The sequence below is a fragment of the Aulonocara sp. 'chitande type north' Nkhata Bay genome, linkage group LG22, assembly GCF_057382095.1.
Source record: "Aulonocara sp. 'chitande type north' Nkhata Bay isolate Kocher_YH1m ecotype deep benthic linkage group LG22, A_spYH_male_GT1.1, whole genome shotgun sequence".
Lineage (NCBI taxonomy): Eukaryota > Metazoa > Chordata > Actinopteri > Cichliformes > Cichlidae > Aulonocara > Aulonocara sp. 'chitande type north' Nkhata Bay.
The window spans coordinates 18201750-18345928 of record NC_141364.1 but is presented as its reverse complement, the minus strand read 5'-3'; the positions used below and the strand labels follow the sequence as shown (position 1 = coordinate 18345928).

General features: G+C 42.3%; 5 protein-coding genes across 8 annotated transcripts in view; 3 read left to right on the top strand and 2 right to left on the bottom strand.

The window, feature by feature from the left end:
* znf704 (zinc finger protein 704) overlaps positions 1–51172 on the bottom strand; it is a 57417-nt gene extending 6245 nt beyond the window's left edge. Inside the window, exons 1-4 of the mRNA XM_086279742.1 lie at positions 50106–51172; positions 42535–42722; positions 3791–3894; positions 2434–2711 (exon numbers count right to left, since the gene is read on the bottom strand). Coding sequence (XP_086135868.1) covers positions 2434–2711; positions 3791–3894; positions 42535–42722; positions 50106–50366 — 831 coding nt within the window. The 5' untranslated portion in view covers positions 50367–51172. The remainder of the gene's footprint in view (positions 1–2433; positions 2712–3790; positions 3895–42534; positions 42723–50105) is intronic.
* A 3260-nt stretch (positions 51173–54432) lies between these two features.
* On the bottom strand, positions 54433–116842 carry pag1 (phosphoprotein membrane anchor with glycosphingolipid microdomains 1). Of its 4 annotated transcripts, none has more exons than XM_086279485.1 (10): positions 116599–116842; positions 95929–95965; positions 77458–77493; positions 74511–74742; positions 72448–72505; positions 67671–67764; positions 67268–67437; positions 66562–66996; positions 56269–56328; positions 54433–55890 (listed from the first exon to the last, which is right to left on the bottom strand). In XM_086279485.1, the coding sequence occupies exons 4-10, from the start codon at positions 74696–74698 to the stop codon at positions 55555–55557; spliced, it is 1341 nt and encodes a 446-aa protein (XP_086135611.1). In that variant the 5' UTR covers positions 74699–74742; positions 77458–77493; positions 95929–95965; positions 116599–116842; the 3' UTR covers positions 54433–55554. The 4 variants fall into 4 exon arrangements, with proteins under 4 accessions (XP_086135611.1, XP_086135613.1, XP_086135610.1 ...); XM_086279487.1 differs by lacking the exon at positions 116599–116842 and adding an exon at positions 114169–114401 and having other exon boundaries at positions 72457–72505; XM_086279484.1 differs by lacking the exon at positions 116599–116842 and adding an exon at positions 114169–114400.
* On the top strand, positions 116655–119860 carry mrpl53 (mitochondrial ribosomal protein L53). The gene is made up of 3 exons (XM_086279488.1): positions 116655–116809; positions 118188–118300; positions 119671–119860. The coding sequence occupies exons 1-3, from the start codon at positions 116715–116717 to the stop codon at positions 119787–119789; spliced, it is 327 nt and encodes a 108-aa protein (XP_086135614.1). The 5' UTR covers positions 116655–116714; the 3' UTR covers positions 119790–119860.
* Positions 119861–121641: 1781 nt separating this feature from the next.
* On the top strand, positions 121642–122999 carry fabp4a (fatty acid binding protein 4a). Its single transcript, XM_086279997.1, has 4 exons — positions 121642–121799; positions 121962–122137; positions 122242–122343; positions 122712–122999. Exons 1-4 carry the CDS (start codon positions 121727–121729, stop codon positions 122763–122765), a joined length of 405 nt encoding a protein of 134 aa, XP_086136123.1. The 5' UTR covers positions 121642–121726; the 3' UTR covers positions 122766–122999.
* Positions 123000–141251: 18252 nt separating this feature from the next.
* The window catches only part of fam8a1a (family with sequence similarity 8 member A1a), a 5006-nt gene continuing 2078 nt past the window's right edge, over positions 141252–144179 (top strand). Inside the window, exons 1-5 of the mRNA XM_086280961.1 lie at positions 141252–141763; positions 142350–142470; positions 142589–142712; positions 143796–143935; positions 144116–144179. The exon at positions 144116–144179 is cut by the window's right edge and continues 2078 nt beyond it. Of these exons, the coding sequence (XP_086137087.1) occupies positions 141382–141763; positions 142350–142470; positions 142589–142712; positions 143796–143935; positions 144116–144179 (831 nt within the window). The 5' untranslated portion in view covers positions 141252–141381. The remainder of the gene's footprint in view (positions 141764–142349; positions 142471–142588; positions 142713–143795; positions 143936–144115) is intronic.

Genomic DNA, 144179 nt, shown 5'->3' with positions numbered 1-144179 from the left:
TGGCGGTGATGCTCCAGTGTCTCTGATCTGCCTAATGTAATTAAACCACCGGCGCCCTACAGAGACCGTGTATTGTTTTCATGGAGTAAAAGAGCCCCGTGAACTTCCTCCCTGCCCTCCTGCACTCTCGCTCCGAGCTATTATAAACGGTCTTATAGCCACGTCTGTCAAGCTATTGTTAAGCAGGCTGATTTAACTTTGACAACATGTTTTATTTCTAATTTTCTCTCTCTTTCAGAAACACTCTCACACATACACACAGCAATCACGTGCCCCCCTTCCCCGATTGCATTGTTTTGTCTTTGCGTAACAAAAGCCGATTTTGTGTGTTGGCGAGCGTGTGCGCCCCTTTAAAGCAACATTTCACAGTTAATTAAATGGGGAGCCTCAAACGGTGCGGCGCTGCCAGGAGAAAAACAAGAGCACGCGAGTAGCATGTAGATAAGTTCACGAGGAAGCCTGGCATCTGCACGTATAGATTGTGTGAGTGCGACTTGTTAAGCCAACATTATAGGAGCTTTCGGAGACGCTGTTCAAGCCTCCGTCTGCGCTCTCTTCCTTTTTCATGTAATTCCTGTTAGTCACTCTTTAATTTTTCATCCACAACCTTCATCTCTCTTCCCGTTTCTCCCTCTCTTTCTCCTCCCTCCACGCCCTTCTTTGTGATCTTCCCAATTATCCGAGTACACTGCGCCAACGTGGAGCTCACTAAAGAGTCTATCGATTTCCCCCCCCCTTTTCTTTTCTTTTTTTTTTAGGCCAGCAGAATCTTTTCTGTTTGCCGTTGAGGGAATTCAAATCATTACTGTGTTTTTGAGAGGAGCTACACGTGAAGGCTGAGGAAGTAATTATTAAGGACAAATGTCTGGGGAGGACACACTCAAGCAGCGAGAACGGAAGAGAGAGGGGAGAAAACAGAGGCGAGAGCAGGGGAGAGGAAAGAATGAAAGGAGGGGGAGATGGATGATACCGTCGGCAAACTGGCACACAGGAGCGCTGATAAGCAGAGGAGAGCCCCGAGATGAAGGCAGAGAGAGAGAGAGAGCGACGCAATATACGTCGGACAAAATAACGAGTGACAGCGTGGTGTAGATGTGATGAGCTGTCAGTGGCGCGTAGTGATGAGACGAGGTGAAATGATTAGTGTGAAAGAAAGTGTGTGTGTGGCCAGGACGCGTGACACGAAACTCAAGACCGGAGCAAAAAAGGCTTTGTGTCCTTTCCTGTCCAATTTCCCTCTCCGCCTATCAATCAGAAACTAAATTACATCAGTAACCTCATAGGTTAATATTGCAGAAGAGAAATCAACCAGCTCATGTACATGTGGCGGGATCTCAAAGACAAGTTCACGACCTTTATTCTTACCTCCAGATATGCCTGCTATCAGGATCAGTGTGACTGTTTCCTTCAAAAAAAGCTTTTAATGCACCACACGGTAATAAAAGTGAAGCCACAAGTGGGACAAAAGCACCTGGGAAACATATCATCATATCTCCTTCCCTTAACCCCGTGATGATTAACTACTAACAGTGCCGATGTTTAACAATGAAAAACTGCTACCATGTTAATATGGTTGTATCAGAAATAATCCAGTGCTGATAACTCCCTGATTGACAGTCATTCTTATTTCTCTTGATGCTGCATTGATGGCAGATGTTTACCAGGTAACTTGGCTGCTGATTGTTATCCATGAAGCATAACTGCTTTTGTACAGTTAAAGTTCTTCAACAGTATTTTGAGTCTAAAAACACACACTAACAAAAATTAAGTTTAACCATTGAGTTTGGCTCAAATCTTTATTGGCTTCGTCTCTTTTCTGCTAAATTTACAGAACCATCGAGATGATATTAGCATAAATTCAACTGACTCGAAAAATCGTGTTGGGAAAACACAGCGTGCAGTGGTTTTCATCATTTTGAAGGGGCATTTGATGCTCGTCTTTGTTTTCTGTGTATATGATTTTCCCTGTACAGCAGTGATACTCGCTTTAAAGATTTCAAATCACGAGGTCAACGCATGTACAAGTAATCCCTCACAGGGAGTCGGCTCAGTCTGCTATAAACACTCCGTTTCATGTGTTTTTTGTCCTACTCTTGGCTCTGTCATTGAGTAAGGATATAGCTAATATGATCACCTCAGTGGCCTCACCCTCCTCCACCCTCTCTTTAAAAGAAATGTGCCTTAAAAAGACCATCTGTGTCAGACAGGGGAAGCGCATCAAGATCACAAGGCGAGAGGCAGGGTACACCCTGGACAGGTCGCCAGTCTGTCACAGGGCTAACACAGAGAGACAGACGACCATTCAGACTCACATTCACATGGATAATCTAGAATCACCAATTAACCAAACCCCACTAAACTCATGTCTTTGGACTGAAGCCGGAGTATCCAGAGAACCCACACAGGATTTTTACCCAGCTAAACTCTATTCACCTTGCGCTTGCGAGGGATGGGCTCATCAAAGAGCAGGCTGCTCCCGTCCTGCTCATCCAGAATGGGGTCTTCAGGTCCTGCGGGGCCAGGCCCCACCCCTCCCAGGCTGGGTACACGGAAGGGCTTGAAGCTGTCTGCAGAGAGCGGTGGGGATGGTGTGGAGGGGTTGGACTGATCGCTCGGAGCAGACCAGCTCCAGTAGCCCCCCGAGGAGCTGTTGCTCGATGGGGTGAAGGGTCCGGCCGAGCCGTTGTCTTTCCACGATCCACTCAGACCCTCTGAAGACACAGAGGAACAGGAGATGGAGAGTTTATCTAACAGAAGCTCAAACTTCTTTAGTTATATCTGTAAATGCTACAAACACAACAAAGGATGAGATCAAGACATCCAATTAGGTTCAGACAGCTATATTTGCACTTCACAAAAAAAGAGCCTCCCAGAAGCAGTCTTCACTATGACACAAGAAAATAAAGGTTACTCTCCTGTTGTGTGATTCCACCGAGACACTTCCAAGGTCTTCTTTTTTTTTAAGATCAAAGAAGAGTTTCTTTTGAATATCAGCCACAAAAGGCATTTCACTTAGTGAAGCAGGGGAAAACTTTGCAGTGATTGTACATGTGTGTGTGAGAGAGACAGAGACCCAGTTTGGTTTAGTGAAGCTGCTTCCTGGCAGGGTGCCTCTCTCTTCTCTCTTCACTCGTTTCTTCGGCAGAACATTTAACATAAAAGAGGATGTGGCTCAGCAGCAGCACAGGCTCTGAGTGGTCAGAACAACAAGACTACTGGTTCATTTGAGAGATATCAGCAGTGCTCTGTGTTCCGTGCACGCTGTGTGATCTCAAACTACATGACTACATTTAGATAAAAAGTGTACAGTTAGCATTTAAAGCCCAGTTTGTTCATCTGTGCATGACGTACGGCAGTGACACCACGTGCACGGTGGTTGGCTGCGCGTCTGCTCGGCTGGAAGGACAGCAGGCTGGTTACAAAGACCGCCTAAATGGTTTCACGAGATTGCGGTTGTGGGGCATTTTGGACTTCCGCCACTTTGCCGAGTGGCAGAGATCCAGACTCATTGTGCTTTTCTTTGGATTTCCACAGCTCATTGATGAGATGATCCTACAGCACAGCAGGTGGCAGTAATTTATCAACCTTAAGCTTCCACATGCATTCACAAGATAACAGCTGTGAGGGAATGAAACACAGCGTACAGGAAAACACACAAATTATTGGCTCAGCGACTTGTTTTAGTTCGCTTTTCATAAAACTTCTGCTATGTTATTAGAAAAATAGCCAAGTGACGCATAAAAAGGAAATATTTATTTACGGCTGTTTATTTAGTACTAATGATGCTTACCACTGACTCTCACAGGTGGGCTCCTCACCAGCGGGCTGGTAGAGAGGCTCGTCAGCACCATAGCGGCCGTCACTTTGTCCATATCCACTTCCTCCTCCGACCGCCTGTGGAAACAGAAACAAAAGAAAACTTTACTGAGCTGCTTCCAATCAGTTAAAGAGAAAGACCTGATAACTCTCTTCTTCACAAATAAGTCCAGACTATTACACTTTTTTCTTTTTAAAACGGATAACAATAAACACACTACAGGCACATTACCATTTACAGGAAGCTCGAGAGCTCAGCATGTGTTTGTCTTCTTCGCTGCTCGGCCCGGTGTTTTTAGAGGGAAAGCAGATGTTGAGGTTTCCATGCTGCTGCTGCTGCGATGACTGCAGCAAAAACTGCTAATTACATTCAAGTTGGGTTTTTTTGTTTGACTGATGCAATCACCCAGACACCATTAAGAAAAATAAACAGCTAACAGAATAAAATACAAATAGAAACTAGGAAACTGATTTACTGCACAGGATGTTGCAGGCTGCAGAGATGACACACTTCACCCCTGTTGTTAAAAAACAACAACAACAACAATAACAACAACACCCAGCATCATTACTGATGCATGCAAAAAAATAATAATAATGAAGAAATACGAGGAAGTCACATAAAAAAAAATTCAATATTGATCGTCTCTGCAGTGTTGCAGTATTCTGCTTTGTGCACGATCCTACTGATAAAAAACAAAACAACAGGGCAGGAAGGAAAAATGAGAGAGCGGGGACATGTAATAACATTCACCGCCTCTTCTAATGGACAGAACAAAGCACCGCTGTCACACCCACCGCTGAATACCACAGTCAAAGGCTAGATGTCGTTCTCAGTGTTTATTTTTGGAAGGGTTTTGAGGCGCACACGCTCGGTTTCAAGTTGACTCAGTTTAAGAAGCCAATAAACACAGCTGACATTGAAACTTAAGGTTACTAAATGCATCCGTTTTGTGTGTAGATACAGAGAGGAAAGAAAATGTGAGTCTAGCTTTATCTGCTAAAAGTTTTCCAGAGTGGAACCAGCCTGCAGAGAAGAACAAGGTGCGGTTTTGCTGCTTTGGCAGCAGGAACAGGAGAAAGAAATTTTAGGTCAGTGTTTGGATAATTGACAGCTCTCCTAAAATGTTTATACACGGAGAAAGACGACTGGTTATTTGCTAAAAGAAGAGTGCAGCTGTTTAATGACTGCATGCTGATGAGCCACTGACAGGGTCACGTCCATGCAGCGGTGAAAACACTCAAACACATAAAGATGATCTCTACCGGGAATGCTTGCTGGAAGGTAATAAGTAAATCTGCGGTCTCAGGTGAAACGGTAACTAAATGTTAATTAAAAGCGGGTTTCATTGCCCAGAACAGCGTTCTTGCTGACTCAGAGTGGGCCTCTGGGAAGCAACAAGAGAGGAAGTGTGATCGATCAGCAATGTGTCAGCCACACTGGCCTAGAGACCAGTCAGGGTAGGGAAACGTGTATGTCCTGACAGGTTGGTGAGTGTTTGCTGGAGGCTGCTCCCTGTTACCAGGTGAAAGTGGTCACAGTGAGGGTGGAGCGCCAAAAAGTTCCTTGTGAGCTCTTTGGTCCCTAGCAGATTGACACGGTCGCCAAGGGTTTGCATTGAAGACACCAAGTGATCGGCAAAGACTCGCCATTTACTCTCTGAGCTTTAGTAAAAAAGTGTGAAACGAACTGGAAACGGAGAACGTTCACCTTAAAACTTTTAAAGCTATGCCTCAGCAAAAGATGCAGCTTTTACTTTGAAGGTGAGTGTTCACAGTTTCTGGTTTGCGTCACACCTTTTCAAAGTTCACTGAAGCTCAGTGACTAGTTTGCAAGCATTTGCAGTCTTTCTTGCACACCGTCTACTCCTGACTGAAGCGATTGTGGGGAGGATTTCGTTCCAGCGTGGTATTCCTTCTTATGACCAATTTCATGCTGGCAGCAACTTCACCAGTGACAGGTGGTCTCTAGGACGGCGTGACCAGGACTTTAGCAATCTACTTCAGTCATTTCCCTAAAATGGATCCAGCACTGGGTCGAATGTACACAATTCTGATAAAAAAAACTTTTACTGATCAGATCTGAGGAGCAGTTTTCACAAACATAAAACAGGTGAAGCTTTATTTAAAAGACATTTCGTGACTTTTCATTGGAAAAAGAAGAAAAGAAGTTAAATATAAATGCAACGACAGGTTTACGTTGTAGAGAGGCTCTTTAATGCCAGCATCTTCTTGTCAGTAGTTTCGCTGTGAATAAACGACACTTTAAAATTTATGTGAAAGTAATTAAAAGCGTATTTACTTCACAGGGGAAAAGAAAAGAGCGATGTGAGCAGAGAACAGGAGCGCGCTAACAAAGGAAGAGCCTAAGCCTCCATTAGCTGATATCTAATTTATTACCCTTTCGGCTGTTGAATATGATGTCATTACAGCCTCCACATAAATCAAGAAAAGGAGCTGCACGCACAAATGCCACTTTTACCCCTGACCCCCCCATCTCCCCCAACCAGCCACCCAACATCACCATTAGAAAAACCCACTTCCTGGTCACCTTGGGAGGCCATCATGTGACTGTAGATATTATATCCACGGTAACAACGACAGACAGTAATTGCTGGGCGCTTTGTCAATCTTGAAATATGAAAGAGTAAATCCCAGGAAAACACATTAGGAAGACTCATAATTAAGATGTGATGTATGAGATGACGAGGACGAAGCTGAGAGAGCGGGAAAAGGGAATTTCCCAAATCGCATTTGTCATTAGTGGCCTTATCAAACTTAGTTTCCATCCAAGTGCTTATTATGGCTGTAATTAAACACACGGGGAGAGCATGCATGCACGCGTGTGTGTGTGTGTTAGAGAGAGGCCCGTTAAAACACATGATACATGTGACACAGGAGACAGGGTGGGATGGTTAATGGATCGGTAAGTGAATTCTGAGAAATGAACTTTATACCCTGGCATGTTTGTGTGCGTCTCTGTGCGCTTTAATATTCTTACTTCACTTTATTTGTAATAAAACATCTTCTCATATCCGATCCCTGGAGCTTCCTAAAGGGAACATTATCTTGGATGTATAGCTTCATCAACAGAAAACTAGAGAGGAGGTAAAGGCCTTGTTTACTAATGCAGATTACATGAAATGGATCCATGTAATTTTATCTTGCTGCTGGCTATTCATAAATGGAAAATGAGTTTACACTATAGATGCTGTTAATGCTGCTAAACCTTTAGAGACTGATAAGGTTTTTTTTTTGTTTTGTTTTTTTAAAATGACCTGAACAAAGGCCGCGGACGCTTTAACCGATGCTTCTGTTCAAGCAGCGTTACCAAATCGAATTACCTCTCTTCACTTTACAGCTGCCCCCGAGCTCTTTTACTCTAAAAATGCAAATATGTCACTGTTCATGGACAACCCTCCCACAAGATGATTTCACATTTACATACACTCAATACACAAACCCAATCAGCCAATCACATGACAGCAACTCAACATACTGATGCCAATGAGATCTGCTGAAGTTCAACCAGAGCATCAGGATGAGGAGGAAAAGTGATTTAAGTGATTTTGGCTGGTATTTATTTTAGAAACTAAATAAGAGTGTACATCACTGTCCACTGACAACAGACCCATGAGATTATAAAGACACTTACAGTATCACACTTTATTTTAAAGGCAGCAGAGTAATTATAAACCTGCATGCTGCTTTTTGTTTTTCTTACCCCTTCCTGCCCTCAGCTCTAAATTTAAATGCATGCGGTAGTGCTAAAGAAAATAAAGTTTTCATTAAAAATAGAAAGACAGCACAAAAGATAACACAACTGTGGCTGTGTATAAATTTTTATAAACATAAATAAATAAGCTGCTGTAACTTTCTAAATTATAAAATCTAATTATTTTGGTCTGTATGTTTTTAAAATACTAACAATGTTTTTAAAAATGTAAAATGTCAAACAGACTGTGTGCAATCACATATTGGAAAATCTGTAAGGACAATCCAATAAAGCAAGTGAAATATGCACCTTTCTGCGCTCTCACTGGAGCTGGAGTCTTCAAGCTGCAGACCAATAAGGTGCAACGCCAAACCAACAGGAGGATCAGGCCGGTCTCAAAATACACACAGTCCACAATCTGAAGACTCGCTTTAGTTTTTGTTGTGTTTTGATGCAGTTTACACACCTAACAGCTTGGTTAGGTTAAGAAGAATTTCATATTCTTTCAACACCGAACAAGTCAGCGAGAGCGACTCTGACGGAAAGGCTTGAGGGCAGAATTTTCCCCATATGTGCCCACTCCCACACAGACCTAAGGCAAGGTTTTATCCTATCTTTTTTCTTTTAATTATTCACCTTATATTATTAGACGAGCTTAGACTGGTTAATGGGCTGAAGAGAACATAAAGCAAAAACAGAAAAGAAGTTGATTCGGGCTATTCGCCGTCTCACAAAGACCTGCAGATCACTGCCCGACTGCAGGGAAAATCATGAACATATGTTGGAAATGACAGATTAGAAACTAAAGAAGTTAAAATTAGAAGTAGGGATAAGACTGTGTTAACCCTCTGTGGGAATGGAGGCACAAATAAAACAACAGCTCCCTCTTCAGGGGACTGTGATGAGCTTGGATGAAGATGTGGCGGTTTGCCAGTGTGTGTGTGTGTGTGTGTGTGTGTGTGTGTGTGTGTGTGTGTGTGTGTGTGTGTGTGTGTGTGTGTGTGTGTGTGTGTGTGTGTGTGTGTGTGTGTGCGCGCGCGCGCAACAAGTGGTGAAACTTGTACTTCCACAGCCAGATGTGCCTACTCTTTTTAAGGCAGTGAATACAACAAAACAAAGGGCCTCCATGAGAACAAATGAGACAGGAAGCGGGGTCACGTTCTTCTTCTTTTTTTTCATGTGTAAAGTCAGGTCGCCACCATAGAGGGGGGACGTGGAGGGTTTGGTTTCAAACAAAACACCGGGCAGGAGGAGAAGGGGGGGGGGGAGACAATAACAGGGGGCTCATGTTACCGTGGCCACCGTGGTTTGACAGGTAGATGGAAGACAAAGAAATGGAGGCCTGTCTTTGTTTTTCATCACATTTTTTAAATTTTAAATGAAAGAAAATACGTGGAAGGTGGAAAATATATAAACGTCTTACGAACGGGTTAAGTTTGCTGTTTTATCTCAGTATTTAAGGTAAACGCCGCCATGTGAGTCCAACAGACTTTCCCTTTATTCCACTGGATAGTTACAGGGAGTTCATACGCCAAATATACCAAATAAAAGCTCAAACGCTCCTGATCACTCGTTATCCCAGAATTTGACCACGCACACTCAATTCAACAATCCTCCTTTTTACAGTTAATGAGAAAAAAAACCTCTGGTCAGAGTGAATAACAAGATCCCGTCAGAGACACAGACTCTTTAAAATCTCTAATCTTTGTTTTCTCTTTCTCCACACTCCCTTTTTCTTTTCCTCCCAAATGCCTTCAAACTAACTGGGCCAAGGTCAGTCTGTGCACACACACACACACACACACACACACACACACACACACACACACACACATATACACAAACATGCACAAATGCCTGGTAGCTTTACTTTATATATCACCCCAAAACTATCAGTCATTTTTAATGAAGGCAGCTGAAAGGTGTGGTGGGTTACAGGAATTCCCCTGAAACACAGGCCAGCGCTGGCAAGCACACTCGCCGCCCCCCCGACTCCTACACTCTTCCGTCTCCTCGCCTTCCCTTCGCCCCTGCTGGACTCTGTCTCTCTCACTTTTCACTCCTGCACTTTGAGCTTCTCTGACTTTCTTTTGCCGTGGATCACAGTGGGAGCGAAGTTAAAAGTGTGTGTGTGTTTTATGCACGCGTTCGCTTTGGATCCTCTTCTTTGATGCCACGTGGCGTGTGGTGGTCTCCTCCTTTATAACAAGCACTGGACTATGAAGACTATTTCCTCTTCAATGCACTCTTATAAATCAGAGAGCTCCTCCTCTGTTATCTGCTTATCTGATTTTCTCCCCGCTCTCCAACACACACAAACTGCCAAAAGGCATCTGCAAATGACACGGAGCTAACATGCATGAAGGACACAGCTTTTGATTGGCAGGTGTGTATGAAGGGAGACGCTCAGGAATTTCTTTGACATGCTTGTGTGCATCGCTCAGAGATGTTTCTGATAGCGGTTCTTTGTTGGTAAACACGCATAAACAAAACAAAACAAAAAAACACTGTATTTCCATAAAAGCTGAGACGCAGCGGGGTCAGACTAAAGCAGAGCATCGCCTATTCAATTTCCTGAAGCACACTTGGGCCCGGGCTATTCACAAGGTGGGCATAATTGTGTCTGTGGGGCTAGTACACATCCTGCCAACAGCTGCGAGACAGTGTTTACCTCTTTGCAAAGTCAAACGTGGCTCGTAAGCAGCATCAGTTTTTATGGCTGCAAAAGGAATTCAACAGCACATAGAGAGCGTGTCCAAAATAAATAATCTCCCTTTAGTGTTGTCCGTTTGCTTATTTATAGACTTGGAGCATGAGGTATACTGGCAGTTAGGTTTATGCATTTTTGGATGCTGGCACGACTTAGCTTTAATTGCAAGCCTTGACCTAAATGCTGCTTTCAAGTTTCACAGTCATTTCAGTGCACAGCCACCTGTTTGCAGTAGCTCATGTGAAATGCTCGCCTTTAACCGTTTTGCGCATACTTTGCGACACCCAGAAACTCTCGTCTGAAGCCCGCGGACAACAAGAGCTGATATGTTGTTTCCAAGACTTTATGTCTTTAGTTGGGACTTCAGCAGTGAATTCACCATCAGCTTGACATCGTGACGTGTATAATAATCCACTTCTTTACCTTTAAAAACATTAGAGTTGCTCTCACCATCTATTCAGGTCAGTGTCCATGTAGACCAGCAACGGCCGGCCAACTTGGCTTCGTGTTGTGAGCAGAAAGCGTTGCACTTTATTTGCGCTTCACAATTCGACTGGAGTATTTTGTCTTCAGTCAGTAAAACAGGTGACTTACTGCAACTGTAAACCAGGCATGCGGCACATCTAAAGTAAACACTGCAAATGCAGCAGAACCTGTGAAACGATATATTAAAATGGCTGAAGTTGAAAGTGTGTAAAGTAAAGCAAGTATTTATCTTTAATCTGTAATTTGAATGTTTTTGATACATGGCTGCCCGTTTACTACTGCAAATACATCTGAGGTAAACGTTATTAAAGCTGATTCTGCTTCTTTATTGATTTAATACTTTATTCCATCACATAATCACAAGTATTTGGAACTTATTCACTTGCAATTTAGAGATTAATGTGATTAGTTCAAATACGAATTTTAATTATTTCGTTTTACATTTTCCGACTTAATAGATTAAACGACTGATGAAGAAAACAATCACATTTTTTCACAGTGAAAATATCCATCAGTGGCAGCTGTAGCTTGTCTAATGATGTGTGGATTCATATCTTCTTCTTTAAAAAAAGAAAAAATTCTGATCAATGTCTCTAAAGCCAGTTTGAGATCAACAGATGGTCTGAAGCGATGCGGACGCTGTGCATCAAGATAAAGTTGTTAAAGCGGTCAGTCTACATTTCTGCCCTCACCTACACCCTGGAGGATTAGGCAGTGGCTCAAAGAATGCGATCGCAGATTCAACTGGCAGAAATGAGCTTTTTCTAAATGGTATTTTGGCTACTCTTCCGAATCGAAAGGAACCAGTCGAGGTGGTTTGTGTAGTTTAGAATGAGGCATTTCAGGGATGTCTCAGAGATTATGTCTCTCAGGTGCCCTGGTAACCCCTCGACATCCCCCCAGAGGAGCCACAGGTGGTGGATGGATTTTGACAATCTTTTAATCATTTAAACGCTATTATCAAAGAAAAAGATCCAATTTAATCACGGAAGCGGACGGCATCTGTTTATATATCACTGTAATCTGAGCATGTCTGAGTTTTGGTCTGCCTGTCGGATAAACTGAGGCATGTGACGACCTCAACTCGGCCAACAACCAGTCAAGAATTATGAGCTGTTGCACAGTTTGCTGATATTTCACAGTACACCAACTGATTAATCCCATTAAAGCATTGCCACATTAGTTTATTTCATTTACAATAATGTTTCTGAGCTGCACATCTGTTTTGGGAGCGACACAAACACACACATAAACAAGCCATATAATCAAAGGACCTAGTCATCTTTCTAGCCATAACAACATATGCACTGGCCTCGCAGCCAGCTTCTTGAAATAGGAGCCGTGGGCATCCTTCCTTTCACGCAGACTCTGCTTCAGTCCTCAGAGCTGAAGTGCCAAACCTCCATCTGATTCACTGTAACGCGGGTTTCATGGTGAACTTCAGTCCAGATCCTTGGGGCCCTCTTCTTAGAAATGTCAAGATGCCCACATTTAGTGTGGAAACATCACAATGGAAAAATGGAAAAAGCAGATGGTGTTAAATTACAAGCTGCCTTCTTTCTAGATTTGGAGAGGAGAGACCTTGACTGAACCCATGAGACTACACGCAAACGAATAACAATGCCACGCTTAGTCATGATTGTTGTAATCTCGCATGGACGTGGCATTTCTGACACAACATCGCGGTTCTCTGGTTGATAAACGAAATAACTGTAGTAAATACAGAGTTCTAATCCGTCTCCTATTTTTATAAATGAAGCTTAAGATCGAGTTAAAACTTCACAGCTGTTTTTTTTTCTTTTTTGAATGGCACTGGCCTGAATCGAATTTGACAAACTACACACTAATTGAAAGCACAGCAGCCTCAAAAGTGCAACCCCAACACTGCAGCAACACCTTACCTCTCATATATCTGTGTAATGAGAGCCGACAGTCGTTCCTTTTTAATCATAAAACGGGGAGTTCACGTTAAGGGGTAAAACACACAAAGACGGAACGAGACGACTTCTTCTTCTTCTGATTTGGAAAGTCAAAAAAAAAAAAAAAAAATCAGACCCTGAGAAAATTCTCGTGCTGCGAAGCCTCTCGAATTCACTGCCCCTAATGAAGTGAGGCCAAGACATAATTATGAGTGACTGCTGACTTTCAAAGCTTCAAAGATCAAACAAGGAGACGGGACCGTGTTCGAGAAAGTGCTTTACATGATTAATATCAATCAAACCCCGAGAGGCAGAGCAAAGTGTTTCTGGTTTGTGAAAAATCAAATATGTTGAACGAGAGCCTGAAAAATCTGCCCGACCACGCCAACACCATCATCTCCTTAAGCCCAGAAAATCCTGCACACAATCTAAAGTAAACAGTGCAGAGAATGGCTCACTGGATGTAGAGGGCTGGTCACGTATAGATTAGTGAAGATGATGAAACCATTAAGACTCAACGATAATATTGCTGAGAGCCACAAAGCGTCTAATCATTGGCTTTCGGTGGCAGCTAATTAGTTGATTACACATTAGCATGTTTTAGTTGTCGGCCTCTCTCTCTCTCTGTCCTCCAAACACGCAAAGTCAAACACACAAAGCAAAGCGGGCATGCTTACACATGACAATCTGTGCAGATGGAGACGGACACGCACCGTTTGCTAGGTTTTAAACAACAAAAGCAGCACTCAGAGACACTTTTCTCATAGCTACAGCTCTCCCCTAAGTGAAAAACAGGGCGTGGCATTAGCTGGGCAAGTAGCCAAAGCCCTGTGTGTGTCTGTGTGTGTTGCTTCCATGTGCACCCAGCCAGTCACAACTGTACAGTGTAACTATTTGCAGATCAACAGAGGAAGTTGCACGCCTTTGTCCTTCTCTGCCTCTAATGTACCGAGAGCAGATGTGGCATGTTTTCACGTGGCGATTCGGCCTCTTTCTCGGGCAGTATCCCCTCAGAGTGCACTTCGTTACAGGTACACAATGCCAGCTCTTCTGTGGCTCGATCTCATTCTTTGTTGGAGTACAGCTGATCTTTAGTATCACAGAAAACACGGCCTCTTACTACACACTACACCGCTGGGACAGAGAGTGTGCACACAAAGACGAGAAGAAATTAGATCACAGATGTAAACAGGCACACGTGTGTGTGTGTGTGTGTGTGTGTGTGTGTGTGTGTGTGTGTGTGTGTGTGTGTGTGTGTGTGTGTGTGTGTGTGTGTGTGTGTGTGTGTGTGTGTGCGCGGACAGGGTTAAAACAATTATTTGCACTTAGATATATGAGTTTGCTTGACAAACGAGCAGATAAATGTGGCTTAAGAAGCCCTCAAGCTTCAATTTTCATTCTGACAGCTGAAATTATAATGATTTTAACATCATCTGGACCAAACAGTCTTTGAGCTGCAGATCACTCACAGCCACTCACAGAGTCAGTGAAGCTGAAAACCTGCTTATTAAAATATCCGAAAGACATTCATATGCTACTCGTCATTGTTGACTCATAATCCCCCCCCCCCCCCAAAAAAAAAAACCCTCCTCAGTGTCAGATCAATTTCTGGCATGACGGCCGCAAATGTTAAGCAGCAGCTGTCTTTCATGATTTTTATGTATTACCGTTAAAGAGGCAAGTCTCCTTTTCTCGGAAATCACCAGACTCTTACAACCGAGCTTAAATAAGAAAAACATTATAACTGCTGCCTGCAACAGCCAACAAGTCGGGAAAATCAGAGACATCACCATTAGAAACGATAATAAAACGTTTAAATGTTGCTTTAGGTCTTGGAAAAAAGTGGAGACACGCAGTATCGGCGCAAACTAGTGATAAGCAGCAGCTTGTGTTGAGTAAATTGAGTGCCTGCTTGAAAAATTAGCCAAGCTCCAGAAAATTTGTCAGTATTCCTTATCGCTTTCCTTCTCCTCTCGCTTTTCTATTAAAATGAGGAACTCCAGGAACAGCAGCCATCCAGAACAGCTTTGTTTATGACCCACCGGCAGACTGTTTTTGTGAGACAGGATTAGGTTTGAACTCGAATGTAAATATGTAGTGACAAAGGCGAGTCAGGGGTGGTTAAGTGCACGAAAGAATGTTTTTTTTCTCTCTTTTGAGGTAGTGTGTGCCTGTGTTTATAGAATGAAAGTGCTGCAGGGTCAAGAAATGCGCCTTTCTTATCCCTGTATATGTGTGGTATATGGTATATGAGTGTGTATGTGTGTATGCATGTGTCAGTTTGATGTATATAAGCTCTGATTCGTTCATATTTCATATCCACAGAGACGGTTAATCCGTGAGCAACTGAAATGAGTGCAAGTGATCATCCGCTCTCCCTGCTGCCCTTTTGACTTTTAATATGCCTTTTGACTGGCACGCACACACACTTCAGGAGTGCGCCCTAGATTTACAATTTGCAATGGCGATTCTATTTAGATCCTAGCATATAGGATATGTACCAGCCTCTGGGTGAAGCCTATACACACACATACACAATACAGCGCATGCACACCTTCATCACTAACAAAAGGTTTCTATTATCTAATATTATGGTAGCAGCTGTTTTGTTTGACTGGAAGTAAAAAGACACTTAATGGCTAATAAATAAGAGTTTCTAAGCTGCTGCATTAACCCGGCATCACAGTATAACATGAAATAGTCACAAAAAAGTGATCCGTGTGTTCACGTTTATGGACATGAGAGCTCACTTTTTTATGACAGTCAGTGAGACTTTCTCAGTAATATATCGAAATAGCAAGTCTAATTGTGCCTGCAGCGTGCATTTTGTCCAGAATAAGCAAGGATGTCTCACCATGGCAACCATGAAAACAGAAAAGAAGTGGTAACAGTTGAATTTTTACCAAAGCATGGTATTTTTTTTTCCCTAAACCTAACTGAGAAGCTTTTTATATCCCAGCCACTTATGAAGATGTTCCATGAAAGTGAATAATATACACTCACCAGCTTCTTTATTATGCACACTTCACTAGTATCAAGTTGGAACACCTTTTGCCTTCCGACTGCTTTAACTCTTTGTTGCACAAATTCAACAAGGTGCTAGGAGCAGTCATCGGATACCTTGCTTCATATTAGGGCTGCCACGATTTGTCGACTAGTCACGATTACGTCGACTATCAAAATCGTCGATGACTGATTTAATAGTCGACGTGTCGTTTGAAGCTTTGTAAGATCGCAAAAGACGCAGGAATAGTAGCAGGATTTAAGAGTGTAATAACGGACTGAAACAGAAGATGGCAGCACTGCATGTACAAGGATTCCAGCTGCCGTTAAACCCCGAAGAAGAAGAAGTAGCTGTGTCCCAGAATTCTAGTGATGGCCAAATGAAGCTTTCCGAAGCACTGAAGCTTGTATTGAAAAACGGTTCATTACTCGAAGCTTTTCAACACAGTCCTCTCCGGTGACATCTGGTGGTGAAAATTTTGAAGAGCAGCTTGAATCTGCAAAATAAAACGGACTGCTCAATTATCACTGCTCACTCAAGAGTGGAGTTCTCTCTGATATTGGGCCACCGTTCCGTTGCTTTGAACATGTAATTGGTTTTGTTTTCTCGATTGGGGGGCTGAAAAAAATGTAATGCGTATCTGCGTAATACATTTTGATCAATAAACTTTCCCTATTTAAACATGCACTATGGTGTGGCCTTTCTTTGCTCATAACTCCTTGATGTTGGTAAATACAATAAGTGAGCAATATATATAATATACATATGATAATGCACAGCACATTATGGAGTATGCCCCTGCTGTGAAGTCCTGCCTCCATCTACTTGTCGTTTAATCACTGGACAGCTGGACAGGTTCATACAAAATATTAGATGAGGCCAATTGTCCTATACATATTTTTGACCTAGGGGTGGGATTGATTGTGAACTGGAAAGGGAAAATGCTTAGGGAGCTGAGTACGGCTGCATCGTCACTGATTTGTAGAATCATTTTTGATTCGATACAGGATCCGATTCAATTTGATTGGAATCTGGAAAGTTTTGCCTCAGTCAGAAATATTACAATTCTGATCATTTAACAGTATATATCCATAATTTCGTATCTATTAAAAGAAAGCTGACACATGTGAGACTTAATTAGAGATGTAAACAGAGAGTTATGAAACCTGCAGCTGCAGAAGCCAGCGGGAAAAAAGAGGCAAACACAGCGCGGACCCGACGACGCACCAAAATCTGACTCTGACGCGTCGGGTCCGCGCTCTGTGTTCACGTTTGTATGCAGAATCCGTAAACCTGCTCCCAGTTACTGTTTTAGCTGCATGGTGTTTGACGACATGTTGTGAGGTTTAACCTGAGATGCTGGCGTTTCAGGCATAATAACGTTAATTTACAAATCGACACAGGATTTTAATGAATCAATATCACTTTATTCAGTTTAGCATGGATTGTAATCAGAAAGGCGATAATCAAAACCCACCCCTAATCAAGAACTTGCAAAGTAAAAACATGATCAATGTAAGGTAGCCCTTTTGTTATTTACATTTAAAAAGAGGATTAGTGTTACTGTGCGCTGGCTGAGTCTGTTTCTTTTCTTAGAAATAGTTTCTCCTGCCCTGGAGAAAATCCACTTGCATGGAACAGAAGAGGCTGTGGAGTGCAGGAACTACACTGCAAGCTGGTAGATATGCAGGTATTCCTGGGTCCTGCAGACTATCACCTAAAAACAATAAACAAAATGATTTTCTAAACTGTAGCAATGTCATGTACGTATAGTGTCAAATACATTGTTGTAGTCTTCATTAGCTTTAATTCACATGGAAGTGTTCCTAAAGTCATATGCTGTAATGATATTTACATTATGAAAACATGATTTTGGACATTTCAAGTTTTTCACTTCGGCAGATAAAATGAATTGAGCAAAATCAACTCAAAATATTCCCACACGCCAGAATGTCCTCTCTTCCTCGCTGGCTCCATATCTGTCAGTGGAATGATCACCTCTTCGCTCTCTGTCACCATCAACACACTCCACGAATCCCGTGGATGATTCACTTCCTTATATCCGTTTGAATCAGGTACCGAAGCAGTTACGTGCGTAATGAAGCTTCGGACGTCACTGGTCACGTGACTTTTGCCAAACGAAGCAAGCCTCGACACAGTGCTTCTGAACCAGTGTGTTGTTTTTTTCGACACACGCTCCGGAGCGTCAGCTTCAAGCGGGCCATCACTACAGAATTCATAGCGCGGCCCAGCTTAGTTTCCAACAATGGCGGTAGCTAGTTAGTTTTAATATTACTCTTATTATTCTTTCTGGGTCACAAAATAAACGTTTAACATATTTTCAGGCGAGAATGTAGCTGTGTAAACCTCAAATATCGGCTCAGTTTTCGGAGACGTCTGTTACCCACTAGCTCGATAGCTAGCCGGGGGCTAGGTCACTAGCGCCGTGAGAACACCGGACTCTCGGCAAATTGTTTTCAAACCCACCGCCGTCTTTCGCGACTCAGGTTAAATATATATGAGTCACTTAGATAAATTAAAAATGTTGTTGTTTGGCCTTTTTTTTTTTTCTTTTTTTTTTAGTATTTTATTTGTTCCTGAGTAAATCGGTTTGGCTGAGATTAAAGTTATAGTTTTTACACAGCTGAATAAACGTCAAGCAGACAGCTGATTATCAGAAGTGTGAGATGCTGGAGAATATACCCCGGTGTCCTGTTATATTTTAGATAGCAAGGAGTTTATTAAACTTTACCGAAACAATCTGCAAATTTCATTAAAATTGAATAAACTATCATCTTGTCTTTATTTTTAGTTAGCACCTTAAAAGCTTAAAGCTGTAAGCTAATGATAGTTATATAAGCTGTAGTTTTACGTCCAGTGGATGATGATCTGATTAGTCGACTAATCGCAAAAATAATCGGTGACTAGTCGACTATCAAAATAATCGTTTGTGGCAGCCCTACTTCATATTGACACGAGAGCATCACACAGTTGCACAGACTTGTCAGCTGTACATCCATGATGGGAATCTCGTGTTCCACCACAACCCAAACATACTCTACTGGACTAAAATCTGGTGATTGTGGAGGCCATTTGACTACAGTGAACTCATTGTCGTTTTCGAGAAACCAGCTTGAAATGATTCGAGCTTTGTGACACGGTGTGTTATTATGCTGGAAGCAGATGGGTACACTGTGGTCATGAAGGGATGGACACAGTCAGCAAAAATACTCAGGTAGGCTGTGGGATTTAAACACTGTTGATTTGGTACTAAGGAAAAGTGTGCCAAAAAAAATCCCCCCACGCCCTTACACCACCACCACCAGTCTGAACTGGTAAATGACCACCAGTGGTGGTAAAAATGTAGCAACAGATAAATATAAGCCTATGCTTGCTAACAGGAGTGTCACCCAGGGTGGTCTTCTTCTGCCGTAGATCATCTGCTTTAGTCTTTATGCATCCAGAGATGCTCTTCTGCATACCTTGGCAGTCACTGATGGTTATTTGACTTCCTCTCAGCTCAAAGCAGTCTGGTCATTCTCTTGTGACATCAACACTGCATTTTCGTCCAGACAACTGGTGATCACTGGATATAGAGTTAGAGATATGGGAAAATCCCAGTGGGTCAGCAGTTCCTGAAATACACAGAGCAGCCTGTCTGGCACTAACGATCATTTCACGTTCAAAGCCACTTAATCACTATCATCAATTTGAACTTTAGTATGTTGCCTTAATCGTGTCTACATACTTAACCGCACTTAATTGCTGCCATGTGATTTGCTGATTAAATATTTGTCTTAATGAGCAGTTCAACAGGGGTAACTAACAAAGTGGCCAGTGAGCGTATGCAACAAACGGCATGATTACTCATGATTACTGATGGCTCTCTAAGAACTGTTGTTTCTGCATTCTAACAAAGGATTAGATCATTTTTGTCCTGTCTGCTCTAATTTATTGTTTTGGTCAGCGTGTTAAAGAATGTCGCACACCAGTGGGGGATCCAGCGATTGTTTTGACCAGGGGTCCCCAGTCCCAGTCCACGAGGGCCGGTGTCCCTGCAGGTTTTAGATGTGTCCTTGATCCATCCCAGCTGATTTAAATGGATAAATTACCGTCTCAATTGTCTTGAAGTTCTCCAGAAGCCTGGTAATGAACTAATCATGTGATTCAGGTGTGTTGACCCAGGGCGAGATCTAAAACCTGCAGGGACACCAGCCCTCGTGGACTGGGATTGGGGACCCCTGGTTTGAAATTCAGCAGGTTGTCTTGACCAAGTCCACATGCCTCAGATACACTGAGTTGCTGCCATATGACTGGCTGATTAGATAACTGTGCTAGCGAGCAGATGAGCGGGTGGACCTATGGATGTAAATGTACAGTTATGCTTTTTATACTGTAGAATCTGCAGGCATGAATTGTTCAGTTAAGATTCATGAACTACTGTTTTTTTGCATTTATTGGCTTTTTTCTGGGGGGGGGGGGGGGTGGGGGGGGTATCGACTTAAATCTTGACGTACTGAACTGCTCCCTCGTGACAATGCTATCAGTGCATCTCTGTGTGCTTTCTTCAGAGCTGAATCTACACTTGAATCAAATAAGCACCCTGACAAACACGCGGCTGAATAACAAGAACAACAAAAGCACTCTGTCTCCTCTTTTTTAGGCAAAACAAGAAGAATACACAAAACACACATCAGCAACTCTGTAAAGCTGTGATCTGAATGTGTTTGCAAGTTGAACTTTTGCACCCAGAAACCATGACAATCCGTTGTCAGCCGACTGCACACAAACATTATCAGGATTACCAACCATGTGAAGCGCGAGGAGACTGTGAGGTATCATTGTACAGTGTTTCATCTTTTCCTGTCTACAGATTTTCAGCTAAAAACCAACCACATGGAGCGTCCTGATATCAAGGGGTTTCAGACAGTGGCAGGTGATCCTTAGTTAAAAGTCACTACTTTATCGATCTGTCTCTACTTTAACCTGTATTATAGAATAAACACATTTCCCATTTCCAAAAGAACAATTAGGGAAAAATAAGAAAGCATAAACCTTTGACAAAAAATCAAAAATTATAAAGAGAAACCCTCTTATTCAAAAAACAAAAGATTGTAATATTTCTAACAATACAAAGATAACAAGGGATGTAAAAGATGAAGGAAGAAAGAAAGGTAAAGAGGTGGGACATGGGATAAGCAATCTTAGCAAATACACACGCATGCACGCACGCACACGCACGCACGCACGCACGCACGCACGCACGCACGCACACACACACACACACACACACACACACACACACGGAGAGTGATGGGCTTTCCCTGAATAGATGTTGCTGAATGCCGTAATGAGCAGAGCGAATACAAGTGGATCTCACTGCTCCGAGCTATTCATTTGGTTTCTTCGTGTGTTCATGTGACAACATATGTGTGTGTGCATAAGAGTGTATGAATAAATGTGTTCTGAGAGATGTTTATGTTTTTGCGCCGCAGTATGTGCGTCTGAACACAGGGCAGCCGTGTGACTGTATGTGACGCCGTAGAGAAAGAGTTTCCACCTCATTCTCCTTCCCAACATGTTTTTTTTTTTTTTAATTTTAAAAGCAAATTATTTAAATTATGTTTGCAAATTAATAAAATCCTTTTTTTTTTTTTTTACTATTATCTGTTAAATAAAGGCAACCTGTCAAATATTAAAACAGACATTTAATTCATGATTATTATTATTATTATTACTTTTTTTTTTTTTTTTTAATAGACGATCATTTTGACTTTGCTGCAGGGGCAAGCTTACCACTGTGTTGCATCACCTCCTTTAACAACACTCTGTAAGCATCTGGGCACTAAGGAGACCAGCTGCTGTAGTTTTAGCGCTGAAATGCTTCCCTATTCATGCTTGCTGTAGGATTTCACCTGCTTTACACTTTGGAGCCTCCTTTGTTGTAATTTTTATTTCCGTAATGTGCTAAATGCTTTCGACAGGTGACAGGTCTGAACATGCTGTTGCAATAAGTGCCGAATGTGGTTTGGCTCCTTTCTGAGATCAGCAGCATGTCAAACTCTAAAACCTCTATTATACAATTAATAATCTGATGCCTGTAGGCTGCAACAGACACCGATCAGAGATGCTGGATTTGAAAACTGTATTCTGATAACATCACATCTCCCTGTTAAACTGTGAAATGTGACGAGAATAGTTTACAAAAAGAATTTCAGAACACTTGAGCTCACCTTAAAGGATTCTCATTTAAGATGAAATGAGTGTTTTTTGTGTGTGTTTGAGCCCATGCAGTGATTTCCACTGGAGAATCAGGTCTGTTTTTAATGCAAGGCCACCTGAGGAGCATCTCGACCATTCAGCGCTGGTTTTTAAGTCGTGTTCCTTCTGTAAACATTTCTTTGAGAGATTCTTTTTAAAGATATTATGAATTGAAAGTAATAAAATTCCTGAAGTTGTGAAAGTAATTTCATGTTTAGAAACATTATTCTCCAACTGCTGCAATAAACACCCTAGCAGTCTTTGACAGAGCGGTCAACTCCTGCCAATCTTAACCTCTGAAAGGCTCTTCGGGATGTTTTTCAAAACTGAATGTTATCATTTAATAACTTTTTTTTGTTTGTTTATAGGCCATTAAAAGCTACAGATACCATAACTATTGCTAAAAAATGATGCAGGAATGCTTTTATGCACAAAACATTAGGCCATAGAAAGAATCTTTTAGTCAGTACAAACGCAATACTGGACAACACAACTTCTATAGAGGCTTCAAGGCAAAAGTGCAGAGCAGCAGCTTCCATGCTTCGCTGATTGCTACGCATGCTTAGGCACAGTTCTGAGAGCTGGTCATCATTTTGGCATCAGTTAGAGCCCAAACAACAGCAAGACTTATAAGTGTCTTACCGTGATTGCAACTCAGTTACAACAGAGTTAGCTGGCATCCAAGCTTTTACAAAGACGGCCCGTTTCCTGTCCATTTGCTTTATTAAAACTATTAATATTGGAAAAAGGCAAGTACTACCCAAGTCCAATCTGATATCAAACTTCCTGTTTCCTTTAAGCACTGAGTATATTTACTCCTGCAGCTACCTCTCACCTCATCAGTGTTTGCGTTAGCGTTGAGTGTTGAGAGCAGTGGTGATTATGGGGGTCGTAAGAGCAGCTGGTATTAGCTCAAAGTGTTCTTTCTCTCCACCTGCCCTCTGGACACCTGCCACTAAGTCGCATAAACCACGGACACATGGAAAAACAAGAAATCCACACGAGCACCCTTTTATCACTGCCGAGCTCGATTATAAACACCTTGGCTGTAACCAGAGCAGATGCAGACAGGCACATGCCCACACTTTCATACGTACACCTCTAGCGCTTCAGCTCCCCAGAGAGCAATACACACATCGGAGAAAGGAGCCTCTTTCCCAATTACACTTTGTGAGAGATGGCTTCTGTGTGTCACAGTGTGCAAGTGAGTTTGTGTGTGTGCGGGCTTGCTGAAGGTGCTCGTAAAACCTCTGGAGATTGAGTTGATGGAGAGCATTAAAACAGGCCTATCAGCTGGTTCAATCACTTCACCCAGCCTCCAGGCAGGACAAAGGATCTGCCCGCCACTTCAACATCTACCTAAAAGCCTTTTACTTTTACCCCCCCCCCCCTCCCAATCCCCTTCTCATTCTTTCTCTCTAGCTCTTCCTTCCCGAATTTATTTGCTAATTGTGCAACATTTAACCTTTTGTAAAGGATAAGTTGACTGCACGGCTTCAGTATTTAAAGAGCTCCTTGCCCACTGGTAAAGGAAAACAGACACAAAAAAAGAAAAGAAAAGAGAGAGAAAAAAATCACTCATTGGCAGCGAGACAATCAATGCAGGATGCAAGCACGTTTGGATGACCTTTCTGTTCCATCTTTCTTTGCTGCAGAAAAAGAAAAAGAGAGAAAAAAAAGGGACAGAGAGAAGCGAAGGGTGTGTCTTTGGGGAAAAGTCTGCATTAGGCGAGCATCACCTCTGATTAATTTACTCCTGTGTGGTGAGTGTGTGACACCGCCCAAGAGGAGACAGCTGCGACGAAAATAAAAAAAAATGAAAACACAAAGCAAAAGAGGGAGCGAGGGAGCTCGAATAAGAGAGAGAGCCCACCCCTTCCTTCTTACTTCCCAACATGTCAACAAGTCCACACAAAGACCCCGCCATTATCCAATATAGATCTATACAGACATGAGAACTGCTTTGTATGTTTGCAGCGTAATTCTATTTTCTACTACAAAAGTAGAAAATAGAATTTTAATCAATTATTTCATGACAAAACAGTCCTGAACTGTCCTGGCTTTTATGTTCAATTGTCTCTGGCACCTTTATAAGAACACAGTTACTTTTACTCCGGCTGTACCATTTGACGAGTTGGGGTAGCCTAAACACAGCCCAAGAAAGCAATTCTCTTAAACTGTTAGCGGTTGGATGGGGAATACAAAGCAGCAATATTTGAAAGTATCGGCAGTAAAATTAAATAAATAAATAAAAATAACTCCATTGTCTAAAATAAAAACTCTAAGAAAGAGTACCCCAGCGAATTGGTCCACTTTTAAAGCAGAGGGGGGGACGGATGGTTCACAAGAAATCCCGCTTTTACGTAGGTTACTGCAGATGCACAACATCGGAATATTTGCAGAAAACAAGAATCTGTAAGTCCCACAAACAAAGAGAAATGCTCCACATCCCTGCTGCATTATTAATAACTGTGTAGGATATCTGCATTCTTCAAAGCACAGCCCGCGTCGCGCCATGTAGAATGAATTCACCCGATGAGAGGATTTATTAAATCGCATCCGAATGCAAGTGTGGCAGAAATGACAATAAAACCGGCAGAAAGGAAAACCTACAGGCTACGTGAATGTGACTGCACTCCCGAGCTGCACTCCCGCACCTGTGTGTATGTCATCATGCCGCTCACGTCCTCAGCGCTAACGCTCTAAGCAGCCGCGAGCGAGGCCACAAATTGATGGACGCTTTCAACCAGCCAACGTGCCAATTGTCACTTAGCATTTGGGTCAACGCTGCGTCCCTTAGCTTACAGTAGTCTGCAATCAAAAGGTAAACAAGGAAAAAAAACAATGTCTCTTTGCTGTCTACCTCTCTCTGATACTGTTATCAGTTTCAGATGGGTGATGGTTCTGATTATTAGTTACTTAACCCTTTCTATAGGGGAGCAACTACAAATGACTGGCATATTTGCATAGCTAATTTGAGGTGTGCATATGTGTGTTTGTCTCCAGTGGACCTCTGTATACATGTTGAGTACACTGCATGTTAATTTATGTGTACATTATTAATTAAAGCTAAAACATTTAAAGTTTGCATGTGAGAACGTCCAAACGAACAGCGGGTAGCTCTAAAATTCGTGGACACATTTGAAATTTTGAAAACGCTCCAGGTTGCCAGAATTCGACACGGCTCCTTGTCGTCGAACGCTCGGACAAACAACGTGTATCCGCCTCTGTGTGTTCCGTACGCTGCTGTAATTCTGCCACGCTGCCTCTTCTAGAGCTCAGCAGCAGGAGAACATCTCTCTTGTCAGTCAGAGGAAAAATACAGTCACACACACAAAGCAGGCAGAAAAGAGAGAGAAGACAAAGGAAGAGAGGGAGGGCTGGACTGTGGGAGGGTGGGAGAGACACGGATCATGGGGGAGCGAAGAGGGGGAAAGAGCGGAAAAGCAGAGATGGAGAAAGTAAGACAGAATATCTCCGGTGAGGGAGGTAAAAGCAGGAGGGGAAGAAAGAGATGGAAAGCTCATGCAGTGACAGTGGAAGAGAGATGAATGTAATAAAAAAAAAAACAAAGGGACACGATTGGCCAGTAAGAGTACAAAGTGTACTGTAAGTGGGAAAAACAGGAGGGAGGTTAAAGGAGTAAGGGGAGCAACAGTTTTCTCTTTGTTTTAGTGAAGATCAGTGAGACATCATCTCCCACACAGCAGGATACATTCAACCCAGAAAACACATTCACCTCTGAGTTAATCCAATATATAAAACCAGCTGTCAAGTCTGATTTAGCACCAGTACAACTTTATCCAGGTTAGTGAAGGCCGTGGCTTTGACTGGCAATGCAATAAGTTGTTACTGGAAGAAGGCGTGTGCGTGGCTTATGCGTAAGTTGATTTGAAGTTAAAGCGGTCACCAACACTCCCCACAAAGACCATACTGCAGGGAAGCACCCGTGTTTACACTGATATCAATGAGGGGTCGTGAATTATTCATGCTATATGGAGTACGGCTACGCAACATGGTTTATGTGCATGTTTGCAGACCTAAGCTGGAGAAAATGCTTTGGTGTGACTGTCTAATGTGTTATGTTGCCCTCCATCAAGGCTGGAGGAGCGAAAATAAGAGAGGGTGCTTTAAAAGAGAGACCAAGAGAAGGGGAGAGAGAAACCCCTGGTAAACACATCCATTTTCGGCTCATAGTGAGACAGTGCTGCCAAAGCTGCTACGATACACGCACACAAGTACACACTCAGGCATACATGCAAAAACACACGCACAACATCTGCAGCTCTGCAGCTCTCTGGTTTGGCAGAACATTGGAGTCCCACCCGACCCAAACCCATAAAGTGATTGCACACACACACACACACACACACTCAGACTATCCCGCTCACATGGGAGTCAAGTCGAGCATGTGGAACCCAAATCAAAACAATAACAACCTCGCCTGCAGAGCTGGTAGTCCACGTGACCGAAGCCACGGGCTCCCATTGTTTACAGGGGGACATGATACAGAAAGCATGTGGGAGGGAGGGTAATGAATCTATAGTTGGGGGAAACAGTCGCATTGCTGATATTAAGAACGCGCCGTCGGTGGGGCTGATGTTTGTCTATGAAAACAGGAGATGGTGCGAACAATCTTTCCAAATAGGGGGGCTGAGGGGGCAACTGTACCAGCTGCCTTCTGAATTCCAGCACCACCCTGAAAGTGTACACCCCACACCCCGCACAAAGATACTCCTATAATCTACCTCAAAGCAAGACGTGCCACTGCTGGCTGTTTAATTACTTACAAGCTGTTTTGTACAGCTACGAGCGACAACCTGAAGAAGAGCAGCGCTGTAAGAAAAAAATAAAAAAATTAAAAATTAACCTTTTACCTTCAGGGGTTGTGTGTCTGTGAGTCTACAGTAAGCATGTCTGCTGGCCTGCAGGTGAAACTAATGAAGCTAATGACAAATGTCTTTAAAGAACAAAGGACGGTGGAGGAAAAGAGAGAGAGTGAGACAAAGAAGAGAAAGTGTGAGTGGATAAAAGAGAGACAGGGAGAATATTGCACTGGACCCCTACAGAGAGGAGACGCGCCAATCAGAAGCTTTATCTTATTTGAAGGTTGGGTGGTGTGTGGCCATGGCCAATTATGATCTGGCGCTTTTATGATGCAGCTGAGGTCCACCATTTAGAAGTTTTAGCACCACCAAAAGCAGGTTTACAGATTTTAAATGTCACGATGATTTCTGAGAGACAATCACAAGGACAATAATTAGGAGCAAAGGCAGCCGTCCTCCATGTCCTTTTGTCTTCTTCCACTGAATGTAAATCTGTCCAAGTCAGTTAACCGAAACCTGGCAGATGACAGTTTAAAATCTATTTTGGAAGTGCCTGCTCACTTATTTACAGTCCTGCTCTGCTGCCTCCTCGCAGCTTTAGATCTTATTGGAGACACCAAAGACCAGGGAGGCCCCTTATTGGATTATGGAGTAAAAGGATATTCCACTGTTGTCCTATTTGGGAACAATTTATGTAGATCTTCCTCAGCAGATGGTTGTTAGATGTCAGACTCGCCAATGGCTAACTTTCAATTAACTTTATCGCTCCCCTCCTCGCAGCATAAGGCCTCTTTGTTGAGGAAGACATCTGTGGGATAGTTTTGGCTAAATGCAGAAGATTTAACAGCACTGAACTCAATTCAAAGAAGGCTGCACAGCAGTGGGCTTTCTAGCTTTCCTAATACTTATTTCATCGCTAAACATAACAATACCAAAAAAAACCTGAGAGCAAATCAAGCACATCTGCACCGAAAGATCCCCGATACACGCTGCGCTGTCACAACATTTAGCATGTATGGTTGCTGCTTATATGAAGAAATATCTTATTGCTCCCTTTGAGGTGAAATTACATGCAACAGTTCTAAATGCATTATAGCCTCTCCCACGGTGTAAATATCTTTGATGCATCTGTTAGCCCAGAAGGTGCATTCATCTCACATCTGGATATTAACACTCATGTAGACATAATGGTTTTGGCTCGTTACATAAGTCAGGATCGGATGAAGGCCCTGTTTAATCTACAAATTTGTTACTGTACTTTTATTTTTACTGCAAATGAACAGAAAAGTGCTTTTACAGACTGCTTTTTTTTTCTTTTCTTTTTTTACAGCTTGGCTGTAACCCAGGCGGTAACTGACAATCGCTTTCAACATCAGTTCTTTAAACACTAAAACGTATTCCTGTGGTTAAAACTCAGTTCTCTATCAACATGATGGTGTGTAATGTTGTTTCAAACAGCTAATTAGCAGGTAATGTGTCCTCCTCTGATCAATACTCAACTGTCATTGGATTAATACAAAAACCTTTGATACCATTAGTAGAGGATTATGGGGTCAAAGCTCTTCTAAAGGAGGAAAGGAAAAATTGAAAAATGTGAGATTTGTCCATCCAACCACAAGTGTTGGGGGGGGGGGGATTATTGCACTCAAGATATTTTGCTGCACAGCAAAGGGTTTTTGAAACAGAGCCAAAGGAAAATGACTAGTAAAATAATCATAGATTATAGAAGGCATGTCACGATACCAGAAAATCAGTAGTCAGAGCCAAAGCCAGCAAACATGCAGGATTCTCCATACCCAAATTAAAACCAAAACAATCTCATGTACTTAAATTTAAACTTAAACAAACTCCTTTATTTAAAAGTAATTTTAAAATCAAAATCAACAAATATTATCATTATATTTTGTAGACAGGACAGACTGAAATGTTATAATAGTGGCTGATTAGCCTACTAAGGTTACGATGAGGTATAATGTTCGTTACATCACAGAATGCCATGGAAGTCTATTGGATTATGGATTTTGGTCTATGGATTTCGCTACAGCAATGCCAGCTGTCTCAAACAAAATGGTAATGTGTATTTCAGGTTAAAAACCAAAGTACTTTCATACCTGACTCTTACTGCCTTGTCAACAAGTTGGGGCGGCGCCATCGTGGAAGCTACACTAATCTTTCATGTTGTTTTGTGAGCCATGTGGGCGTCCTTCTTCAGCACAAAACGATAGACTAGAACACTTCGAGGTGTCTGATGCCTGGATGAATTGCTGCTGCGGAGGGCTGGAGAATATCCCAGCTGTCATAGGGCGTGAGGCAGCATACACTAGGGCTGCACGATTTTGCATAAAATGAGAATCACAATTTTTTGGTTTAGAATTGAGATCACGATTCTCTCACGATTTTCTTTTCCAATATAAATATTTATTGCACTTATTAACTGCACATCAACTTCGTAACAGTTGAAACTGAACATAAAAACAATAAATAAACATAAAAACAAATGTCTCACGTTTTGTGGTTGCCGCAAAATGTTGTACTGCTTGAAATTCCGTGTCCACCGTTGCTCGACACTGCGTGTATAGAGCAGGTAGTGCAACAATAGAAAAATAGTTGCGGGACGGCACTGTGTAGCGTTTGTCTAGGGTGTTGATCATTTTCCTAAATCCCTCTTTTTGCACAGTGTTGATGGGAGCCATATCTTTGGTCAGGTGATAAGTGATAGCCTCCGTAATTTCTTTGTGCCTGCGGGAGTTCGACGGGTATAGGGAAGCGCTGTATAAGGTTCCCGTTATTGATGTTTGGGTGGTTGACCGGGACGGATTTTCTCCTGTCACTTTCTCGTCATCCCTGACGTGCTCTCCGTTGTTTTTTTCCCTGCTAATGTTAGCATCACACGGCACAGCTTCTGTATCACGTGGTATAAGGCTCCGCCCTTGTCATTTGTCAAGCAGGAAGAGTGAGCGCTTGTTTTCATGCAGATTACGTCCCGGATCAAAATGCGGTACAGTCGTTGTCGTCTTTTTTTTTTTTTTTTTTAAATCGTTGTCATTTGGAAATGAGATCGCACATAAGTATGAATCGAGATCGCGATTTTCTAACGATTAATCGTGCAGCCCTAGCATACACCCTGGACAGCCTATCACAGGGCTAACACAGAGAGACAGACAGCCATTCACATTCACACCTACGGCGAATTCTGACTCACCAAGTATTCCTTTGAACTTTTGGAAGAATGTAGAGTACATGGAGAGAAACCACAGGGAGAACATTCAAACTCAACACAGAGAAACCCCGGTCGCCCAGTGGATTCAAACCCATGACTTCCTCGCTGTGAGGCAAAATTGCTAACCAGTTTACCAGGACCTATGGCATATTTGCGTTTTCTGAATTTTGCTATCAAAAGGTATCAACAGCTTTGGTACTGATGACATCCCTAACTTAGAAACCTTTGTTGTGACCTGAAATAACCCGATATAAGAAAAACGCTGTTGGTGAGTAATATGGTAGGATTGAAACAATAAAAAGGAATTACAACATCCTTACCACACGTATATTAATGTCCCTGAAAATATATACTAGCCATAAAAGAACATGCACAGACACACAATTAATTTGATAAAAAAAATATGCACTGAACCATGCTAAGCAAGTCTCACAGCAATTTACACATTTCATTCAAAGATCTGAGAGACTAATTGAAAGATGTTCCTGCATAATACCAAGATAAGTTACTGAAGACAGCACACCAAACAGTTTTTATATGGTGCCTCAGTCCAGCGTCTCAGCAAATTAAAAATACAATTAAGGGCCCCGCAATAAAACATATGGCGAGCAGTTTATAGGAGGAACTACCACGGGTATGCCGTTGACTTTAATTTGCACTTATCTGCTGAGATTATAACGAAGAATAACGGATGTTTCCATGCAAACACCACAAACAAAGTAAGAAAACCATTACAACATCTGGTCTATAAAGCGGACGATGCTAGCATTCCGCATAGTGACAACTCAAAAGTAGAAGAGTAAACACATACACACATGCAGATTAATGAAACACAATCAAACCAGGGTACCTCCACCCTGCCTTCACCGCCACTTCGACATGCCTCGCCCACTCTGCCAAACCGCGATAAAACTGATGTGCGACACTCAAATTAAAAGGTGGCTGCAGTTAAGACACCCTCATGTGGTGCTCTTAATTAGTACATCTCCATTTTAATTAATAAAGCCTGTCAGCCTGACAGACATCAATAATTTAAAACAGACAGGTCAGTGAAGCTTTACAATTGATGGCCCTAATTAGAAATAATGTGTGCAGGTGGGAGGGACTTCAGCAGCGCCGGGTTTATGTTTGGGTTAGACTTGCAAATTCCTAATGGTACCACAATATTTTTGTGCCCCTGGGTCAGTGTAATAGTACTGATATCAAATTATGACAGAAATTGTAAAATCTGTGAGACATCACTTTGAGTTCTCTGTGTTTTTTAGAGCATTTTTGCTACAGCATGCGAGACATGAAACACACAGAAACTGGGAAACAAGGTAGTAGACTGCAGCTTAATTCCAAAAAAAAAATCGAACAAACGTGCTTAAACAACAAGCTGCAATATATATTCCAAACCTGTAAGCACATTCTTAAAATGTCTTAGTATGGCAGAGCAGCACACAAATGCTTCACTATTTGAATATTTGTTTAATGGGTTTTCTGCTGAAAAGTCACACATGCATAGACTGGTCGGCAATCCCCTTGAAACCACTGGTTGCTAGGGAAAAATATGTATTCCTTATTTGGTTGCTGGAGGTGACTGACACCAAAAGTATTGACTTCCTTTCACACACATGAACATCCCATTCTTAATCCATAGGGGTTTAGGATGATGTCAGCCCACCCTTTACAGCTATAACCCCTCAAACCTTCTGGGAAGGCTTTTCACAAGGTTTAGGAGTGTGTGTATTGGAATTTTTGACCATTCTTCCAGAAGCACATTTGTGAGGTCAGATACTGATGTTGAACGAGAAAGCCTGGTTCACAGTCTCTGCTCTAATTCATCCCAAAGGTGTTCTGTCGGGTTGAGGTCAGGACTCTGTGCAGGCCAGTCAAGTTCTTCCACACCAAACTCACTCATTCATGTTTTTATGGACCTCGCTTTGTGCACTGGTGCACAGACATGTTGGAACAGGAAGAGGCCATCCCCAAACTGTTCCCACAAAGTAGGTAGGATGAAATTGTCCAACATGTCTTTGTATGCTGAAGAGTTCCTGAAACTAAGGGGCACGGGTGAGTGAATACTTTTGGCAATATAGTGTATCTATTGAGATTTGTGGGGTATTTTGGGAGCCTCTACAGTATTGGCATGCATGTCAATAATGCTATATGTAAGACTTTGCTGTAGCTTCAAACAAATATTACACACATATTGTCATTTCAAAAGCACAGCAGCCCACGTAATCCACCCTGTTGCTTTTCTTGCTTTTGTTCAGCATCTGTTCACTAGTTAAATGTTTGAGCTTTGAGGAAATCTAAGTAAAATCCACATTAACTTTAGGTCATCATTAGTTCTTATGTTTGAATACGATGTGTGCCACTTGATAATGCTGTTAATTAGTACTACCTTATATACACACACACACACCACAGATGAGAATAATGCACATGCGTCAATAGGATCAATGGGTGCTTTTCTTTTCCTACAGCACTCAGCAATCAGTCCATTAAAAATGGGGACTATAGATTAGTCCACTGCAGCAGCGGAGGGCCCACAGAGCTAACGTCACACAAACACTGGGTTTTAACCACTGCTGTATACATTTCAGGCATATGACAACTGAATACAAAACCACTTGATGGAAAACAGTGATAGAACAAATGAGCAAATTTCTGGTATTTTCCGAGAGGCTTTAATTCATTGATAAATTGTGATTCTGTGCTGTCACGTCAAAGCATTTAGTCACCCTCCCCTGACAGTAATAGTGAACATTATTGCCACGTTATCTTTATTTACGGCCTCAATACCTGTTTTACCCAAGTTTTTGCTGATGGCTTCAAAACAAATGTGGGCTATAATGAGTCAATTACACTGATAGACATCAATAGTGGACATCTTGAGTTTCAAATACATTATTTAGACCAAGTCAATCAAACCACATGCAGTGAACCTTCAAATTAAGACAGGAGATCATTAATGTTTGTAATTAGTGTGCCAGATGTATGCTGGTGCTTTCAAATCTCCATCGTTAATGTCAGTGTAAATCCCGGACTACACGGATGTTCAGAGCAGAGTTTTTAATAACTGCGCCATCCAATTATGAAATCAATTGAAATGAACCACTCAAACCCAACCTGACCAACAACTCCACTGCAAGACAGCTTATCCATAATTCTACAATTTTACAGCCACAATCCAGGCTATAAGCTAAAGCCCAACCAATACTACATATTTAGGTGCTAAAGACCACAGCAGGTGTTACTCCTGTCAGCAAAGAACAGGAAAGTGAGAATACAATTCACACACAAAATTTGGGCAAAAATAATCTCAAACTGGTTTGAGATTATAGACAAGAAATAATGCAGTACTGACAGTAAATGTGGTTCCAAACAGGTACTAGCAACGTGTATCTGACAAATTGTTTAAGAAGTTATATATATTATTATGTTCGGGTACTCATATATTTGTGATAGACAGAAACCTGCCAGTAATATCAGTCATGCCGAGCCTTTTAAGTTACAGGATATTGAATTATGTATAAATGTAGCTGGAGTGCAGTCTGTGCAGGGGGAAGAATAGGTGTAAGGTATACTAGCAATCACAGCCCAGCCAATAGCATAAAATATTTTTTTGATTTATTCAGCCTATAACAGTCTTTGTCGCTTTTTGACCCTGACCTGCTCGAACTTATATTATTTTTTATATTAAGCTTACCCAGACCCATGGGTTAGAGGTCAACTTGCACATAACTCACTATGAGAGCCCAACAATAACACACACCTTGCCTGCACACTTCCTGCGTCCAGCGCTTTGGCAAAAGTTCATATTGGATTCAGGCCAGCCGACTAATCCATAGCTACCTATTCCCCCATGTACACTAGCAGCACACTTAATTAAAAACCCATTTGCATATAAATTTAAACTCACAATTATACTCCTGTCAGGTTTGTTGTTCTCGGGAGCGAGATCCTTTCAAATGTCCTGGCAGACCAACTCAGTGTGGCTCTCACTTGCGTGCCTCAGATATTGAGAGGAGGAAGAGGAGTTTGCCTTTGATTAGTCTACGTGTAATAAATCTAAAGCTTCATTAACAGCAGGGTGAGGTTGATCTGTGAATACTGTATTTGAGATTAGATGGCGGCAGCAAATCCTGCTGAACAGAGTTAGCCAATTTAACCTACTTTCTTCACTTATCAACAACATGTCACCAACTTGTGGAGGCAGAACCCCCGAGAAACAACAGGCATGATATTTAAGTAATCCATGCAGGCCTCTGTTTAATAAGATGCGCTCCACGAAAAAAAAAAATCCTTCATGCGCGAAAGCTCCAACGACACCCTGCGGCACATGCGCTGCTTTTTTGTCTCAGCTGGGTTTCACGTCTCCTGTGCATTTATTCTTTATCCCCACAGAGAAGATCTAATTTGGGCTCATTACGCTGAGTTATATTTTACTGAGACACCAAAGATGTAAAATGGGAGGTTAGAGAGAAAGGGTGTGGTATTGCACTGATGCACGTGATAGTTACCGCACAACCCTGACACTAATTAGATTGTATCAGTCTAATTTGGGCATGTTTACACTGGTTAGCTGATCCTCTCAGAATTGATTTTAAGATTCTGCTGATCCATTATAAAAAAAAACATACACAAAAAAAAACCCATATGCACCTGGTACCGAGATATGATCAGAGACCTTTTAACCCCACATAAGCCAGAGCCAACACCTTGAGACGATCCCTAGTGGCTGCTGGGGCTTCTTCTATCAGGGCTCCACGACAATAAAGCATAAAAATAAAGCTGTCTTTATCCTACTCTAAGGCTAAGGCAAGATAAAAAAATCTAAGAGTGATTTAATCGGGATGCAATGAATGTGAAATCCTGAGCTGATATCGATGTTTAAAACGATTTGGCCAACAGATGATACAGACGTCATTATTTATCTCCCCTCGTGTTCAAGAGAAACAAAGAAATCTTTGTTTTAAGCTCCTTCAGCTCTGAGTCACATGCTCTTTAACCCTTTAGCCTGTACAAACTGTAGTGACACAACAGATGAATATCGGCCACTGACGTTCAATTAAAAGTTATTTATACAGCACCAAATCAAGCATCTTTAAAGTTTTCTGATCAGTGTTCAGGTTTTATTCACCACAGGACATCCAGTGGTGTTTGGGGTGGGAGCTACTGGGTGGCCTGTAAACACACTGCATCCAAATGTGTTTTTTTCCTTCTTTTCTTTTGTTCTCTCCATTTTCCATTTGCTTGTATTTAAGGAATGTGCTAAAGGAAAAAATCATTCCTTCTCCTCCACTGTCTAACTTTCCTAATCTCAGTGGGCCTTTATCTGATTGGATGTTGATGGGGGTTTTTTTTCTTTAGCTTTAAATAAATAAAAAAAACAACTAAATAAATAAATTAAAAAATCCCAGCTAAGGCTGCCATCAAAATAAATCACAACATTCGTATTTTCAGAAGCCGTTTTTATGGTTCAAATGCAGGAACGCTGATTTACACATGCTGAACAATGTTCCTTTTATATGAATACAAACACGTTTCTGTTATTTTTAGCTGTGTGTGGTAAAGCCAATCAGATTGTCGGAATATTTGCCTCAGCACACCTGGTTTGGTCAAACTGTTGTGAGGAGAAAAAAAAACCCCCATCAACATCCAATCAGATAAAGGCCCACTGAGATTAGGAAAGTTAGACAGTGGAGGAGAAGGAATGATTTGTCTTTTCAGATAGTAATCTTCTGGTTTCTAAACTCCACTGGCATCCAAACCAAGAAAACTGTTTTCTTTGGCAAATGCACAGTGCGCTTTTTCCCTCCCTCTCTCGCTTTCCCTCTATGTCACTCACTCTTTCGAAAACCCACGCCGCTCCCCTACTTTCTCTTATTTCGAAACTCGAGCGCCGGCGCTCACCGCAAACACAAACACGTTGTGCAAAAGCAGCGAGAGCTGCAGCGGTGTTTCCAAAAAGGTAAGAAAACTCCATAAACACAAACAAAACCACCGAACAGCAGGAAAACAAACTGATTACAGGCCGTGCCACTTTATCAAAAGACAAACGATAATTTGAGAGTCCCTCTGGGCCTCTTTTTGTCTTTGGCCTTGTTCCATGCCTGAGTTGGCTGATGCAGGCGGCTCTGAGAGTGGAGCACATGGTTGGCTCAGCGCACTAAACTGGGTGATCTGCAAGCACACTGATCAACAATAAAAAAAAATGACAATAACAAAATGCTCTTGGCAACAATGCTGGTTTTGAAGTTGGTCCCCTCCCAAATTCCAGTCCACCCCACCAGACTCCTTGTCATCAGTTACCATAATTAAATTACATGTGTAACTTTGTTGAGCTTTTATGTATTAAAAAAAGAAACAAGGAAAGAAAAAACATCATGGAGGAACAGCAAGGGGTCCAGTCATTTAGAAATACATGAATAACCTCTGTTAATGCTAGACAGATTTGGGGTGGGGTGGGGGGGTTGCTGGCTTTCTGAAGAGAAGAGGATTTAAACCCTCAGATCTGCTGTTTTGGGATTTTGTAATAACAAGCAAAGCACTCTTGATTTTGCCTTCATCTAGGGTTATACTTCACTTCCCCTGCTAGCAATTAGTCTCCTGAATGCTATTTGTCAAGAGCCAAGCCATTCGTTTTCCACTGGTCTGGTCCCACTAGCTCTTGTTACAATTGGCCGTTTCCTGAATAAAGAAAACATAAGCCCTTGGAGGAAGGAGCAGACCCAGCAGCTGGCTGAGACTACAGTCTGACAATGTTTAACCATGTCTGATAATTCAGCAAAGACAAACATGGCAATAAACAAATCAGAACCTGCCGCAGTGAGCAAATCTTTCTACTCTTAATGTGCAGAATAAATATTTTTTTTAAAGACAAAAAAAGGAAATCATTTCTGAGCGTTTGAGGGTTGTAGTGATGGAAAAAAATATCAGTCAACACATGTCAATCATGCAATGCCATCGATTTCTGTTTGCAGGACTCATAAAAAGTTGCCAAAGCAAGCATCCTGCAAACAAAAGCAATGTACGCAGCTACTCGATAAAGCACAGAGAGTTGGACAAGCTGGCAGAAGCATGAAATGTAGTTACAAAAAGCCCCCCGAGGTCCAACATCTTATATGGCACACTGTCATTTTTCCTCTAGTTTCCCAATGATTGCAGAAGAGGCATTTGGGTACTTCACTGAATCCCAGCGAGGGAGGGAACCTATTGTATTCTAGGTTGCAAGGGATCTGGAGAGCCATCAAACAGCCAGACATTTTCTTGGTAAATCACAAGTTGAGAGGGAACTTTTTTTTTTCAGAGCGCAATTAACAACCTCAAGGTCAGACTTCTCTGGAGAGTTCTCTCTGACAAAACTCCTCAGGCATTTTCTCCCTTTCCTCTCTCTTTTGCTGTTAACTTAATAGCTACACATGCTCTCTCAGCTCCGTTACCTTCTTCCCCTCCGCTGTATGCACAAATTTCCCCTCGGTGCTTGGGCTTCCTTGGGCTCCCTCGTCCCTTTGCCACCAGTGGGGCGATCGTGGCTCAAGAGTTGGGAGTTCGCCTTGTAATCGGAAGGTTGCCGGTTCGAGCCTCGGCTTGGACAGTCTCGGTCGTTGTGTCCTTGGGCAAGACACTTCACCCGTTGCCTACTGGTGGTGGTCAGAGGGCCCGGTGGCGCCAGTGTCCGGCAGCCTCGCCTCTGTCAGTGCGCCCCAGGGTGGCTGTGGCTACAATGTAGCTTGCCATCACCAGGGTTAGGGTTAGGGTTGGATATGTAAAGCGCTTTGGGGTCCTTAGGGACTAGTAAAGCGCTATATAAATACAGGCCATTTACCATTTACCATTACTCCTCGCCACCTCCCTCCCTCTCGTCTCTTTGCCCCTTTGTCTTCATTACAGATAAACGTTACTCTGTGGTCAGCGGCGACACAATTTCTTCCCCAGTGTGGGAGCAGGTTTAAAATTGGTCGCAGGTGTGCAGCGGATGAGACCTTTGGATCTTAATCTTGAGGCAATAATGGAGCTGTATACCGACGAGGTCACTGTGGGGATATCTAAAGAAAGAGCTTAGAATCATACCTGCTCTCAGGGGCAGCAACAATGAACTTTCCATCTTCTTGATTGTGCAAGCACACTTTATGAATTGGGCTGAAAATTGATTTTCTTTTTTTTGGGGGGGGGGGGGGGGGGGGGGGAGTCTGCTTTTGCACAATTATAATCCACAATTATTCTTCTTCAATGCTGAAACTTTATTAAGGGGCAAACAAGTCATCTGCACATATAGACATTTGCTTTATCTTCCCATGTCTCCTGTCTCTGTCATTACTGTGTCTGCCGAATGAAGGCAGAAAAATAATGTTCAGAAACAGAAGAGAGGTGTCTTTCAGGTAGAGCTGGGCGATATGAGATTTTTTCATATCACGATATGTTTTTTTCATTTCAGGCGATAACGATATCTATCACGATATAAGCCAAATAACTATATTTGTAAGATTTAAATGTGCCGTTGCTCACAAGTAAAATGTGAAATAATCAGCAGCTTGTTTTTAAATATTTATTTCCCATAATAAGTTTGACAGGGTAGATGTACTTAAGGAACATGAGACTTTTTCAGATAGATAAAGGCAAATATTGCAAACTACACAAAAGGCAGCCGCTAAAGCGTTTAAGTTTCAAAATAGAACAAATGAAACAGACTAAATGGTCAATTCCACTTAGAAACAAAATATTAATTCTAAAAATAAATCTTAGCTTGTTTTACAGAAGAACAGACAAAACTGACTAACTTTTGTCAATATCAAATAAACTGAGAACTAAAAGGAAATTCTCAATCTCTCCTTGTTGTATAGCTTAGCTTCTCAAACAGTTTTAACAGTTACTTTAGTCTGACAAAAGCCGAATGACGAATTAGCGCTTCCAGTCAGAGACTGAGGCTACGTCCACACGTACACGGGTATTTTTGAAAACGGAGATTTTCCGTTTTCGTTTTAAAAAATAATCCCGTCCACACATAAAGGCAGAAATGAAGGAAAACGCTGCTATGAACATGCCAAAGCAGCAGGTGGCGCTAGATTCCTAACCGTGCAGAAATATTGGCCAATCAGAAGTCTAGAAGCCTCGGTGGGAAAAAGTAAACAAAGCTGCGGCATAGAAGCAGAACCGAGTCGTATGTATGGACGGACAGTAACTGTGTGTATATGTAAGCATTTAAACACTGCAGAGAGTAGAATTAACAGTAAAAGTATTGTAGAAATTCATTTCACCGAAACAATAACGTGGCGCACAGTGTGACGCATGCACCAGTTTATTGTATTTCCAGACTTGCTTTCAGCACAATTTACAGTGCACGCTACTCTGTTTTTGTCAGACTTGAAATAGCCGAAATACCTTCACACTACGGAACTTCTTTGGCTCTTCCGTTCGACAATCTCTCCGGCATTGGAACCATCATCTGTTTTCTCTTCGGTCACGCTCGGTTGATTTTTCTAGTCGGCACACTCATTTCCTCCATTATGCGCTGGCTCCATTACCCGCTGGCTGCTTCCCAAACAAACACACGTGCGGCTTGGCACTTGTGCTGTGCGTAGCAAGTCACGCGAGGTGACGCTGCGGCTGTGATTGGTTCAGCTCTGCGCTACTGAATTTGGATCGGCTGACCTTTTTTTTTTTTTTTTTTTTTTTTTTTTTAAGAGGACAAGAGCGGCGAGGTCTATCGCGATAGCTTAATTTCTCTATCGAGTAAAAGTTATATCGCGATACATATCGTTATCGTTCTATCGCCCAGCTCTACTTTCAGGTATAAATGAAAGTAAAGTACTGTACAGAAGTTCATTTGTTTAAATTTATTGCGATGAAAATAGGAAGGTGGTGCAGCGATTTATTGAAAAATGGAAAAATCTATGGAAAAGTGGCTTATGACTTCAAATGGTATTTATGTGACTTTCATTTTTTGGCTCACGAAGTGAAATAACTAACAAATCCCTAATAATGACAAAGTTGCTGATGTGCAAAAAGGCAGTAACACAAACAACCCCAGAAAAGACTTAAAAATACAAGATCTGATAAGGCCAGAGCATTTCAGCATGTTTGACTGTTTTTGCTTTTTTAGCAGCTTTTGGTTCAGATGCAGATGGAAATTGTCAAGCTAAAAAAAACAAAAAAAGTGAAGTGTAACCTTGACTTGTCAAATGAAGATAACACTTGCTATCATTTCACAAAAGTCTGTACACAGAATTGGTTTCAAGGACTTCTTCTTAAATGTTCGTATTAGTGTTTCAACAAGTGGCAGCCAGAGCTTCATTAGAACAAAGCAGGGAAAAAAACCAAAACATAATTACAGGGTTCTTTCCAAGTTTACTGTGAAAGATCTGCTGCCCTTCATTAGAGTGGATAGTGGGTTTAGGTACCATATCCTAACCTCTAACCATGAGATTGGAATTAGTGCGATCTATTCTGACAATCTGACACGACTAGTTTTTGTTATAGCACAGCCCCCGACTCCAGAAGCACATTGCAAAACGCCATCATGCCATGGCAATGTGCTAAAAGTAGCCATGGCAGCCATTGTTAGCTTTTCATTTCACACCCAAATACGCAAAGGTGTTCATAGTTTAAAACCAAATCTAACTTTAGTCATTGGTTGCTTCTATATACACACGTATTTAAGAAGTATTGCACACAGTGCTCATGTTTTTGGTGCCTTAGAGATGTCTGCACAGTCTAAATAAGATCACAGCATACATAATCCAGTTGGAATTCTGGCTGGAGAGCCAATTTGGATTTTCGGAGTGCTGTGTGTGCCCACACCAATAACTCTGAAGATGTGAAGCTCTCTGAAGGTCATGTCTTATTTCAGTCATTTTATGAGGATTTCTGAATGTGACTTATAAGACATCTCCCCGTGGCTACAATGTTTTTAGCTGGCCTCAGCGGGAGGAGGTGCAATCACTAGACAACATGAAGTTGGTCTAGTGATTGCACATAAACTTGAGCAGCAAGATAATCAATAAGACATCCAACCATAAACACATAAATATCAATATTTTTGCAATCCCCATCCAAAGGACAAGTATGAAATTCCAGTCTAATCTATGCGATAGACCTTTCTTCCTTCTTAATGGGCCATAAGGCAGCTTCTAATCAATGACTCATCAACAAATAACAGTTAAATTTAAGGCAATAGCTCAGGATGGAGTGATAAAGTTGCACAAATGGGAAACTTTTGCTGTACTTTTCAGCAAGTTGCCATCGATTGGACTCCAGCAGCAGAGTGAAGGCAGGTAATGAGGAGTGATGTCCAATAACAGCAAAGTGCTTTACAAGGTATTAGGGTTTCACATTTAATTGAGAAAGAGTGTTGTTCCTTTATTAGATAGAACTTCACTGTCGTGCACTGCTGCCCACCAATGGTTAACTGCTCTATTGTGGAAATGGCTTATGTGGGGAATTAGTCTGGTGGTCTAAAATAATATTTGTGTGCACGTGTGTGTGCACGTGTGTGTGCACGTGTGTGTGTGCAGTGTAAAGAGAACCACCGAATGAGTAAAGAAATAACTAATGCATCATAACATAATAATTATTTCCAGTTGTATAGGGTTATGTTCTGCATGTAGGATCAGTTTGGAATATGTGCCACAATGTTTATACCACATGAAAGCAACAACTGTACACGCGGGCTATAAGGGCAAAGTATTCTGCAAGGCCACGGTGTCTTTGCTGTGTAGCAGGAAAGACGCTCAACAGGGTAACTGTTGAGAAACCACCAGAGAGGCATGCCGTTTAAATAACAATACCCATAAATGCTTCTGCAAGTTAAAGAAACAGCATCCAAAAGCAACATTTTGCTGAAAACCTTTTAATATTCAGAACACGGATAGAATCCTAAATCAACAAAATGTCTGGATCGGTTTATAGAGGACCTATTATGCTCATTTCCGCCTCCATATTTTTACTCTTGGAGTCTACTAAACTAGCTTTATGTGAGTCACGATTCATAATAATCCACATTTATCTTATAGTAGACACTGGTGTAGTTCACGCTATGTCAGGAAGCAGTTTTAGCTACCCTCTCCCTCCCTTGAAGTCAACTTTCTTGTCTCGATCACAAGGAGAAGGTTTGAAAAGCAGTTCTTTGAGGCATGTTCTCAGACAGCTGTCTGCCCGAGATGACATCATCCACATTAACAGTAGAAAAAAAACAAACAAACTGTTGAGTGTTTACATCAGTCTGAAGCCTTACTTGCACATACACATCTATGCAACTATATATCTATCTATTTATAATAAACACACACACACACAACACTGTATGTTGGAAGAGTGTAGCATGTGTGAGGCCATATAATAAAATATTTATGTAATGGAGTAAAGCAGACTCTTGCCAAATTATCTTGTAAACTATGTGCTGCAAAATTGGCTTCGAGGATCAAATAAAATACAGGATGTCAGCCCACATAAGGTCTGTCCTATTTGTGAGATGACATATCTATGTCATAAACTTTTCGTGAACTTTGCCTGTACCACTCTAGCCAAGCTGCCTGCAGGATAGGAATCAGACTGTCACTGCTAGAGAATTTCATATACACAGTCCTACCTAGCGTGGGGGACGTCAATGCTGGAGGAGACTACTTTGCGTTTCTGCTCCAGCAGGGACACCGATCGGGTGTCAGAGTCCCGGCTAACACGTTTTCCGTCCGTTGAACGCTGCTCCTCCGCTGGCTCTGGGCTCAGACAGCTGCCCTCCACCTTCTGGCCATCTGGAGCTCCGTTACTGGAGCTCTGCTGTAGAGAGGCGAAAAAAAGAAATAATTCAGTGCTTGTGCAGAAATACCACATAAATAAGTTGGAAGAAATGATGAAGTAGCAATCAGCTCCTTCAAATGGCCTCTTTTTTTATTTAACAAGGTCATAATGATAAATATCTTTTGCAATTCTGTTACTGGTGAAGAACACATCTACAGAATGAGTCCATTTCAATTTATTATTAAAGAGAGTAACCAAAAGTAAAAATAGACAGAAAATAAGGTCTGGGCATTGGCTGCCTCAAAACCTGGCAGCTAAAATTTGAATTTGAATGTTTACATTTCAAATGTGATAGAACACAGTCTAAATACGGTTTAAGAAAATTTCCACATTCTTGGGCCTAAAAAAAGTCTTTGCCAAAACACACTGGACAGAGTAAAAAATGAACAGTGGTCAGTCACAAAACCAGTCTATTATTCTTCCTGCAGACGTTTTGGAGGGATGAGGTTTTCCACAAAAGACTGCACTGTCATGAGCAAAAATATAATAAAACATTACATAATAGCACCACACTTGCTTTTAAAGTAATTTGTTTAAAAAAAAAGAAAATTCATTTTTAAAAACAGCATCATCTGTACTTTCACAAACACCATCAGGTTTTAGTGGAAGAAATGTGAGCAATTTATTGATAAGGCCAGAGAGTGAAAGAAGGGTTTGCATGTATGTATGTATCACAGCCACCTTATTAGGAACATCTGCTTAACTCCTTGGTAACACAAATATCTAGTCAACCAATAACATTTCAGCAAGTTGATGCATTTAGCCATGCAGACATGCTGAAGTTCAAACTGACCATGAGAATGGCGAGGAAAGGTCATTTAAGTAACTTTGAATGGGGCATGGTTGTTGGTGCCCAAAAGGCTGGGTGAGGATTTCAGAAACTGCTGATCTACTGGGATTTTTCCCCACATAACCATCTCTATGGTTTACAAAGAAAGGTCTTAAAAAGAGACAACATCCAGAAAACTGCCAGACCGGTTCAAGCGGACAGGACGCTGGTTACAACCAGTGTGTGCAGACGATATGGTCAGAATTTGGCATAAACAACAGTAAAGTGTAAATCTGTCCTTACTAGGCCTTACTTGAAATTGATGGTCTTTCCGGCTTTTTAATGCTTAAAAAAAACAAATTATATATATTATTATCCTAAGTCTTTGGTCCCAGACATTCTTATACACAGAAAAAACCCTATCATTGTATTTTAAACAAATACATAGAGAGGAAGTATATTTCACTGGTTTCACTACATCATCACATTGGTTACTTATCTCCCATAGCCAAGCCTCAAACAGAGTGGCTTTGTCAGATATAAGAAGCAAGGGTTGGATCAGACTGAGAAACTTGGGGACACTGCACACTTATTCAGTAACTTCTCAAGAAATAAGAATATAGGTCAACCCTGCTGCATTGCATTGGTTTTACTTAGAGCTGGGCAATATAAGATTTTTTCATATCACGATATGTTTTTTTTCGTTTCAGGCGATAACGATATCTATCACGATATAAGCCAAATAACTATATTTGTAAGATTTAAATGTGCCGTTGCTCACAAGTAAAATGTGAAATAATCAGCAGCTTGTTTTTATTTAAATATTTATTTCCCATAATAAGTTCAACAGGGTAGATGTACTTAAGGAACATGAGACTTTTTCAGATAAATAAAGGCAAATATTGCAAACTACACAAAAGGCAGCCGCTAAAGCGTTTAAGTTTCAAAATAGAACAAACAAAACAGACTAAATTGTCAATTCCACTTAGAAACAAAATATTAATTCTAAAAATAAATCTTAGTTTGTTTTGCAGGACTCAAAATTGACTAACTTTTGTCAATATCAAATAAACTGAGAACTAAAAGGAAATTCTCAATCTCTCCTTGTTGTATAGCTTAGCTTTTCAAACAGTTTTAACAGGTACTTTAGTCTGACAAAAGCCAAATGACGAATTAGCGCTTCCAGTCAGAGATTGAGCATGCACCGCTTTATTGTATTTCCAGACTTGTTTTCGGCACAATTTACAGTGGCTGTTCTTTTTTTTTTTTTTTTTTTAAGAGGACAAGAGCGGTGAGGTCTATTGCAATAGTTTAATTTTTCTATCGAGAAAAAGTTATTTCGCAATACATATCGTTATCGTGCTATCGCCCAGCTCTAGTTTTACTGTAAGACTACAGATTTCATAACGTAAACATTGTGTTTTATTAAATAAGAATCAAACTGTCAACAGAGACTATAAAATGTTGACTAACATCATAGTTCACGGAAGCCAAGGAGCATTTTCACATAAATAGTCATCTTTTATGTACAGTCTATTGCCACAACCAAAGTAATGGTGTTTATTAATTAAATAAATCCTTAAAGGGTAATAAAAACAACATTTTTTTTGTTACGGCAAAATAAAGTCTCAGATAAACTGCCTGTTTTATCTCACAGACATACTGATTCATCTTGCTACGATTCGGGCAACATTGCAGAAGCAATAAAAAAGCAGAATGAAGTTCAAGGTAGACTGGGGTAACCAGCAACAATGGCTTTCTTTGTTTCAGGGCTTCAGCCATTAAGGTGACCTGCTCTGGCAAGATTGTCGGATCAAAAAACAAGCGCAAATGCACCCACCAACACAGACACACAAATACACACGCACCTCTGTTTGTAGCTAAAGCCACGGTGATCTTAGAAAAACACACTGAGAAAATGGCAAAACAAAAGCAGAGTGACACACACAGCTGCCCACACCGAGCGCTGAGGAGAATGGCATTCAGGCCAGTGTGTGTCTGTTCGTGTGTGTGAACTAGATCATTATCTTAAAGCAGTGCAACAGGATTAGTCTTTACTGTGGAAAAGTCAACACACACACACAGAATGCACACACCTAACACACAACACCATTCATTTCGATTAATGAGACAGAAAAAAAACATGACGAATGGATATCAAATATCATTCATGATATAGTCTCGTCACAAAAAATGCCCAGTGCTGTGCAAAATACACAATGAAAACACAAACTTGAGCAAAACAACAAGATGGATTACACCGGCTGGGAGAAGATTAGGTGTTGTGTGTAAGATGAGTGTATTCCTCGGATAAAACCAACCGTAATTCCTTCCTTTCACCGGGCTTATGAATTATAGCGTTGCAGAGAGCCAGGAAATTGTGAATCATGCCAAATCGGTGGTGAAATGTGAGTTGCATATGTCAAAGCTGGTGTGTGTGTGTGTGTGTGCGTGCGTGAGTGCCTGTGCAGAGAACAAATACCCGGAGTGTCCCTCCTCTCCTCATCTATCATTCTCGTTCTGTGTCCCACTCAAAGAGACACAAATTAAAACTCGTAACCTACTTACAGCAGTTTGTGAAGCGTAAAGATTCTTCTACCTGTGCAGGTCAAAGGTCATAATAAAGAATTTCAGTGGAAACCACGTCTGTTAGCTCATGTGGGTCTTTGTTGCTGGGAGGAATTTCTATTATGACTATTAAAAATAGTTCTGATAAAGACAGTTAATGGCTTACTCATAACCTCAGTTTTTCCAATATGGCATTCCTGGACTGAAACACATCCTGACCACAAGTTTAAAAAAAAATGCAAACAAACATTGGCTTTTTTTAAAACACAATTTCATTCAAAAAAAGTGCAGCAATATATTTTTTGGATGTTTTAAATATTAAATTAAGGGGGAAAAGTGTATCATCCTCATACAAAAATATCCTGGCACATGGCAATAACATCACTTTTTTTTTTTTTAATTAAAATTAACTTACAATATGAATACTTTGTCAAAATGACCCTTTGGCATGGTGCCTGGTGAGCCAATCTAATCAGGCTGGGCCAAATATCCTGAGCATAACATGTGCCAAACTGTGGGCTATAGCTGCCTGTAGGGTGTTATGTACAAATTGAAAAATCTACATTTTAATTACACAGCCCAAGGTGTCTAACTAATTTAAAAATAAAAGACAGATTTAAATGACTGTGTTTAGTTTGATTATTTTAGCTGGGCTCCAAATGATCTCAGCTGGATGCACTGTATACATTAAGGTTTAGTGAGTGGATGAAGTTATCACCTTTTTTATCCTTTTACTTATGATGTACTGGTTCCTTGACTTGAGAACATGTCGGTAACGCACAATAGCTTTAGCAGCTAAGGATGTTTGCTGGTGTCATCTTCTTTTATATTCAGAGTATTACTGACACACACAATAGACTGTGTATGAAAAATGAAAGTCGCTTCAAGGTCTGAAAAGGGAAGCCAATGCAGAAGAGTCTAACCAATACGGGATTTTTAAGACCAATTTCGACAGACATTTGGTGATTAAAAAAAATCGTATATTCTGATATTGCCAATATTTTTTTCTTTCAGACACACGAGACATACACAGATTTCTCTAATATTTGTAACGTGTATTTACTCGTATACACTCTGACCGACTCCACTCAGGTCAGCTGGTTGTTGTGTAGGTAGCTTCCAAACCCGGTTTCGGAACAGAAAAATTGTGGAGTGCCCTCTGGTGGACAAACTATGCATCATCAACAATCATAACATCAGTGAAGGGCTCTTTCTCTGATTTCTTTTTCTTTTTTTTCCATCTGTCTTTATAAACGTCAATACCAACAGTTCAATAGATAACTAATAATGGCTGAAAATATCGGCCCACCGATAAATCGGTCGGGCTCCACTTAAGCCTGCATTCTTTTCAATGGCCAGCAGGCTGCAAATTTTTCAAACTCTATAACTGCCCCAATGTGTGATCTCATTAACAGTTTCTTAATGAGTTTATGAGCTCCATCACTACTTTTAAAATCATACTGAATACATTAGTGTCAAAAAAAGAGGCTAAAACCAACTCACTGTGTACCTGTCGATCACAAGTTGTAAACCAGTGAGTGTGTGGTGTCCCTGAGTCCACTTCTGATTGGTTACATCTTAATACCAAGATGATACTGGTAAAAATACTCAGCTCGAAGCTTCACAGCAGAACTTCACTAACCCGCCATTGCCATCTTAAATAGTCTATAAAATGGACACAGCTGGAGAGTCTTATCAGTATAACAAGTGGATGTAACACCTTGTAGACATAGTCCATAGTCTAGTATGGTCAATGTCAAACACTCAGAAGCAAATGATGGTAAATGAGCCTTTATGTACAAATTATTATTATTATTATTATTATTAGTAATACTTTTTGTATATATATATATATATATATATATATATATATATATATATATATATATATATATATATATATATATATATATATATATATATATACTCATAACCTTCCTTCACCCTCAAAGGATTACTCATCCATTTCCACATGGGTGCCAGCATCCAGACTGACTGTAGTTCCTGCTGATGTTGCTCAGCGAACCAATAAGCTCAGCCAGCGACGGGCCCGCCTGAGATCACCGCCTTAGAACAAAGAGTCACAGCCTCTGTCAACAAGCTTGCTTCATTGACTCCCGCATCGGTGTGCAACAAACACAAACAACGACAGCTCCGGCCCAACAAGAAGTGAGTGAGATCTCTTTGTTAGCAGCTGGAGAAATCACCGTAACTTAGTTCTCACACAACATACATTTGCACAAAACAGCAAGTCAACAAGTGGCATCGCGCCCCCCCACTCCTGCCCCATGCAAAACAGGGACCATTCGTTCGCCATTCTGGGCACAGAGCCAAGCATCCAGATTCTTTGGAGCACGCCACCCGTTGCCAACCTGGGGGCGCCCACTTTGTCGGCCGTACAGCTGCTGCTGTTCAAACGGGGTGGCATGCTCTCACAAACAGCTCCTGTTCCAGGATTTAAAGCAGTCACATCTCACTCGTTAAAGATCCAAAACACACAACAGATGAAAATCACATTTATATTAGCGCCCTAATGCACACAAAAAGCAACACAGATGCACATGTGAATGCATACACACACAGACACACACGCACATACAGAGCATACCCCTCCTCCTCATTTTATGGCTTGTTTTCGACATCAGCGGGAATTGAGTCGTGCTGAAAGAGAATTGACCATTGTGCTGACAGGAATACGTTCTCACCCTCAGCTGCACTTCTCCAGCCTGCGCTGGGGACTGTAACAGAATTGTGCAACAGCTTTTGTGTTGATCACTGCATGCACAACTGCAAAACGGGAGACCTAAGTTCACACTGCATTTCCCATCACTCACAGATCTAACAAGTCCCCCCGAAGAGCGGGTTTATCTTTGGGAAGATCTGGCATCTGTTTGTAACGATTTAAATAACAGTTTACGAGATTTATGTGCATTTTCAGGCAGAAGAGTACAATTTACTGCTGCAGGAACTGTGACAGATCCACAAACTGTGGCTCAACATTTCAGCTTTGGTCATAGAAATAAGACTGAAGATTACAGCCTGCAAGTTTCTGCATCAACAACATGAAAACACACACACAAGAAATGCAATCAAAATCACAGCATCAAAAAAAGTTGTTATTCAGCCACAAGCATTCCTCAGTCACTCCCTCGCTATAAAAAGGATGAACACAATACCCCACACACACACACTTCCCCTATGTTAGAAACAGTGTGCTCATCCAAGCGCTGAATTGGCCTTTTCTTCCTCGCACAATCTTTATTTGGGGCCACGTGACAGAAAAGCGTTCAAGTTGGATTGCAAGGCAATCAGATCATCGCTTGTTAGGCCTACATCAGGACTGCAGATTTGGACACCGTCACAACTTACTATCTTGACTCTAATGCAACAAGAAGTGCGCGTGATCTCTTTTATAATAGCTCTTAAAACAATAACACCCTTGAGCAGAATGAGTGCACACAGAGACGATCGATTTTAAACTGTGTAACATGCATTAATATATGAATGAGAGAAAAATAAACAACAACAAAAAAAAACCTAAATGTAATTAAGTCTTTAACCAAATGTGCAATTAAATGCCGGTTGCGCAGAATTATCTGTAAGAAATGTCACATTCACATACATATATGTATAAAATATAAGGCGGCGAGCATGCAAAAACCTCGGGCCGGTTATTTACATCAATCTAAAACGCTGCAGTCAGAGCGTGTTTGTTTGCCTCATCTTACCCACCCACTAGCCCACATAAACATTGCGCAGGCCCCATCAAGCCCTTTGTCCTATATATCTGATGTCGCCAAATGTCATGACAGTCCGTTATATGCTTCAATATGCAAACGACTCATTATAGCAATAACAGCATAATGCATTTTTTAAAATCCCAGCCGGTTAAATCTCTCGTCCGCGGCGGCGGGAACGGCGGCGGTGACACCGTTAAATCCGCTCCGTGCAGGAAGCGGTTAAACGCTGCAAAACACCGCACAACAACAACAGTGAAGCGTCGCCTGCCGGTCGGACCCACGTACCTTCAGGCTGGACTTGAGTGGTCCTTTGGCTGCGGTGTGGTTGAAGCCCGAGGCTATCTCCTCCTCGGAGAACTCCTTGAGGCTCCCGTCTTGCATGAGCACGGTGTAGACGCTTCGCCGGGCTCCCGCAGCCGACAAGTCTCTGTTTTCCTGCTTGACAGCCTGGACCACTCCTGTCACCGGGGCACCGTCCCCCGTCGGACTCGGCGCATAAACGCGGCTGCCGAGGACCGAGCGCTTCACCAGGCGCCTCGTGTGCATCTCTAAAAACTGTTTCACTGTATTCAAAGCCGGCGAGCCGGTAAAATTAAATCATTAAGCGTCGAATTATAGCCGGTAAACAGCGTCGTGAAAAACACAAAACTGCAGCGGGTAGACTACGCGCTCCAACAGCCCTGACAAAATGTTAGAAAGGGGCAACATACTCGGAGGAGGGGGAAACTCCAAACAGCGTCCGGAATGCACCGCGCACAAGCACCCCGTAAAAAAAGAAACAAGAAACCGACCAGCTCTGAATTAGTAGCCGACGACTACGATTCATTCGCCGCTAAACAACCTCTACATCCAACCGGCTACCAATCTTCCTCCGTTCGACCTGTTTGTTTTCCTCTCTGCTCCCTGCGAGCTGAAGGGGCGGCGGGAAAACGCGGACTAATCGCCGTAGTCGTGAGCCGAGGCGACACTTATACACGATTATGTAAAAATGGTGGCTAATACAGGGCAAACAGCTTGAGCATAGAGGCACGGGAGCCAGCACGTCGAATTTTTCCGCCCCACACGGCTCTGTACCCCGACACCTCGCCGTATGTGTTACAAAAGATTGAAATTTGACCGTTAACCGGCTCCGGTTCCAACTACTGCCGCATCCAGTCCGCCGTCACCTCAGACCGAGCGGGGACTCTACCGGCGGAATGCTGCCTGTAAACATGTGCGGTCCGGCGGCCACGGCGGTCTCTAATTGGTCGGCGCTGCACACGCCTCCACAAGCCCCCACCGCTCCCCTTCTCCTCCGAAAGAAGGTAATGCAACCGGGGAGGATGCTCCATTGAAAACAATGACGCAAGGAGAGATTGGAAGCGAGAAGGGAGGGGGTTATGGCAGAGGGAAGAAAGGAAAAAGGCGGGAATTTAGGCTGTGGAAGAGAGAAGATTTGGACCAGGCAGCAAAGCTTCATGCTTTAACCTACTTGTACAGCCTACTTTTCAGGTGCCGTGGGACCTCTGAATTACTATGATCTGGTTAAAAATAAATAAATAAAATGAGCTGAACTGGTCTGCGTTTTTGCTTATAAAAACAACAGGTTATTTCCCTTTTTTTAACATGCCAGTTTTGTTCTGGTAAAACTGGTTGTCGAACATAAGGTCCGGGGACCATAATCGCCCTGGCAAAGACTTTAACCGGTCCCACAGTTTTATAACAAATAAAGGAGGGTATAACTTTGGACTCTTAAATATATTTTCACAACTTTTACTGCTGTTTTGTTTTTTATAGATGGATAGATAGATACAATTGCATTGTTTTTTATCATTTTTCATCTTTATACCAGCACAGTGGATTTTACACCAAGTGCAAACTTTCACTTTGAATTCAAGGGGTTGCATTCATACAGTCATTTTCATACAGATGCTCAAAAGTAATTGGAGAGTTAACCAAAGGACGATGATGTGGCTACTGATAGAAGTAGCAGGATAAACAGCAGGATGTGAAGTGTACAGGGCTACACTCTCCGGATAATGTCTCAAAGCATGCTGCAAAAGCAACCCAAAAGTTTCTCAAATCAAAGAAATTGGATATTTTTCAATTGCCAGGTCAGTCACCTAATCCCAGCCCGATAGAGCATGCTTTTCAGTCCCTGAAGAAAAAACTGAAACCAGAGAGAACCCCACAAACAAGCAAAGAGGCAATACAAATAAAAAAGATGTGCTGCTGTATACTAATGGACCTAATTGTACAGAACATCGTAGAGCAGGGATGTCAAACTCATTTTACATACTGGATCATATAAAGCCCATTGTCATCTTAATTGGGCCTGACCAGTGAAATTTGCTTTTTAGTCAGTGCAAAGAAGTTGATTAAAATGATTAAAATATAGTTAAAAGACCAAAATTTATGCTGTTCTTCACATTTTCCAAAGATGTCCAATAGGCCAGATTGGAGGCTTTGTTGGTCAATTCTGACCCCTGGGCCTTATTTTTGACAACCCTGCAATTGAGCCTGAAAAGGAGGGAAAGGAGTAGAAGAAGCAGAAAGACACAAAGAACCGAAAGGGGAGCAGAGGAGGACAGGAGGGAGACAACAACAGGTGTGAGGACCCTTCGATTAAACAGCATTATCCTTATAGGAAGAAGGAAAAAAAATACTTTACATACTTAGGGATGAATTTATATCATCATAAATACATTTTAATTTTCCAAGGATAGACAGCGCCCTCCATAACGTTTTAGAACTGTAAGAAAAAAGTCAGCAGAGTCTTATTAAACACTTGTGCCCAGGGGTCTCTAACTTGATGACCGGGGTAGTCCCCTTCCTTCAAATAATCTTAAAGCCGCCTCAGAGGGCTGTTAACTCTCATATAGCTGGCATCACGTACTAAATGAGACATTTAAAAGTGTGATTTCACAAGCTATCGCTCTCTGAGAACCAAAAAAGTCCCGGGATAAATCTCTCTCTTTTGAAAAGAAAGTTCAGTTTGATAAATCAAGTGTGCCAGCACGCTGATTCATCGTAATTATCACCCAGCGTGGCAGAGAAAATACACCAAAGAATGTTATCACAGAAACAAATGACCTAATTAATGTCAAACGTTAATGTTTTTGGAAACTCTTACCCAGCGTACAATCCTTCTACAAGACATCGCCCCAGAGAATTAAAAGACAAAATGGCACCATTTATTATACTTATATATTTAATAGAACAATTCATGTCATAAAATATTTACATGCACAGAATGGAAATTGGACAGAGTGGAGTGACAGATGTGGCTATAACCGCCAAACCAGGCTTTGCCCTTTAATCAAAGGCGGGTGTCACCATAGAGTTGTCTGATGGTCGTGAGCGGGAGGAGGGGGAGGAGAAGGGAGGGGGCGGGGGGCAAATCATCTCATTTAGTGAGGGTGCTTCTCCACTCCCCCCCAATCCCTATAAGGAAATATGTGTTTATCTGACCAACAGCTTGAGAGAATAATCTTTTGGTGCAAGTAAGCATCTTTTAGCGGTGTGTTTAAGTTTTGTCCTGATTAGATTTGGCACCAACACCCCCCCCAACTTTGGCAGATCTTCCTTCCTAGTGAAAAAGAAAACAACAAAACTGATAATTAAAGATGTTTTTCTCATAAAATACTGGGAGGTGGGTGTGTGGGGGGGGGGGGGGGGGGGGGGGAGTGGCATTTAAAATCCTCTTTCACAGTAGCAACACTGGGAGATACAACAGCATTTCAAATGTATATAATTTATTAATCCGATAGCAGTCAGAGCAGGCCGTATGAAACCACGGGCGAGCTCCAGCATGTCTAATGAAACCACGGGCGAGCTCCAGCATGTCTAATGAAACACAAACCCGATGCTGGAGATACTGTAACGCTGTAATATTCTGATGTGGGTGGAAACAGATGACACCGATTTTTCTGCTAAGAGGTTACATACTGTAGCAATGATAAAAATAATAATGATGACAAAAAAAAGATATTTACAGCACAAAGCAGAGGCAGTATTCATTTAAAAATAAACAGTAACGAGGCAATTTCTTTTTTGTGTTTAATAAAAGTACCACAGGTTTCTTAATATGCATGTACCAAAGGGAGCTGTACCATATGTCTGGCATTTCAATGGATATTCTCAGATATGAAACGCCATCAACTTTGAGTTAAAATAACATGAAAACATGGTTGAAGTTGTTGTTTTTTTCTTAAAACAAGTCATACAATCAGTGCTTTTAATCTTATTTTAAAACTATATGACTCTGGACATTGTACAAATAAGTAAAAGCTCACATTAAATTTTCCAGCGAGTAACAGTTGATTAAAATACTCCTCTAACTACAAGCCTCGATTGGCACTGTCGTCAGTTCAAGCTACACAGAGACAGGCATGGTTTCCTGTATTTAAAAGAAAAAAAGAAGCGCTAGATGTTGAAAAGTGTGCAGCGATGTTAACTGCTTTCGATAATCTGTACTTGTGCTTTAATGCCGACAGAAGACTGTACCAAGAATAGACTCGAGGAAACATACGAAGTACAATAATACAAGCTTGTCGCGTCATTTCATCACAATATGTCATCTGAACTTGTTTGACCAAAGTGTGCAAAATGACAATATACACTGACACATTCATTTTTCTTTCTTTCTTTCATTTGTTTGTTGTTTTTTTAAAAACAATGAACTCTTTAAATGCTCTGGGGGGAACACGTACCTAACTGCCACAATCCTCGCAACTCATTTTCATTTAGTATCTCAGTAAAAACGCTAGAAATTTAATTTTTTTTATAAATGCCTATTCGCTTTTTTCTCTCACAGACATACTTTAACATTTCACAATTACACAACAATAATCGTCTTCAAATAAATATGAAATTCACAAAAAAACCCTTTGACATCGACTGTAGCTCTTCTAAAAGAACAACAACAAAAAAAAGCTTTAAAAACGTGTTGCGACACTTCCCTTCTTCCTTCACTCCTCGTTTTCCGTTTTTTTGGCTCGCCACAGATGACTAGCGTCAACCTGCGACACGCTAAGCCCACACACATGCGCCGTGTAGTCTGAGCAATGACACGTGTGCGCGGCAGGGAATTCATCAGCTGTGTTAAATGGTGAAAATCTACTGAATGCAACCTCTGTCTCTGCTAACCGTTTGGCAGCAAAACTGAGAGGGGTGGGAGAAACCTCATTTCTTGTGGAGAATGCACAGTGGAGGTGTTGCCGACCTGACAGGAAAAAAGCCTAAAAATACACCACCTGACACCTCAATAAAACATGACACTGAGTCACTCGGAAGAAACTAGAAAGACTAGCAGCTGCAGAGAGAGCACACAAATAATATAACCTTCACGTGTGTAAGTGCATGAATTTCACCATCACTTTATGGCACTGAATTACTTTTTCTTAGATAGTGTCGTTAGCTAACTATTAAAATGCTGCATGAGTGTTGCGATTGGATATTTATTTGGTAGTTTAACTATTGAATATTTTTCTTCCACAATCAAGTGTTGTTAAGGCCCACCAGTACCGATGACATTCACCATGACTGATGAACTAAAGGAGTCAAGTTTGGATATGATAAACCGTACCCAGGCTATAAGGAGGATGCTCGTGCACGGCTGGGTGGATGCTGCGGCGAGCTGTTTTCTGTTCACAAGTCATGCGCCCAAAGCATCCTTGATAGCAAGCTTAAAGCACTGCAGCGAAGTCTGTTAGATGCATCCAGGCGATACGAGGAGGGGAGCGGGGACGATGACTTAAAGGCGGGACATTTCTGGGCCCAGACCCAGCTCTCCGACGCTTTCATAGTCGGGCTCCGCCTTGCCCACGTCTGACCCCTCGGCTCGGTGCTCGTCCTCTGAGCTATTAGTCTTTGGGATGCGGATGGTTTCGTAGCCTGGGTCTGTGCTGTCGGCGGGGCCGGGCTCATCGGGTTGGCTGTAGATATCTCGAACGGTGGCGTAGAGGTCACCGGAGGAGGAGGCCGGGACCAGACCTTTAATCTCCGCTATGCTGCTGTAGTCGTGCTCTTTGTCCTCCTCGTTAACAGCGTCGTCACAGTTTGTTTTGTTGACTGTGGAGTACACCGCTGACTGAAAGGCACAGAGAGAGAGAGAGAAAGACAAAAATGACACAAACCGTTAACCACAATCGTGTTGTTTTTCTTCTTCTTCTTTAGTTGGGTTATTACTCATCTAATATCGCCAAAAAAGCTGCACGTCAAAAACGGCACAACAGTGGAGATAATAAGATTGTTAAAACACTGACGCATTCATACTCAAGGACCCCTGCTACGTCCCCCCCCCCCCTCCCCAAGCACATTGTGTGATGTTATCTGACTATTTTTCCACTGTGTTCTATTTTTTTTTTTCTCGGGTGCACGGAGCATTTGCATTCGCACAGCAGAGGAGCTGCTGTCTCGGGACCGGAGACGTCAGTTTTGGGAATAAGGGAGTTTAACACACACTTACCTCATTGTCTGACAGAACGTGGTTGTCGAACTTCGGTGCAGGAGACGGAGGGGAGTGTAACTGGAGGAGAAAAGAACAAAAAAAACCAAAAAGAACATTTAGATATGGGAGTCGGTGTATAAAAGGAAAAGAGTGAGGTTTTAAAAGCTTCCACGGTTGCTTAAATCACCCAACAGCGTCCGTTAAAAGAATCTGAAGGTATGTTACACATTTTCATTTTCAGGAATTTAGATGTAAAAAAAAACTCTTTTTAATATATATCAAAGCAAGGCAAACCCAATACAGCAAACAGAGCTGATCCAAACACCTTTGAAGGAATTAAATGAAGACATAGTGGACTTCATATCGAGCTTTATTATTAAAACATGCTGGCAAACAGTACCCAGCAGAAAAGCACCATGAGTATGAAAGAACGCCTGGTAGCTGATCGATAGTGAAATTCTAAAGTGTTCCCAGCAGTGGGAGGAAAACACGCTCTGCATTTTCGCTTTAAACAGTCGAGCACGCGAAGCTACAGCTCGCAACAGGCACTCGTTCATTAAAAAAATTAATAAATAATGGAGTGAAAGTCGGTAGGCAGCGACGGAGAATGCGATGCTTTTGTGCAGTCTCTGTCCACTCCGTCTTATGATCAATGAGAGGGCCATTAATCAAAAAAGCACATCTGACAGCAGCACAAAACACCTCAGGAGCCTAATAAGAATCTCAATAACCCCGCCAGCACTGACTAAAGAGTTTATGTCTAGTGGAAAATAAGGGAAAATATTGTTAGGTTTTTTTAAATTCAGATGTAGTCCTTGGACAATCCAAGGTTAACGGTAATACACTTAAAAAGAAAAAGGGGAAATGTGCTCCCTGCTGAGGCACAGCACTCGATGCCTCACGCGAGCTACAACGTTAGGTACTGAATGAAAACCTGTGCTCGGAGCCCATCCATCAAACTGTCCACCGCAGCTGTACAGCCGAGTATCTTCATGCAGACACATGTTTCTCCAGCGTTTTCTCCAAGCACTTAAATCAATATGATGACTTTATGGTTAATGCATGTTTGGAGACATGATTACTTTTATAGATCCAACATACACTCGTGATGCAGCTGACGCCTTTTACGTTTCACTTTAATTAGCCAACCAATTAGGCAGAATGCCCCCAGAGGAGTGTTTGCACGAAACAAGGACGTAGGTGACATGACCCAGACACCGCACCTCCAAGTTTGTTAATCTAATGTGAAGCTCGCCTCAAGTATTATTGCAAATTAGAGTGGAATTTTTCATTTAGTCGGACGCGCATCAAGCATCTAAACTGCAGATGGGTGTTAAAATTTGAGTCGTAAAAACTCAATTGTGTCCGCGTGAAACATTTCTTTTATTAAACGAAGAACCGCGACAGGACGGGTGCTTGTTTTGTGTCGATACACATCAGGACTTTACGTCTGACAGATTAATATTTTGCTGTGTTGCAGTAAGGTGGTATGCTTATGTCTGTGGGTATAAGGGAGGATTATGGGAGCTTGTTTATGTGCACGTAGGTGACACAGTGATATACGGGGCAACAGGTTTGACTGTAAGCTGATTATAGCTGTCTCAGAGGATGGGCGAGTCAGGTGTCAGTGTGTCCGTCACAGCATGTTAAGACACATATACAGTGGGGCAAAAAAGTATTTAGTCAGCCACCAATCGTGCAAGTTCCCCCACCTAAAATGATGACAGAGGTCAATAATTTGCACCAGAGGTACACTTCAACTGTGAGAGACAGAATGTGAAAAAAAAATCCATGAATCCACATGGTAGGATTTGTAAAGAATTTATTCGTAAATCAGGGTGGAAAATAAGTATTTGGTCAATAACAAAAATACAACTCAATACTTTGTAACATAACCTTTGTTGGCATTAACAGAGGTCAAACGTTTACTATAGGTCTTTACTAGGTTTGCACACACAGTAGCTGGTATTTTGGCCCATTCCTCCATGCAGATCTTCTCGAGAGCAGTGATGTTTTGGGGCTGTCGCCGAGCAACACGGACTTTCAACTCCCGCCACAGATTTTCTATGGGGTTGAGGTCTGGAGACTGGCTAGGCCACTCCAGGACTTTCAAATGCTTCTTACGGAGCCACTCCTTTGTTGCCCGGGCGGTGTGTTTTGGATCATTGTCATGTTGGAAGACCCAGCCTCGTTTCATCTTCAAAGTTCTCACTGATGGAAGGAGGTTTTGGCTCAAAATCTCACGATACATGGCCCCATTCATTCTGTCCTTAACACGGATCAGTCGTCCTGTCCCCTTGGCAGAAAAACAGCCCCATAGCATGATGTTTCCACCCCCATGCTTCACAGTAGGTATGGTGTTCTTGGGATGCAACTCAGTATTCTTCTTCCTCCAAACACGACGAGTTGAGTTTATACCAAAAAGTTCTACTTTGGTTTCATCTGACCACATGACATTCTCCCAATCCTCTGCTGTATCATCCATGTGCTCTCTGGCAAACTTCAGACGGGCCTGGACATGCACTGGCTTCAGCAGCGGAACACGTCTGGCACTCCGGGATTTGATTCCCTGCCGTTGTAGTGTGTTACTGATGGTGACCTTTGTTACTTTGGTCCCAGCTCTCTGCAGGTCATTCACCGGGTCCCCCCGTGTGGTTCTGGGATCTTTGCTCACCGTTCTCATGATCATTTTGACCCCACGGGATGAGATCTTGCGTGGAGCCCCAGATCGAGGGAGATTATCAGTGGTCTTGTATGTCTTCCATTTTCTGATGATTGCTCCCACAGTTGATTTTTTCACACCAAGCTGCTTGCCTATTGTAGATTCACTCTTCCCAGTCTGGTGCAGGTCTACAATACTTTTCCTGGTGTCCTTCGAAAGCTCTTTGGTCTTGGCCATGGCGGAGTTTGGAGTCTGACTGTTTGAGGCTGTGGACAGGTGTCTTTTATACAGATGATGAGTTCAAACAGGTGCCATTCATACAGGTAACGAGTGGGGGACAGAAAAGCTTCTTACAGAAGACGTTACAGGTCTGTGAGAGCCAGAGATTTTCCTTGTTTGAGGTGACCAAATACTTATTTTCCACCCTAATTTACGAATAAATTCTTTACAAATCCTACCATGTGAATTCATGGATTTTTTTTTCACATTCTGTCTCTCACAGTTGAAGTGTACCTCTGGTGCAAATTACTGACCTCTGTCATCATTTTAAGTGGGGGAACTTGCACAATCGGTGGCTGACTAAATACTTTTTTGCCCCACTGTATATTATATGAGCATGAATAGACCAGTTCAGGGTGTTGGAGCTGCATGTAGTTGGTCAAGTACATACGGTTAGGTTTTGCCTCTGTGAACAGTTGAGATATAATTTGAAGGAAGACTTTCAGCTTCAATTTAAGGGGTTCAGCAAAAGAAATGCATTAAATGCAGGCCTTTTTATTTCTGCAGCCACCTGTAGTTGCAACTTGTTTGTGGGTCTTTCTGCCTTCAGTAACTTAGAAGCTGCTTTAGTGGGCAGGAAATCAGGTGACTGACTTCAAGAGTATCACATTTCTTTGAGAAACTTTTGGGTTGCTTTTTCACTTCACTTTGAATCATTATCCATTTTTGCAGTGACGCATGTTCCAATCAGTTTAGCAGCATTTGTCTGAATCTGATAAGGGAGTATAGCCCTGTACACTTCACAATTCATCCTGCTGCTTCTATCAGCGTTCACATCATCAATAAACACCAGTATCCCAGTTTTACATGCTCATACCATAACATTGTCTGCAGCATGTTTGTTCATCTCTATTTGGTCCTAAGAATTTTTTAGTGCGGGCAAAGTCTAAGCTGGACTTCATGTTCTTGAGTGTAACCAGTGGTTTGCACCTCTTTTAAGCTCTCTCTGTTTCTCCATACCTTGTAGACCAGGGGTGTCAAACACGATGCCCGGGGATTAGAATCAGATTCCATTCCAGCCTACTGGATGTAAAGAAGGGAATAAATTTGGACGTTTAACTGCATTTTCAAAGTTTACAGCTTTATCTCGACTGATAAAGAGAACCCCCATGGCCATTCATGCTTACACCAAAGTAATTAGACCTCATTTTGACAGTTCCATTGAACAGCTATGCTAACACTTTGAGAAGAACCTTCACACAACACTGAAAATGCTTCAGTTGAGCCTTTGAAAATGGGGTACTATGTACAAAAATGGCTAAAATTCCTAAAAAGTTAATGCAATAATTTTGTGAGACCACTTCAATTAAAGCTGAAAGTCTGCACTTCAATCACATCTTGACTGTTTGATGTTCACCACCAACTGCGATGGCGTACAGCCGCAAACTTGTAAACTACATTAAGACTAATATATATTCTCTCCCATGCCACAAAAGCCATCAATAGTGATTCTCTTTAGCAACAGCTCAGCAGTGCTGACACGCCACATATCACAGTTCACCTGGACCGTGCCCCCCCAATGTATACCCCGGCAGCCCAGAGGCTGGGTCAAATTCATTTCCTGCACCTTGCATGAAAAGCCTGCAGGCGACACACAAGCAAATGATTGCAAACAAGTGTTAGTGCTGTTTATGGCAGTTCAATCACTGTTCAGTGCACACAATCACAGAAGCCGCGAAGAAAAGGTCACAAAGGCTGCGGACGTGTGTTTCAGTGTAGCTGCAGCAAATATTACAATAATAATAAGCAGGTGTGTGTGTGTATGGAAATTTACTGCATATAAGAAAAAAGTGCCACTGTGTGTGTGTGTGTGTGTGGGTGTGTGTGTGTGTGTGAGAGAGAGAGAGCAGCATTTACTGAGCTGCTACCTGGGGGGATTCCTTTCAAACATTTACATTCATGCACCTCTGAGATTGCCTGTGTGTGTGCGTAAGAGACAGAGACGGAGAGAGAGTTTCTATAGTCCATATCATCCATCATGAAGCCAGACTAACTGTCGTAGAGATGGTGGCCAGCTGGTGCTCACTAGGCGCGCGCATACTCACACACACTTGGTCAGACAAGACAAATCACAGACGACTCCTGGTCATACATGGGCGTAAACCACAGGGAGCCAAGAACATTCATGCTTAACCTTAAATACGCCCCAGGGTGTCTATGCGTAGCAGAATATATGTAAACACACACACATCATAAAACCTGCATATGTGTTTGGTGTGTGTGTGTGTGTTTAACTTGAGGGGATGGGGGAAACTAATATATATGCGGGTGGATGTTAAATTCTGTGTATTTTAAAAATGTGCAAGTGTGTGTGTGTGTGTGGGTGTATGGTTTCCAGAGCTGTGTGAAGATACATTTGGAATTTGCAAGATTAAGATTTTATCACAGATATGGGGGTTAGACGAGGCCATGCCTGCTGTCCAAACGAGCAGCAGTGATGAACTAATTGGCTACAAAAACACCAGAGACAAAGGAACAAAGACGTGTGAATAAAGTAAAAAGATACATCAACACAGAAAAGAGGGACCCAAACCTAAAGTTCAGAAAAATACAGAATAGTTCCGGTTTATAACAACATGGGTCTTCTTGTTGCTTAGTGCTGTTATTTGTATCAGTTGCAACAACTTACAACATTACTAAGAGGAAAGCAGCAGTTAGACAAACGAGCAACCAGACAGATTATCATAAAGAGCGTATTTAAAGCAAGGACAGTAAAAACATAAATAAATGGATTTACCTTCCGAGTTGGAAAAGCAAAGCCAATGTGGAGGTGCCTCAAACCTGCATTCTATCTGATGGCCACCAGATGGCGACAGCTGTGGTTGCAGAAAGACTTTTACTCCTATAAAAGGCTAATCCGCTTTCCCTTCGAATTTCCTTTCATCCACTCATTTTCGATGATATTAAATAAAAATTTTAGTCTATTTTGAAAGTTTTGGTCTTGGTTTGTATTTTAAACAGAGGATTATCTGAAGTATGATATTGCACGCTCATTGGCTAATAAGTTATCTGTCACAAGTTGCAGTCAGATGTCTTTTTACAACCAAGATGGCGATGGCAGAAACACTCATCTCCGGGTACTGCACCTCCCTCCCACATTTTAAAGACATGTGTAGGGTTAGTTTAACTGGTTACTGTAATGTTTACCGCTATAACCACTTTAATCTAGTTGGCTAACCGACAAATATTCACTAAATAGAAACACAAAGCATAACAGAGCATCAGTGTATTTAATTAGAAAGTAAAGCAAGTTATTGACCTGACGCTAACTTATCTTAAGAGGAACAAGAACACCTGTGCTAAAATGCAATGGACCAACAACACCACAAACTCGTATATCTTTTTACACTGCCCCCTGGTGACAGCACACTGGCACAACACTGTAAACAAATGTATGTAAAAAGTGCTGTAACATTAGAAGTATAATTTAAAAGTACTTTAAGTTAAGAGATGATCTCTGTGGCAGGCTGATAATGTGATTCTTTGTCTGATGCAATTCTTTGAGCTGAGAGTGTGTTGGTTCTCTGATGGATCTCAGCATGCTGTAAGCAGCAGCAGCAGCAGCAGCTCTGCCCTGCCTTGTTCAGTCCACGATAATGAACTGCTATGCTTCTCTTTTTACCTTTTCTTTTACTCTTCCTCCATCTCTTCTTCTACACATCTCCACATCTCACCCTCTGTAGCAGTTTTCTTCTCCCTCATCCTTTTTTTCTCGCCGCCTCCTTGTCGATGACTTCGTTTGTATGCTCCTGGCTTTCTTTCTTTCTTTTTTTTCCCTCCTTGTCTCTCACTCCTCTCTTTCCTCCTCACCCGTCATGCCTGCCAGTCCTTTCCGAGTTTTTTCAACTCTCCCATCATCTCTCTGTCACTATCTCCATTTCATCTATTACTCTCTCCTGCTCTTCTCACTTCGGCTCCCATTTTCATTTTTTTCTCTCCTCCCTTCACTCCCACACCGTGTTTTTTTTGTGGTTTTTTTCCCTTCTCACCATCAAATTTCTTTCTTCGGTCTGCCAGTCTCCATAAAGCAGCACGAGATGTCAGCTTAGCGGATAATAATTGTAGCGGAGAGACACATCTCTCTTTTTCTTTCTTCTCCGTGGTCTTTATCTCAAGCCAGGCATGATGTTGAGAAGATGACCGACATCAGCTATATATTGGTATAAATTGTGTTATTAAGATGGGGAGAATGAAAGAGTGAATCCCTATCATTACCGTAGGATGATAAGTTTCAGCCTTTTTATGCGTGTGGGTTTGTCAAATGGAAATCTTATATTAAGACTAAACTGACTCAACTTTTTCCAACAACGTTCCGTTTTTCCTCGTGGAATAATGCCACAATTAAAGCCCATTTGTTCAAGAGAAGCTTTGCTGTGTTTGTGGTTGTTGTGCTTCGAGAAAAAACCTCGGCATCCCCTTCAGTAGCAGTGCAACATTTTTTGGGTGGTGCATCAAGTGCCATGATGCTACCCACTTCTACTGCTCTTACCCATTTATGTGATATCTGCTAATTTAACAAAAGTTTAAGAGCAGTAACTGAAAATTACAACTCTACTTATTATTCTTGTTGTTAAAAATGTAAAAATTAATTTAGTTTCTCCCCTTTTTTCCCTGCACAGCTCCATTAAAAGCTTTTCATTTCTCTGTTCCATCAAATTAACAATGTTCATTATGCAGATTCTAGCTGATTAAATCTACATGCAGGAGACGCATAACACACGCTGGGCACCGCACTCAGTGGAAGCTGAGAAGCGGCGAACACGTCTTTCTCGACCGCACGACTGAATCAAACAAAAGAAAGTAAAATGCAATGTTATATTTTTAGGGTGACATCATCGTATCAAAGATTTATTTGGGTGTTGTAAAATATTTGTAAAGATTTTATGACATCCAGTGCTTAACAAATTTATTAGACCACCACTCAATATATAAGGTTCGAGCCACACTTGATGAAAATTAACATTATTGGTAATTACCAAATTGTTTTCTTAATTTAATCAAAATGGACTTGATTTGATTTTCTGATTAAAATATAATTGTTTTTAGCTGAGAATTTTCAAATTGACCACTTTACAAAAAAACGTAATTTTCAGTGTTATTTTAGCATTATATTTTATATTTTAACATTATGTTTTTAATGCGACAATATAATTATTGTTATCCATGAATTTTCAAATGTGCTGTTTTACAAAAAAGTAAAAAATGTTAAAGTACATTATTATTTTTTTCTACTTACATCCCTGAACAGAAAAAATAGTTTTATGTCTACAAAAAAAAACACATTTAAACAATTTTTTGACTGATTTGTAAAATTGAAAGGTGATCTAATAAGTTTGTTAAGCGCTCTAAACGACAAACGTTTTTTTACTATAATGTCTAGAACTGCATTGCATTGCTGTATTTTTCTTTTTTGTTTCATTCTACATAATCTTAACAACAATAGCTGCTTCATTCCTCCCCTCCATGTAACCTGTCCTCCCTGGCCTTTAAACACCCTCATGCTCTCTCTGAATGCATTATAGCGAATACGAATGAAATACTATCACTATCACTTTCTTTTCAAAGCAGTGTTTTGTCAAGATGGTCGAGAATGGATTCATAGTTTTTACCGATCTGAGTATTTTATGCCAAGGGAAATTGAAAAATGACTTTCCCTGTCATATAGTTTCATCATCTGACTAATGCTCATTTTCCCCGTCGTCACAGGTTACTTTTCTTCTTTCCTGCCACGCTTCCTCTCGCTCACGATGACACATTGAATGAAAGTTGACTCTAATAAAACTGCTCGCTCTTTAATCAGACGCCGCCTGTAATAAGCAACTGCGGTTATACAGTACAAATATTCAATCACTGGAACGCTCCTACATGCAGCACAGCATAAATGAGACCTTACTTACAATTCACGTGGGGCTTTCTCACAAACATAAGCTAATAAGCACACCCACGAGCACCATCTTTGGTTGCTGGTTGATTCAGAGTGTGTGGAATCATCTAGCGTCCCCTTAGTTATAGTTAATGGATTGGAAAATGGAATTTATCCAAATTTCATCAAAAATGTTTGTTTTCAGTTCTTGTTTTAAAGTTGTTGTTTTTTTTAGTAGAAATAAAACCAAATTATGATCCATTCACAAAAACACATAACGTTACCTTTTCACATCTGTATGTAAGTATACGGAGAGAAATTTGCCTCAAAAGTGTTGAAAATGTGAACGATGTCATATCAAGTATAAACTAAGATTTCCAACCGCGTTCGGTGATTTGTGCGTAACTCACACGAGCGTGCTTCATTCCATGCACAAAAACGATGCAATTATTTTACACATGCACACATCCAAACCTGAATAAATACAAATCATTTATGCACAATTTATTAAGTTCTCCTCATCCATCTAATAATTTTACCTTTCAAAAACCTTTCTGTGCGTACAAATGTCGAAAACTACACATATTGATGCCCACGTAGGGTTTTGAGACAAATTCAACACTGCCAGCTTCACATAGATCAACAAATGTAAGATGCATTTAAGTCCCATAAATACTTTGAAATCTGTTACAGTATTCATTACTGCTGTCACTGCAACGTTTATAGAATATTTATGAGCCTTTAGTACACAAGATCAGAAAGACCTCTCATTTATCTGAAATATAAATGAGAGGTCCCCCCCCTGAACATTTATGCAGTAGATCAGCTGTGTCTGTTTGTTGGCTGAGGGAGCCACACCTGATGTGCGGATCAAGTCCATCCCAGCTTCGGCTCAGCACTGTGCACGATGCAGACGGCAACAGATTTGTAACAGACGGCAAAAGATTTGCAATGTATCACAGTTAATTGCCGCATTACTGCAAACAGATTAATGTAACTGCCAACTTGACCTCACTCACTCAAAAACTGACCGCAGACTGACTCCGTCTTATTGCTGTTTCTCCCATTTTATTGCCGTCTTGATGCACCAAAGACGGTTTGAGGACGCCAATTCACTCTAGTAGTAGTAGTAGTTTCAGACCACGACCCCGTTTCAGTGTTATTCTACTTCAAAGGCATAAAGATCATGAGCTGATTGCACATGTTCACAGCAATGTTGGTGGCGCTGTGGTCTCTAACCAGTGTTTCCGCCAGTGTGACTGTAGACTTGGTTTGCGTTCGTTTTTACATTGAAACAGGTGTTTGATGGCATCGTGAAATCTGGAGCATGCCTTAGTGAAGTCATCAAACTGACATAATGCTTTCTCTAACCTCAAAAATGCCAATTTTTGGTCCTCACAAAGATGTTTAAACAAGTAGACACACACACACACACACACAGTACCCTATAGTCACTCAAAAAAAATCTCCCAATAAGTCCTAGAGACACACACTCAAACAAGCTTACCTCTCCATTGTGCAGCCCAGCCTCCGCGAGCCCGTTCATCATCAGCGCTGGCTGGTTGTCATTTTCATCCAGAACCTTCTCCGGTACCGGTGGCGGTAAATCCTCCTCTGGCTCCTCCTGAGGCTTTTGTTGAGGAACGGCAGCATTACCAGAGCGCCTTTTGGCCTCCATGTCTGCGCTGTGACGGCTCTTCTTATTCAGGTTGACAGAGGCGTACTCCGCCCCGGCGAAGATGGGCCCCCGCTCAGGTGTGCTTGGGCTGATGTGGCCGTTAAGAAGAGCGGGAGGATGAGGCGGAGGTTCGTCTGGACTCGGCTGGATGGTACCGTTTGGGAGGCCAACCTCTGCAGGACCGTCTTTGAGCTCCTTGACCGTCTCGTACAGGGATTCATCGGCACTGACGTCACGTGAGGCCACGGCCATCTCCTTCACCACCTTAACATCAGAAACACACACTGGTCTTACGTGCATTCAAAAACAAGAAATAACTTTTTGATGTTTCTGCCTCCTGGCTCGAAAATCACTCAATTCACCAGCCACTTGTGAAAAGATCCCTAGGCGTAATCAATCAATCAGTCATTTACTCAGTCAAGCAGCATTCAACATTACAAGCTTTAATCTCCTCCAGTGAGCATGTCCGAACTTACTATGAGTAAAGAAAAAAACCCATCATTCTGCTGTTTAAAGGTGACTTATAAACACTGACCTCATAAGTGCTGTCTCCTGAGGGTGGGGGTCCGTTCCCGATAAGGGCGTTGTTGGGAGGGATGCTGGGAAGCTGGCGGGCCTGAGGGCACTTGGAGGACCTGAGCTCTGATTGGCTGGAGAGCATCTCCTCTGACAACTGGGGACTGGTGTCCTGTGTGTCCGTGAGAACTGGAGGGAAGAAGAAAAGAGTCAGGGCGAGGAGGAAACAGCATCTTTTTACGACTGCATTTAACATTGACTATAACACGAACCAAAGCTGACCAGCAAACACGCTTCATAACAGCCATCACGTGTCAGGAAAAAAACACACTGCATGGATGTTGTATCACGCGGTCTAAATATTAACTACGCAGACAACAATGGCAGGACATGACGAGCTGATAGGAACTCTATCGGCTTACTTGTACCGCTGGTGAGAGGCCCATTGTGAGAGGTGCTGACCGCCGCGTCAGTCGCTGGACTGTCTGCTGATTGGCTGATGTCTCTCTCTGAAACCTGCACAACAAAGGATAAGCTCTTTGTCACTGCTGCACCACAGCTCGCAGGCTTGGAGGCTTCAAGCAAATAAAACCTCAGTCTCAGATTCTTTAAATTACAAAAACCTACAGAAATGAATTTGCACGTCTTCCTTATGTTGCACGGGATGGACATCCGTCACACCTCCGTGCAATCGAAAAGCCATATGTGCGGTGCATTACCTTCAGGATCCTTGAAGCCCAAATTTAAATTTTCATGCTTTCCTGACTCTTTATCTCGCTTCGTCTAAGCTTTTCCAAACACATTATTTATTACTTTAAGGTAATTATAAAACCGTTATGCATTCCTAATTAAGTGTAGCTTATTTTTACCTACCAAGAAAAGACATCTAAAGACAGCTAACAGCTTCTGCGAGTATGAGTAACAGGCAGCTCTTGTTTTATGCAGCTGATTTCATATTAATTCATTTATAAGAGGCACTAAAATTGAATCAAGCATAAGCAACACATCAAGCCGAACAGGGTAAAAGGACGCCGTCTGTAGTGTCACATTAATAATTATAATAACAATAGGAAGACGCTACCTTAAGGATACCCACAGGGTAATTTGTCTCCCTGCTTGTCTCAATAGGAGGCTAAAGAACAACACCTGTGAAGCTGGCAGGGACTCAGTTGTGTTGCAGTCGGGTTTAAACCATGCTCTGACAGTTTCTGTGCTTGCAACATCATATAAGCATGGAAAAAAATCTGCATCTCTAACTCAACTAGCACAGTACAAAAAAAGCAGAAGAAGAAGAAGAAGAAGAAGGGTTTAAAAAAAGCTCAAGTTTCCTGTTTTATCAGCCTAAGCTGAGCAGAATCAACTCTGAGAGTGAGCAAACACTCAGATCAACAGTGAGAAGAAACCAGTAATTAACAGAGGACGATTTATCAACATGCACTTCATGCATAAACTGTAATGCTTTAGTTTCCATGACGATTGCTCAGTCAGTCACTAATGAGAGAGCAGAGAAAGTCAAAACCTTTCAAAGAGTGCACGCCAAGACTGCTCTTTGTCTGGGGTTTGCGGTTTTTCCTTGTGTGAGCAGAGGGACATGCATCAGAAGCTCCATAACTCCACCTAGTGGTCACGCACTCTCATAGCTGTCGGTGCCAATGACGTAATCTTTAGCTGTTTTATGAAACCACTAATTTTATGCTGTCGTTTCGTGATTTAGGCACACGTTACATCCATCTTTCTTTTTATAGTCCATTAATCTTGTGTCATCCGTCCCAATGAGAATATCTTGTGTACACCACAGATGCAATAACTCACAATAACTTGTCGAATTTCCCAGAGGAACCCACCCGAGGGATTAATAAAGTTCTATCTTACAACTTCACCACCACTCAGGAATCACAGAGGAGTGTAACGCTGTTTTGTGACTCGGACATGTCATCTTTGTTCTTATTAACCCCAGGCAGTGACAAAAGAAGCGTAAAATAAAGCATAAAGTTATAATACTCTCCAAAAATGAAAGCTAAACAAGAACCAGCGTCACTCTGATCCAAGCCGTCAAGGACGATAATCACTGTAATTCTCTTTTTTTGCAAATTCTGTTACAATCCCATGACAATGTCTCATTAATTGCTCTCCCCAGACATTCACATTCTTTTACAGTTTCAACACAGCTAACATTAACATCTCCTTGCTGGTGTGTCAAATTATTTTTTTGTAGGTCACTAACTGTAAAAAATCTGAGTGACACAAAGTATTGACAGCACAGATTCAACAAGGTGCTGGAAACATTCCTCAGAGGTTTTGGTTGGACTTGTTTGCTGTACATCTGTGACGTGAATCTCCCGTTGCACTGGTTCCAGCGTCAAGAAACCAGTTTGAGATGATGTGAGATTTGTGACATGCTGTTATCCTGCTGGAAGCAGCCAACAGAAGCTAACTGTGGTCATAAAGAGATGGACAAGGTCAGCAACGACACTCAGGTAGGTTGCGGTGTTTAATCAATCCTCAGCCGGTACTACGATGTGTCCCAGGAAAATATTACACCACATTGCATCATTGTATCACCAGCCTGAAATGTTGAAACAAGGCAGGAGGAATCTAGAACATTGCTTTCACCTTATTCTGACCCTACCATCCGAGTATCACATCAGCTACAGAGTCTTATAAAACCAGGTAATGTTTTTCCAATCTTCTACTCTCCAATTTGGGTGAGCCTCGTTTTCCTTTTGTCAGCTGAGTAACGTACACTCAGCGTGGTGTGTTGTGTGTTTAGAGATGGTTTTCAGCATCCCTTTGTTGTAAGATATGAAGCGGCCATTCTCCTCTGATCTCGGGCATCGACCCAGAGGACTCACTCTCATCACCATCTTCTGTAAACTCTAGAGATGGTTGTGTGGGAAAATCCCCACTGATCGGCAGTTTCAGAAATACTCAGACCAGCACGTCTGAAACCGACAATCATGCCAAAGTCACTGAACTCTTTCTTCCTCATTCTGATGCTCAGTTTGAACTTCAGCAGGTCGTCGCGGCTTGCTGCCTTGCTGTAATGTGACTGCCTGATTAGATATTTGCATTAATCAGCAACTGAACAGATTGAACCCGTTGATGTGTTTGTCCTACACTGTGTCGCAGACACTCTTTGCATTTGTGATCAAACTGATTGAGCAACTGCTAAACAATCACAGAGGCTGGTCTTTAATCCTCTTAGAACAAAACGGATCACTTTGCCCTGCTTCTGATGGACCTCCACGGGGTGCTTCCTGTATCTAAACTGACTTAAATACTAATTTTGGTTAATCTGCACCCTGTGAGTTTAAAACACTTGAACTCTCTAACGATGGGGAGAAACAGGAGGGACAGCGTTCACTGATGCTGGCTGCAGGAGAGACAGACAGATTGCAGCTCAGCGAGGAAGAGTTAATCTACTCAACCACGAAGACAAAAACCCCCATTTAACCTGTCAGGCTACGACACGGTCCGTCGTACAAATGGGTCCCTCTTGAAACAATTTGATCACCTGGCAATTGGGCTAATGCTTAAAGGTTGCAGTGAAGATATCAATCAAGAAGAAGAACACACACACACACACACACACACACACAAACGCATATAAACACACAAACCCCCAGAGGGGAAGTCAGAATAAGAAAGTAAGTGGATGTCACTTAACCTGTGAAAGCTCGACATTTGTCACACTTAAGTGGTGCTTGGTTACTGAAGCATCAATATTATAGTAGTTTGTAATGACTACCTCTGCCCATTACACAGTCTTCAAAAGGACATAGCGGACGGGGTAAAAGGTCAACTCTACAAATAATAATAATCTTTTGTTTTTCTTAATAGTATCCCTTATTTCTGTTTTAAGGCAGCACGACATTAAAATAAGTGACATGTGACGAGCAGGCAGTGGAGTTTCCCACGTGTTTTCTTAGCGGGAGAAACCACTTCCCTGTTGGCAGCCGTGAGCCGTTCAGAAACAACCTCTCGCTAACAACTGGAGGCTGTCAATCAGCCGTACGCAGGGAGGCTTTGTTCTCTGTATGTTTCTGTGTCAGCGTGATCGACGTGGGTTACGACGCAAAGAGTCGGAGGGTGTGCTCTAGTGTCACAGGACGTCACGTAAGGGCGGAGATGTGTGTCAGTGTGCACGCGTGTTACTGAGGAGGCACGCAGCTAAACTCTATCCACAGCTCCACTTGCCGATCGCTCCAGCGCCTGACTAAAGATACACACTCTCCCACACTTGGACTAATGAGAAGAGTATGCGTGGGTGCTTTTGTTTAAGGCTCTGAGTCGATATTTTGACAGAGTTTAAACCAAATGGCTGATCTTTGACTGCAAGAGCTGACGGTTTCTTAAACTTCCTGAAATCTGACCTGATGTATCTTTTAAAAAAACAATTATGTTTAGAGAAAATATTTTTTATGCAAAAAAAAGTGCCTTTCAGTGTATGAGTGTAATCACACTATGATTAAGCCTGAAAACATTCAGCTGTTCGCTCTACTTGTTCTTCTTTCAGCTGCTCCCGTTAGGGGTCGCCACAGCGCATCGGCACCCTATCCCCAGTTTCCTCCCCTGTCACACCAGCCCTCTGCATGTCCTTCACTACATTCATGAATCTCCTCTGCGGTCTTGTTTTCCTCCTGCCTGTGAGCTCCATATTCAGCATCATCTCATCCAAATCATCTAAACTTTGTCTCCAAACCCTCATCTCTCTTCAACCTGCTCCCTACTCTTACAGACACCAATGCCGTCTGCGAACATCATAGAGACACGCCTGCCTGAATTCATTTAACAAAAACAAACTTTATCAACTTCTCATTCACTGTCATTAACCCCCTCCCCCAGGGGGTTGGTGTTAGCTGGTGCTGCAAAACAGCAAAGTGTGAAACCATTTTTGATTAGTTGTCTTTCAGAGGTAATACCCACAGACCTCAAATACCTGCCTTAGAGCTTCCTATGTTAAGGCTAAAATAATGGACCTTGCAGATTAAAAACCAAACCACAGACAGGTTTTGCAAATAAACTGTGCCTTGAAGTTCTGCATACACACCGCTTGACTTTTTAAAAATGTAACAGTGTTAGTATGCATCCTTGCTATTAAAAATAAACAAATAAAACATTATTATTTCATTCCTCTTCAGGACTGTAGCTTTGATATATTGAGAGAAAAGGCTGTGGAAACCTGAAGGAAAAACTCACTCCATTCACCAGGCTCTGATGATCTCCCGCTGGGTGTCCATTCACCGCTTTCTTCTGCCTGAAGAGAAGAAGAAAGGAGAGATGAGAAAACAGAGAAACACATCAAGTGTTAGAGCAGCCTGCACAACTAAACACGGGGGCTCAGCTGTGCATGCAAAGAACTGTGAAAGCAAAGCGTGCCTCCAGATTAGGGACCAAAAACCTGTTTTATAATTGTACAACTCTTCCACATATTATGCTTTCAACCCAACCATCAAATAAATCCAAGAAAATTCTAATCTTGAATCTTCTGACAAATTAAAAAAACACAGAAATCAAATATTAATTTGCAAATATGAGTTTTATTTATTACATTTGTTGCTTTATAGCTTTTTTAAATAGCACTCCTTTTTCTTCTGTTAGAGTAATCTAAAATTAAATCAAACATTCAAACAAAAACAACTGAACTGGGATCAGTAAAATGTAATAATAACCATCACTAATAAATATTACATTCCTTCAGACACGTCCGCTTTAACCTCCTAAAACCTGAACTCTTTCATGGAATGGCTTTATAAATTTCTCTTTGCTATTTGGGCTGATTGGGACCTGATGAATGTAAAAACAAAGAATTACCTGATTTTTTTGTTTCTGAGAAAAATAAGATCCACATAAGGGGACATCTGTTTTAAATTTCGATAAAACAGTGGCAGTATAATGTCCTCGTCAGTGGATATCAGGCCCTTGTAGAGCAAAATTTAGTATTTTGGTCTAGACAACCCAAAATGTGATGTCTATATATGTGGAGGCCAGGTCCTAGGAGGTTAAGGCAGACCTGCTGTGAGCAGGTAAACCCTGTGAGGCTCAGCCTTCAGCCTGCTCAGAAACACTCCATTTCAGACATTTTTGTTCTACTCTGGCTCTCTGTGATGTCACTGAGAACAGATAATCTAACTGTGGGCATCTAAAGATAGACAACTGTCTATCTTTAGCTCCACCTCGAAACTCCTGTTCTAATCAGATGAAGAAGTTGCTCTAAAGGAGGAGGAGCTATGTCGAGGGACAAATAAAGACTGCATGTATATGCATGTGCAACACTGCTTTCATGCTGCTGTGACACTTAGTTTTTCATTCACGGGTTAATCAAATTTGACTTTATGTCATAAAACAGGCTGCGGCGAGCTGATGCATATCTAACTGCATTATACTTGTTTCGAATGTTCTGCTCTCATCTACATGAGAAGAAAAGTGACATCTTCTTTATTTACCTCTGCAAATCTGAAAACTTCAAAACCGGCCACCTGCCAAACGTCTCCCTGCGGGACATTAACATTCAACTCAGCTCTCTGCAGGGCGAAGAAAAACTCATTTCTCTTAGCTCCTGGGGGCTACATATAAAAACAATTACAATCCCACACGTTGGAACCGCTGCGTAAGAGGTGGGCGTTTGTGTTGAATATACACCCCGTCACGTCACGCCGCAAAGTAAATGCCTCATTAATCTCTTAGCCATTACTTCAGTGCAATCCCAATGAGACAAAACAAAGCTTTACGCACTATAGCGAAGTTCGCAGCGTAGACTCGTTAACATTAAATCTTCATTACGCGCTGGGTCGTTAAGTCGGTCAAATTAACTTTTAGTTTCAGTTGTGCTGCTTTATTTGGAGTCTGCTTGCATCAGCTCTTTACGGGGATTACACGAAAGGAAAGTTAAATGACAAGGAAACGTGTTTCTCTTTTATATATATAGATAGATGGGAGTGTGTACGGCTGCTTAGAGACAGCACATGCTTCCATTCATAATTATTAATTAAATAATTATGGCCTACTACCCTAGAGGGCATTTTTAGTGTTACTCAGCAGCACTGCTCTGTACTGCTGCTGTACCTATAATTACTGTAGCTAAGAACGGCCTCTCAGGTATTTGTGCACTGTCTGCATTTCCCAGCAGAGCAGATCTGCTTTGGATAGCTGACACAGCAGGAAGTGAAGCTTTTTTTGATATGTGAGCGTGCCCTAACAGCGATGACAATAACACCAGTACACGGCATATATGGGTGTGTTTGCTTGGTGATGGCGCTCACCCCTGGCAGCTAGCGCAGAGCAGCAGCAGCACCGACACCAGCAGCAAAGCGGTGAGGATGCTGAGGGTGACGATCAAGATCAGCTGCCCGCTCCCCAGCCACGACGCCACACCAGTAGAAGCTGCCGTCCCCGACCCGACGACGCCTGCCTCCGGCCCCCACCACACTCCACTCAGCACCGGAGCCATGGCACATCACACTGTGGGGGAAGAGGACATCGGACTGGTACCAGCTGGGGAAACACGAGAAAAACAAAACTTTTTTTGTAGATGTGAAATTACAATCACATTTAAACCGAAGCAAAACTATTTATTTTTTACAGTTTTACCAGGAATGACGTATATTGTAGATTTTTTTATGTTTTTAAATGTGAAAAAAAACTTGTGCAGCGTTTTTTTTAAACTTTTCAGCAGATACTGAGAGATCGCCGTTGGCTGAGGAGGAGCAACGTTTACTGAAGGATACAGTCAGCCAAACCGTGCAAGCTGTGCTCTGTTTGTTAGGAAAACATACTGAGAGGAGAATTTGAATTCAGCAGCCACCTTAAAGCTCTATCATGGAAACCTAAAGGCGAATCATGCTCGTCAGACAATCACTGTTTATAAACACCTTATGAATCTTTCAAACCCAGGTTGACTCGAATGCAGACAGAAACAGAAATAATGACTTTTTATTGTTTGCTATTATAAAGAAATCTGAAGTTTTCCAAAATATGACCTGCGGGCAAAAAACTGCTTCGCCAAGTGTCCACTGGGTGACTTCTTCTTCTTTTCTTTTCTTTTTTAAATAAAATAGAGTGAAAATGTGTAACTTTAGATTTGAAAAGCTAAAAAGGGACACTTTGCCACTGCTGGGTTGGAACCTCCTTTTTTTTCTTCAACAATGTGCCAGAAACACTTCTCAGTGTTTGGTCCATGTTAACATGATGGCATCACACAGCTGCACATTTGTATATCCATGATGGGAATCTCCCATTCCGCCACATCCCAAAGGTGCTCTATTAGACTGAGATCTGGTGCCTGTGGGAAGCCATATGAATACAGTGAACTCATTGTCAGCAACTCATGTTCAGCAACAGTCACCATCTGAGGATTATTTCCTGTTATTGCGTGATGTAATGGAAGGTGATTATGATACACACCCTAAAAATATTCAACATTGCTTATGCTTTTCAAAGAAATGACACACCTTAATAGAGGAAACCCTCCATATTTCCTGGCTATGCTGCCCAGCACGCTGTAGGAAATGTTTTCATCTCAAATCTCGTCTAAACTCCTTTAATATCAGCTCTAAAATGTAAAAATATGTTTGGCTTTCTTTGGTAGAAAAACCGAACCTCTACACTCGCTTTTGTTTTGTCACTTTGACTGCACAGGTCAGCTGTCCCAGTTCTTCATGTATAGATTCAACAAGATTTTGGTCCATGTTGACATGAGAGCTTCACATAGTTGCTACAGATTTGTCGGCTGCACATCCACGACGAGAATCTCCTGTTCTACCTGAACCCAAAGAGGCTCTATCGGACTGCAATCTGATTACTCTGGAGGCATTTCCTCCCGCAGATCTGCCATTAACTGGTTATTTTCTCTTTTTCAGACCATTCTCTATAAACCCTAGAGGTGGTTGATAGATCAGCAATTTATGAAACACTCAGACCAACAACCATGTCACAAAAAAAGTAACGTCACGTCACTGACATTACTTTTTCCCCCATTCTGATGCTCAGTTTGAACTTCGGCCGGTCGTCTTGTTTACACATCTAAATGCACTGAGTTGCTGTCATGAGATTGGCACATTGGTACATTGAAATGCACATGTAAACTACTGGACTATTTTCTTAATTATCTGTGAGAGTGACTTTAAATAAGCTACTACACCAACGCCTAGTGGAACAGAGGACACCAGGTGCATTAGCTGTTTTGTGTCTTGGACACCTGTGAAGCTCCAACTACAGAGACGCATACTACAATAAATGAATTGCTGTTTTTGGCTAATTCATTTAGATTCTTTAACATTCCTTATAAATATTTGAACTGCACACACTGACTAGACATGACCAGCAGGTGGCAGAAGCGAGCAGTGTGAGACCGCAGTGCAGACAGCGATCTGCCTCAGTCTGCTGCAGTGGCCCTCACAACAGTGCCTCCAACAACTGGTGTCTGGGCTCTGCGCACAGCATCAGAAACCTCATCACGTCTCCGTCTAACAGCTAAAGTTGGGTTTAGCTGAACTGATGGAACCCCTGATTTTATCACGGATGATTTATGGGGGCTGTGTGGAGCTGCGGGTGAGTCACAAAAGGGTGGGGAGGGATTGTGAGCCTAAAATAATAAAAATAAATAAATGTGGAGAGGGTGGTTTGTATCCCACTGTGTGTGTGCAGGGAGGGGATGTCGTGCACTCCCGTGACTAAGATAGAGAAATAGTTCAGGGCAGACAGTGTGGAGAAGGAGTGAAACCGCACAATGAAAAATGGGAGCGAAAATAAACCGCACACACTCTTTCTCCTTTCAGTCACAGCACAACAGAGAGCTACAGCAGACCTGGTGGCAAGTGGCAGTGACAAAAACATGACAACCTATCTTCCCTCGTCTTTTTTCTTGGAGAGTGCAGGAGCCAAACTCCTGTCTGGAGTGTATGTGTGTGCGAAGAATGTGTGTACTCTGTGCCGGCGGTGAAAAACTCCATTGTGTCTCTCTGCTCGCCTATGCTAATGTGACTGGGGAGTGTGGGAGCTGATGTAGCACTCGTCGTATTCGAGCAGCATGGAAGTTTTGTTTGCAAATCAGATGGAGCTGCAGAGCGCAGTTTTAATTTCGTCTTCGTCTTCTTCAAGAAGACGCTGAGGAATTCCCGCCTTTGTCAGAAAGCCGATTGTGTTTATCCCTGTACAAAAACACACAGGTGCGCCTGGTACGAGACACCAACAGACTTAACAAAGCCTTACCTTGACACCTTGGATGATTAGTCAGGTCGGCCTTGCCTGGAAGAGAGCAGATAACAAAAAAGGGGGGGGGGTTAGATGAGTTAATGTTATCATTGGAGGGTGGTGTTGTCCTGCGAGTGTGTGTGCGTGCACAGATGTAGGCTGGGCAGGCATGTGAGTGGGAGAGCAGCGAGGCTATTGAGTGTTTGTTTTTTAATGCCCATAGCAAATACATATTGGACAACAGGCTGCTTGCAACCTCTCATGCACAAACACACACTAGCTGTATGCAGTACACACAATAAGCACTGCATCTTTCACACATGCGATGTATTGATCAGTCAGCCCATGTAACCGAGAAGATAATAACCAGGTGACATCATCACTCAACTGTGTCCCATAACATGTAACGTGCGCAGTATGCACTGCAGTATTTTACATTGTACACGTACAGGGTGCAGGTTCAGTTATACACTCTGATTTTGCTTGAAATGACTTAAAAATAGTCCGAATGCTTTGGGGTCCCCTGGGACAGTTACCTCACAGACGCCGTATCTGACCTCGCCTGAGAGGCTCGTGTCCAGGTGTCACTATCTGCCGCTGCGTGCCAGCTCGCCCGCGGCTCGCGCTGGCACTTAAACCAGAATAATTACCGGCTGCCACGGCGCTGTGTCGCCATGGCAACATTTCCTTCTACCCATCGCCGCTATTTATGGTGGTTGAGTGGAAAAAAAGGGAGGAATAAATAAATAAATCTCCGCAGGGATGTTTTGTGAAAGAAACTCGTAGGAGATCACGAGCCTGTAACTGGTGGTTTTGGCGTGTTCAGCACGGTAGGGTATCCTGCTCGACTCAATTTAGCTTCTGTGGATCAAAACTAATCCTGGAACCACTAAGCCAAACTTATGAAATGTCCTTCAGTACTTCAGTGTGTCATGGCAGATTTCAGGCGGTGTTTTCTTGAAAAAGTCAGCAACAGGTTGTAAGGATAGTTTGAGGTTTGAGGAATGAAAGACAGTTCAGACCTCTGTTTTTGGATGCGTGAGTGGTGTGTCAGGAGTGTTAACCAGCCTCTAGACACATGTAAGCAAACCCCACTTTAACACTTAACTTTGGATTTCTCAGATAAGATTTTTCAGTATGACAGGAGCATAAAATTAAAAATACGAAAAGCAAAACACAATAACACAATAGTTTGAAAAGTTCTGAATGTATCCTAGTAAAACGTTACAGGGGTGTAGCCTGAGGTCATCTTTAACTGTCATTTAAATTTGGCTTACATACACCAAGGTCTTCAAGGTCACGAGTGATTTCACTCAGAAACCAAAGGACGCTGCACACATGCGTAACTGCACCTTGTCAATAACAAAGCAGTGAAAGGACAAAGTGTACTCTGTCTATTTTACTCTATATTGGACCATAAATGACAAAATAAACATCATACTGAATGAAATGAATCTTAAAACCAGTAAATGAGACCATGACCTCACCATGAGCCTGTCTACTGAGGTCATAGATCGAGTGATGAGTAGGAGCATTTTCTCATAGACTTCTATACAATCGACACTTTTCCCCAACCAGAGCAGTCACCCCCTGCTGGCCATTAGAAAGACTGCAGATAGCAAGCTTACAACATAAATATAAAACGCCTTTAAGGCACTCCTTCACTCACTTATACAGTCTTAATATTTAGACTTAGAGTAAATTCCTGGCACATGAGGCCATTCCCATACTTTCCACTATTCCAAGGCACCAAACTCTCTCTGCAAAAGTCTTACATTTATCATCTTACTCCCAGAGCAAAAGAAGTTGGATACCACTTTGGGTACCCTGCTGTGTACAAAATATGCGTAGAATAAACCATCCGCTCTGTCATCAAAGCATACTTTTCTTTCCTTAATGCTTCATAAACACTACACATTAAAGCGCCGAGTATCTTTTTCACAGCGGAAAGCTCTCCACAGGCCACCGTTATGTGATACAAGACTTCAAGCCAACGACTACAACTGTGCTTTCTTTTGCTGTCACTCTTCTTTCTCCAAGTGCTCCCTGGCTTTGATGAAAGAAAGCAGAAGCCTTGGAACGGAGACAATCAGTGTGGATGTCTTCTGTTTACACATAATAACTGACTGGAAAAGTCATTTTAGAAGGAATGTGTTTGGAAATTCGAAGGTAAAAGCCCAAATTTTACCCTCACCCAGCTGTCCACACACACTGAGACCTGACATAATCATAAGACAGACCACTGCAGGACTTTATATGCAGGCGAAAGCGGCGCTTCGGTTTCCATGTATACTCTCGCAGCACGTGTGACACCTCCCTCTGCAGGGTCCTCTGGGTGCACGCAGATGGGGAAGGTTTACAGCTGGATGTCTGCAGCGAAATGAGCCCAGGGAAAGCTTCTGAAAGGACAGCCAGAGGCATTTCCACAATAATAAATAATCGAGTTTTCGGGAGAGAAAGAGCCTCCACTTTCTTCAAGAAGTCGTGCTCGTGTGGAGCTCTGCAGGAAACCCAAGTAACCTTTCAAACATCATAAAAGGAGCTAGAGAGGGGTTTATTGCAAACAATGAGGACTTCTGCTTCTGAACATCATTCTCCACTGATGGGAGTGGGGTCATTATGCAGAATCCATCTTTACAATAGGAGTATATAAAAAAGATGATAATTTTCGGTGACCTTTCTGACCAGTAGGATTACAACAATGCACTTTGGGGCAGGGGCTAAACATAATCCAAAGATATATATATATATTTTTTAACCACGAGAATACAGTTGGTGTGGGAATCACAGAGTAAAGCCCCATTCCTACAGGATTAGTATCCCCAGGGGACTTCATGTGATTTAGAAATTACCCCTAACGTCTGTGCTTCGTGCAGCACATTTGCACGGGAAAAAACAAAGGCTGCATTTTACTCAGATTTACTGACATCTGTGTTTGCTACCCACAGACTCTAATCTGATATGAACAGGCTGCCACATAATAGCTTTTAAACATGCTGAATGCTGCCTTGCACGTCCGCCTGCATAGTGCCACACGCCCTCCTCCTGCCATCCAAACTTTAATTTCATGGAGCAGTCACACCAGATTATGATCACCGGTAGCTTTCACAGCTAATAGACGTTGCTAGAGGTAAGTAACGCTATGCAAATACTGCAAAACATAATAATTAACATAAACATTTTTTTTAAACATCTGGCACATGGCAGTGATTTAAACTGTTTTAACTGTGCAGACGTGAACACGGTAGTCACACTTTGAAGGAGGTGGTCTGTGGCCCGTTCCAAATAAAAACTGATGGCTAGAAAATGATCTGAACCTGATTTATGCTGCAAGTCTGAGCTAAACGTGGTATACAGACACACTCAAAAAAAGGGATTCTTCACCCAAAAGTAGCAGCTGGAGCTTTTCTATGTAAAGTTATGCAACTGTATGGTTTTCCTCCAGGTCCTACGTGTAATTAATGACTCTAAATTAGCTGTAGGTGTAAGGCACTTAAAATGTCATTAAGCAATAAACATAAATATTTCTCATTCCATTCCTGCTGTATAATACACTGTCTGTGCATTAATGTTAGTCCACTTCAGTAATCTGGGCATTTGATTTGCTCTGACTTGCTGTCCACGTTTTTTTCCCGTGTGAGTTTTGTCCTCGCTTACTTTCAGTTCATGCCATCCTCATTCACTTGATAAGCACTGATAAGAGGAGTCACAGAGACTCTGCTAAGTCGAATCCCTTTGGAGCGCCTTCATGATTTAATAAAAAACGTCGATACTTCGTGCCAGTGTATCGATTATTCAGCTCTAAGAGGATGTGATGCGACATTGCCATGCTTCTTTTGTCTCACCCCTGAAATACTGTGTTTACCAAATGTGCTCTAAAGCCATCTCGATAAAGTGGAAAGCAGCAATATGCTTGCAATGCCTCCCTTTGCTGGCATAATAGCATCAGAGTAATGTGGACATGGTTAAGGGAAACTGATGACCTCCTAGTCTTCCCAATCAGTGCAAATGACATTTGCATGCACGCACACACACATTAGTATACAGAAGCACACATAGGCAGCATTATCATGATAAACACAGAGATGCATGCAGACACTCCTGCAGGCTGTGTCAAAGCAGAAAAAAAAATGCTCCATGAAATCCAAACACACTACTGAGCATCTTGTGACTTGACCGGAGGGCCATTTGCTCGGTGGAGGGGGTGAGATAGATGGGGGAGGGGAGGAGAAGGATGGGGGACTGATGTCAAGGGTTAAGAATTGAAGATGAAAAAGGGAAAAAGAAGCAAAACAAGTGTACGGTGTAGAAAAAAGAAAAAGATGTAGAAAAACCACAGCTACTAGAAGAAATAAAGAAGGGGGAGGAGTAAAATAAAAGCCGAGACAAAAATACATGGCGAGAAAAAGCAGAAAGACCGCATAGGCAAGCAGTAGTTCACTGTGACACACACACACACCCATCCCCAGAGAGGGTAGATGAAATACAACTCCCCGACAGGATGCAGTGCAACAAGGGACCCTGCCCCTGACTGAGACAATGCAATTAAATGCACGCACACATGCACAGAAACGCCTGCAGGTGCTGCAGGATCTGCTTACTCAAATCCATCACTGCAACTGAAGAAACCGTCAAGTTTCAGTTCAGGAAAGTGTGTGTGTGTGTGTGTGTGTGTGTGTGTGTGTGTGTGTGTGTGTGTGTGTGGCGTGTGTGTGTGTGTGGCGTGTGTGTGTGTGTGTGTGTGTGTGTGTGTGTGTGTGTGTGTGTGTGTGTGTGTGTGTGTGTGTGTGTGCGTGCGTGCAATCCAGGCCTCGCACAGTCTAACTCACTGATCGCTGCATACGCCCGCATGAGCCAAAGCAATGGTGCGTCCCCATGAAAACAGGTGCTTGCGATCAAGAGACATAAGAGTGTTGCCATGGCAACACCAGCCATCCTAAGGGTTAATGGTTTTAGTCTGAGAAATTGATCTATCCTCCCTAAATGGGGAAATTGAAACTGCATAATTTAGCAAGGCTGCCTCATTTTCTCTCTCTCATATTACAAATTTGCGTGCGTGCGTGTGTATTTGTTATAGATTCACCCACAAGATGACGACCCTCCTTCTTACAAGCTGCAGTAACTATATCTGCTGGCGGTAGCATTCACAATCATTTCCCACCGGGGACATGTAAGTGAAATATGAAGCATGTAAACGTTTTGTAATGATCCAAAGAGATTAAAGGAAATGCACAAAGGTGCAAAACCAACCAATCTTACATCGTCTAAGTCCACAGGGTTACATTTACACATGTATCTTCTTTTTTAACTTTCGTATACAGAATCTTAAGAAAAAAGGGGGCTAATTTTAACAGTTCACTGCCAACTCCCTTCTTCCTGAATCCCAAACAGCTGCAGGGCTACAGAAACAGCAACATGTGTCTTAAGCTTTCACCAGAAATGACACATCTTCTCTCTCCCAAAGCTTTTCCCTGACCTGTCCTGACCTCGCGGAGCCACTGCAGTACACAGAGGCTCTGGGCATATGTGCGAGGATTGTGTAAACATGCGTGCGCGTCTGTAAAATCTGCCTCCACTTAATGTCACACTACCCCATGGGAAAAGCCACATTTCCTGCCTTCCTGTGCCAGTTTTCCGTGGTGACCCCAAAGTCTTTTTAGAGGCCCAGGGAGATTTCTTTCAAACGCACTCGGAAATGCAGCTGAACCAGAAGCTGCCGGGCTCTAATTGGATGGGCAATAAGCATTGATTTGATTGCCTGGCTGGATAACCTCTGGCATTCTGGGAGCTAACAAAACATGTTTTCTTTGCGGCAAAGGGAAGATCTCAGGTTCACAAACTGTATCCTGAGCAAAATTCACACATTTTTGCCATCAGAGGTAGACTATCCTCCCCTTCTTCTTACTTTATCTGCTCCTTTATCTTCTTCTTCTCCTTTTCTTGCCAAAGCCCCAGGCAGCTGCTCTGCATGTAAATCATTAGGACTTGAGTCCGTGAGCATTTGTTCAATTAACCTCAACAATGTTTGTCTGTGTGCAGCACGGAAAACACAAACTATTAAAAGAATATTCACTCACAAATACTGCAAGCATCTCGATTTCACTTCTGCTTCGTTTCCTCCCTTTCCTTCCCTTCTTTCCTCCTCATGGTGAACAGCTTTCTCGACCTCGCTCAGTTGCCTCCTCCTACTTGCGATTAATCTTTAGCTTTCCACTGTTTTTCTCTCACACACACACACACACTCCCTCCGCTGAAAAGCAGAAGTGTACTCTTGCTGTCAAAAACATCACCTATCTACAACATATACTGTAACTGTCTGCTGCCCTAAACTCCCCTCTGAATGTGACAAACGCGTGCTTGTGGTTTTTTTGCTTCTCTGCAGGAAAAAGCAAACTGAAATTTCAAGAAGCAAGCTACGATCTGCACCACAAGCCTCCACGCGCGCCTCGACAAAGCAACTTTTATTATCCCCGCTCGGGCATTAAAGACGTCTGCCGTTGTTTCAAATTGATTAGCTCGGTGTCGGCGGCGCTGCGCGCCTAATAATAAGATGCTGAAGCACAAAAACAACTTTAGTAATTGTGCAGCCGACCAGCTTACAGCAATTAAACAAACCAGCCGGGCGTGTCATCCAAATATGTAAATGGAGGCATGCTGCCTTTAATGAAAAGAAAAAAAGGAGATGGATTGTTTTAACGATTTCAGGGATTGTCACTCACATCGTAAGTGACCTTCTTGGCAAACACTGACGGTGGGCTGGAGGGGCAGAAGGAGGGTGGGGGGATTGAACTCTGGGAATTTGAGGAGGGACAGCCTGGATGTGGGCTGTAAAGTGTGCCTGTTTTTGTGTGTGCAAACATGTGCCGTGGCTTGTTTTGACTCCTGCTCCCGGCCCAGAAATTAGGAAATCAGATTTATTCAACTCCGAACGACCGCATGCATAAAATTTCTCCATCACTGTCATCCCCAGATGAAGATTATCACCGGGGGCGAGCGAGGAGTAGATATGACCGCATCATTATTCAGTGGCATTGGCCCTTTATGTGTTGAATAGCTGCCAAGATAAAGGGATTATCAGGGTGGATGGAATAGGATGAAGGGTGCTCTGTGTGTGTGTGTGTGTGTGTGTGTGTGTGTGTGTGTGTGTGTGTGTGTGTGTGTGTGGGGGGGGGGGGGGGGGGGAAATCCACTGAGGTAATTCATTCTAAAAGCTGCTAATGATATGCAACAGATGCCTGTTCTCGCTCCGGCGAACGTGCGCACACACAAACCCATGCACATTTATCACACTGAGGTGACACATGGACAACCCAGACGCACACTTTCACTGTCAGAGATGCGAGCAGCCACAGATGTAATTCTTTCTTCTTCAAAGCCTTGAAACCACCCTCCGAAGCTGCCGCTGCTTCTGCTCTGAAAATTGCCACATGCCACTTCATTTATCTCCCCTTGTGACACCAACCCTTTTGGACAAAAGACACAGGCCAAAAAAAGGATTAACGGAGGTGTGCGCCTGCGACTGAAATGGAAATGTGATCCATCTTTACGAGGCTCGGACAACAGCAGGGGCGGGTTTATTAGATGACCCAGACGGTGCCATTGGTGGTGGTGGGGTGGGTCTGAGCCTCTCGAAAGGCTTCTATAACACATTGGGGCTTAAGTAGAAAGTCTGCTTTGCTAATTGGTGTACGTGTGCGCTTTTAAAGGAGTACTAGGAGGCGTGCTGTCATGGCCTCTGACCTTTAAGAGCAACACATTTTTCAGACATGCTTTAACAGGCTGGTAATTTTCACACAAATGCACGTACGAGCCTTATCCAACCCTTTCCGGCTCTGCTGGTTTTACCCCCTCTTCCACATCCTATGTTTTGTCTTTTTCCCCCCCAGTTTCCTGCCATTTATATCCCTGCTCTTGTCCAATCTCAGTCCCATTTGTCAACCCTGGCTTTTAACAATCTGCAGTTAAACCTTTTCGGCTGCACTTTCAGAAGCCTCGTCCCTCTTTGGAGCTCGCCATCGCATATTCAACACGTCTTCTAGCTGGACCATAAAGATATGGTAAAATATGGAAGCCTGCAGGAACTCAAAGGGCACATCTACAATCAGGAGCAGCCGGCAGGTGGGGAGTGGGGGGTGGAAACAAATGGCAACCCCCATCCTACCCCCCATGCCAAGCAGGGGGGTAGGATGCTGCAAGACGTGGCAACCTTCAGACGGCTATCTTCAGATTTCTGGTTAAATTCAAGCAGCACACGCCTGAGCAACACACGAAGATTGCAACAGCACAGATGAAGCTCTGCCTTCACCGTTTTCACAATTCCATTTGATTTCTCATTTCACAGACCAGAGGTTATTCCATTTTTCATAGCGGTGAGCGGAGAGGGGACTTCCAAACAGAGAGTAGGAAAATCAAAAGCAGATATGGAGAGAATATGCACAAAATTATTGTTTTTGTTAACAAAGTCTATATTTTTTTGACTTTTGGGAAATATGCTTATTCACTTGTGACTCTTGAGTCTTTATGGTAAACATACACTTTCAACCTGACACTGCCGGAGGTTTCTTCCTGTTAAAAGGAAGTTCTTCCTTTCCATTGTCGCCAAAGTGCTTACCTTACAATATTAAATGGCCTGTATTTATATAGCGCTTTTACTAGTCCCTAAGGACCCCAAAGCGCTTTACATATCCAGTCATCCACCCATTGGTGATGGCAGCTACATTGTAGCCACAGCCACCCTGGGGCGCACTGACAGAGGCGAGGCTGCCGGACACTGGCGCCACCAGGCCCTCTGACCACCACCAGTAGGCAACGGGTGAAGTGTCTTGCCCAAGGACACAAGGACCGAGACTGTCCGAGCCGGGGCTCGAACCGGCAACCTTGCGATTACAAGGCGAACTCCCAACTCTTGAGCCACGATCGTCCCACAAGCCACGATCGCCCCACCTTGAGACAACTGCTGCTGTGAAATCTGTTTGTAATTCAGTCAAAAGACTGAGACACAGCTACCTGCTGAGCGTTTAACATGATGCCGCTTGTCTACGAACCGGTTGAGGAGATGATGATGACAGGGTGTTTGTAGGCCTCGTGAAGCTCTTTAATACACTACTCACAATGAAACTTTATAAAATATGCACAGTGTAATCAAAACAGGAACCTTTGTTGAGACTTTGAGGTTTTAAAACACTTTTACTTACCAATATTTCTAACCTAGGTAGCTGCAGCAGGCTGCCTGCAGCCTCCAGCAGAGACTTAATTATGCTCTGAACGTAACAGGCACAACAGAAGCCAAAAACTGCATAATCCCACTGCTGAACCCTGTGTCGTCAACACACTATTGCTCAGCTACATGAACTAGAGGGCCAAAGCGTGTATAATAAATATGTAACATGGTAGAATATTTATTTACAAAGCAGCAGTGGCTGCCACAGCCCTTCTCAAATCAGTTAATGGGGGCGGCTCTGTGTGTCCCCAGGGAGGGCTGAAAACCAAATGAACCAGCTGAATGTGCATCAGAGCAGTAAACAGGATGCCGGCTGGTGGCAGAAAATCTGCTGTCAGTCACACACACACACACACACACACACACACACACACACACACACACACACACACACACAAAGCCACACTCGGGAATTTAGACTCAAAAAATACACCGAAAATGGTCACGCACACAGAGTCATTGGAATAGAGATGAACCAATTAGCAAGTGGCAGACATCAGCGTGACAGAACGAGGTGGAGGCAGAGAGGAGTGAGTGATGAGAAAGAATATATTAGTGTGCGGGCAGCCGGCCGAGAGGAAAATGCAAGTGAGGCACCTTCACACTCTGACACTTTCAAGGAAGCTGAGGTGGCCAGTGGCAAATCCACCCTGCCGCAGTGGGTGGATAATGTGGCAAGATGTGATGTGAGCAGAGAGCAGGACACACACAGAGGTGACACTCACTGATATTATTCACAGACGTGTACGGACATAGAAAGGTGAAACGTGGAGGAAAAACCTGTTTTATACCATCAGAACTGCTTAGTGGAGGGTCCCTAGCTTACAAAACTACACCTCCCACACCTTTCTTACTTTGCCTCAGGGCGGTGCTTCATATAGGAATGCAGAGCCTGCAGACTTTAAGTCAAATCAGGCCGTATAAACTGTACCTTAACTCGAAATCACGGCAGTATCTGTTTAGGGAGGCCAACAAATTTTGATGATAATTATTATGGAGAAAAAAGAATATTAAATGTATGTTTTTAGCACGGTGATGCAGACACCTTCTTGCCTCACAGGAAGAAGATCCTGTGAGGCCGGTTTCTCTATGCTTGTGTGGGTTGTCTCCACGTACTCTAGCAGTCCAAAGAGATGCACGGGTCAGGTTAATTGTCTGCTGAGTGTCAGCATGAATGGTTGTCTGTCCTTCCAGGGTCTACCCTGCCTTTAGTCCTATGACAGCTGGGAACGTTTCCGTCCACCTGCAACTTGACTTGAATATGAAGATGGATGGATATTTTTATACCAAATGAAGCACTTATTGTTTATCTACTCAGCTGTGATAGTTTTCTGCCACAGGTGCTCAGAATGATCTAAAAAACAAAGCCAAAGGTGGGGCTTAACGGACACCATTTTTTCTGAGGGGCAATTACACATTACATCTTTTATTTATGTAGTGATGTATCCAGGTTTCTCCTGGTATGTGGAACGGAAAATGACTTGACTAGTTCTTTCTTTTAGAGGACGTGTGGATGTTTTATCACTAAGCTGATGTTGATTTTTAGCACACCTGACATGTTCACCAGGTAATATTCCCTAATTGATGGATGATCGAATGCTACCTGAAGTAAACGTTTGTAAAATTGTGTGTGGGTGATAATATGAAAATTGTTTTGTACCTGATAAAGGTGAGCTAGTCTGAAGCTTTGTGACTCAATAAAATAGTGGTAAGTGGGAGAATGTGCAGAAGTTAAAGTTCTAAGACTTGTGCAAACTCCTCTGCGCGCACAGACGTCAGAATGCACACTCCTCTCGAGTGCCCCTTAAAATCAAGAGCCCTTACAATACAGCGTTTGTAAACGACCTCTCAACGCTCCTGACCGCCAACTCATATTAGACCATTAGCAGTGCCCTGGAGACTTAACACACTGCACAACAGAACCACTCTACATCGCCCTGACCCCACCAGTGCTGCTGATGGAGATTTTATTTCTTGTTGACATCACCCGGGGTGAAACGCGTAATACATACGACACGGTATGGTGCTAAAGCTTTATGACTTCCTGAGTGTCTAGCAGTTATTGTAAGCCAGACTATCAGGACAGACAGGATGCTTAGTGTAGCTCTGAAGGTTTTCCCAAAGGAGGAAGTCAATTAAAGAAAAGCCAACACGATCTCCTTAAAGAGAAGCTGAGTGAACGAAAGCATCTCTTGGATTTCTTTATCTCCTGCAGACTTTAAAAACAAAAGACCCTAAATACCATGAAAAGAAAGCATGCGATCTGAAGATTAAGAGGGAGATAGAAAAGGCACCCAGTCTGCCGTAAGCTGACGCAGCAAGGAGCACAAAATCATCTCTTGAGGAGGAATTAACAGCGTGAACAAGGCCATAGACGAGATTGCAGATAAGCTGCTTTGGGTACAAAAATGACATTTGCAATCCCCTGACTTCCTACAACAAATTTGTTGTGTAATACTTTCCTAGAAGCCTCCATTAGTAGACCGAGCATGGAAGGATGACAAATCAAGAACTTTAATTCCAAATGTCATTTTTAAATAAACCCCTATGCTACAAATAAACACCACATTCCCAGAATTCAGTTAAAGAGTCCATCGGGATGTGCGCTCGGTTGTGTGTAAGTAGGGCTTCACTTTCCAAATGTTTTCCAGAGAGACCTCTGAGAATATCACAGACGCCAATGCCTTCCCAGGCGCTCCAGCACAGGATCCGAAGAAACAGAGAGAGGGATTCCCGTGAGGAATGCCTGGAATGTAAACAGGCCACCCACGCAAAATGAAATCACACATCCTTTTCTCTGCATCAGAGGCCGTGAGATGACGGCCTCAGCTGGAAAAAGATGCCCCAGAGAGCAGTGCAGTTTGTCCTTCTGGTTTACCCCTTTCATCCGCACACATCCCTCCAAAAAAGAAAAAAAAATCCCATGAGAGGCTCCAGGAATGCAAATGCATGCTGGGAAATGTGTCGACCTTCATCCTTTCATTGCAGCAAACACCCTCTGTGCAAAGTGTTGCAGAGTTATGGTCTTAGAAGAAGAGCTCTCGTAATCTCGCCTACACACAAACTATATACACACAAGAGGCAGCTGTAATTAGAGTGTAGTGGTCAGCCGTCAAAATTTGAAGCTTTCTTTATGAACCCTCCCTGGTTTTAACACCTTCTCAGCCATATGACACCGCTGCTGTTATTAGTCCTATGGCCCACATAACCACCTGCTCCAGAAATGACTTTCTGGGTCGCCGGGGGATTACTGTAGGGCTAATGCAGCAGCACACCAGCAGTCCTGGGGGCCACAAATGGGTCAAATACTGCTTGCTTCATTTCAACAGCATCATAAACAATAAAACGTGCAACAGTGACACTCAGAGCTCCTTCCTTTGAGACCTGAAATCCACCAGGGGGCTCTGTGCAATTAATTAGTAGGAGCGAATGTAGGCAAGCGAAAGTAAACAGTGGCTAATTTCCTGTGTTTTAACTGCTCGTGGCCTTGCTCGGGGGCTATTCCTGCTGTTTAGCCGAGTGGCGTTAGCCACCGCCCCGCCCCCCGTGCATGTGGCCGCGACAGTTATTGTTCTGCTGCAAGGCCGCTAACAAACAGCCAGCTGGAGCCCGTGTTGTTGTGGCTAAATGAGCCACAACTGCCTTTAAAAAAAATCCACAACAACCCGGCAAGCGTTTGAAGTCGCCCGCCTGCGAAAGGGTGGATTCCTTATTGTTTAAAACTGGAGATTCCTTCTTTAGCAAGGAGGGAAACCATGTTTTCATTTCAGCTTTCATGTCCTTTTTATAGAGTGTTTTGTCTGCTATGAAAGTGCTGACACATTTGTTTTTAAAAAGAAAAAAAAACCTCAGGGGTGAGGAACAAGGAACAACATCTGAGGAAATACAAAAGGCGGAGACAATCGCATGAAGGCAGGGAAAGTAAAACCTATTTTTAACTTTAAACAGTTCATCTGGAGTGGAAAAACATGGCAGACTTACAGTGTGTAATGTTTAAGGTTTACTTAAAAGCTCCCTTTTCACTGGTTCCTATTTAGCACTAATTAAAAGGAGACTGGAGAAGTAAGCAACACGATAAAACAACACACATCCTATGGTAATAAAGGCCTTTACTGCATGGTCATCGAGGACCATTAAATTATCCAGCCTGCATTAGTAAAAGCGTCCAGCTGAGAGGCCTTTCATGTCAAGCTCTCTTAAGGTAAAAGAAGTTAGAACAGATGTCTGGAGTTATTCCAAAAGGCCACCAGCTGATCTTCAAAGATGAACTGACTACTGAGCTGCTGAGCACCTCAATCTATAACGCCCCTCGAAGGAAAGTGTAGACTTTAAAGCTGCAAGAAAAACACTGGATGCTTTACACACTTAGAAAAACACAAGTGAACACAGACAAACTCGTGATGACTGAATAACTGGTTGACACATTGAGCTGTTGGTCCACATGATGGTTTGGTAATGAGCTCCGTGGCCTGATTCGGAGATTTAGTGACTGGAGCGTGACACCGTTTCTGAGGGAATGTGGATTTTATTGATTTTGAAGTTTGAAGTCAAAGCAAAGACGAGGAAGTCCTCGAGTGGAAACTGATGTGTGACATATGTTACAACCTGGACTCGAACACGCAAGAAAATGAGATTCATTAAACCAGTGACCCACGAAGAGGCGCCGCCTGAGATGCAACTGCACTCACTAGTCCATGAGCCACCCGTCTTACTGTTGACTGTCATTAAACTTTCATGGGTTTTTCCCCATTTTAATCTTTTTAAAATGATTTCTTATGAGCTATTTGGTGTTATCTTAATGTGGTTATTATATCTTTCTATTTTTAAACTTGTGCTTTCTGTTCTGTATGTTTTTATAATGTTACTCCATCTACATCGACTCCTTTTTAAATGTGCTGTTTGAATAAAAGTGACTACCATTAAATACTGAATATGCTATCTGCAAGTGTTATTCTCAGCTTTAATGGCTAAACATCTGTCAGCGTCTAGCCTTACACAGACTAAATTATTGAACTGAACTGGAAAAATAATAATAGGTAATGACAATAATGCAATTAGTTACAGTCCTTTAAACAACGGAAAAAATCCACAATGGACATTAAGAATGAATGCAAAACAAAAAAAGTGCAGTTTGTACTTCAGAACATTAATGTTTTCAATATACCAATATACTCGTTCTTTATATTTGGAGAGAAATACGAGTGAGGTGGAGTGATTTATTGAAACGTGCAAACATACGGAGTTTGTACAATTTTAACAACTCTCTTTGGCTTCCTGAAGGACTTTTAAAGATCTTTTTTTGATGTTGGCTAACTTTTGTTTCATTTTCTATCAAAATGATCCCACGCTGCTTCAATAATCTCGAGGTCCGGGCTCTGGGGAGGTCAATCCCACTGTGCATTTTTTTCTACCTAGGTATGCTTTTAATGCACAGGCAGTGTGTTTGGGATCATTGTCATGCTGAAAAATTAAGCTGTTGCCAATCAGACATTGTTCCAGCCCCAAACCATGACAGCCTCCACCGTGTTTTACAGTTTCAGACCTCTTCCGTACACACAGATGGTGATCTTCAGTCCAGTTCTTGTAATTTGGAATACCGGTTTTCCTTCTTTAAGAATTGCTTCTTGACAGCCACCCTTCCACTGAGACTATTTCAGATCAACTAAATGTCCAGATCTCACAGGAATGTCAGATACTGTTGATCTGCCTAGATAGTTTTTTTAAAGCCTGACACTTCTTCTTTTGTCCTCCACTTCTCCAGTTTTTTAAGGACACACTGTGCCGAGAATTCAGAATATCACTCTGAAAGTCACCGTGTTGGTGCAAAGAATTCTCTTTTCTATCTGTCAAACTGTGGATCTTTATCATTTTCATAGATTCAACTAAAGGAATAGGAACATAGTGTGTTTCGTGACAGGCTGCTAATAACAAGGTGACTAAAGATACTATTTAAAATTGGTTCTTTGGTAAATTGTCTGTGACGTGTAGACATTACACCAGCTCTTTGAGGCAGGTGCCTTCGCTATTCATAGGTCAGAAGACTTTTGCATAGTATTGTGTGTTATGTGAAAAAATCTTCATCAGTTAAACATAGTATGACACATTTAAGTCTCCTAAGATTTATATATGAAACAAAAACATTCACAATTGGATGGAAGGAAAAATTCTCCTCCGCAGGGATCAGCTGAGTGATGTAATCAAGTACTACACCCCGTGTGCAGTCACATATGTGTGAACATGCACGCTGCATAACAAACAACCAGGGATCAAGAATAGCTTGTTAACATCCCATCTTATGTTCAGAGGTCGAAAAAAACAACACTCTCCCCGGGTCTTATTATCGCCTGGCACGCTGCCTTGCACCAAAGCAGCATTTCCCAATAACAGGCTATAAAAATGACAATGCGCATCGACGGCCTCAGAGACACTCGGGGAGACGCTCCAGAGGATATAAAGCAACTTTGAAGTGTTACGCTGTGGCGCATGAGAGATGACACATCCACAAGCGCGTACATGCTCCCGCAGACGCAATACATATCGATAATCCCAGACGACTGGCTGGCTTTGTACGTCAGGGGCGTGTGTCTGGGGCGTGTGTGTTTATGTCTAAGTGCGGGGTTGGCCGCATGACAAATCTGCAAAGAGCAGAACGTATGAACGTCGTGAGAGTTACAGGTCACTAGAAGAGCATTAGCATAATCCTATGATAAGTCACGAGTAACTACATAGTAATTATGTAATTATTAGAAGGTTTAAACCTATGTTTAGCCACAATATGACGTGCATTCAATTATCTGTCATGTGCAAACACAGGCAGCTTGGTCAGTATCTGTGAGGCTTACCTAAGTAAACAACTCTCTATGCAGGGTTTATCTCCAGGACAAAACATTAAATGCTGCTAACATTTGGTGTAATCAAAAGAAGGCTTTCATGAAGCAACACTCATGTTGTGTAGTAAAGGCTTTTGTGTTGTTTGTGTCTGTCACCAGGTAGACTGTGACTAAAGAGGTACCAGTTGCTTTGAATGCCGCAGGAACGAGTCACTGACTGCAACTGAGCAATGAAGTTTCGCTGGCTCTCTAAATCACAGATACACACACAATATAGAAGCAAAGTTATGTGTGTACGCGTGGGGTGTGTGTGTGTGTGTGTTGGTCATCCTGCTCATTCGTTGTAATTCTCCCATAATCCTTTACTCTGCAAAATGACACAGCTGCCAGACATATCCTCTTTGCTGGCGCCTCAAACCTCCACTTCTTTCCTCTCTCTCCCACTCTCTTTATATGACACACACACACACACACACACACACACTGTGACACACACGTATTTTACAACCATCAACCATGCACAGAGATTATCTTGACGATTACATGATCAGCATCATGTTAACTCGTGCACTTTACAGTAAAAGCATGACACAACTATTTCTGTGATTCGCAGCGCACAAAGACGTGCCTCCGTCACCATGACAACACTATTCCTGGAAACAAACAGGATCTCCATTCCCGATGCATTTATGATTCCTCGTCTGCTAATTGTTAAAAGAAAAGGCACCAGTTGGGGAAGGATGATAAAACAGCGCGCTGGCTTCCTGTTTGTGAGGACAGAACACACCCTGTTTACACAGCGAGCGCACAAAACTGCTTCCTAATCCCCCACATGGCTCGGTGCTGGACTCGGTTGGTGGAGTGGGTTTTTGAGAAGCACCTGCTGGGGACTTATCAGCTCAGTTTAGAGGAGTTTAAAAAAATAATCTCACCTGATTTTGAAATCGGGTTGCATCACGCTCAAAAGGAGACAATTCTACAAGATGTCGAAATAATGGTGCAACACACACGTACTTTAAGAAATCTTTAAGATGATCCTAGCAGAGGGAGAAAAGCAGCATCTTATGTGCGGATGAAAAAGAAAACTGCGGTGCAACAGCTTGCAGCTTAGCAATGAGCAAAAAAGCAGAAGGTTGAAGCTAAATGAAAGGTGCTAGAGAAATGCGGTCAGCCTATTCTAACCTAGTCTATTTAGAAGGGAGAATTTAGCTTCTGTATTACATATATATCTCTAGCAGCATTGCTAAGTAGCAGTAGTTAACGATATGAGCCTCAGGGGCTAGAATGGCAACGGCTGTACTTCCATCTCAGCTGACTAACGCACCGGTAGGCCCTGTGGTAGTTTCAGATCTCATTCTCGTTGTAGGCTCTCCATCTCGATCTCAGTGGCTGCTTTGAAAGTGATGATGTTATAATAATCACAATCGACTGAATTTTAATTTCTTGTGACACCCTGATAAATATAGGAGCAGTTTGAGATGTTTTAGACTTGCGCAGAAATGGATAATCAAAGCCAAAAAAAACAAAACAAAAAAAGAAATCCAAAGAAAATGTAACTACCAAAGGTCCTGGACCCGATTTATCGCACTGAAAGTGCTGGTGGCTAAAGTGACCTTAAAATCCTAAAAGCCCAGCACAAGAAAGCTTCTTAGTTTGTATGACGTGGTCAGAAAAGCGATCCTATCGCTGCTTTTCACCTGGCAAAATTAATTTACAGCCTCTCTGATATAAGACAAAAGGGAACATATCAAACAAAAAGAGCAGACCAGAGATGTGGAGCACCCCACATGCCGCGCTGGCACTTTGGTGATGCCAGTCTGTCCATCTATTCCCTAGCAACCCTGTAACCCGGGGCGACAGGGCCTCCGCAACAAACAGACAGACCAGAACTCCGCTTGCTTGTTGCCAAGAGGCTGATAATGCAGAACTTTTCAGATCTGCATACAACCACACACAATAGGAACACAAAGACAGGAACCTCCAGCATATACATACAATATTACCATCATACTTCATCTATTCGCACTTGCATGCAATCACACACAGTGTAAAGCAGGAATAGAGACATTATACATAAGCGATATCCTGCTTAGCAGCATAGCATGTTTTTCCTGGCTTAATACATCCACAATATTAATGATGATGGCATTTGTTAAGTTGAATTGATAGAGACAGAGACATGCTCATGTCACGCATTCTGGTTTGAATTATTAAAGCTGTCAAACTTTGCACATCCACACATAAAAAAACATTTTTGGGGAAAACTTTTTGCAGGAAAGAGTCTAATGTCTCCGTCTCTGAGCATTCACACAGATTCTTTGCCTGCACCGTGTGGGAAGGGTGGAGGTAGGGAGGTAGAGGGGTTAGCGAGAAGTCTGCTAATTGGCAGGGCTTACCATTCTTCGAATGACTGAGTAACTGAAACAGTTAATATCCTACCTCAAGAGAGAAATGGATGAGTCTCGTCATTCATCACCTGTAAAACAAAAACAAGAGAAGACCGTGTTTGATAGTCAACGCACACGTCTGCCGGTAACATAATAAGGAAAAATAACCCCAGAATATGCAGAGAGCTCAGGAAAAGAGCAAGCACACTGTGTGATTCACGCAGGGATTCAACATCCACTCGAATGGCCTCCTCGCAAATTCTTGTTGATCGAATCTGAGCATGCTCGGTTGACAACGTCAAGTTAGGGAAGCACGAGGGGGATAACCCTGCTATAGAGGATAATGTGTTATATGCTCGCTTCCAGCCCTTAGTGGATGCAACATAACAGGAGCAGGGGGGAGAAAGTGCTGAAAAAGCTCCCGTGTGAGGCGGCAGCGCAGACATCAGAGCAAATGGGATGTGAAGTTTCTGGAACAGCGTCTGTATTGTTGGGGGAACGCAGCAGGGGGGTTAAGCTCATGCAGCTTCTGTTTACTGACAGAATATAGGAAAGCACAGCGCTCACCTGCACCTATTAACTGATATTGCGTCGCAAGCACCCGTATCCAGCACAACTACAGAGCTTACAGATATTCTGCCATTAAGTCTGAAAGAACTGTGTGTGTAACAAGTATTGCAGAGTCATTAATAGTGTTCCTTTCACTGTTACAGCCTGTTTAATGAGAGGCCACAACCACGCTGTCTGAGTGATTAGTTACTGTGGCGGCTGACGGCCAGCACTTGTCTTTGTATGCTCAAAATATTTGGAGGGAAAAGGAGGTCTAACTGCGCGCCACGTACCTTCAATCATTCCAATACCAGCTTCTAGTCAACTTCCAGCCCCCTTTATATCGTCTAAAATGCTATAAAAACAAAACATTTACAGGAATTCAAAATCAAAGAGTAACCTACACCCACAGGCACAGAGCGAATATGTGTTCAGAAGCCAAACCCTACTAGCGTTGTTATTTTATGAGGTATTGTGTAGATGACAAGAGTCTAAAAATAACCTTCATAACGTGGCTGAAAAGAAGCTAATGTCCCAGCTTCATTTGTTGCTCTGAGTCAGGCTTTTAAATTCCCAGTTAATGACCTGTTTTTGAGCTCTTGAGTTTCTCTTTCTCTCTCTGTCTCATATACCGTGTACATGTACATACCCATACATATACATACATATATATAGCATATTTATAATGATGTGTATAGGATCAATGATGGAAAGTGACTAATTATAGTGTGAATCGTCCCGTCCTGCGTCTCTCCTGCTGAAGGAGCCACCGCAGCTTGCTCTTTATCGAAACCGACATAGCTGCTTTAAAAAACAAAACAGACCATGTCACATTCTTTCTTACTGGTAGTGACAGGTTAGGAGGAAACAAATCTCTGAACATTTATTTAAATCTGACAAACAATGCAGAAGCTGAACACAATGGCATGAAGGGAATGAAGGGAGGATGTAAATAAAATAGCTGTAGGGGCAGATTAGTAAGCAGATTATTTTAGTGACCTTTGCGGTCAAACGGCAACACGATACTCTCTGTAACTTTTAGAGATGATGACATGGAGAGAGGTGAATTAAAGTATTAATGCCTAGAGATCACCGGTTTCTTGGTAAAATTTATATTCCCCAACCGGTTGGTGAGTGGTTGCTGGAGGTTGATGGCAGCTGCTGTGAAATTTATTGCATAAGTCCAAATCACACAGGTCTAGAGAGAAGTCAATGACTCCCTGGCAACACCTGGTTGCTAGGGGAAAATGAATCTTCCCCAACCAGTTTGCAAGTGATTAATGAAGGTTACTGTCAGTTACGGTAAAGAGGTATGTGGTGCTGCACTGATAACCTCCCTGTGATTGCATTGGTTGCAAGCAGACTGCTGCAGTCACTTATTGCTAGAATGGAAGATGCAAACACTGAAAACTAGCTAAGTGGCTGCGGAACTTGAAGTTTTGAATGCAAATTGGAAACATTAAACGTTCATCTTCAAAGTAAAAGCTGTGCCTTTTGTAACATTGTTGTAGTTGCTGAGTTTTTGCTGACAAGCCTCCATCTTACACACAAATTAAGGGGAACTGCAGCACTGTGGAGGTGGTAAATCATAAGGAGGTTTTTTGGGTGCAGTGCCTTCTTTGTGATCAGTATCACCCAGCGTTAGCCTGCAACCTCCAGCAACCACTCTCCAACTGGTTGGGGAATACAAATTTTCCTTAGCAACCACAGGTTCCCAAGAGGTTGCCAACGGTTCTCTAAGCCTGTGTGACTGAAACCTAAAGTAAAATCCTGAATAAATAAGCGGAGAAACACAACAAATGCAGAAGCATCCACATCCATAAATTGTAATATCTTACATAAAAAATAAAATGCTGTTACTCATTTCACTAATTTGTGCTTTCCTTGTGTCCCCTGCCCTTAGTATGCTCTGTTAAAGGATGTCTAAATTGCTAAAATGCATCTGGAGCACAGAATACAGCAAGCCTGTATTACTACACAGAGTTTTTACGTTCAGCTCATAAAAGAGGCGTGGCACACAGCTGGGACATCCGAACTGATTGGAGGACTGCTCTTTGAACAACTATTAGCGTTTTTAAGGTAGTCAAACTTTCTGCTCTTCACGACACGTGTGTGTCACACTAATTAAATGGTAAATGGTTTGTATTTGTATAGCGCTTTTACTAGTCCCTAAGGACCCCAAAGCACTTTACACAACCAGTCATCCACCCATTCACATACTGGTGATGGCAAGCTACGTTGTAGCCACAGCCACCCTGGGGCGCACTGACATCATCATCTGCCTTGACTCTTCTATCCACAGGTTTCTGCCGGACACTGGCGCCACCAGGCCCTCTGAGGCAACGGGTGAAGTGTCTTGCCCAAGGACACAACGACCGAGACTGTCCAAGCCGGGGCTCGAACCGGCAACCTTCCGATTACAAGGCGAACTCCCAACTCTTGAGCCACGATCGCCCCATAATTAAGTGTGACCCTGAGTACAAAACATAAAAAATGTCTTAAACACTTTTACACCTGAGATCATAAATCGATGTCGCTGTGTCAAACTACACAACTACAAAACAAGTCTGTCTCATCATCTGTCTCGACTCTTCTATCCACAGGTTTCTGTCTTACTCTAGGGTCTCTCGTGAGTCAAGGAAAGGAATTGAGAAAGTGCAATTTGGGAAATGAGAAAAGGTTCAGATGGCAGGAGAAAAAGGTCAAAGTAAGTTCAATGCGGGGGCACAAATGGAGAGTTTCAGTCACCAGAGCTTTCCAGATGGCTTCAACGGGAGTAAAGATTGGTCTCAGAAAGACATCGTGGTCAACGGCACACAGTAAATGACCGTGATTCTTGTGCACTATTACAGGTCGGCATCAGATGTGATCACACTGTCAGCAGTAACAACAACAACTTCAACAACTAGACAAAGAGGGTCATTTTTATTGCACATTACAAAGACGACTGCACATTTGAGAGCTCAGTAGGGGAAACACCATAAATACTGATATGGAAAAAAAGGTGATATGATCAGATAAGTTGTACTTTATGGTATTCACAACAAATGGGTGAATGGAAGTGTGGTGTACACCCAAAAATTAGGACAGGCCTGAATGCTTGACCTTTACATCTGGTGGCTTTGATACCCTGTAGGCGCATTTAGCTGGTTTGTTTCATATCACTGCAAACTATGCTGAGCTGTGCCGAGTGCTCACCTTTAAACTCGGTTAAACCTTTCTATCCTTGCTGGACTGGTTTCTTCCAGCATAACAATTATGCACAGTCATCTTCACTAGATATCAACCGAACTGAACCTGAGGGAGGTTTTGAATCCAAGGTGTTAGACAGCACTTTAGCACCTTACGAGGAAATGTTCATTGAAATAATGGTATTTTATCCCTCCAGAGACTTGCAGAACCAACGAAAAGACACAAGCAGACTACACAAAAGTAAGGTAAGGTTGATGACTAAAAGGATAGGATAGTATAAACCAAAGGATGTAACGTTGTACAAAAAGGAATATCAATCACATAAAGAGACCTGTCTCTGACCCAGAGTCGGCACGCCCCCCTTTTTCAGCAGAAAAGGAATTTTCCCAAGTGAAGAGAAGTGACAGGTTTCGTATCTGTACCAGCGCTGTGCTAGTCTGGTGTGGGGAAGAGAGACAAATTACCCATCGACCGGTCGAACTCTGCATAGTGACCAAATAATAATGAGATGGTAGATACAAGCAGTGAAAATGAGCTTCTTCTGCAGGGTAGCTGGACTCACCCTTAACAACAGATTGAGAAGTTTTATCAAGCCAAAGTGAGTAGACCAGCAGCTCCTTCACACTAAAAGGAGCCAGTTGATGTGGTTCAGGCATCTACATAAGCCTAGAAGGCCTCAAAGCAGACCCAGGAAACACTGGAGACACTAAAACTCTCAGGAACGCTGTGGTATTCCTGGATTTCTCTACCTAGACTGCTGTCCTGACAACCTGGATGGACGGACATGGATGGATGGATGGATGGATGGATGGAGGGATTGAACTCCTATTATATTCCAGTCTGATCAAAAGTTGAGGTTCAACCGGGTCATGTACAGTTCTGGTACTTGATTTGTTCTGTCTACCAGTTTTTCACCACCAGCTCCTCTGTACACTGACTAAATCTCTACAAGCTATAAAAGGTTGGAGCCTCACTTCAGGATTAGGAAAATTTTCCAGAAGGACAACGTCAGACTGAAAACATTTTCATCAGTGTGCTAGAAATTTCTAAGAATTGTTATGTCTAGCAAATCTGTCTCGTTTGGCCCATCTGAGAGTTGCCACTGGCTCTTATCCCCAGCTATAGTCTTTCATTCCTAAATTCCTCTGGATCAGCGAACACTCTTGAATTCATTTCTGAATGAGTCATACGCAAAGCTCCACCTAAATTGCACCCTCTAATAAATTTCCACTGTTATCCCAAAGGGAGTCTTCATGTTTGAATTCCCTCCTTTGTTTAAGAGTGGTTGTAGGTTTCGTTTTTTCTTACAGGAACGGTGTCCCCTGGAGAATTGTTGTTCTGTTTTAGAAATTACTTCTCATTCCACAGCTTCATCCCGTACTCTGTCAAGTTGAAAGAAGACTGTGGAAAGCACTTTCCTTTACGTCTCTACCCAGGTTTCATCTTTTTCGCCTCTTTGCCGTCCTCTCCGCGCCCATTTTCCTCTTTCCTCTTCAGTACTTGCAACTCTTTTCATCTTCACCCCTCCTGTCTAATCCTCCCTTTTCTTAAACTTTCCTATCCTCCCATCATTTCCTCTCTTTTTTTTCTCCTCTCCTCAGTCCCTCAGTATCTGTATAGCTAAGGGGCCTGGCTCAAGTTCAAAACCTTTTTCATGTTGCTCTTTAGCGCAGCTCAGCAGAGCACCCTGCTGTGGTGGGTCTCCTTGCCTTTTTTCAAGCTCACATCCCACATCTATTCCTCTCTTTGCCTCTCACTGGCACTCAGATCACTTCCTTTACCAGGAGCTAGAAGGTACACTGCCTTCATCTTCCCCTCCTTCTTTTTCCTGCTCTTGTCAAAACTTCTACTTCCACTGTCTGAAGAAAAAGTGCTGCTTCTGCAACGCAGCCCAAGCGTTTAAGCTTTGCTGGGATTTTTTTTAAGTGCTACTCCCTAGGCCAAGCATGCTGTCTTTGCAATGTCACTGATCTATAGAAGAAAAAAAAATAGCACAAGTAAATGATCAGCAAACTGTCAACTGTCAAGTTGTTGCACATGACCACTGATTTTGGTTTTATACTCAGCTTCATGTCTTGTGATTGAAATACACAGTTTGCTTAAAAGTTTTCAAGATAACAACGATTTGGGTCGAGGTTACCTTAGAACTATTAACAACTGAAGGACTTATTATTCAAATTATTGAAAACATTTCCAGTGCAAACAGCTGATTCGCACAACCAAAATAACACTTCAACATCAAACAGGTTTCCTATTCTTCTATAAAATCCTAACGATGTTTAACCCAATCACACAAAATCTTCCAATAAAAAGACAAAAATTAATTTTGATAAAGCGTTGTGATGATGGTTGATGATATCAGTGATAGATGACAGCCAAAGTGATGGGCGAAAGCTCTCCCATGGAGGCTATTTTTAGCTCTTTTTCTTACTAATGCATTCAAATAATATCATTACTATGAGGTTCATGATGAATTGAATCTGCGTCGCTATAGTTTCATGTTGCACCGCGCCATGCAACTGATGCTTGCAACACAGACATGTCCAGGCATGCACGGGCAGATACCTTCTGCGAGCTTTTAGGTGTAGCGTGTGGCGCATCATCATCATCATCATTATCAAAAATCACAGCTTCTCAGAATGTTGTGCAGGTCATGTCTTTACACACCACTTTGCATTTAAACATTATTTTTTATTGATCTCTGGCTCTCTTCCACAGTGTTTTGTCCTGTTTCTACCAGAGGGTTCTTCCTGTTAAAAGCAAGTTTTTCCTTCCCACTGTCGCTAAGTCCTTGCTCATAGGGGATCGTCAGATTGTTGGGGTTATCTTTGTATTATTGTAATGTCGTTACCGTGCATTATAAAGCACATTGAGGTGATTTAGCGGTACACAAATAAAACTTGAATTACAGTAAGTTACTAATCAGAAAGTTGTTGGTTCAAACCCTGGCTGCACCAGTCTGCATGAAAGATACTAAATCCAATACACTTATTAGAAAATGAATGGGTGTTAATATTAGATAGAAAGCGCCTAAGAGTAGAAGTAAAGTGATTGCATGTGAATAAGTGAATGAAGTGTATTGTATAAATTGCTTTGACTGCTCAAGTTGAGTAGAAAAGCGCTTTATAAGAACCACAGCGCTGAGTTATGAAAATAAACCAGGATTAAGTGATGGTAATAGAATCAGTAGCAGGAAAGAACTCACAGACTTGTGATGGCACTCACATCTGAGACATTTTGTAATAATAAAAAAAAAAAACATATCAAAAGTTACTTTTTCTTAACAAGTACCATAGAATTAAACTACCAACCGAGTGGACCTGCTGAATCCTGTAACTTCTCCTCAGAGAATCTAAGACAAACATCAGGGACCAACTGTCCAGGAACTGAAAGGCCCCTCAGTTTACTGCGACAATCAGCTCTTTGTCCCTCCACTTGGCTCCAACATCTTTCCTCCAGTTCTATTTACTCATTCATTCAGCACTAATTCTCTGTCTGTGTCACTCTGTCTCTCTGCATCTTTCTCTTCTTTCTTCTTTCCTTTATGTCTTATCATTGCCATTGTCTCATCCTGGACACAGAAGCATATTTGCCAGGAGCCAGCAGAGGCAAACAGGGAGCCTATTCAAAGAGCTCATCACGGACACGAGAAGGGTTAGAGAAGGAGGAGGAGGATGGAGTGGAAAAAGCAGAAGGAGACAGAGAGTAAATTCCCTGGATGTCTTAATATCAATAAGTAATTTCTTCAAGAGAAAACATTGGAGGGAAAAATAACTAATGGCTTTAATTGCATCCTTTTCAAACCTTCTAGCAATTCTCACGTTGCACACTGTTGCACTCAATCCAAACCACACAAACAATATTTGCCTTGCTCTTTATCATCCCCCCACATACACACACCCCACGCTCTCTGAGGACATAATGCCCTGAAGTCCATTAACAAATACAGTCCCTGCTGACAGACAGTCATTTGCAATCAGTCTGAAAGAGAAAAATGCATAGTTGCTCATATCCTCTGTAGCAGATGATAGCCTCAAACAATTACACACTCTGAGCCAAGACAGAAGTCAGAACTGATCACTTCCTTTATTGCTTATTGCTACTGCTTGGGCGGTGAGCGAAACGCAGTGATCAAACAGACATTGTCTCACAAATATTGGCTGTTTCTCTGATGAAGGAAAGATCAATAGGATTGCAAGACGTGCCCTCTAATCGCTGTTGTTTTATGCTCGTCATTTGATCCCTGATCTAATGTGTTTTACATGCCACAGAATTTCTGTCACAGACATAAATGGCTGAAGTTAGCTGCAGTTTCAATATTCAGCCTGCTTGTAAATGAAGCATTTTCACACGTGCATTTGAAAAGAGGAAAAAGTGATTTATTTGAAATCCAACTCGCCGTGCTGACTCTCAAAGGAACAGAAAGCAGCTTTTTAGCTGAGTTGGCAACAAGTCAACAAAAGAGGAATGGAAGACAGACAGTTATGACAGATGGGTGGATGGTACAGCTTTTTAAATAAACCGTGTGAACCTACTGTTAGCAACAAAGTAAACAGACACTAAACAAGGGAACACATTTGCTAAGTGTTTGGCAACAAACATGTTGAGGTTTTAGGGCTTTTTTTGTGCCTCATAATAAAAAGTTTAGTTTTAGTTTAAAAGAGAACAAATTGGACAGTTGATGAGCACCGGCTGCCTGGAGTCAATCTTCTAGCCCAGTGGATGAACTTTCCTCTAACTGTGAGGCTGTTCCATTGATTCAAGTATTCAGGTTGTGAAATATCAAAATTCAGTGTGTGGTGTAACATATTTCTGGAAGGATCTAGACCTTCAAAGCTGAACCAATTCACAGACAGTTGATGTGGGACATCGAGTAGGAAGGCAGGTGTGTGTGTTTGACGGGGTTTTCTGAGATTTTGTTGGAAGGATTTTTTTTTAATTTAATAAAATAAAACAAAATATGAAATGTAGTCACCCTTCAAGATCTCCATCACCACTGGTTGACTTGAATTGTGGAGCGGAGACTGGCCCTTATTCAAAAAGCAAGTACACAATAGAAATAATAGAAATCTCACATCATGTTAAGATTGTAATAAAATATAATTCTTCTTTTTTGCACAAGAATAACACCACATAAAACCATAAAAGTGGAACTAAATACAGCCCAACTCATGCAATCATCCATTTAATACATTGTGAACTTGAGTCGGCCCCCCAGCTCCCACCCCTTCGAGTCTTTTCCCTCCACACTCAGCTATGTCTCCATCCAATCAACCCCCCAAAAATTCCACATCACACTCAAGAATTATTATTTCGCCCTGGAGAGCTCCACACTTCACTTCATTTCCCACAATTCTCCCTTTTCCTTTCTTGCTTATCTGTCCGGCACCTTTCTGTGCCCCATTACCACGCTGATGAGCACAAAACCGTTGGAGAGGTTTGACCATGAAATATCAGCCTGGAGCATAGCAGAGCACGTACCCACACCTTGTTTGTCTGCGGCTTATATTAATAACGCTGGTACGCGACGAGATAACAAGGGCATTTCCTATTATGAGCCTGCTTGGGAAAAGGGAAGAGGGAGGTACGCTTTAATTGTAAGCAGAACAGACCGTCAATGTAAGTGTGTGTGCGTGTGCGAGCGTGAAGCCAAGAAAGAAAAATAAGTCGTCAAAGGGAGGCAAAAGGGATAGACGATAAATACAGAGGAATTTAAAGCAGGCAAACTGAAGAAAAATAGGATTGAGTGAGATATGGAGAAGAGGAAGAAGAGTGGTATGCAAAAAAAAAAAAGATGACGACGGAGAAAGAAGAAAAAAAAGTAGACTGGAGAAAAGATGGAAAAAGTAGTGCACATAGCCAAAGAAACAAAGAGAAGGGATGTGAGCAGGGGAACGGCAGACAGACAGAGAAGAATAAGAAAGCGTAAAAATGGCCCGAAGGCTTTGCTGATGGATGAAAACCAATCCACTGCCCATCCCATCCGTCACCTGACTGCACATAAATGAAGCAAACAACCACCCTGTGGAGCACAAAACCTCATCACAACATCACCTGCATGTGTGCACCTTGTAGCTTTACTTGTGAACACACTGGGAGACATCAGAGAACCAGCAGATAATCATCTCTTTGTGGTTTATCTTTTCATTTAATCGCCAATAAGCTTCATTCAGCTCCAGCTGTAAAGTAGCCGTGAACAGATATTTTAGCTCTCCACGAAAACCTGACGTTGAACAATGGACCACACAAACCAGCAGCTAGCATGGTTTTAGGCCAATGCAGGGGGAGTGCCACGTTATCCAGTTGTACTCCATTTGTGGTAAGAAAATGACAAATGATGAATAAGAAAATGACAAATATTTCAGTATGTTTAACGCTTGCACCTGTCTTGTAAGTGCAGTGAAGCTAAAGTAGCTAATAAAGCACTTAGCATGGGTTTGAATCCCACCTGTGGTCCTTGTTTTTCTCCGTTTTCCTGTCTGTCTCCACGATCTCTATCAAATTAAGGCAACACGGCAAAAACAAGAGCACTCAGCACTGCAGGTCTGTCTGAAGACCAAGGGCTTTACTAAAACTTTGGATTTTGATGGTGTTTTTATAACCACATATTACAATGTTAGCCTGCTATGGTGTCCCTGTAACCTCATAGGGCTTCATATTACAAAAACAGTGTCTTGTACAGCCCTCTCCGTGCCCTTTCATATGATATATTACTCGATATAGTTTCTTCATATTTTGTTTTTCAAGGTCATCTGGGCGCTAACGATCAAGGTCAAGGTAAAATGCTTAGTCAACTTAAGTACTCCCCCCAGGTATAGTATACTGTTGTAAAGTTTGAAGATGGTCTGTGAAAAAAATATTGTGGGTAATATGAAGTTTTTACTGATTTCCACATTTGGTGTGAACTTACCCTTGACTCAAATTTCACACAAATTAAATCAGCTCGAGTTGTTTCGTGTTTCTTCCTTAACAACGGCAGAAACAAAGCAGAAAATTACTTTGCAAAATATAACGATTTTGTTCTCACAAAGGCAAAAATGAAAAAGGCTGTACAGAATATAGATAAGACTCTGTATGTGCGTGTAGGAGTGTGCATGCAGGCCTTTGTATACAAGTCATGTACGTGTGTGTGTGTGTGTGTGCGCCCTCCCTGGAGTGCCTCAGCCAGCGGAGCGTGAGATGAGGCGGCTCCCTTCGAGCGACATTATAGCGTCCCAGCCCTGCAGTGTGTGACTGTGTGCGTACACGTCTACACCCGCCGCATCAGCAGCTCTTTACACCAAGTAGGTACACGCGCTGCGTTCACTCACCCATCTCTGCTGTCCGTCACCTCCTCTCACCTCAGCCCTTCACACTCAGCATGCTGGTAATCATTTGTTGCCACTTGTTTACAGTTCACGCATACATAACACTCGAAGGTGTTACGAGTTGGAGTGGTGATCAAAAACACAGCCGCACTTCCCCACAGATCCCGCTGCTGTTATTACTTAAAGGACGCTGCCGCCCGTCCCCTGCCCGTCGCTTGCATCGCTCCGTGAGGTTGAAAAATGCATGAGGCCTCAAAAGATGGAAACATGGCATCTACTCATACTGGAATAAAACTGCAGGAGAGGAGTTCTTCAGTTTTAAAGTTGTGACACCAACCTGACCAACTCAAGGTCTGCCTGCTGTGGATTTTTTATGAGGTAGCAAGGCTGTCATGGAGACAGATTTGTAGGCATACAAAACTTTATTTGGTTTTAAAGGTGAACAAACCAGGAGATTATTTGAAACTCTGATCGAACGTCCACTGTTCTAATTGTACGTTTTTAGGCTGGAGTTAAATTGGAAGACCTCTCTTCAATACATCTGAACCTGTCACAAAACACAGCACACACACACACACACACCAACCACAGAGAACCAGTCTTGTCAAATTCACACTCTAACAACAGGGGGCGAATGCATAACAATGCGCTACCCACAATTCTTGAGAAGTGGGACTCTGATTTCCCATTAGACTTTCCTCTTAGGCAATCTCAATTAATTGCATCCACAGTGTTTACTTGCCATTAACACACAACACTCTCTGTCTTCTGTAGCCCAGAGGTGAGTTAGGTTTAGTGGGTTGTTTTTTAAAGCCTTTTCATTTTCGCACTACAGGAAAGAGACTTGGTGCACAACACAAACACAGAGCAGCAGAATAGTCTAGCGCAAGCTGAAGCGCCCTGTTATCTTTGAGAAAATTGCTGAGGGCCAGTGTGATTTGATAGCAGCATGTGTTTCTTTGCGCATGAAAGAGATAAATAGTATGTGTCTAAGTGGAAACCGGTGCATTGTCAAGTGTGTGTGAAACATAGGAGGGAGTATATCTAAATTCTGCATGTGTACCCGTGTACTGTAAACGGGTTCATACATGTGTGTGCACTTGAACACATTCATGTTCTGTATGTCTGTTGTGAGTCGAGAGTGAGTGTTCCCGCTGTGATTTGGCTGCTTAGAGTGAGTATCTCTGGGCATGATCAGGCTGGATTCCAAATACTGTATGTCAGGACAAACAAGTCTAGCTCCAGCAATGAGTGACATACTAGGTTGCAAACACACACATACACACACACACACCTACGTTTGGTATGCTTACCTAATGAGCTCAGAGGCTACGTATCTCCAAATATTTTGCTTCTTTCTAGAACTCACTTTCACAGAAACATACAAGGTGATGGAAGAAATGCAACAAGTTTTCTAAGCCACGCCACTATATTCTATTCTGCAGTCACAGTTAATACAGATGAGGCTGGCAAACATCTACCAGCTAGTCTTAATGGGTGATAAATTGGTCCAAATCTGCAGGTTTTTCTAACCCCAGGTGATGGCGCTCATCATGGTTCAACATTTTAGATTACCAGAACATTCGGTGCTTTCCCTGCTTTAAATGTCTCGCTACAAGCATTTCCTGGTCTTACTGAGATGTGAAACAAGACTTTTAAATTTTAACACCTGTCTGCTTTCTTTAGGTACGTGGTTTGGTGGTGAGAATTTCTGAGCAACACCTGCTAAACATCCATAGACTGTCTTGGAAACTGTGTACTTGTGTTTCTTTATAACAAAAAATATGCTCAGCAAGTCCCCCTGACATTGTAGGAAACAAATTCAATTCTTGCAAGGGTCAGCAGTGTTTAGGAGACGTAGAGGAGCATGAGTGATAACCAGACTCACGCACCGTAGATCAATATCCTCTTTTTATTATTAGAATTGCTCTCTCGTTTTTTATTCACCTCATCTGTCAAAGTCTCCGTCTAATAGGTTTTTTCCCCTCCAGTTTCTCGATTCTGTCTTCATTCTCTGTCCGGATCTGTCCCATTTCTCACCATGAGCCTCCTAATCTTTACAAGGAGTGGACCCGATACATTTTCAGCGACTAATTTGACCAGGGTGAACAACCACAACGGCAATGGTCTTTTCTCCATGAACACCTCTCTTCATTTGAGAAATGACAGGCCTCACATAGTCAAATTACAGATTAAGGTGTGAGATGCGTGCAGCACTGAATCAAAGGCACACAGTTCCAGAAAAGGTGGAATGGAAACCTAATTATATCAGATCTGCCCACCAAGCTCCGGACATGGGCGTGTACTTGACAGTTTTTGCTAGTACGTTCTCAGGCCACAGCGGCTTCCCTCAACCAGAATGTGTTGACCACATGAGCGGCTCTTGTGTGCGTTTCCTCTTCCTCAAAGAAAAACTCAAGAAAAATTTCTAAAAAGCCACACCTTCTGTAGCTGTAGCTAACTTTTGGCTGAGAAATGGAAGAAAAAAAACCCCAAAACAACCAACCTGCGACATGGCAAGTTCTGTTTTTCTATTCGTGTGAAAATATTCACATGTTGAACATGTGGAGTTCAAATAAAAGCCACTTCTGTGATGTTGTGATGTCTACACAGCTGACCGTCAAAGGTTTTACAAACAAAATTCAACAAATACTTGCAATAGCTCAATAAAACTACGGATAACTGTTGAAATTATTAGCTAATAGTGTGTAATAGTGTTTGTTTTGGTTGTTATGTGACTTAACAGAGATCTATGAGTCATTCAAACATAAAAAGGCACCTAAGTCAAGGAATAAAGCAGTGTTGTGTCTAGATAAGATAAGATAAGATAAGATAAGATAAGATAAGATAAGATAAGATAAGATAAGATAAGATAAGATAACCTTTATTAGTCCCACACGTGGGAAATTTGTTTTGTCACAGCAGGAGTGGACAGTGCAAAAGTTATGAGGCAAAAATTAGAATACAATAAGAATAAATACAGTACACAACTGTACAGAATAGAATAAAATAAAATACTATATACAGTAGAATAAAATAAAATAAATATACAATAAGATAAAAATAGAATACAAATACAAATACTATATACAACTGAGTAAAAATACAACGATGACAGAAAGGATTATTGCACTTAGAGACAATAAGAGACAAGAAATAACCAATTTAAAAATTTAACTTAAAGCATTTTATTACTAATAGTGCATTCAAAAATATCATTTGTTCTATTTCCTTTATTTGAATCTGCAAAAATGCCAGTGATAACACAATTTGACTTGAAATAAAATACTATTTTTGCACTAAGAAGGTGATTCCCAAAGCTCAAATTTGGTATTTCTCAGCATGGTGTGCACTGTATCCTTAAAAAAAATCTGAGGGCATTGGACAAATAGAGGATAAAAGAAGTGCTGGGCCTAAAAATCTTTCAACAGCTGATGAAAAGTATCTGAAAGTTATGTCCATAAGAAAAAGAAAGAGAAAACCCCAGAAAAACTGTGACACTGGACCTGAAAAATACATTTGTACTTCCATCTACTGATCACTGAAACGTCATCAGAAGTGGTCTCAGTGTAAGGGTGGCTGACAGAAGCCATTCTGAAGGAAAGAAAACCGGGAGACAAGGCTGAGGTATCCCAAATTACAAAAGAGCTGGGCTGAAAATCAGTGATAATTTTCTTATGGAGTGATGAATCCAGATTTTACTATTTTGGTACAATATGTATGTACAGCTATCTGTAGAACACAGTGAAGGCTCGTTCATGGTTTAGGGTTGCATTTCAGCTACTGGTTTTGGAAAGTTTCTCAAAATTGATGAAATGATAAATATAGAAAAGTACCATCAGTTTTTGATCCACCGAGGAATAAAAATTCGAAAATCAACGTCATGGATTGGCCTCCCCAAAACCCGGATTCAACAATGCTGCAGCAGTGTGGGATTTGAATGTCCTTCAAGGAGACTGGACACTCCTGAAGACTATTTCAAGAAATTACAAGAATGCTTGTCTAGGAGAGTTCAGGCTGCGTTGAAGAATAAAGGCGGTCATACGAAATGTTGACTTTCAAGCTCGTTAGAACCGTAGATTCTCTGCCATGTATTTCCATGTATGTTTGCTTATGTTTCTGCTGCACCTTTTTTTCATTTTCCTCGCAAAAAAAAAAAGAGAAATGAGATGTTGCCCAAGTACCGCAAACTCATGTAGCAACCTAAATTATTAATAAATATGGGTAAGATGTGTAATAAAATACAGCTAGCGGTTTATCTGTTGGGTAACAACTGAAGTTGCGAGTAAAGATTAGCCAAAGATGATGGATAAACAGTTAGAGAACAGTGTCAAGCAAAAATTATAAATAAAATAAATTACAAATTATTTAGCTAAAAGTATGACTAGCAGTTAAATTATTAGCTAACAGTGGATTAGCAGTGCTAGCTAACTGTAAGAATGCATTTTTTAGCTACATGTAGTGGTTAAACAGGTTCAGCCGGACAGTAATAGCTAATAGATACAGAAGTAGCTGAAAGCACTGGATTGAAAAGTATGTTAATATTAAACCACAGCTGACAGAGTTGTTTGAAACAAATTTCCGAAGTCCCTCTGACATGGCTGTGAGGGTGGGCAGCTAAAAAGTGGACACAGCTGTTCTAATCTTTCACGTTGCTTTTATCTCCTGCAGACCAGTACAGCAGAAACTGCGTGGAGAGGGACAATAATTACATTTAGCTCTTCCATTTCTCCGTTCCAGATCAATGATGGAAAGAAATGCTCTTTGCAACAACACCACATAATAGCATTTTCCATTTTCATAAGAGCAGAAACTACTCAATTCAAAGCAAGCTTGACATTAAACAAAAACACTCGCACACAGCAACACGCACTTCCTCCAGACTCAAGCCTGCATATTTTTTTCCCCTCAGGGCAAATGCAGGGTAATTGTAAAATCTGAGGTGCACATCCAAACGCTCCACTGTTTGCCTACCAATGATGGGGCTGATGTCCTTGCTTGTTAAAGCCTAACTGACTGTGAAATGTGTGTAGTCTGCTAAACGACATCTTGACAGCCTATGATGAAACAATAGTCGCGCAGCAATCAGACAGAGAGTGATTATGCTTTATCCTTTCAGCAGGAGGACCTTCAGGCCCGGGGCAGCAGCAGCATCACTGGGCTCTCTATCAGACCATACACATTATGGCCAGTTTTAATGAGCGCCGACCCGCCTGCAGCTGCTCAGCCTCCACCCCTCTAGAATACAGAACCATTTTCTGATGCAAATGACTTTCTACAAAGTCATTTTACTAACATGTGTTACAACTTGAAGTCACAGTTTTACCGTGCATTTATTTCTATTTCCTGGAAGCACCTGCTTAACAGGTATCATTTATAAGCCTGTATCCAAACCACTAGACTAACTTGTGAGCTAGGAGGTGACAAAGCACAGTGTAGTTGACTATTGCGATGTTGCTGAGCCAACCAGTAAGAAAAAGAAGCAATAAAAGGTTCAAAATTGCTTAAAAATGACAAAGAACTTGTGTGGAAACCTGTTGGATTCTTGCGTTATAGAGTAAAAGCACCAGGCCGAAAAATTTCCAAACCTTGCAACTCTTTCGGGAACACTCACTCATTTCCCTTCTTCCATACAACAGCTGCACATACCCAGCCCCTCATCTCCATTCAAATTCCAGCATTAGCAGCAAGGCTATGAATACTCTAGAGTTAAAAGTGTCACAAAGCATTCAGCTTGCCCTCCCATTTGCCCAACACAGTTGCTTTTACAGTGACAGAGATTTAATCATACGCAGACATCCCGCTCTGACCCGTCTGACATGTGCATGTTATAAGCTGCAAACGCCCGCCAGCTACTTTCTATAAACATAATATTACATGATCGTACCTCATCAGGCTGAGCATTTCAACGTTTTTAAAGCATCGTTCCCAATCCTCTGATTTCCATAAAGGCTTAAAGGCCTGAATGGCAGTCATTGACAATAAATAAATAAATACTAAATTGTTGCTGTATGGAAAACAAATAAACAAATTAAGGATCAGTTTTGTCACAGAGGTGGGAATTCATCCATAGGGCTCTTATCAAGTGATGTCACAGGAAAGAGGAAAAGGAGGACAAAAAAACCAAAAACACAAAAAAACAAATTTGTTAATGTTTAGCACGTGACAGGCGGAACTCAGAGAGAAGCTGAAACAAAGCACAAACTGTGTTTGCTGAAGTGAAGTGAATGTCAACTTCTGTGAAAAGCCAGACCGCTGCAGGGTGAATGGTCTGCCAACATATCGTATTCAACTGAGCACAGACGGAGGGAGGATGGGGGTGTTTTTTTGGGTGGCATTTGGCTCTGTTTGCCTGTGTGAGTGTGTGTGCCAACGTGTGCAGGAGAGGGGGAGACTTGGGGGGCAAATCTGGGAGAAGTGACAGAGAGTGAAAAGGGGGGTGTTTATTTATCCGGCAGGTGAGCCGAGGGAAAATTCGTATTCACGATTACAGGGAGGGAAAGCTGTCTGAGGTTCATCTGCAACTTGCTGTATATGCATGTGCATGCAGTAGGGCATGCATGGCTGCTTGGAGCTATGAAGAGGGAGGAAAGACGGCCCACACTTGTTAGTGTCAATGAGGAGGGGCGGTGGGGGGGATCCACAGAGCTCAACATCCACGCACATGACCATATCCGTGTGTATGGTAAAGTTAATATGCATCTTTAAAAAAACAGATAATGATCTCGTGATCCTTAAAAGAATCACCAGGAATTTCCTAAAAACATCATAAGCTATGAGCTCGTGCAAAACTTAAGCAATAGATGTTATGCGGGAGGTTGCATCCTTTAAAGCGCATGCACTGTTTTTCATTTTAAAGCTCGATGTACTGCAGCAGCCCTAAACCGTACACAAAGTGTGCAGGGGAAAAAACGAGATTTAAGACACAGACAGCTCGCCACTCATGTAAATCAGTAGGAAAGACGAAACGCTCAGCGGAGGGCAACAAGTCCTTGTCTCAGCGTGACTGTCACCGCTTCTTAAATTTGGTTTCACTGCGAACACCGAGGCTGCCTCTCTGCCTGCCGCAGTGACAACTCTCAGTACACTCAGCCTGTGCGTGAAGTTTCCCAATGCAGCCGTCCACACACAGACAGTCACTCACAAAGAGAGGCATAACACTGGATATACCGACTACATATTAAAAAAACAACAACAACGAATAAAAACACAACTTCTACACACAGATGTGAAGATGCACTCACCGGAGCTGAGAAGACAGTCTAAAAAACCCAGCATTCAGCGGCCGCTCTGAATAGAAAAGTGCGCCTGGCTTTTCCCGCTGAGCTCTTAACCTCTGTCCACGCCGTCCACGCGCTGCATGAAGCCGGTGTGAGAGTGATCGGTGTCCGCACACGGAGCGATGCGGCTCGTCCTTCAGCCTGCGCGCATTTCAGGACGCTCACTTCAGTCTGCTTCGCCGTTCCAGCCAGCCAGGACGCTGCTGTGAGGAGGAGGCGGCGGAGGAGGAGTGCCAGAGAGCTGCCCCCGCAGGGCTTCACGGGAAATGTAGTCGGCCATTCCTATGAGTGGCCTTGACCGTCTCCCAGTAGCTTGCGAAGATGTGCAGCAGAGTCACTTCTTCTGCAGGGCACTGAACCCTGTTCATTTAATTCAAATATAAGCTTTAAGAGGGATTATGGGATGTGTAGTCAATTTGGATCCTTTACCTGGCTGCTATGTGGACATTTTTGAGTGTTCAGAAGTGAAGTAACTGTGTGTGAGGTTTATTAAATCTCTCTCACGGTGAAGAAAACCCACAAATTAGGTTTATTTTTTACGATGCCTAAAACATTATAACTAATTACCATAATTAGTTCAATCCAGACCATTACATGCAATGCACTGAACAGTGTAACAGTTCCAGGCTGTAGTGCAATACTCTCTCATACTTGTAGCTTTGTACTTTGCACAGTTTGCTGGAAGGAACTCAGCAGGAATCGTTTTTTGTTATTTACTGATTTATGAGTTTTTGTGCTTAATTTATATTTAATAGGTTTACAGAGAGCCATTGAAACAGGGAGCACTCACTAATGAGTAAGAGCACTCAGTGTGTTTGATTTCTTTCCATTTTGTCAGCAGTACGATGATTCTGTGTTACAGATACGCCCTTGTGATTCCTCTCAGTGGTGGGGCCCTTTGCCACAATCCTCCACCTTTCCTCAGAAGTGAATTCATCTCTATTACCCATCAGCCATTCATTTGGAGGCTGTTACAGTCACTTCTGATTCATTCTTTCATACTACAGCCTCTTTGGTTTACACTCATACCTAACTTGGGTGTCATTCTCAAGGAGGAAACAACAATTCAAAACAGGGTTTTGGCACCAGAGCATGAATTTCTTTCGACATGTTGCAGAAACAGCAATGATGGAGCCTTGTGGCAAAGAAGAACATGGCAGCTCATGTTAAACACCACAGCTTCCCAGGGGGACCATCTCATAAGTTCATATTGTGTTTAGGCTGAGGCCTTCATAGATGAACTCCAACATCAAGACAATACCCTTTTCTTTCTGAGGTCAACATCCCCTGGAGCATTTATTGTTTCTGACCGCCCTCTCCCCAACTTTCTTACAGTAAGCCTCCGACAAATACTTATTGTGTGTGAGTGTGTGCATGGGTGCGCGCGTGTGTGGTGGGAGGTGTATAGGAAATGCTTCGGCCTCTCGGTAGCCTTAATGTTTAAATTTAGAGCCCTCGTGCCTCTGCTGACTGTCACAGGCTGGGTCAGGCTGTCGCTCACAGGAAAGAGACTTGAGGCGTGTTAGAGCTGGGATAAACAGCACACACTCTGGCGTACTGATCTGAGAACAACACATTTGTTCTGCTCAGGCCCTGACACCAGGGGTGTCTATAAATAACCGGCTGCAGCGAGCAGAGGTCAAGAAAGGCCTTGATAAAGTTTAGATGAGGTAATTAGTATGTGCAAGGTTTCTTCTTCTTCTTCTTTTTTAAGTCACAGGAAAACAAACTGTTCAATGAGAGGAATGTATCTGATCCCCAAAAATATTTTTAAGTATTACTCTTGAGAAGTATTAAAGGGGTCACGCCCAAAATGTGCCCAAAAAAAAAAAAGTGTTAGATTGTCTATTTGAACAGTAGCACCTCCTTTATTGAATTATTTCCTCACAGACCCCCTTCTCCAACGTCCTGATGATTGCACGCCTGAAGGTGCCCCAGTCACTTTTCCTCTGAATTTGTCACTTTGATTGGGGATGTTGGTGTTTACATAACAGTCACTTTTTTGTATAAAAGCCGTGTCGCAACTTGTGTTGTTATCAGTGAACTGCTTCCACTGGTGAAGCTATCACTGGGAGTACTACAGCAATATTACACCAATTATTTACTCTGTCAAGTCACAGGAAACGCTGATATTAAACAGACAGTGCCTAACTAAGTAGACAATGTTACAAGTTAATGTCACAAGTTAATGCATAATATCCTAGAGGGGAAAACATTTGTTGGTGTGTCCCTGCTTTGCTTATAAATGATCTTATGAATGATTTTTTGATCTGTAGCAGAAGACTGCAAAGATAGGAAAACACCTGCTTTAATAACTATGAAGCTAAAAAAAATCATGATCACCTCCCATTCTTTATAAAGTAACAGCTCCATGTCGTGTTGAATAATAATTACCTTTGTATGGACCTGTTAGTGAGGCAGCTACTGGAATCCTTAATCCTGTGGCGCCCTCTCGTGGCCCATGTGAGAAACCCCATTCTGGCGAGGTTAGAGGTCATTAAATCGAAAACATGGCGGCTCCCAGCAAAGCGACCGTGGTATTGAAGGCTGTGAAGAAAATAACCGTTCAGTTTTGTCCGTTCGAGTCCAATGTCCGGTCCACACGGTAAGAAAGGCGCGTTTGACGCTGCTGTTGTGTCGGAGAGCCGTTCAGTGTGCCTGAAAGGCGGGTAACGGTCGTAATTTGACAATAAGGCTGTTGGCGACAGCCAGCAGCCGCCAACCGCAACGTCATTTCATGTTTTATATAGCTCGTTGATGCTTGTCGGAATAGACTGTGGTTATGCTGGCTTTCATGCTTAGTAAAGACACCCTTAAAACATTCAACATTTGGTTAATGTTAGTTGAAGAAACCCTCCGTAAATTCATAGCAACACTATATGACATGCTGCACGAAGTCTCGTCTAAACTCTTTTAATGGAAGGTTTAAAAGTAAGTTTTGCTTGAAGTAATCTCAGCACTTACGTTTGTTTTGTTATCTAGATTGCACATGACATTATACGGTCATTATACACCGGCCACTTTATTATTGGGTAGTGATTTTCCACGTTTCCGTGTGTTTTTATGTTTCTCTGTGTTTATACTGTGCAAATGTCACTGCAGAAATTGAGAAATTCAGAGCATGCAATGTTTTCCCAACCTGCTGTGTGAATATTAGCCTCAGTTTCCTGTTGTTAGCTAACTTGAATCCCAGAGCGGTCTTCTGCTGCCAAAGTCCCACCGACTTCAAGCTTTGACACACTGTGTTCAGACATGCTCTTCTGCATCTGCATGGTGGTAATGAGTGGTTGTTTCATTTACTCTTGACTACCTGTTAGCTTGAAGCAGTGTTACCATTCTATTCTGATCTATGACCTCAAAAAGGCATTTTAACCCAGATGACTGCGGCTGGATATTTTCTCCCAGAGATGGTTGTGCGGGAAATTCCCAGCAGATCAGCAGTTTGCGAAGTACTCAGACCAGCTTGTCTGGCACCAATAACCATGCCATGCTCAAAGTCACTCGGTTGATGCTTGGTTTGAACTTCATCAGGCCGTCTTGACCACTTGTCTACACACCCAGTTTAGATACTTGTGTTAACAAGCATTTGAAGAGGTGTAACTATTAAAGTGGCCTTAGAGTGTACATTACTGCCTAAATCAACGGTTCACAAATATTTTGAGAAAATACACAAAATGTCAAAGCTAAAGGGAAATCTATATTACTGATGTTTAAACACTATTTTAATGTTTAGATTTCAAGCCTATTTCGTCTAACTTCAAAGCAGATTGCCGGTTTGGTGTCAACCTTACTTTGAATCTGTAGAGTAACTAGTGATTACTGCTGTAAAATCAGTGCAATGGAGCTAAGTGTGTCATACTCGATGTCCCCACTGTGGAAATACTCACATCTACTACAGCATCTCGAGTTGTGCTAACATACTTAGTCACTTTAATGCGTTATAAGGTAAATCTAAAAAAGCTTTTCTTTTTCCTGTCCCACAGGGAGTTTCTGACCTTAGTGGGTTCAGAGAAGGCCAGAGCTACCAACATGAACTGTGAGGTGATACCAGTGGTGAAACATGACAAGTCTGAGCCCGTAGTGGATATCACTTATGGTAAGTATGACGTGAGCACATTAGAATGAGTGGGGGAGGCAGAGTTTGGTCCATGAGTTGTTTTTTTTCTCTAGTTTTATCTTAGTACTCCACCACAGTGGATTTTAAATTAAACAATCAAGATGTCACTCGAGGGGTTTAACAAAATGATTGCATTAACTCTGTAGAAATTACAGGTATTTTTATACACAGTCCACTATTTTCACTTGTTGAAGAGGAATAAAATGTGATTTATGTAGTTTTATAGGTGGGGAGGCCTGCTAACTTGTTATTTCACGAGAACTTAAGGAGATCAATCTGGAGACGGTTGTTGAGCTGTCAGTATGAGGTCCAGTTACATGCTCATATCATTACAATTCAAGACTTCATGGGAGTGTTCTCATGGGTGGAGTTATTTTGGATGAGATCGTTGCCGTCGTTCCCTCAGCTGTCTGAAGTGATGTGTAGTTTCATAACTGGCTCGTCTAGCACTTATGAAATGTTAATAATGCCTACAAAAGTAGCTGTCTGACTTTTGTAACCTGCTGGTAAGACAGAATATGTCATTTTATACAGGTGTGTTCATTTTCCGTCAAGAACTTTTATTTGTGCATAAAGTCTTTCTCAATGTGGGGTTAAGGTGGTGTCCAATTCATACTGTCTCCACCACTCTCTCACAGTTTGAGCCTGGTGGCTCCATCTTATGCATCTTCCCTGTCAGGGAAGATTTTTTTTCATAGAAAAATTTGGCCATTCAGTTTTTTCAGAGATGTCAGCTGATCTCGGTTTGTGGTCAGAAATTGTTGCCTAACGTCAACCTGACCAGCTGAAGTAATCCCTGATCATAACGCCGCCCGCACAGAGTTTTACACTAGGCATCACTTCATCCATCTGTCTTCTTACCCTGATGCATCCATCACTCTGGAGCACCAAATCATAACTACAATCACCTCCAGGCACAACAATGATAAGGCAACTAAGACGTTCACTTTAACCTTTGACTCAAGACAGTCGTAACCTGTTTTAATTTTCTCTTTTTCTGGTTATGTTTTTAAAAAGCCCATTCCAGATATGTCACGGGAGCCAAAGATGATAAAAAAAAAAAATCTAAAAACTCAAAAATAGGATAAAGTCCTGGAAATGGTGCATATGTGCAGTTCATACACTCAGAAACATATGACCCAGTCTTGGAATTTCATACAATTAGCATCACTCACGCAGTGAGTCAGGCTTTTACAAAGCTGGAGATGTCTGCCACAGGTCAGCAGAGCCGCAGCGTGTCTTACTCGACTTTTGTGCAGAGTGAACTTTTGAACATTTCCTTTCTGTACTCCTTAAGCATGTTGTTCTTATGAGTCATCTCATTGTGTTTTTGTCCTTCTTTTCCGCAGTAGATGGAGAGAAGCTGCTGATGAAGGGAGCAAATTTGACCAGCAGTGAGATGCTGAGTGCTTTTCAATCCCGCTGCGTCGCCAAGGACCCGCAGGCAAAAGTTGGAGAGAAGAAATAATCATGAGCTTGGCAGATGTGTATTTATCTGTGAATATTGTTGAACATGTACAGTAAAACTATTCCATTTCATACACATGGTGTTGACTGGCTTTAATCTAAAATGTTGTGTTGGTTAAATATTTAATAGTCAAATTCTTTTGTGCCCTTTTAACTAAACAGTAAAAAATAAAGAGAACTGTATCGTTTTTGTCACTTGGCCAAATAGTTTCTCTCAGCTGGGTTATTTCCCAACAACATTCGCCGGATCAATTAAAATGCTTTAACTGCTAAAAAAAAAAAGGTGCTGCGATCAGTACGGGGTCACGGTGTGTCCTTGCATAATGTGTCATTTTCCTGATAAAGGAGACCATTCCAGTGTTTGAGAGAGCGTCATGCAAGCTCCAACCTTTGACACAGCAAAGCTGTAATTTGGCACAGAGTTTTACATCCAGCCCATCTGAAAAGGAGAAAAAAGCCTTTCACCCAGTCACAGATAAGTGAAATCCCACCCTCTCACATAGTCAACCTCTGTCCCGTTACCATCTGTGACTTAATGTTTTATTAATGGATCATTATTGCATCCACACACTTATTTTTTGGCAGGTTTCCTGAAAAGAACTGTAACATAAATGACTTCAAATGACTTTTCTTTAACTGACAAGCAAAATGATGGTAGGAGACCAAATTTATTGTGACTGTGTGCAACTGTGTCGATCTCGTTGCCTTTGAAATTGTTGCTTCGAAGATGAGGACCAGCGTCCCTTGCTGTCTAGTTGTTTCAAGACAGGCTGCCTCCGACCAGGAAACCTATGCAGTTGCCTGGTAATCAGTAAGCAGAGGTGCAGCATGATCAGGGACCAGCTGGTTGCTGCAACTATCTTAAATAGGTCACTGGGTGTGAAAAAACCAGTCAGTCACTGATTTTTTCTAATCACATTCAAGCCTGTAGTTGAAATTACACATTACAGTTTTGCCAGTCTTTAACAAGACAAGGATCCAAAGTGAATTTAACTGAAGTAAAGGTCATCACAATATCAACAGAGCCCCTGTTTGTATTTCCTCAAAATGAAATCAGTCAGCAAACTAATAATAAACTCAATTTGACTTAATGTTCACCTACAAAGGCCTAATAATAATACTATTGTGCTGGAGCCTTTCTCAGCTGTCACAGGGCAAGAAGGATGTGATGGATTTGAACTCAGGACCTTCTTGCGTTGAGAGCACAGTGTTAACCACCATGCTACTGTTATTTGTACCATGATACTGTCATGGTAAAAGTGTTGTTCCAGCAGATCCCAAGAACAACATCTTAGATCTCAGTCCAGAAGAGCGCAGTCCTAGGAACAGCAAAGATACTGCACAGGACCCTCAAACTCCGAGGCCTCTGGTAGACGACCTGAGCTTGAAGGATACTGCCTGCAGGGGGGAAAGGGGGATTAAGCCTAAAACTAGGAGGGCAATTTTTCACCTGTTAAGAGGAATGGCTTCTTATCAGCAGATCACTACAGAATGACGGCTCATAACCAAGCTGAAAACAAATATGTCATTTTTGGCCTGTTTGGCCCACCATATAAAGTGACATCTCTGGAACCAGAGAAACACTTGATATTAAACTGTAACAAAGAAAAATATTGTTTATTCTGTATAAAATTACCGTGTTTGAAGATTAATTTTGATAAATACACATGTAGCTTAGAATATAAAACTATTGCCGCGACTATGTCACGGATTAAAATAAATAAGTGGGTGAAAAGGGAAAAACTCACAAGAGGAGGGATTTCAACAATTCGTTATATGACGTTGCAGGCTGTGATTGGCTCCTATCGCGTTGCTGAAAAAAAGGACTGTCCCTTTAAAACGGCCACACTGCTCCCACACTGGAAGAGTGCTGAACCCAGAGTCGCTGCACACTTTGTTGTTGAGGATAAAGAGGAAAAAATTTTCAAGGATTGCAAAATGGTCGAGAAATTTGTTGGAACATGGAAGATGATTTCCAGCGACAATTTTGACGACTACATGAAAGCAATCGGTAAGAACGTCTGTGGTTGGAGCTAAATTTAGGGGGGGAAACATTTTAATCTTAATTGTAATTAATTTTATTGTCTCAAGTTTTCACAATAGTTTTTTTTAACGTTTTAATTAAAAAGCGTCTCTACATCTGACACATTTCCTGACACCTCGCGCTCTGCAGGTGTGGGATTTGCAACCCGGCAGGTGGGCAACCGGACCAAGCCCAATTTAATAGTGACGATGGACGACGAAGGGACTATATGCCTGAAGTCTCAGAGCACCTTCAAAACCACCGAAATCAAGTTCAAACTCAACGAACCTTTTGATGAGACGACCGCAGACGACAGAAAGACCAGGGTTAGAAAGACAGAACAAGCATTTACACAGCCTGACTTTTAGATGATTGATCATTGATTTAATCTGTGCTGGACGTGACCACTTGTCTGTTTTGTGCCCTGCAGACCGTGGTGACTCTGGAGAACGGCAAACTTGTGCAGAAACAGAGCTGGGATGGCAAAGAAACGAATATCGAGAGAGAGATCACAGATGGGAAATTGATAGCGGTGTGACTTTTTTTTTTTTTTAAATCCTCAAACTATCTGTTTAGAAGTTCTGCGTAAAGTTATTTTACTTCCCCTGTTCTATATGTTATATAGTAGATTTAGTATGTTAATGTGTGTTAAAATGTACTGTTTATACTCAATGATCCTGTTAGGATGATAAGAAAAAAGGTATTTGTCTTAAAGTGAGGAGTTTTACAGGAAATAAAAACATCACAACATACCTGAGGAAGATTTATATAATTAAAATTTTTTTTAATAAATAAGTCTGGCAGTGACTTCTTATATGATTGTATGCTCTGCTTGATGTTTGCCAGAGTTGATGCACATGCAGATTTCTTCTAATCACCTGACGTCTCCTTTCCACACAGAAATGCATCATGGGAGACGTGATCGCAGTGAGGACATACGTAAAGGAGGCATGATGGAGGGAGTTTTTCTCTTCTTTTTCAATTTTCAGCCCACTTGTTGGATGCACTGCTGGATGACAGGCTCAGTTCAATGAGCGCAATACCAAACTAAAGTACCGGCGTACTCTGCTTTTCTTATTCGCTGTGTTGATAAAAATCACTCTTCCGTGCCTGTGTTCTCCAACATGATGCATTTGGTTTCATTTGGACTTGTTGTGGTGATTTGAATAAAAATGAATGGAAAAAAAACTGTCGTGTGTGTGCCTCTGAGTTTGTCAAATGTTGGTCAGCAAGTGAGTTCGCCTTGTGCGTTTTGGATAATATCTTGATTTAATTGTGACCTACTTGAAAGCATTCATCCACTGGGCCGTGCTGAGGAATGTCTTAATAATTTTTTTTTAAAAGTGCTCTAATGGGAACATGCCTCCTAATCTGGCAGTCTGACTTTAATGGGATCCCATTCATGGTGATTACAGCAGTTATTCTACATGCAGTGGCTTCTTAAATCTGCGTCGCTTTATGTAGTTCTTTGTTCTTAAGTTCTGAAGAGAAAAACAAAGATTTGAACATACCACCCCCACTTAAAGTTCAATCAGGAAGCAATCCTGCCTTTCTCATGATGTATAATGTGTGTTGGCAGGGACTCTTTGAGGCATGTGAACTCATTTTTAGAAGTATTGAGAGGTCCGTTGGGAACTAAAGCCCCTTTTCCGTTTTGGGAGGTTGAACATTGCACATGTACTGGCAGCTGTACATGAACATGGAGTACATGGAAAACACAAAACATTACGGGTCTTCCCAACAGGCGCTCCCACCCTTTGGCCACTTGTCAAGTTTTTGTATGTTGGGGAGATTGTTCGAGAGCCGACCGCCACTTTCCCATGACAGGAAAGGGAGACGATAGAACTGATTGGCTCTAATGGTCAAAACAGCTGAACCAGGTGGAACTGCAGCCCAGTGCTCTCGTTCCCTTCAGCCTGGACAATAGAACTGACAGCAGCCAAGGACGTACAGTGTCTGAACTTCTGGGAGACTGCCAAGAGAAGGGTAGTATCACAGTGGACAGCTAGCAAAGGTCAAGTGGAGTTGTGTTGGTGTGTTAAGAGCTTTTTTTAAACATTGTTTTCCTTTTTTAAAAAGAGGAAAGCATAAATCTACCAGAGCAACTGCAAAACAGCATCCAGCACGAGTCTGAATGAATTGTCTGAGGTTCAAATTTACACTTAACTTGTTTTCAGTACAGAAAAAAAAGAAACTCTTCATCAAACAGCTTACATTGTATTGACATCAGGTTTCCTCTTAAGCCCCTCGGATCACTGTACAAGTCTTTTTGTTTGTGTTTTTGGACATTTGATAGCAAGCAAGTTTGTCAGGAAATTGATGCCTTTTGCTTTTGGGGGGGAAACTCCCACTGGGTTTAAATCTGGGACTCTCCACCATTTGACCTTAGAACTGAAGAAGCTTCTCGGATAAGAGGTGAAACGTCTTCAAGCAACTTAAAGAAGTCCAGACGCTTTTCTTTCCAAGCTCCTTAGACTACGATGACCTGGATGACTGAGAACCTTCACAAACACGCCACTGAATTAAACCGGTTCTTTCAATTTATGAATTCATTTTTTAAAATGCAAGTTTTCACTGAAACATGTAGGGCTTCAGCTAGCTGCAACGGTTATTGTAAATATGGTGGAAGCACCATAAACAGGATAATATGTGCCTCGTACCTTCAAAACTAGAAGCAACAAAGGCCTAACGGGGAGTTTCAAATTACAAATGATGGATTTTATTTTGTCTTTGTTGAACATCATAAAAGAAGATCTGGGCTAAAAGAAAAAAAACATCAGATCTCTGTGGGTTTCCTGGACTGTCTGGCACGGACGGTAATGTGAAGAATGCCAGGAAGCAACTCTCCAGAAGTATAATTACATCTTTTGTCCATTTTGATAAATGAGGGTTTAGTGCAACAAAAATAGCCAACAACACAAATGACGCAACACAGTTAGACAGCAATAAATCCTTCAAAACATTCTTTCTTTTATTGTATTAGTGCGGACTGGTGGCACACTGGAGGAGTGCCACGCACTATTGTTGATTGCATTACGGTGTGCGGACTCGAGACGGGTCAAGTGAGTGGGCAGGAAGGCTAGAAAAAGTCTACATAGATGCTGGTACTTTATTTATGCCTTTTCGATTGGCTTTTTTGTAGCACTTTGCCTTATTGATCTTAAAATTGAGCTATCACTGTTTCAGACTTTCAACAGTAACCCAAACTTGCATCATCTTTGCTGTTATAAACAAAAAAAGCCTGACTGAATTCACCTGAGGAGTTGCTGCTTTTATATCCTCTTCATGTGAATACTATTTAAAGCGGTGCATTCTGTGAGAACATTATTAAAAAAGTGCGTTTTCAGAGTCAGAGAAGGCAGAACACATCTGCTATGGATTGACTTACAGGTGCACCGCTTGTTATCTGCACCATTTTTGTTTGGATAACTGCAGGAACTGGAGAGTGGATCTCCACTTCTTTGTTTTTATCTCTCGCATCTTTCCCCAAATGAAAATGAGAATCTCATTCTGCAACTCGACCCGGTGGAAGGTGTACGCAGATACAGACACAGTGCAGGCGTAAACATGAACTCAGTGAATGAAGCAGAGATTCCAGCTGACCATCTGAAATAATAGTGTTTCAGCCCACGGCCAAGCAGGACAGAAAGGGAGGTGTTCCACTGAAGAGGAAAGGTCCTGATCTCGCAGCTGCCTACTGCTGACAGAGGTGAACCTTGCAGCAACGCGGAGCAATTAGGAAACTGCTCAGGAAGGAGGAAGATAGTTGGAAGCCCACAGAGAGAGTGGACTGGCAGCGAAGGAAGTAAAGAAAAAGAACCTAAGGAAAAAGGTCAATGTGGCATATACTGTATGTCGTGTTGCTGAAAGTGACTCATGCACTAAACAAACACTGTGGCACTGCTTGTGTGTGTATGCTTCACCCAGTGTGCGCTCTCATACACGAGAGACAAAGGTAACTTGTTGACATTGGGGTTGTTTTGTGTTAAGAAAGATTGTCTTGGACTTTAAGAGAATGAACTCACATCCTCTGTATAACATCTGGAAAGCTCCACTTGACTTCTGACGCTGACACCCTTCCTGTGTCTGTCCTTCACTTTTAAACACAGCACTCTGAGACATAAACACCTTTTATGTCCAAGCAAACCCATGGAATCAAAGATACATGATATGGCCTACAGTATGAGTTCGTACTTGCTAAACGCGCTGACGTATAGGGATGCTGAGGCATGTGGAATCGCACGAAGTACGAGCTGCAATCTGCAAAACGGGGAGCAGATTCAGCTGCTTGTTTGTTTTCCTGTGTGTTTTAATATCTGAAGCAGTGTGAAGATAAGGAGGATTAGACAGATAACAGTTCTAAAAAAAAGCAAAAGATCATTTTGTTTTCCTTTAATGTCTTTGCACGACTTCGATGTCTGAATTTAAGAGAAGAAATCAGCAACGAGAAAGAGGAAGTTCCAAGGAAAAGAAAGACAGGTGACCTGACTAAATGCCCCATCACCTCCAAAAGCCTTCTGTTCATTTCCCCATCACAAGCTGCACATCGAAAATAGAGGGACTGTTCCCTAATGAGCTTTTTTAAATGGCAAAGCATTTGACATTGACTTGTTTCATTCTGGCAGCTTTCTCGCTGCTGCTTCTTGTTGAGTCTGACTGCATTGTTTTCAGGAAACCTGAGGTAAAAACAGAATGAGCAGGCTATCTCTGTTGCACCTGGAGGGCGGGGATGGCCTTGAGGTCGACATCCACCTGCTTTTCAAGGGTAACTCCTGTGAATGGCGCCTCCTTGCTGGCTAAAAACCTTGACTACACGATCCCCTCCCTGTACATCTTCTCCATGGGATTTATATATGTAGCCTACACTGGCTTGTTTCCAGGGCAACCAAACAGCTGAGCAGAAATATGTCCGCTGAGGCCCCTCGGAGCTGTCGGGGAGGCTGGCTGCCATGCAACGAGGCTTTTTTTCCACTGAAACTCGCAAGCTCTGATTTCTTCAACAAGTGTGAGAATGTTATGCAAGCTGTTCTGTCTAGGCGCGCAGGCTATCATCTCTCCAGAGACTGCGGCAGAGACGCTTGGATTAAACTCAAAAATCTTTAAAATACCAGATCTTTTCACACAGCATGTCTTTGATTTTAATTCTGAATCTGACAATCATAAGGAGTTCATACTTTGTTATGTATGCCAGTTCAATCGCTCATTAACATTAATATCTAATCAGCCAATCACATGGCAGCTCCTCAATGGATTTAGGCACATAGACATGGTCAAGGTGACCAGCTGAAGTTCAAACTTTACATAAGAATGATGAAGAAAAGTGATTTACGTGATTTTCAAAGAGGGATGGTTGTTGGTGACAAGTTGAATAAGTATGAGCATTTCACAAACTGCTGATCTGCTGGATATACTACTAGAGAACAGAGAGGCTTAGCTAATCCCATACTGTTGACTAAGTTCAGTAATTTAGTTATGATATATTTTTGATTTTGACAGGTTCAGTTATTCATACTTAGTCTCAGTCTTTCTGAAAGGAAACAGACTGTCCATATTCTCACTGTTTAATCTTTAAATTATATACTTCTTTAAGATGATGCTGTTAAACTGCTTTATATTTAGAGGCAGCTCAAAATATAACTTCTGATGGGCCTCTGTACTGTATACGAGGAAACACTATTACACCCTTGAGAACACAACAAATAATCTATGTTTTTCTAGTCATCTCAACAAGAGTTCCTGTCCGAGTTTACCTCAGAATAACAGCCCCATGAGTGATTGTACAGCTGAAAGGAGGAAGGATGGTGGAAATCTTTAAAGCGAGACTATGCAAACCAGTCTCTACACAATGGGTACCCCTGGGAACACTGCAGCTCAGACCTCAAGCTCTATAGAAATGTAATTACCTGCTTACTATTTTGTCTATTTTTGTGATCAAAGACATATAAATGAATGGAAAGCCAACTCTCCTGATGGCCTACTTTAGAAAAAGTCAATAAACAGAAGTGGCTGTGTTTTCTGCTCTGAATCCTCCACCAGTTGTCACAGTTTTTGGCTTATCCACTCGAAAGACTACTGTGTGACAGGACATGTGATCTATAATCTTTTTTTTTTTTTTTTTTTTTTTTTTTTTTTTTCTTTTTGGCCTGTCCCGTTTGGCTCTTTTGCCATCAGAATTGTTGTCTAAAGGCAAAGAAAGATGCCCAACGGATTTACTTTACCAAACTGACCATCCCAGCCTTGCCGTAATGGTCCATTTGATTCACCTTTTATTGTTTATTTTATTTTCACTTACTGAATACCGAACAGACTTGACTGGGGGAAAGAAGGGGAGAAAGAAAGAGGGAAAGAGAAACAGCTGAGAAGAGGGACGGGGGAGAAGGGCAAAAGACAAAAACCAACAGAACGGGCAGAGAAAAAAAATGCATATATCAATCACCTGGATCACCTGCTGAGAAAGAAAAAAGAAAGCAAGCAGAAGAGAACAAGAGTAATAGAATAAACAACATCACAATGATATATGGGAATATGACAGTAAATACTAAATGTTAAACATTATTGTGCAGCACATAAGATCAACAGAACACAGTGTGCTTTGAGGTAGGAGCCAAAAAGGGTGTAGTTTGTGGGTGTGATCACCCGTGTGTACACCTGTGAGCATGGACGCGCTTGTTTTTTGTTTTTTTTAAAAGGTTCCTTCATGTAATAATCTGCTAGAGGGTGTGGGGGGGCCACAGCCCCGTCCTCCAGGGTGTGAAGCAGGTGTGGAGGAGATCAAAACTCCAGACATCCAGAGGCCCGCAGAACACAAGAGACCAAGGAAGACCAACAGAGGGGCAGCTGCGCCACTGTCCCGGAAAGAGCTGAGGAGAGTCCCAGATGAGGGCTCACTCAGCAGCCGCGGAGCAGAAGCCAGGGGGAGTTGCAGTGACGCGCCCGTGAGCTCCGCCGGCAGCCAGCTGCGCCTGAGTGACCGAGCCCCAGGCCGAGAGGCCGGGGGCACCCCACCTCCGAAGTGGCCCGAGCGAGCCCCAGGCTCCAGGCCCCGATAAGCGGCCGCCAAGGAGTGAGCCGGTGTGTACCTGGACGCCCATCCCCGGACACAAAGAACCACCAACGCACCGATGTCTGAGGGGGTCCGCCACTGGCAGGGGAAGTGGTGGTAGGGGGAGATAGGCCTCCAAACCTTGGAGGGCCTGAGATGTCCCCAGAGAGGTGGCGCCTGACACCCAACCTGACATATAGACACAGACATACAGGCACACACAGATACAAACATCCATTCCCACCCTCATGCTCTCATATGCACTTACTCCACACTCAACCAACGTGGAGACAGACATAAAGAGACGCTGTACACACGATCACACTCCCCAAGCGTACTCTACAAACCGGGTCTAGGTGCCCCCGCCCCTGGAGGGGGGAACTGCACCCAGACCCAGGTGGTGTTTCCCTTTTCCCTGCGGTGGGGGGAGGCAGACCGCCCCGACTCCGCAGCAGCAGGAAGGCTCCACACTCCAGACCGCAGTCGGACGGCCAACTCCTCCTCTTAGTCCTAGCCCCCCTGCTCCAGCAGGTCGCAGAGAACGGGGGTGAGAGAAGACTCCGAACCTCCCTCCACCCGCTCATTGTAATGTTGATGCATGTGTGTTCTAAGGTGCATTTAAAACCCAGGAGGGCTTGGAGCTACCTGCCAGAGAGCAGCAGGTAAGCGCATGGTCCCTCCTGCTAGCCCTCAATGTCTACGTGTATTTAAAATTGAGAGGTGGGCAACGATGCCAGGGGTGGGGTGTACACCCTGATGGTACTTTGGACTCCGTGCATCGTGCCCACCCCCAAGATCCTATATGTATGTGTAATGAGAGTGTGAGTAATGTGAATGTCTAAGTTGTGGGATAAAATTGAGGCAGAGGCAGCCAGAAGGGGACAGAGGGGGGGGGGGGGGGGGGGGTAGCCTCCTCTGCACCCTGGTGACATACCCCTACTCCAAGGCCCTGCATGTGTGGGTGGTTGTGGTGGAGCGGGAAGAGGGAGGCAGCTGGAGATGGGGAGGGAAGGAAGGGAGGGGCAAGTGACCCCTCCCTGGGGCCAGCTCCCCCGCTGACCCCAGTAGGCACCCCCATACTCCGCGACCCGCCAGGGAAAGGGGGCCCAGGCCCATCCAGACCGGACCCAGTGCAGCAGCGCCGCCCGGCCCCACAGAGCCCGGGACAGTCCACCCAACCCCACCACAGAGAAAACTGCACCCACCCCACCATCCACTCATCTTCCAGACTACATAAGACAATAAACAATAAGCTCGACGCACCGGCGGCACCCTGCTCTCGGAGCTGTCGGGGAGGCTGGCTGCCATGCAACGAGGCTTTTTTTCCACTGAAACTCGCAAGCTCTGATTTCTTCAACAAGTGTGAGAATGTTATGCAAGCTGTTCTGTCTAGGCGCGCAGGCTATCATCTCTCCAGAGACTGCGGCAGAGACGCTTGGATTAAACTCAAAAATCTTTAAAATACCAGATCTTTTCACACAGCATGTCTTTGATTTTAATTCTGAATCTGACAATCATAAGGAGTTCATACTTTGTTATGTATGCCAGTTCAATCGCTCATTAACATTAATATCTAATCAGCCAATCACATGGCAGCTCCTCAATGGATTTAGGCACATAGACATGGTCAAGGTGACCAGCTGAAGTTCAAACTTTACATAAGAATGATGAAGAAAAGTGATTTACGTGATTTTCAAAGAGGGATGGTTGTTGGTGACAAGTTGAATAAGTATGAGCATTTCACAAACTGCTGATCTGCTGGATATTCCTGCACAGCCGACTTTAGAGTTCACAGAGAGAAAAAAGAGAAACTAGTGAGTGACAGCTCTCAGGGCCAGGGACTCAAAATAACCTCTCATTACAATCAGGGTATGCAGAAGAGCATCTGTGAATGCACAACACATTGAACCTTGCAGCAGATGGCCACACTGAGGCTACAGTTTGCACAGCCTCACCAAAATCGCACGACAGAAGGTTGGAAAAATGTTGAGCTAAATTTCCACTGCAACATTTGAATGGCGAGGTCAGACGCCACATGAAAATATAAATCCATCCTGCCTCGTATCAACAATTCAGGCTTTTGGTGGCACACTTTGCACTCATCTTCTGATGACTGCTTCCAGCAGAATGGATTCCTCCAAAGCTGCTGCTTTCAGGACCTTGTTGAATCGATGTCATGAAGAATTAAGGCATACTACTAGAGAACAGAGAGGCTTAGCTAATCCCATACTGTTGACTAAGTTCAGTAATTTAGTTATGATATATTTTTGATTTTGACAGGTTCAGTTATTCATACTTAGTCTCAGTCTTTCTGAAAGGAAACAGACTGTCCATATTCTCACTGTTTAATCTTTAAATTATATACTTCTTTAAGATGATGCTGTTAAACTGCTTTATATTTAGAGGCAGCTCAAAATATAACTTCTGATGGGCCTCTGTACTGTATACGAGGAAACACTATTACACCCTTGAGAACACAACAAATAATCTATGTTTTTCTAGTCATCTCAACAAGAGTTCCTGTCCGAGTTTACCTCAGAATAACAGCCCCATGAGTGATTGTACAGCTGAAAGGAGGAAGGATGGTGGAAATCTTTAAAGCGAGACTATGCAAACCAGTCTCTACACAATGGGTACCCCTGGGAACACTGCAGCTCAGACCTCAAGCTCTATAGAAATGTAATTACCTGCTTACTATTTTGTCTATTTTTGTGATCAAAGACATATAAATGAATGGAAAGCCAACTCTCCTGATGGCCTACTTTAGAAAAAGTCAATAAACAGAAGTGGCTGTGTTTTCTGCTCTGAATCCTCCACCAGTTGTCACAGTTTTTGGCTTATCCACTCGAAAGACTACTGTGTGACAGGACATGTGATCTATAATCTGGAGGGGGTGATCCAGAGAGGGGGGAGCGAGGACTAACAAGTGTGGGACCACAATGAGCCAGATGGGAAGAACCATTTCAGGTCCACACGAGGCTTTCTTCACGCTGCGACCTCTGAGAGCACTCAGTGACTTTACAACACGCAGAGCAGTTTATTTTATGGCCACAGCATGAAGAGCTTAAGCGGAACTTCTGTGAGGGAAAACCAACTTCAAACGCCAAAAGAGTACACAATCCAACCGGCAAAAACAAGAGGTGTATACACTATACATACAGAGGAAGTCGCTGAATAAAGAAATATGTTTGCAGAAATTAGAAAGCTTAATGAAAACAAAGCAAACATCAAACCAATGCTTCAACATCATCATTGGTATAATTTACCAGCCTGACGATTTGAGCAGCAGACATTCCAGTCTGAAAACTGATTGCTTTCTTCCAGAACAGATATTTGCCCCGTTGTTGCAGACAATACAGCAGGCTCTCCGTCGCACTGCTTACAATAGCAAAAATGTGTGAATCTAAGTGGCTAGAGCAGCGGATAAGTGATGCACGGGGACGCACTGACCTTCTGCTGCAGGTGGCACGGCCGAACGGAGCTGATATTTTAAAGGTCAGGCTATGCGGTTTGTCTGACGAAGATTCAACAGTTTCACTGTTTTTTAATCAAACCATTTAACTTCAGGAAAAAGCAGAGGAGGTTAAAATACGAGACCGACGCTCAGAATTGAACATTTCAGACATTGATTTTATTCCTTTGAGTTTAGCAGAGTTTGTGTATGTTTGCATCTTTATCATCTCTTAAGAGGATTTATTATCACACTGGCTGCGTTTGTGTCAGTTTGCCTTATTACTCCTAGTAAGTACATTCAGTATGTGATGTTAGTTTTCATCAGTGACAGAATGCAGGTAGTTTAGACTTTCATAGGAAAGCTTTGCTAAAAGCAAAACAAAACAATAGGTCATCAGGAAAGTTGGCTTGATGGACACATTGCAACGTGCTGTAGGCAACAGGCACTTCCCCACAATGCTGCGGAGAGATAACGGCAGCCTCTGATAGGCGGGAGGAAAACGGAAGCCATTAGTCACAGACTGACCTTTCTCTAAGTGGACTGTAAACAGCTCCTTCTGCACCATAAACCCAAACCTTTCAAGCAAGACTTATTTAACATCCATCCAAAAAGCTCATTTATAAAAACAGCACAGTTGCTTTTTTATTTCACGTGTAACATCTACACACTCTATTCTATTCTATTCTATTCTATTCTATTCTATTCTATTCTATTCTATTCTACTCTGAGGCCTGTGGGTTTACAGCTGTTTGAGTTAAAGTCCGTGTGAAACTCACTGGGAAACAGCTTGGCCGCCTTCCCTGCAATGCACAGCTGCACATTAAACAAACATGCACTCTGTGCCGGTCAACTCTTTTGTTTTAGCTGTTTGCCTCGTCAGGCACTTTTGATTATGAAAAAGTGAAATGGAGCATGTGACTGTAAGTCTGGATCGAGACACCGGTGTAATGAAATAAGAGTGGGTGGCGGTGGCGGTGAAGATTACAAGTGAGATATTGCAAAACGTCTATTGGGGGTTTTTGCTCTGATTTTAGAATTCGTCATCATTTTGTCTGCTGAGCCAGCAGCGCTTCATTACACTGGAGGAAACAGACATTTTATAATGATATCTGATTAACTCAAATATTGATTTAGAGCCATAAAAATGACAATATTTGTTCTTTGAGGCAAATATAAAGGCGATTTAAGTGACTTTGAACGTGATATGGTTCCTGGTGCCAGACTGGATTGTGCAAAGATCCCAGAAACTGATGATCTGCTGGGATTTTCCCACAAAACCTTCTGTAAGGTTGGCCGGGAATGGTCTGAAAATATCCAGTGAGCAGTAGTTCTCTGGGAGAAAATGCCTCGTTCATGCCAGAGGTCAGAGGAGAGCAGTCAGACTGCTCGGTGGTGATAGGAGGATAACAGTAATTCAAACTGAAACTGAGGCTACAGTTCACATGGCCTCACCAAAATTGAGCAACAGAAGATTGAAAAAATGTCGCCTCGTCTGATGAGTCTTGATTTCTGCTGTGACATTCAGATTGTAGGGTCAGAATGTGGATCCATCCGGCCTTGTATCAGTAGTTCAAGCTGCTGGAGGATATTTTCTTGGCACACTTTCTGGACTTAAAGCGCTAATATTGACTCTTTTTTTGTATCTACGAGTTTCTGATGGAAACATCTGGATCTTGAGACCTTAAATGCTCCACTATGTACACCACCAAGTGTTGATTTTGTCTGGCTGGTGCTGAGCAGAAAGGACTCAGTTAGATGAAAGTGGTGAGAGTAAACCACGACAGCAACCTACTAGCTTTCTCCATTGGGCGCATGCAAGCTGCAACATCTGCAATTTCTGCAGGAATTCTACTCTTTGACGTTCCACCGTAACTAAATGCAATGTGATGATCAAACACTGATTAGAGCACATTTAAAATGAGCACCCCCCCCCAAAAAAAAAAACCCCAAACAAAAACAAAAACCAATGAAGGTGTGGAATGAATGAATATGAACAAAGTGCTGTACGGAATGAGCGAGGAAAAACAAAACAAAACAGGGGAGTGTGATATGTAAAAGGGAAGAGGAAGGGGAGGTTTGTTACTGTTACGTGAGCTAACCTCTCACCTCCTCACCGCTGTGTACTAACAGTGGGAGAAAGGTGAATACAGGCCGGGACATTAAAGCTGCAGGAAACTGCAGAGAATTAGGCGAGGGAAGCGATGAGAAGGAGGACGATGATGAGAGGGAATTTGCTCGAAACTGAAGCTGGTGGGAGAGCGGTTGTGCTCTCGTTCTCCCCTTGGGTGTTCCTGTCAAGGCTCTGGGGATGCAGACATAATTTACTTAATTGGTTCTCACTGATACATATAAGACTAAGAGGGGATTTTTCCCCCTGTTCTTTGGGGCAAAGGTAGCAAGGACTTCCCTCTGCTGCCTCAGCAGATGAAGTTGTTCCTCTTCAGCGCTCTCGCTTTTTGAAGTTTCGACTGCACAAACATATATTTAGTACGACAAAATTGCTCATTTTCTTTAAAAAGAGTCTCTGATCCCTGCATGAAATTAGGGAAGGATATTAAAGGCATTAATCTGATTTGAAGCTGTGAGAACTGACTTTAAACTACATGAAACATTAAATGCCACGTGGATTTTGGCCAGTCTGAGTAATGTATACACAAATCACATGCTGCACTCTCTCCACCCTCTAAAAACAATACGGGTGACCCCTTACCCCACATTCTCTGGATGACTGAATGCCTGAAATCACAGACGCACTCCAAATCTAACCTTTGTGTCCAGTAAGAACTTAAAGCAGTGCGTGGTTTATGACACAATGTGCAAGGACAAAAAGCCTGCAGACTCCCAGATCTTGAGTTCACACATGACCATGAGAGGAATTTCTCAAACTAGGTTTTTTTTTTTTTTTTGACAAACTCATGATACTTTTTGATACATTTGAAAACCCCAGAGTTATGACCTTTTGTAACGGGCTCCACACCAGAGATATGGTATTATCTGAGGAACTTTAACATAAACTATTCCACATGTTTGAAACTGACACAACCAAAGAGCCTGAGACATTTCTCAAGCAGGGACTGGACTAAAAAAAACAAATAAAACACAACAGTGAACATTTTTTATAATGTCTGCTGTAAAAAAAAATAAAAAATTACATTTTGAAATGCATTGGACTCGAGTATAGACAGCATAAATAGATAGACATAGCTATTATGACGTGCCTTATTGGTTAGGTATTGTATTACCCTTATCAAACCTGGAGCTGAGCTGTTTGGTATTTTTATTCTAGATGTGATGAAAATAATAATTATGAAAATTCCATTTTTTCAGTGTGACCTGAAACTAGCCCCACAACGCATTAGCAAACTGTTTGAGGTCACACGTCAAAGCCTTTTAGCAACCAGGTTAGTCGCCCCATGCTGGCCATTATAAACAGTTTAAAAGTTTAAGACACTTTTGTGTCAGCTTCACTGGGCTGGGACTCGTGCTTTAAAGTTTGAGACTTCAAATGTTGTTGTTTTATATGATCCGTTTGGTTTGCCTTTTTGCTTTCATGTCTATTGAACTGTCTTTAGTTCCCATTTCTATTCGTGTGAAAGTTAAGTTGTTTCTCGTGGTTTGATTGATTTTTATTCAGGATCTTCATGGTTTCCTGGTTCCAGGTGTTTTGTAAGTATTTCCTTATATTCTGAGCTCTTAGTTCGCTTTAGGTTTCTAGTCTTGGTTATAGTTTATCTGTGACCTTTTGTGCCTTTTGCTCTCCCTTCTGTGTCACGTCCCGGTCTCTGTGTTAGATGTTTCTCTGTTTGGCTGCTTCCTGTTTTATTTTGAGTCCCTTTTGCTTGGCCTTTATTTTTGCTTCCTGTGGCTTCTGTCACCTTGATTATGCTCAGGTGTGCCTTTCTCTCCAGGTGTTTCCTATCTCCCCGACTGCCTTGTGTGTATCTATAACCTTAATCTTCCCTTTGTCAGTGTCTCTTAATCCTTCCTGTTATCCTGCTTGGTGTGCTCCTTGTCTGTTTTTAGATTCTGCTGACTGCTCCATATGTTTCCCAGTTCATCTCTTGGATTCTAATTGCTTTCTTTGTGGATTCTTTGCACCTTATAGACTTTGGTTTTGTACCTAAATACAAAATGAGTCTTCTGTTTACCCATTTTGCAACAGTGCTCCATGATGACAGTGGCCTCCCTCAATAAAATATCCTCACATGTTCCCTCGCATCAAAAAACTGCTCTAGAACACAACAAAGAGCCCGAGGCACTGACCCTGTCTGCAAACTGTTAATCTGAATATGAGGAAACACGTGGTGGATTCCCTGGAACAAACCCAATCTGTGAAGTGTGATGCCCTGCAATCCACTGAACCCAAAAACCACAATCTATGATTTTAGCAACACAAGAGACCAAAAATACCAGACAGGTGCTTTTAATGCTGTGGATGATTAGTGTAGAAATCAATTATCAGTCAAATTCTCCTGTATTTCAATGATAGAATTGCCATATTGATAAGTTTATTAACAGCTGAGTTTTACTGACTAAAGCGCACACGTTTACGGTTCAGTGCTGATTCTCTGATGCTTTCAGTGTTCTGTGTTTAACTCTTCCTAATTGATAAAGACCAGCTGTTTTTGCTAAGCTAAACCCTGTAATTGCCTGGTGACGCTGTATTCTGAGTATGTCAGAGTGTTATCAGTGTTAAATTTAATTAGAACTATGCCAAGTTCTTATCTGCTATCCTCCTTTGTGGATTGTAAATATCCCACAGAGAGACGCCGGGGCGGGTGCCGGTTTTCATCCATCAAAGCCACTCAAAGAGAAGAAACATGTTTATATTTAAGAACTCAAATATGCCAGAAATGAGACTGAATCTTTGACCGCTGAAGACCAAATACACAAAGAATTCAGCTCATATCGCGCACTTCAGAGCAGTTAAGGTTATTTGGTGACCTTGTTCCCTTTAAGTGTGTCTGGAAGAACTGTCCATATCCTTTATAGACACAGCAAGCCCTCTCAGCTATGAACACTCTGTGTTGCGCACAGATACTTTCAGTGGCTCAGACAACAAAAGGAATAATCAAAATGAAGGGGCCTGTCTTCCATGTAGGGCAGTGAGTGTGCGCACCAGCAAAAGCTAAACAATCAGAGTGCAAAAGGAAGAAATATTTTCCTTGTGAAATACCCAATTAAGAAGCTGCCTCAGATAAAAGGAGAGAGGCTGCTCTAAGTGCCATTAGTGTTCCTCTACAGCAAAGTTGACTTTACAAGGAGAACATGTGTCTTCACACACACTCGAGGAGTTCAAGTGCCTCCCTTATCTCACCTTGACAATATAGGGGTCTAATAAGGGCACAGGCAGATTCAGCGGTTTTAAAATGGGCGCTCACTGTGATCTAATTCTCTCCAAATCCGAGCAATGGTGACATCCCAGCAGGATGAGCATTATAGGCAGTACCGTGAAAAAGTCTTGAGCCACTCTTCGTTTCTTTATAAATTCCTTACAAGGAGTCGAACTCTTGTTGAACAAAACTTCTCCAGGCTTTGTGAAGGTCTTTTAATTTTTTTTATTCAGACAGTGTCATTGTGTGCTGTGTGGCAGGCAGGATGCAGGACTCAAACATGGGAATTGTAACTGAAAGCGGCAGTTTTATTGGTGAAAAACAGTACAAAACAAAACTAGAAACCAAAAACTCAAACTAAAGCATGAGAAAATAAACCTGGAACTGGGAACTATAATTACTTGGAACACAGAGGGAGGAAACACAGCAGACCAAGGGTACGGCATGACAACTGACAGAGAGAAACACAGATTTAAATACAGAGGCAGGACAACAAGAGGATGGGGAACAGGTGGCAACGCAGCTGGGACACATCAGACCTAACAAGACAAAGAGAAGCTAAACCAGACACACACCACACAGGACAGGGACTATCAAAATAAAACAGGAAATACCTGCACAGAGGCATGACCTTGACACTGAACAGAGGGAATAAGGAGCACAGGGACAGGAGTAACAAACTGCGACATGAGACACGACTGGAGAACAAGAAAATAAACATGAAGACAGAACTAAACCTACGCGAAATGTGAGGGGCCCAGGAACAAAACCCAAGAACTAGAAATCACAAAGCAAAGAAGAACTAGAGCTAGAAATACCGAATCAAGAACTGGACTGAAAATCAGTATGCGTAGAGGAGGTTTGGAGAGAGGTTCAACAGTGTCAGCAGCTATCTGCAAAACATGGTGGAGGCTGTGTCATGGCTTCCAGCTGCTTTTCAGTCAGTGGTGTGTGGCATCTTCTTAAAATTGATGGAATTATCAACACAGAAAATACCATCAGACTTTGATCCATGCACTCAGACTCTGATTGGCAATAGCTTCAAACAAAATGCCAATGCAGTAAGTAAGCATACCTAGACAGAAAATCACAATATGTAACGTTATCGGTTGTGGATTGGCCTCCCCAGAGCCTGGACTTCAACATGATTGAAGTGGGGGATCATATTGACAGAGATCAACATCCAAAGAAGACAGTTAAATGTCCTTCAAGAAGCCTGGAAAACTATTCCTGAAGACTACTTAGAGAAATTACAAGAAAGCTTGTCGAAGAGAGTTCAGGCTGTGTTGAAGAATAAAGGTGGTCACACCAAATATCAACTTTTAAGCTCGTTAGAATCCTACAAACTCTGTTTCTGCCTTATGTACCATATTTCCATGTGTGCTCACATAGTACACAGTAACTCACTGCACTGAAGTCCTATTTTCCAAGCAAAAAACCCCAGAATAAGTGATGACTCAAAACTTTTGCACAGTACCGTAATATTTGGTGTTATTGCCAATATGATTGCAGTAGCAGAAACACACAATCCAACGAAGCTTTTATTTGTGGTTTCTTTGAAGATTTTTTTAAAAAACAGGCTGTGTAATAATTTTAGTTACTCTTCATGTTTCTAAAGTTTTGACAGTCTTCAGATGTCGTGGACGACATTATAGCACATCCACAAATGGAAACTTATAAATAAATTTTACACAATAAAATTACAGATTCTTCCTTATCTGGGTGATACATAGCCCACCACTAACCAGATCACCAAACCTCTCTTGCTCATTCATTTCTTTTCTAGCACACACACTCGCTCAGACACACCTCCACAGCAGTAATCCCACCAGGTTGTTGGGTTTCTATGGGGGTCAGCGTTTGCCAGACACTGCTTTTATTTGGACCTGATTACTTTTGGGCACAGTCATCGTATGGTTTCTGTCGACTGGGATAACGCTCATTGGGGGCGGATTGGCATTCGCCTCACTGGCTCCATTCACTAGGCCCGGCACAATCATGTGGATCTGGCAGACCTAACACCTAACCCAAAGAGTCGGGCCAGCCCAGTCAGCAAATACAATGCCCTCACTTCCCCGGTAATCAGAGAGGAGGGGGAGTAAAACGATAGCCAGCGAAGACACACAAAAAAAGAGACTGATGTGAGTGAGTAAGTTAAACATTTAGGAGGGGAGAGAGGCGTGTGCAACATCTGTAAAGTGGGGTTAAAAAGAAAGAGAGGGAAAGAGTTTGTGAGAGCGAAAGCAGCACAGCTTTCCATCAGCTGACTAGCCAGTTTTAGACTTTTTGACCCCAGTGACCTCAGCGGCAGACCACTTTGCAGAAATCACTCAGTTAAGATGTTTGTGAGCTCTTAATGTGGTAGGAGGTGGGAATGTACATGGTCAAAAAAGTTCTGTGAGGAATCATTTTATTTTGAAAAGCCCAGAAAATGCACCTGAATTAAAGCAGACAACATAAAAACTGCAATAAGCCTAACTGTAATAGACATCATCATCAGTCACTGTTGATAAAAGTGTACAAATACAGAGTAGGTAATGCTGTTGTTTGTATTTGGTATTGTTGAACGTGCATAAACAGACCTCTGCTGCTCTCTTGTGGTGCAGTCTTAGAGTAATGTTGCACGTGCTATACATATACTGTAGACATCAAGTATAACATTATGACTATGTGTCTAATATTGTATTGGTCCCCCTTTTGCTGCCAAAACAGCCCGACTCATCAAGGCGTAGACTCCACTCGAGCCCTGAAGGTGCGCTGTGGTGTTTCGCACCAGGTTGTTAACATTTCATGAAGTCCTTTAAGTTGCAAGGTGGCCTTGTGTGTCTGGCATATCCTACAGATGCTCACTTGGATTAATATCTGGGGGCTTTGGAGGCAATGTGAACACTTCAAACTTGTTGCTGTGTTCCTCAAACTATTCCTGAACCACTTTTGCTTTGTGGCAGGGAAGATTATCCTGCTGAAAGAGGCCACAGCCATCAGGGAATACAGTTTCCATGAAGGATGTAACAGAGTATTGTAACAAACACTGTGAAGGTTGCAGACCCATGCTCTAGACGGATGCTGTGGATTTCCTGCCCTTCTCCAAAGGAGCTAAGATGTGAGGAAGAGATGCCAGTAGTGGAAGCAAGTAGACACAGCACACTAACACAAATCACACTACAACTGGAAACTAGCGGTAAACATTTAAAACTTGTGCTGTGAACTTGTGGAAAATTAACAGCTCAATAAAGGGCATAATTTTAAAAATCAAAAGCAGTAAATGTTTGCTATGGCTGCCAAAGGTGGAAGAAATGTACTTTTCAAAGTATGACAAGTATCCACAGGAACCTGAATAAAATAACAACAAACAAAAAAACCCCAGAATGATCCTTTAAATGGCTCATACCATTAATGACAGCAGGGGGATAGAGTTTCTTGCCATTGTGATTACACGGTGTTTATTTATGATAAATGAAGCACTGATAGAGTAGATAGTATTGTTTTAAAGACACACAAGTCTTTAATTTGAGCTTCATAAATATTATAAAACGACATAGACTCAGGGCGCGGCGTATAGCAGTGAGTGGTCCCGGAAGTCCCCGTATTTACAAACACATTTAGCCGGGGCTTCCTTGCACCAGCCGGGAGCTAATGAACGGGGCACCGGGAGGATTACCTGAGGGCTAAACGCGTTTTAAACGGTTTTCCTGTTAAATTCAGGCAAGCCTGTGAGGACGCTGAGGTATATTTGCGGCTATGACGGACGAAAAAAGCAGCAGCGGTCCTGAAAGTGACGCACAGCAGCCTCGGAGCACCGCTACAGCGGAATACTGCGCAAACTTGCAGCAGTGGATGTGGCAGTATTACTGGGGGTACGCCAGCTGGCAGAGCTGGGTGGCTCTGTCAGCTTTCCCCTTCCCTCCGCCGGGGATAAGCGCTCAGACGCCGCCGGGTACACCCGTCAGTGGGCAGCAAGCATTTGACACAAGGAGCTGGTACAGCTACTATCCTGTCACATCCCCCGCAGCTTCCTTTCCTCACCTGGCTGCCGGGACCGAGCTGGGCTCAGCCACCAACCCGCTCCCGGGTGCCGATGCTCGTCCTGGTCAGCAGCAGAACGGGAACCCGCCTCAGGCAGGTAGGGCTCAGGTTTGGCAGCGCGAATCAGTTACTAAGTGCTAATTACAACACATGCTGCCCAGTCTACATGAATACTTTTACATTACTTCAGTATTAAACATATTTAAACAACTCACAAATGTAAGTTTCTCTTTAAACGTTTTTAAATTACCCTCATTAGAACTGCACAAGAGGTGCACATACTAAATATATATTACTGTTTATGAATTGAAAGCATTATGATTAGTAAAAGTTTAATAAGAATTTATGGAAGTAATCAAAATGTAATCTTTAAAGCAGGAAAATCATCCGGGCTGATTATTGTTGCTTATTTGTTGTAATCTGATTAGTAACAATTGAATGTAAGACCCAGCTCTGTGTTAAAGCTAGGTCATGAGTCTGACCAGGCTTAAGTAAATGACCTAGAGGAAACGAGCTTATATGCTTAAGAGTCTTTCAAGGTTTTTCCTCGTCCTCTGTTTTCTCTTGTGACTGTCAGCAGTGTCTGTTCACTGATTATATGTGAATGATTATGAGTTTATGAAGCTTTGAGTTGCCACGGTAATGAAAACGGCTGTTCTGTTGTCTTTTCATCTGCCATGCAGGACAAGAGTACACCATCCCCTCTCCTCTCCAGAGGTTCCTCGCAGAGACTGTGGACTTCTTCATCCTGTTTTGTGTGAAAGCCACCATCGTGTTATGGATCATGTATCTGAGTGGTATGAAGTGAGTAAAAAACACCAGGATAAACGGGCAAAGACTCAACTTTAAATGAGGCCTCTCAATCTGCTTGAATTCCAAGTTATGCCGCTTTGCACAGACAAACTGTCTCTCTTCTTTAAAGGGACATTGCCAAATTTATCACCCACTTCATTGTGGAGGAGATAGATGAGAACACGTCCCTGGAGGACCTGCAGAAGATGATGGCTGTTGCTCTGGTCTACAGGGTACTGGTGTGTGTCTACGAGGTGAGTCTCATTTCTCATTGCCTTGATAAATGCTCGGTTAAGTGATGTGCAGAAGTATATTAATATTGAAAATTTGCATGCTAGCGTGTGTTTATCTTCACCCAAACTAAGCTTTCTGTTTTATAACATTTAATAACATTTTAGAGTGTACAAGGTTTTCCTTGTGCAACTGCAAATTAAAGCAGAACACCTGTTAGAGTATAAATAACATTTCGCACTGTTCTCATTTACACCCAATAGCAGCAGCACGTTCTCTTGTTTAATGAGAACAGGCAGCGTCAGAGTTCTTTGCGGCGCCCACAGAGAACAGTGATGCAACGTTGCATTCATAGTTGCCTGCGATTAAGTCACTTATCCCGTCTCTTGTTAGAATTATGATATTGTCTTGTTTTCCCAGGTGGGAGCCAGCTCTGGGATATTCATGCACCTCTGCTCAGACTCACACCATATGGCATGTTTCCTTCTCTGCCTCTGAGCTTGTTTGTGCTATACTGAAAACAAATTTCTTGTCCTGTTAATGTTTTGGGCCGGGATTAGTTATGCAATAAATAAAAGCTTGAGTAATTTATTTTCATGGCCATGTGTATTGCACTGCGAAATATTGGGCAATAAAAACTTGAGCCTAGCATTAGTTCATTTAACGCTTCACACATTAAAATAGGCACATTTTCTGAAAAGTGCAAGCTTATCTAAATATTCCCCTTCAACTGGTCTCTGACTGTGGTTGTTGTGCATGGGGCTGATCAAAAGCTGGAATTATACTCTTGATTAATTCACTAATTGTTACTATATACTGTTATTTTTGTTTGTGCATCTGCTGGCTGCTTTGCAACCCATCTGACACCAACTGTGACTTAATCAATATTATCTATCACCACTGATGCCTGCTCTGTTCTGTGGGCCTTGCTGCTGTTCTTCCAGCCTCCACCTTTTCATGTATGCACACTGAGGGCGAGGGTAGTTCCCAGAACAGCGCAGCTAAATATACGTTGCAAGACATGGAAATGAAAGTCTTTCGTAATTCTCCTACCGAACGACATTCGGTGACAAGCGGTGTGATGTTTGTTGTTCTCGTCCAATCAGATCATCTGTATTTGGGGCGCTGGTGGAGCTACGCCAGGAAAGTTCCTGCTCGGCTTGCGGGTGGTGACGTGCGATACGTCCACCCTTATACGACCCAACTGTGTTCTTGTGGTCCCAGCATCCAACGTGTCCTTCTCAGCGTGAGTCTTCACACTTTTTATGTTGGTTTTTTTCCCTGTTGAGTTATTTTTATATTTATTAAAAAGTTTTAAAAAAAAGTATATTATTTGTTGTTTCCAGTTCTTTTAGAGCATCTGTGTGGGATTCAGTAAGTCCCTGTTTGAGCTCATATTTTGCCTCGTCTCTCTCGATTTTCACAGCTCTACTGTGCGGGCGTTGAACAAGAACTTCTCCATTGCCTTCCTCTTCCCTGTCTTTATCACC

Bases quoted from the DNA above. Each gene is read 5' to 3' on its own strand.
- pag1 (XM_086279485.1), bottom strand. From the start codon at position 74,698: ATGGCTCCGGTGCTGAGTGGAGTGTGGTGGGGGCCGGAGGCAGGCGTC. The intron at 72,506-74,510 runs GTGAGCGCCATC...TCTTCTCTTCAG, and splicing joins CTCTGCGCTAGCTGCCAGGG to GCAGAAGAAAGCGGTGAATG. The intron at 67,765-72,447 runs GTGAGTTTTTCC...TTTGTTGTGCAG, and splicing joins ATCAGAGCCTGGTGAATGGA to GTTTCAGAGAGAGACATCAG.
- mrpl53 (XM_086279488.1), top strand. From the start codon at position 116,715: ATGGCGGCTCCCAGCAAAGCGACCGTGGTATTGAAGGCTGTGAAGAAA. The intron at 116,810-118,187 runs GTAAGAAAGGCG...CCTGTCCCACAG, and splicing joins TCCAATGTCCGGTCCACACG to GGAGTTTCTGACCTTAGTGG. The intron at 118,301-119,670 runs GTAAGTATGACG...TCTTTTCCGCAG, and splicing joins CGTAGTGGATATCACTTATG to TAGATGGAGAGAAGCTGCTG.
- fabp4a (XM_086279997.1), top strand. From the start codon at position 121,727: ATGGTCGAGAAATTTGTTGGAACATGGAAGATGATTTCCAGCGACAAT. The intron at 121,800-121,961 runs GTAAGAACGTCT...CGCGCTCTGCAG, and splicing joins CGACTACATGAAAGCAATCG to GTGTGGGATTTGCAACCCGG. The intron at 122,138-122,241 runs GTTAGAAAGACA...TGTGCCCTGCAG, and splicing joins CAGACGACAGAAAGACCAGG to ACCGTGGTGACTCTGGAGAA.